We start from the raw sequence: 121,896 nt of genomic DNA on the forward strand, positions 1-121,896 counted from the left end.
GCCTTATGTGGGTTCCTCTGTATTTAAAGAGGCATTTTTCTCTTGCTATTTCCAAAATTTTCCTTCCTTCCTTCCTTCCTTCCTTCCTTCCTTCCTTCCTTCCTTCCTTCCTTCTTTCCTTCCTTCCTTTTTCTTTTTCTTTCGTGATAGGGTCTCACTCTGTTACCCAAGTTGCAGTACAGTGGCATTACCCAAGTTGCAGTACTGTTACCCAAGTTGCAGTACCTTGGCTAACTGCAACCTCTGCCTCCCAGGCTCAAGCAATCCACCCACCTCAGCCTCCCAAGTAGGTGGAACCACATGTGCGTGCCACCATGCCTGGCTAATTTTTTGTATTTTTGGTAGAGTTGGGGTTTTGCCATGTTGCCCAGGCTGGTCCTGAACTCCTGAGCTCAGGTGATCCACCCACGTCAGCCTCTCTTTCTTTCTTTTGAGACAGAGTCTCGCTATCTTGCCCATACTGGTCTCTAACTCCTGAGCTCAAGTGATCCTCCCGCCTCAGCCTCCCACATAAGTATGACTATGGACACACGCCATCATGCCCAGCTAGCTTTCAATTGTTTTTGTTTGCCTTCAGCTTTTGACAATTTAATTAGTGTGTCTTGGTGAGATTCTCTTTGAGTTATACTTGAATGGGAAACTTTGAGCTTCATGGCTGTGGATATCCATATCTCTCCAAAGATTTGGGAAGTTTTCAGTGTTTTTTTTTCTTCCTTCTTTCCTTCCTTCCTTCCATCCCTACCTTTCTCCCTCCCTCCCACCCTTCCTCCTGCCTTTCCTTCTCTCCTTCCTTCCTTCCTTCCTTCCTCTCTCTCTCTTTCTTTTGTTCATTTGTTCATTTATTGTTTTTCTTTTTTAATGTGGGGTATTGTTATGTTGCCCAGCGTGGTCTCAGCCTCCTAGCCTCAAGCAGTCCTCCCACCCCATACTCCTGAGCAGCTGGGATTACAGGCATATGCCACAACACCCAGCTGGTGCTTCTTTCTCCCTCCCTTCCTACCTGCTTTTCTTTTCTTTCCTTCTTTCTTTCTTTCTCTTTCTCTTCTTTCTTTCCTTCCTCTCTTTCCTTCTTCCTTACTTCTTCCTTTCTTTCTTTCTTTCTTTCTTTCTTTCTTTCTTTCTTTCTTTCTTTCTTTCTTTCTTTCTTTCTTTCCTTCTTCCTTTCTTTTCTTTTCCTTCCTTCCTTCCTCTTTCTTTCTTTCTTTCTCTCTCTCTCCTTCCTTCCTTCCTTCCTTCCTTCCTTCCTTCCTTCCTTCCTTCCTTCCTTCCTTCCTTCTTTCTTTCTTTCTTTCTTTCTTTCTTTCTTTCCTTTCTTTCTTATCTTTCTTTCTTTCCTTCCATCCTTCCTTCCTTCCTTCCTTCCTTCCTTCCTTCTTTCTTTCTTTCTTCTTCAGCTAAGATAGCAGAAAGAAGTGATTTATTGTATGCTTGTTACACTTGGCCACAAGTGAACACAGAAATAGTTCAGAATGCCACAGATCCAGGGAAAAGAATCAGTGTGGACTGTTTTGGTTATGAGCTAGGTGGGTCTCCAAGGTAGTTTTGGTGATCACATGGCAATGGAAGCTCTAGATCCATTGAGACAAGCTCTAGACAGTAGCATGGAGTCCAACAACTTGTACTAGCTTCCCCCACCTCTAGCATTCCATGTTTCTGTTCCTGTGGCCCTCCATGGGTGCACGAGCTAGTGGATTACTCGGAGCTCTGCCTCATCTTTCTTCTTTTGCGCTTCAGCCTATGCATTCGCTTCTTCCACTTGGTTTTTATGGCACGGAGGTTTTCAGGATGATAGTGCTAAGGCTGGGAGCTGGTGATTATTTCTTTAAATAAGCTTTCCCTCCTTTCCTCTCTCTTCTCATTCTGGGACTCCTATAATTCATATATTATTTTCCTTAATGGAGTCCCATAAGTCCTAAAGACTCTTCTTCACTTTTTTTATTCTTTTTTTCCTTTGAGACTGGATAATTTCAAAAGACCTGTCCTCGAGTTCATAGATTCTTTCTCTGTTTGATTGAGTCTGCTGTTGAAGCTCTTTACTGCATTTTTTTATTTCAGTCATTGTATTCCTCAGTTCTAGGATTTCCGTTTTGATCTTTTTTATGATTTTCATTCTCTCTGTTGAACTAATTTTGTTATTGTATTGTTTTCCTCAATTTCATTTAGTTGTCTATCTGTGTTCTCTTATATCTGTTGAGCTTCCTTAAAATAATTAACTTGAATTCCTTTTCAGGCACTTTGTAACTCTTCATTTCTTTGGAGTTGGTTACCAGAAATGTTTTGTGTTCCTTTCGTGGCATCATATTTCCTTGCCTTTTTGTGTTTCTTAAGACCTTGTATTGATGTGTGCACAATTGAGGGAGCCATCACATTCTTCTAGGCTTTATAGACTGTTTTCAGTGGAGACAGTTTTTTAATTGTGGGTGACTGTGAGAGCATCAGTTGGATGAGGTGTGGCAGCTAATCATTCTGTGGAGGACACAGTGGCATAGTCTCCCTGCAGCTCCATAAACGAAGTCTCTGTTGGCAAAGACATAGAGAGTTCTCAGCAGCCTAGGCTGCAGGTATCTGTAGTGGTGACAGTGGCCCCAGCAGTGGCAGCAAATGATGTTGTGGACTTCAGTGTCAAAAGCTGTTAGGGTCCCTCTGGTTTCTTTTTACTTTGTGGGGGCAAAGTCCTAACTGAAGGGATCTTTCTTGGCAGTAGGTCTGGCATGCAGGCACATAGGCAGCCACAACAACACTGGGTTTCAGGGCAGAGGTGCTCAGAATGGCTGCAGAGACAGGGTTCTGGGCACAGGACATGTGGAATTAACATGGAACCTAGGTCCTAGGGCATAGACATGCTTGCTACAGTGATGGTGCTGGTGTACTAGGCTTAGGTATGTACCAATTGCCCGTACTGCTAGGTTCCAGGTCTCTGGGGTACACTGCAGCTTCTTGGGCTCCAGGGCATGTGACATAGTGGCAACTCAGGTCTCAAGGAGGTACCAGGGTTGCTCAGGCCCTGGGAAAGCAGGGCGCAGCAGCAGCATGAGTCTGGGTGTGGTGGAGCATAGTAGCAACTCTGGCACTGGCACTAGGGTTTGGCATGCAGCACAGCAGCAGCTCCAGCCTCATGGATGGTGCAGTATCACAGTAGCTCAGATCTTGGGGTAGGGATGCAGTGGTTACTCCTTTCCCAGGGGAAGCACAGTGGCATGGGCTTTGGGCAGCTTGATCAGGTGGGTTCAGTATCTGTGAAGACTGTGAAGTCCTTCCTGGTGATGGCTACAGGTGTCTGCAGTGGTAATGAGGGCTGCTAGGGTTTTCTTGTTCTCCTTTTTCCCACAAAGAGAAAAGAGAAATATCTCAGAGGGTATCACTCTTGGTGCCTCAAAACTCTGGGAGATGAGAGCCCAGGTAAAATATTTTCTTTCACTTTTCTATTTTGTGCTTCACATGGTTTCTGCTATTTCTTCATTGTACTCCAAAGTGCTCCTAGAACTATTTTAATTGGTGTGTAGATGTTTATTTCTTTATTTGTTATTTTTGCTGTTTCCATGGGGAAGACAGACATTGAAACCTTCTAGTTCTCTATCTTAATGATGTCACTTCAGATCTCCTAGATACTAGATTGATACCTAGCTGTTTGAATAAACATGACATTTCACAATTTCCCTTAAAGTTAGGAATGGTGATGTAACCAATTTCTACCCAATAATACGTCAACAACTGCTTAAAAGAACCTTCCTTTACAAAAACAGCTTGATAAAATCTTTGCCCCTTCCTCTCCCTTCCTTCCTGCAGCTTGAAACATGTCTGGGATGGCTACAACTCCATTTTGGACCAGGAAGACAAGGGATATAACTTGGAAATGGTGGAGGAGAAAGCTGCAGTCAGCTTGGGGTCCAGAGGATGGTATGGCCTCTACACCAGCTCTGGAATGCTTCCATATGGACTTTTACAAGAAAGAAAAATAACTGTCACTAATTTTTGTGTCTCTGTCATTCCTGGGACAACCTAATGCTAAATAATATATATACCCTAAACCTTCTCTACTCCCCTAGGTTTGACCATTTCCTCTTTCTAACCCTTCTGCTCTTTGTTCATGATTCTATCGTAGCATCTTCCATAATTTATTGTCATAATTTATGCACCTCATATGTAGGCACAAAATTTGACTGACTTTGTTGAAACCCACGAATAGATTTCAGCCTGTTAATTTGAACCTCTATTCTCTTATGTATTATTGTAATTTAAAAATTTTTTATTCTTCTAATTAGATTGCAAGTTCTTTGAGCACAGGAACCTTTTCTTTTTCATCTTTGTAAAATTTCCATTTGGTTCTTCCTTATGTTCTCTATTTCTATGCTGAGAATTTCTGTCTTACTATTTGTTTCAAGAGTGTTCACCCTTGCTTCTTAGAGAATTTTTATAATAGCTGCTTTAAAAACTGTCAGATAATTCTAACATATGTCTTATTCTGTTGTTGGTATCTATTGATCATCTTTTTTCATATGACTTGACATTGTACTTATTCTTCCAATGCTGTTATTTTGGGTTGTGCCTGGACATTTTGAATATCATAAGGCTCTTAGCCTATGATGGTTAATTTTAGTGTCAATTTAACTGGTTTAAGGAATACCTAGAGAAGTGATAAAGCATTATTTTGGGGTGTATCTGTGAGGGTGTTTCCAAAGGAGATTGGCATGTGCATCTGAGTGGATTCAGTGGGGAAAATCCACCCTCAAAGTAGATAGCACCATGCAATCAGCCAGGGGCTTAGTTAGAACAAAAACAAAAGAAGGGCAGGTTGGTCTCTCTCTCTCTCTCTCTCTCTCTCTCTCTCGGAACTGGGATACACTCTTTTTCTCTTTGGACATCAGAAATTCAGGTTTTTTGGCCTTTGGACAACAGGATTTATACCAGTAGCCCTCCAGGTTCTCAAGATTTTAGATTTGTACTGAGTCATACTACTGACATTCCAGGGTCTCCAGCTTGCAGATGGGCTGTCATGGAATTTCTTGGCTTCTATAATCACATAAGCCAACTCCCCTAATGAATCCCCTCTCGTATACGTCTCTATCTATCGATCTACCTAACTACTTACCTATCTGTCTATTTTCTATTGCTTCTATCTCTCTGAATAATCCTAACTAACATAGGGCCTTTTTGAAATCCTATGAAGGAAGCTGATATTTTTATTTGAGCAGACAATTGACCTGGCTGCATGTTTTGACTGTACTTCTGAGTTTGGCACTGTCTTGAGTTCAGGTTAGGGGATATTGGAGGGAAAAAATACAAAAGTCATTGCCACTTTAAAAATACTTCAAATTCTAATCTTCTCCAGTACATCTGCTTCTGAAAATAGCTGTTCCATGAATTCTGTCTAGGTTTTATACTTACATTCTGTGGGTGAAATAGAGTGAATTGTGCTTACTCCATCTTATCCAGAACTAAAATTTACTAAGTAATTTTTAAAAATATATGTCCTCAATTTCTGTAGAGGTTAAAAAGAAGAAATGGTCATACAAATAATGATTTTGAGTTTCTAGTAAAGTCCTTAAGATGTATCTTGATACATTACAGGGTTTAAAGTGTTGTATGCAAAGCAGTTGGGAAACGTGGAAAGTGCATAAACCTTGGAATTAGACAGTCCTAGCTAAATTTCATACAAATAGAAAATAGATTAATATGATACACTCTGAGAGGATTAAATCATATCATGTATGTCAATTCTCCAGCATACATAAGGTAGAAAATAAATGTTAATTTCACTTCCTTCTAGAATTTAGTATCATGAAAAGACACTAAAAGATACTAAAGATATTGCCTGCAGAAATAGCATGCTTCTTTTAATCTTTTTTTAATTAATTAATTTATTATTATTATTATACTTTAAGTTCTAGGGTACATGTGCATAATGTGCAGGTTTGTTACATATGTATACTTGTGCCATGTTGGTGTGCTGCACCCATCAACTCGTCAGCACCCATCAACTCGTCATTTACATCAGGTATAACTCCCAATGCAATCCGTCCCCGCTCCCCCCTCCCCATGATAGGCCCGGTGTGAGATGTTCCCCTTCCCGAGTCCAAGTGATCTCATTGTTCAGTTCCCACCTATGAGTGAGAACATGCAGTGTTTGGTTTTCCGTTCTTGTGATAGTTTGCTAAGAATGATGGTTTCCAGCTGCATCCATGTCCCTACAAAGGACACAAACTCATCGTTTTTTATGGCTGCATAGTATTCCATGGTGTATATGTGCCACATTTTCTTAATCTGGTCTGTCACTGATGGACATTTGGGTTGATTCCAAGTCTTTGCTATTGTGAATAGTGCTGCAATAAACATACGTGTGCATGTGTCTTTATAGCAGCATGATTTATAATCCTTTGGGTATATACCCGGTAATGGGATGGCTGGGTCATATGGTACATCTAGTTCTAGATCCTTGAGGAATCGCCATACTGATTTCCATAATGGTTGAACTAGTTTACAATCCCACCAACAGTGTAAAAGTGTTCCTATTTCTCCACATCCTCTACAGCACCTGTTGTTTCCCGACTTTTTAATGATTGCCATTCTAAGTGGTGTGAGAGGATATCTCATTGTGGTTTTGATTTGCATTTCTCTGATGGCCAGTGATGATGAGCATTTTTTCACATGTCTGTTGGCTGTATGAATGTCTTCTTTTGAGAAATGTCTGTTCATATCCTTTGCCCACTTTTTGATGGGGTTGTTTGTTTTTTTCTTGTAAATTTGTCTGAGTTCTTTGTAGGCTCTGGATATTAGCCCTTTGTCAGATGAGTAGATTGCAAAAATTTTCTCCCATTCTGTAGGTTGCCTGTTCACTCTGATGGTAGTTTCTTTTGCTGTGCAGAAGCTCTTTAGTTTAATGAGATCCCATTTGTCAATTTTGGCTTTTGCTGCTGTTGCTTTTGGTGTTTTAGACATGAAGTCTTTGCCCATGCCTATGTCCTGAATGGTACTACCTAGGTTTTCCTCTAGGGTTTTTATGGTATTAGGTCTAACATTTAAGTCTCTAATCCATCTTGAATTAATTTTCATGTAAGGAGTAAGGAAAGGATCCAGTTTCAGCTTTCTACTTATGGCTAGCCAATTTTCCCAGCACCATTTATTAAATAGGGAATCCTTTCCCCATTTCTTGTTTCTCTCAGGTTTGTCAAAGATCAGATGGCTGTAGATGTGTGGTATTATTTCTGAGGACTCTGTTCTGTTCCGTTGGTCTATATCTCTGTTTTGGTACCAGTACCATGCTGTTTTGGTTACTGTAGCCTTGTAGTATAGTTTGAAGTCAGGTAGCGTGATGCCTCCAGCTTTGTTCTTTGACTTAGGATTGTCTTGGAGATGTGGGCTCTTTTTTGGTTCCATATGAACTTTAAAGCAGTTTTTTCCAATTCTGTGAAGAAAGTCATTGGTAGCTTGATGGGGGATGGCATTGAATCCATAAATAACCTTGGGCAGTATGGCCATTTTCACGATATTGATTCTTCCTATCCATGAGCATGGTATGTTCTTCCATTTGTTTGTGTCCTCTTTTATTTCACTGAGCAGTGGTTTGTAGTTCTCCTTGAAGAGGTCCTTTACATCCCTTGTCAGTTGGATTCCTAGGTATTTTATTCTCTTTGAAGCAATTGTGAATGGAAGTTCATTCATGATTTGGCTCTCTGTTTGTCTGTTATTGGTGTATAAGAATGCTTGTGATTTTTGCACATTAATTTTGTATCCTGAGACTTTGCTGAAGTTGCTTATCAGCTTAAGGAGATTTTGGGCTGAGACAATGGGGTTTTCTAAATATACAATCATGTCATCTGCAAACAGGGACAATTTGACTTCTTCTTTTCCTAACTGAATACCCTTGATTTCTTTCTCTTGCCTGATTGCCCTAGCCAGAACTTCTGACACTATGTTGAATAGGAGTGGTGAGAGAGGGCATCCCTGTCTTGTGCCAGTTTTCAAAGGGAATTTTTCCAGTTTTTGCCCATTCAGTATGATATTGGCTGTGGGTTTGTCATAAATAGCTCTTATTATTTTGAGGTACGTTCCATTAATACCGAATTTATTGAGCGTTTTTAGCATGAAGGGCTGTTGAATTTTGTCAAAAGCCTTTTCCGCATCTATTGAGATAATCATGTGGTTCTTGTCTTTGGTTCTGTTTATAGGCTGGATTATGTTTATTGATTTGCTAATGTTGAACCAGCCTTGCATCCCAGGGATGAAGCCCACTTGATCATGGTGGATAAGCTTTTGATGTGCTGCTGAATCCAGTTTGCCAGTGTTTTATTGAGGATTTTTACATCGATGTTCATCAGGGATATTGGTCTAAACTTCTCTTTTTTGTTGTGTCTCTGCCAGATTTGGGTATCAGGATGATGTTGGCCTCATAAAATGAGTTAGGGAGGATTCCCTCTTTTTCTATTGTTTGGAATAGTTTCAGAAGGAATGGTACCAACTCCTCCTTGTACCTCTGGTAGAATTCGGCTGTGAATCCATCTGGTCCTGGACTTTTTTTGGTTGGTAGGCTATTAATTCTTGCCTCAATTTCAGAGCCTGCTATTGGTCTATTCAGGGATTCAACTTCTTCCTGGTTTAATCTTGGAAGAGTGTAAGTGTCCAGGAAATTATCCATTTCTTCTAGATTTTCTAGTTTATTTGCGTAGAGGTGTTTATAGTATTCTCTGATGGTAGTTTGTATTTCTGTGAGGTCGGTGGTGATATCCCCTTTATCATTTTTTATTGCGTCTATTTGATTCTTCTCTCTTTTCTTCTTTATTAGTCTCACTAGCGGTCTGTCAATTTTGTTGATCTTTTCAAAAAACCAACTCCTGGATTCATTGATTTTTTGGAGGGTTTTTTGTGTCCCTATCTCCTTCAGTTCTGCTCTGATCTTAGTTATTTCTTGCCTTCTGCTAGCTTTCGAATGTGTTTGCTCTTGCTTCTCTAGTTCTTTTAATTGTGATGTTAGAGTGTCAATTTTAGATCTTTCCTGCTTTCTCTTGTGGGCATTTAGTGCTATAAATTTTCCTCTACACACTGCTTTAAATGTGTCCCAGAGATTCTGGTATGTTGTATCTTTTTCTCATTGGTTTCAAAGAACATCTTTATTTCTGCCTTCATTTCGTTATGCACCCAGTAGTCATTCAGGAGCAGGTTGTTCAGTTTCCATGTAGTTGAGTGGTTTTGATTGAGTTTCTTAGTCCTGAGTTCTAGTTTGATTGCACTGTGGTCTGAGAGACAGTTTGTTATAATTTCTGTTCTTGTACATTTGCTGAGGTGTGCTTTACTTCCAATTATGTGGTCATTTTTGGAATACGTGTGACGTGGTGCTGAGAAGAACGTATATTCTGTTGATTTGGGGTGGAGAGTTCTATAGATGCCTATTAGGTCTGCTTGCTGTAGAGATGAGTTCAATTGCTGGATATCCTTGTTAACTTTCTGTCTCGTTGATCTGTCTGATGTTGACAGTGGAGTGTTGAAGTCTCCCATTATTATTGTATGGGAGTCTAAGTCTCTTTGTAAGTCTCTAAGGACTTGCTTTATGAATCTGGGTGCTCCTGTATTGGGTGCATATATATTTAGGATAGTTAGCTCTTCCTGTTGAATTGATCCCTTTACCATTATGTAATGGCCTTCTTTGTCTCTTTTGATCTTTGATGGTTTAAAGTCTGTTTTATCAGAGACTAGTATTGCAACCCCTGCGTTTTTTTGTTCTCCATTTGCGTGGTAAATCTTCCTCCATCCCTTTATTTTGAGCCTATGTATGTCTCTGCATGTGAGATGGGTCTCCTGAATACAGCAGACTGATGGGTCTTGACTCTTTATGCAGTTTGCCAGTCAGTGTCTTTTAATTGGACCATTTAGTCCATTTACATTTAAGGTTAATATTGTTATGTGTGAACTTGATCCTGCCATTATGATATTACCTGGTTATTTTGCTCATTAGTTGATGCAGTTTCTTCCTAGCCTCGATGGTCTTTACATTTTGGCATGTTTTTGCAATGGCTGGTACCAGTTGTTCCTTTTCATGTTTAGTGCTTCCTTCAGGGTCTCTTGTAAGGCAGGCCTAGTGATGACAAAATCTCTAAGCATTTTCTTATCTGTAAACAATTTTATTTCTCCTTCACTTGTGAAACTTAGTTTGGCTGGATATGAAATTCTGGGTTTAAAATTCTTTTCTTGAAGAATTTTGAATATTGGCCCCCACTCTCTTCTGGCTTGTAGAGTTTCTGCCGAGAGATCTGCTGTTAGTCTGATGGGCTTCCCTTTGTGGGTAACCCGACCTTTCTCTCTGGCTGCCCTTAAGATTTTTTCCTTCATTTCAACTTTGGTGAATCTGGCAATTATGTGTCTTGGAGTTGCTCTTCTTGAGGAGTATCTTTGTGGAATTCTCTGTATTTCCTGGATTTGAATGTTGGCCTGCCCTACTAGGTTGGGGAAGTTCTCCTGGATGATATCCTGAAGAGTGTTTTCAGCTTGGTTCCATTTTCCCTCTCACTTTCAGGCACCCCAATCAGACGTAGATTTGTTCTTTTTACATAATCCCATACTTCTTGCAGGCTTTGTTCATTTCTTTTTCTTCTTTTTTCTTTTGGTTTCTCTTCTCACTTCATTTCATTCATTTGATCCTCAATTGCTGATACTCTTTCTTCCAGTTGATCGAGTCGGTTACCAAAGCTTGTGCATTTGTCACGTATTTCTCGTGTCATGGTTTTCATCTCTTTCATTTCGTTTATGACCTTCTCTGCATTAATTACTCTAGCTATCAATTCTTCCACTTTTTTTTCAAGATTTTTAGTTTCTTTGCGCTGGGTACGTAATTCCTCCTTTAGCTCTGAGAAGTTTGATGGACTGAAGCCTTCTTCTCTCATCTCGTCAAAGTCATTCTCTGTCCAGCTTTGATCCGTTGCTGGCGATGAGCTGCGCTCCTTTGCCGGGGGAGATGCACTCTTATTTTTTGAATTTCCAGCTTTTCTACCCTGCTTTTTCCCCATCTTTGTGGTTTTATCTGCCTCTGGTCTTTGATGATGGTGACGTACTGATGGGGTTTTGTTGTAGGTGTCCTTCCTGTTTGTTAGTTTTCCTTCTAACAGTCAGGACCCTCAGCTGTAGGTCTATTGGAGATTGCTTGAGGTCCACTCCAGACCCTGTTTGCCTGGGTGTCAGCAGCAGAGGCTGCAGAAGATAGAATATTGCTGAACAGCGAGTGTACCTGTCTGATTCTTGCTTTGGAGGCTTCCTCTCAGGGGTGTACTCCACTCAGTGAGGTGTGGGGTGTCAGACTGCCCCTAGTGGGGGATGTCTCCCAGTTAGGCTACTCAGGGATCAGGGACCCACTTGAGCAGGCAGTCTGTCCCTTCTCAGATCTCAACCTCCGTGTTGGGAGATCCACTGCTCTCTTCAAAGCTGTCAGACAGAGTCGTTTGCCTCTGCAGAGGTTTCTGCTGCTTTAGTTGTTGTTTAGCTGTGCCGTGTCCCCAGAGGTGGAGTCTACAGAGACAGGCAGGTTTCCTTGAGCTGCTGTGAGCTCCACCCAGTTCGAGCTTCCCAGCGGCTTTGTTTACCTACTTAAGCCTCAGCAATGGTGGGTGCCCCTCCCCCAGCCTCGCTGCTGCCTTGCGGTTAGATCGCAGACTGCTGTGCTAGCAATCAGAGGCTCCGTGGGCGTGGGACCCTCCCGGTCACGTGTGGGATATAATCTCCTGGTGTGCCTGTTTGCTTAAAGTGCAGTATTGGGGTGGGAGTTACCCGATTTTCCAGGTGTTGTGTGTCTCAGTTCCCCTGGCTAGGAAAAGGGATTCCCTTCCCCCTTGTGCTTCCTAGGTGAGGCGATGCCTCGCCCTGCTTCAGCTCTTGCTGGTCGGGCTACAGCAGCTGACCAGCACCGATTGTCTGGCACTCCCTAGTGAGATGAACCCAGTACCTCAGTTGAAAATGCAGAAATCACCAGTCTTCTGTGTCGCTCGCGCTGGGAGTTGGAGACTGGAGCTGTTCCTATTCGGCCATCTTCTAATCTTTTTTTTTTAATTAAACATTTTTTTTAGACATAAGGTCTCACTCTGTCACCCAGGCTAGAGTAGAGTGGCAGAATCATAGCTCACTGTAGCCTCAAACTCCTGGGCTCCAGTCATCCTTCCACCTCAGCCCCCTGAGCAGCTGACACTATAGACATGTACCACCATGCCCAGCTAATTTTTTATTTTTATGTTTGTAGAGATGGGGTCTTGCTTTGTTGCCCAGGCTGGTCTTGAACTCCCCTGGCTTCAAGCAATCCTCCTCCTCAGCCTCCCAAAGTGTGGGGACCATTGCATTGATGTTATAGTAAGAAACATGCAACTTGTATTTCTTTGTGTGCGTTAGCTGACTGGAGGCTCAGAGATAAGCATAATGAGAAACCAGTGTGTTCTTCATTTGTGGGATTGATATATTTTCTTCTATTCTACATAGCATTTTATTTTCCATTTTTTATTTTGATAACCAAATTGTATAACATGACTTTTGTGGTAAAATACTTTAAACTTTTTCAATGTTAGATAGGGCATAGTCATTTAAAAACTATGCCTTTTAATTGATGCAGTATTTATAAAAGTTTTATGTTCCTGAACTGAAAATTCACAATTATTTTCTGATAAAATAAATAATTTCAAATTAAAATAGAGATAGTTATTTTATGATAGATAGATAGATAGATAGATAGATAGATAGATAGATAGATGGATGCAGGATCTCACTTTATCACCCAGGCTGGAGAGCAGTGGTGCCATCTTGGCTTACTGCAGTCTCGACCTCCCAGGTTCGAATGATCTTCCTGCCTCAGTCCCCCAAGTAACTGGGACTACACACACACACCACCGCTCCTGGGAAATTTTTTGTACTTTTGGTAGAGATGGGGTTTCACCATATTGCCCAGGCTGGTCTCGAACTCCTGAGCTCCAGCGATCTGCCCCTCAGCCTCCCAAAGTGCTAAGATTACAGGCCTGAACGACCATGCGTGGCGAAGACAGTTATTTTAGAGTCATGAACACTTGGTCATAAAATAATCACCTCTTATAACTAAAATGTATACTTTATAGTTAGAGCATTTTATATTTCAAATCTAGTATTGTTCCTATTGTCAACTTCAAAATCACACAATTTATAAATGTTAAAAGGAGAGCTTTATATCTTAAGAAGGGGATCACAACCTACAGGCAGGAAGTGTAGCCTCTGGTTGAAGCTGGAAGCAGGCACTTCCAAAGAGGAGGGATTGGAATAGAAATTTATGCTGAGTTGGCTAAACAGACGTATTTAACAGGTTACAGGAGGAGCTATGAATATTCATGAAGGGGGTCCTAACACATGCATACTGAAAAAACACACATGTTACTTGCATCCCATGTTCACTATGGAGTAGAGGACTTAACATTTAAATGCATTACAGTTAGGCCGTATATGCCAAAAGTTGAAGCAGGGACTCAAAGGCTAACAAATGTGCAGCCTCTCTAAACTTAACAGAACCAGTCCATGGTCAGTAGTCTCTTATCAGGAGAAAGTTATGGAAATCAGTCTTTCATCCAATCAAAGCTATAGTCATGGCTTTTGGAACAGGAAGGTCGGTCCTTCAGTGTCTGTCAGTGGATGAGCTGCAAGTGGATTCTTCTTTTTTTAAGACAGGTTCTCACTCTGTTGCCCAGGTTGGAGCTCAGTGGCGTGATCTCTCCTCACTGCAACCTCTGCCTCCTGAGTTCAAGCGATTCTCCTGCCTCAGCCTCCTGAGTAGCGGGACTACAGGTGTGAGCTACCACGCCCAGCTAATTTTTGTATTTTTTGGTAGAGATGGGATTTCACCATGTTGGCCAGGCTGGTCTTGAATCCTGACCTCAAGTGATCTGCCCGCCTTGGCCTCCAAAAGTGCTGGGATTACAGGCGTGAGCCACTGCGCCCAGCCAAGCTGCAAGTGTTTTAATATTGCTTATCTTGAGGCCAGTGCTTATTTAGCTGCTAGAGAAAAAAAAAATCTGATGGCAGTTAGAACATAGGTTATTTTTTAAGTATAACAGTGCATGCTTAACCTTTGCTTGGCAAGGTTTTAGGTCTTATTTATAATTTTGTATCTTATTGCTACGAAAATTATTGCTTTTGTCAGTCTTATGACCTCTATTTTAACATTAATGTTGGTCAGTTTTTGGATCTAAACTGCAAAAGGGAGGGGATCTGAGTTGCCATGCTGTCATGGCTGGGAACTCAGTTTTTAAGGTTTCTCTGGGGTTCCCTTGTCCAAGAGGGGGTCTGTTTAGTCAGTTGGAGGACTTAGGATTTTATTTTTAGTTCTCACCATATATGACCCAGTTTAAAGCATTTAATTTTTGGTGCTTATAACACTTGAAGATTTCTCTAACAAAATAAGATGATATGATAAGACTATGGTTGTATAATCTTTCTTCCTCCAAATGTTATTGGCATATTCATTGCAGGGAACAGTATGCCTTTCTTTGTTAAACACTGGTAGGAACTGTCTTATTAAATATTCTATATTTTGCTTTCCAAGCCTAAAGACATTCATAGCAAGCACATTTTGCACTAAACGGCTCTTATTTAATACGGACTTGGTTAGATTTTGAAATAATGAAATGTCCCATGCTTTGGATGAAAGCTTTCTCTGTCTGAAATTTTCCTTAGAAGAGGCATTTTTAAATAGAAGTGTTGTCTAATTACAGGCCCAATTTCTACAGCTTGGTTTATGCCAATATGTTTTTGAAAGAAGTTTACGATTATTTTGTGAGGCCCAGTGTTTAAACAGTTTTGGTTTTATTTTTCTAATTTGCAGGCACAGGCTCACCATTCACAGGGAAAGACAACTTTCTAATTATTGATTTAAAGCTGTTTCTTAAGCCTTAGGTTTTCCCTAGTAATGCAGCTCATAGCAGTGCAGCAGTTTGTGTGTCTACTCAGCTTGCTGGATTTAAGGCAAAACTTTAATGGGATGGCCAGTGTCAACCTCCTCAGATTCTCTCTTTGGGCTTCACTGTGCTTGCACTCTGTCAAGTAAAACAGGATCAAAACTTGTCCTATGTTACCAGGCGCTCCTCTTGAAATTCCTTTGGAATCCTATGATGGCTCATTGGTTTACTGTAAGAGATGTCAGGGATGTTCTTGTTTTCTTTTTATATTTGCATATTCTTATTTAGCTGAAAGATATACAAAGACTGCAACTTTAGGCAGAGGTGAATGATAATAGCTGGAAATTGGGAAAGCTAGGTTAAGAGCATCTGAAATAAATATCACAATAGTAAGATGGAGAACAATGCAAAATCAGCAAAGAAATGTCCACATAATAAGGGATTTATTAAGCAAATAAACTCATGATTATTTTTTAAATTTTAACAGAAGAATGACTTGAAGAATATTTACAATTACTGCAGGAAAGGCAAATTACAGAACATGCATCTTTTACTTTTTTTTTTTTTTTTTGAGACGGAGTCTCACCCTATCTCCCAGGCTGGAGGGCAGTGGCACAATCTCGGCTCACTGCAACCTCTGCCTCCCACGTCAAGCAATTCTCTGCCTCAGCCTCCCGAGTAGCTGGGGTTGTAGGCACATGCCACCACGACCGGCTAATGTTTGTATTTTTAGTAGAGACGAGGTTTCACCATCTTGGCCAGGCTGGTGTTGAACTGCCGATCCCATGATCCACCTGTCTCGGCCTCCCAAAGTGCTGGGATACTGAGTTTTGGTTGTTGTTTTGTGTTGAGATGGAGTCTCACTCTGTCACTCAGGCTGGAGTGCAGTGGCACAATCTTGGCTCACTGCACCCTTCATCTCCTGGGTTCAAATGATTCTCCTGCCTCAGCCTCCTGAGAAGCTGGGACTACAGGCACCTGCCACCATGCCTGGCTAATTTTGTATTTTTAGTAAAGATGGAGTTTCACCATGTTGGTCAGGCTGGTCTTGAACTCCTGAGCCCAAGTAAGCCACCCGCCTCAGTTCCCAAAGTGCTGGGATTCCAGGCATGAGCCACCGTGCCCAGTCAACACTGAGTTTTATATATTGCAAGACAGTGCAATTCGGGGGTTAAGAGGAGAAAAATACACTCCACTTAGTACTGGTCAAAGTATTACCAGAGAATTATATCCTGCTTGATGTTTCATAACGTAAGGCATTTACATGTCAAGGCATTTTACAAAACTAATTAAATATTGCCAGATATATTACCCAAATGGAAATAAGCAAAAGAAATACTGGGTTGACATACAGTACAGGGCTAGTCTTGACTTTCTATTTACAAGCTATTTCTTAATTCTGTAGGGGCAGAGACTAACTTGTAGATACAACTGAGTTCATTATTCATAGTAATTATGTTCTATGAAGTTGCCATGGGCCGGGTACGGTGGCTTACACCTTGAGAGGCTGAGGCAGGAGAATGGCGTGAACCTAGCAGGTGGAGCTTTCAGTGAGCCAAGTTTGTGCCACTGCACTCCAGCCTGGGCAACACAGTAAGACTGTCCCAAAAGAAAAAAAAAAAAAAGTTGCCATGAACACTGAATTAGCAAATATTGAATCATTTCTTCTATGGCAAATATAAGCCTCAAGATACAAAATTTTTGTCAACTGATCAACACATAACCTTGTTTCATGTGTGTTTCTGTTTGAAGACACACACACACACACACGTATATATAACTATATATATTAGATATAGTTGATATAGTTGATTAACATTGAACTCATGACCAGCAGTACTATAACTAACGCCAGAACAAAACTTATCTAGCATACATTTTCTTTTAAAGGCCCATCACAGATTTCTTGCACTTAGGAACATTAAACAACCCTTCAGCACTATGCTTGAGGGCCATTTAAAAACAATGAAATCACCAACAAAAAGCACAAAAATGCAAAAAAAAAAAAATGGCACTATACGGATGGCAAAGGGACATTTGGTTACAGTACGAGAGCTGAAACAGGAAGGTAGTGTCACCTCTTTCAAACTCAATTATGAAATGGCACATCAGGCAACTCAAATTTTTCGCTGCTCTATGCATGGCCTCAAAGGAGCACGAAAGTGTCTTGAGTATTAATTTGGGGGTTACAAATAAACTGTAGTGAGTAAGTAATTTCACAGATACGGGATCTGTAAATAATAAGAATTGACTATATTTGTCCAGTAGGGATACAAATAATTTTTAACCAGAGGAACAGAACCCCAAGGGTTATATATTTGGCCCTGCTAGAGGGTTAACCAATTCTAAATCTTAGGCCAAGATCAATTGGTTTGCCAATATAAGTCTAGTTTCTCAACTACTCTGAATTGGTTTTAACATCTCATGGATTCCCTTATTAATTGAGGAATACTATTGACATGTGCTCATTTTATATTTTTCTGAGAGTCATGTTTTTCACAATTTGAAATTTGAACTTTATAAATTTTCAGAGGCCGAGACACTGAGACAACATGCCCGTAACTACTAAATGAGGAGGTTGAACTATAAAAGTTCTAATGTCCTTTTTTTAGCTCTAGATTCTGCAATTTTAGGAGAATGGGTAAAGGATGATTCAAAATTATTTAAACTATATTGATTGCAATAAAATTTGTCAAATATTTGACTTTAGTTAATTAACATATTCTAGCCTCAATCTATCTAGCCTGATACTACTATTAGTATAGTATCAGAAAAGAAAAAACTCTCTTAAAATCAAAACGGAAATAAGCCATCTAAATAATCTACAGAGAGTAAAACAAGATTATTTAAATCATTATCTGGTAAGAGATAAAACTTTTGTCCAGTCTTAATGGTGGTTATATTTGGAATCAAGAAAAACAACTGTCTTTTTGTCACAGGATTTTTTGCCTTTTGTGATTTCAATAATTGCTTCATCAAGTAAATCTATATAGTCCCCCATTGAATTAATGGAGGGAAATGAAATTATGCTGACGGTTTCTTTCTTTCTTTCTTTTAAGCTTTCATTGCCAGGCAACTTAGAGTGAAATTTGAGGCTCAGCTATAATAACTATATTACACAGTTTTTCAAGACCTGTGCGTTTTGCCTGTCCTAATCTTATTTATTATTGATACTACTTATTTATAATATAAGCTGAGTAATATAAATTTATTTATAAAATAGTGTATATATAATTTAATTATAAGTTCACTATGATTTTAAAATAATTTTCTCAGTCCTGGGTTTTAAACTCCTATATCTATTTTACTCTTTTATTATACATGTATTTTGTGGTCACCTATACAAGTCAAGCATTGGAAGGGAAAAATATTCTACTCCTTTGTGGAAAGAGGCAGGGTATACACAGGAAAAATAGACAAATAAAGGAAATAAAGAAAAAAAAACATTAAATTGTCCTTTAGCCAGAAAGGAAATGAGCCATTGTTGTCCGGAAGGCAGAACAAAATGACTATGACTTCTTACATATGAGGCCATCATGGTTGTATTATCGTAAATCAGAGTGACCTCAGACAACTAGCGCAGTGGATTATTGCCAGAAGAAAGGCTTCAGGCCAACAATTTCTCATACCCAGCATGATGAAGGATAGAAATTGTAAAAGGTGGCCGGGCGCGGTGGCTCACGCCTGTAATCCCAGCACTTTGGGAGGCCGAGGCGGGTGGATCACAAGGTCAGAAGATCGAGACCATCCTGGCTAAAACGGTGAAACCCCGTCTCTACAAAAAATACAACAAAATTTAGCTGGGCTAGGTGGCGGGCGCCTGTAGTCCCAGCTACTTGGGAGGCTGAGGCAAGAGAATGGCGTGGACCCGGGAGGCGGAGCTTGCAGTGAGCCAAGATCGCACCACTGCACTCCAGCCTGGGTGACAGAGCAAGACTCCATCTCAGAAAAAAAAGAAAAAAAGAAAAAAAAGAAAATTGTAAAAGGTCCCACTAACTTTTTTGGGGAGAAAAAAGTAAAACACCCTATTTCTCAGGACAAACTTCATATTCTGAGACCAGAAAAGTCATACCAAAAAATTAAGACTTTTCCACCTGCCATATGTGACCCACACCACCTCCCTCACCTCCAAGAGTCATGAAAAGCCTTGAAATAATGCCAAAATTATTCAAAGCTATAATTTTTTTTAATTTGGAACTGCAAAAATGAAGATTAACTGCAGTGTGATGACAAGCAGTAGAGGTGGCTCTACCCTTCAAAACAGTGGGAATAATTAGTGTCTTAGTAGAGAGGGACTATAGCCTCAATGTCCCAAGGCATTAGTGGGGGCAGGGAATTATGAGGAGATGGAAGGAAAGAAGAAGTCTGTCTTTTTAAAAATAAATGTTTTATACAAAATAAAATAATGTTTTCATATTTCAAAAGCAGAATGTGCTAATTTTTAGAAAATTTTGAAAAATTTAACAACGTTCACAGATGAAAGTAATAACCACTTCCATCATCACCACTCAAGAGAGAACCCACCCTAACATTTTACTCTAAGTACTTTATGAGCCTCTAGTCTTCTAATCTTTGCTGATATATGCATATCTTCCCTCTCTAAGAATCTATGGCATTACAAAAAGGTCATTTGAATAGGGAACCATAATTTCACAGAAAACAACGAGTAAACATTTGATTGAAACTTGACTTTTAAAAGAAGCAGGCCAGATGTGATGGTTCATTTCTGTAATCCCAAGCACTTTGAGAAATAAGTGAGGGCCGGTCGTGGTGGCTCACGCCTGTAATCCCAGCACTTAGGAGGCCGAGGCGGGCGGATCACAAGGTCATGAGATCGAGATCACAGTGAAACCCCGTCTCTACTAAAAATACAAAAAATTAGCCGGGCGCGGTGGCGAGTGCCTGTAGTCCCAGCTACTCGGGAGGCTGAGGCAGGAGAATGGCGTGAACCCGGGAGGCGGAGCTTGCAGTGAGCCGAGATTGCGTCACTGCCCTCCAGTCTGGGCGACAGAGTGAGACTCCGCCTCAACAAACAAACAAACAAACAAACAAACAAAAAAAAAGAAACAAGTGAAAGGATTGTTTCAGCCCAAGAGTTCAAGACAAGCCTGGACAACATGGCCAAAACCCGTCTCTACAAAATCACAAAAATTAGCCGGGCGTGGTGGTGCACACCTGTTGTCCCAGCTACTGGGGAGGCTGAGCCGGGAAGATCATTTGAGCCAGGGAGGTAGATGCTATAGTGAGCTGTGATTGTGTCACCGCACTCCAGCCTAGGCGACAGAGCGAGACCCTGTCTCAGCAAAGTGAAAAAATATATATAAAGAAATAAAAGAAGAAACTTACAAAAATGAATTTATTTCATGTTGTGTTGAGCAAAATTTAGGTTGTAGTTGAAACTATGCACTAAGACTTAGAGTGAATCAAGTTGACTTTGTTTTGGAGCAATTGATCGAACAAAATATATTTGATATTTAAACAATGTGATAGGAAAGACAGTGCATCAGTTTATTAATTAAATCATTCTTTTTAAAACTATCTATTATTTTATGATTTTCATCTAGTTTATTTTATTTAGTTTGGGGCTGGGCACAGTGGCTCACCCCTATAATCCTAGCACTTTGGGAGACTGAGGCAGGAGGATCACTTGAGCTTAGGAATTCAAGACCCACCTGGGCGACATAGTAAGACCCTGTCTCTAAAAAACTAAAAAAATTGAAATAAAATTTTTTTAAAAAAAGAAGCTTAGCTATTGGTATGGTGGCTCATGTCTGTAATCCCAACACTTTGGGAGGCTGAGGCAGAAGGATTGCTTGAATCCAGGAGGTAGAGGCTGAAGTGAGCTCTGATCATAACACTGCACTCTAGCCTGGGTGACAGAGACCCTGTCTCAAAAAGAAAAAAAAGTTCAACTTTGCCAGGCCCTCATTAGCAATGACTTTGGGTGTCTTTGACAAACTAGGAGGAAGATAAGATACTTCCTTTCTCAGGATTAATTTTATTTACATCCATGGAACTCATGGAATTCTGGTGTCTTTCAGAAGCTCTATAACTTTAGTTTGAAATTAGTTTGCATTGTGTCCTGATAATTTTAGCAAATGCTTACTCTATCTGAAAATCAGGTAGAGACTGACTGACCAAGAGACAAATTCCATGGGCAAAGGTCAGTGTTAAATCTGTGGGAGTTTTGTAACAATAAATGTTGCATCTTTATATACTATCTTATCAATGTGGACATGAATAAGAAACAAAAACCCCTCTATACTTGATAACAGTATCAAGTAGTTTTGGTAGATGGGGTTGGGGGATGAAGTGCATCCTATGACATAAGAGCTGTATAGGATCCTCCAAGAGGATCCTTATTTCCAGGATCCTCCTAGAAAAAGCCAGGACTTGAGAATGATGGCAGCTAATTTATGATGGAGAGAAGGAGAAGTAAAGACTGAACTAACAAGAGATAGTGTATGGAAAAGTGTTCAGAGCTATGCACTTGTAAGTTGTTATTGCCATTATTACAGGGGTCAGAATACCTGGACTAAGTCACCAGATGTATCTTATGCCTTTAAGAAAGTCACTTCCATTGGAAACACCATTGATTTGTAAAATAAAGGGTTGCTGTCTTTGTTTTCTGTTGCTATAGTAGAATACCACAGACTGGGTAATTTATAAAGAAAAGAAGCTTCACTCACAGTTCTGGATGCTGGTAAGTCCAAGAGCATGGCACTCTCATCTGGCAAGACCTTTCTTGCTGTGTTGTAACTGCAGAAAACATCACATAATGAGAGGGCAAGAGCAAAAGAGTCACAAAGCTTGCTTTTTTAACAAATCCACTCCTGCAGTAACAAACCTATTCTTGTGGTAGTGACATCAATCCATTCATGAGAGTAGATCTCTCATTAATTCATTAATCCATTTACAAAGAAGAGCTGACATTAATCCATTCACACAGGCAGAGGGATTAGTTTTCCAAAACATGAACTTTTGGGAAATACATTCAAACCATAGCAATTGGTGTACATTTATGTTTTTAGAGTTCTATAATTCTATGACCTGAGAATGTGCAATATTTCTTTTTTTTTTTTTTTTTTTTTTTTTGAGACGGAGTCTTGCTCTGTCGCCCAGGCTGGAGTGCAGTGGCCGGATCTCAGCTCACGGCAAGCTCCGCCTCCCGGGTTTACGCCATTCTCCTGCCTCAGCCTCCCGAGTAGCTGGGACTACAGGCGCCCGCCATCTCGCCCGGCTAGTTTTTTTGTATTTTTTTAGTAGAGACGGGGTTTCACCGTGTTAGCCAGGATGGTCTCGATCTCCTGACCTCGTGATCCGCCCATCTCGGCCTCCCAAAGTGCTGGGATTACAGGCTTGAGCCACCGCGCCCGGCCTAGAATGTGCAATATTTCTAAGAGATGCTGGAGCACTTAAGAACATTTGAAAAATATAATTCTGATATTTGCTATTTAAGAAGAGTTTACAGCCATTTGAGTTTTTTTTTAAATAGATGCTCTTACACATTTGCACTTACATGTTTCTTTTGCTTTTAGTTGAACTAATCAATTGGCTCATAAGACTTTAGTGAATTAGGAAAATGCTTCTCCATTAGCTTAGCAAAAGGACTGTGTGTGTGTGTGTGTGTGTGTGTGTGTGTGTTCTCTCTTTGTAATCATGGCATTGCTTCCATTGGCTAGATAAAACCAAATTATTCTTGTTTGGGCTTTTGATCTGATAAGTGGAGGTGCTATAGTCAATAATATCATTTGATTTTCTCCCAAATAGTTTTCAACTTCTATCTGAAGTGAACATAAAACTGTTAAATTGTTTGAATGGCTGTAAGAGATAAATACAAGTATGAAGAAAAGTAGATTTCAGGGGCAGACAGAAAATTTGGTCAATTTCCAGGAAAACATGTTGGGAGAAGATTATTTCAACTATTTAAAATAAAATGGGCACCAGAGATCATATAGAATCACTTGTTAGAGGTGTGTCTTGGTGTCTTGTATATTCAACAATATCCTAGTACATATGCAACTTGATACTGATTTTAAAGATTTCTTGAATAAGATGACTAGCATAGGCAAGACAGAGACTCCATTTCTACATAAAATTAAAAAATTAGTTGTGTGTATTAGTCTATTCTCACACTGCTATAAAGAAATACCTGAGACTGGGTAATTTATAAAGAAAAGAGGCACTTCAGGAAGCATAGTAGCTTTTGTTTCTAGGGAGGCCTCAGGAAACTTATAATCATGGCAGAGGGCAAAGGGGAAGCAGGCATCTTCACATGGCTGGAGCTGGAAGAAGAGGGAGAGGTGGGAGGTGCTACACACTTCTAAACAACCAGATATCATGAGAACTCTATCATGAGAAGATCACTAGGGTGATGGTGCTAAACCATTCATGAGAACTCTGCCCCATGAACCAATCACCTCCCTCTAGGCCCCACCTCCAACACTGGGGATTACAATTTGACATGAGATTTGTGTGGAGACACAGATCCAAACCACATCAGTGTGTGTGGTGGTACACAACTGTAGTCCCAGCTATTCAGGAGGCTGAGGTTGGAGGACTGCTTGAGTTAAGGAAGTTGAGGCTATAAGTGAGCCATGATAATGCCACTGCACTCCAGCCTGGGTGACAGAGTGAGGCCCTAATTGCAAAACAAAACAAAACAAAACAAAAAACCCACAACAAACAAACAAAAACAGCAAAACCTTAGTAAAATGGATAGGAATCTCAAGGGATGTGAGTTAACTATTTGTGATTGCTGCAATAGGAATGTTTACTAATAGTTCCTAACTATTTACTATGGATCAGGCAGTGAAATACTTTGTAATAGGAAGTTGCTCGGGACGATACAGCTCATAAATGGCAGAACAACTGCTATGATTTGAATGTCTCCTCCAAAACTCATTTTGAAATTGAGTTGTCATTATGATGGTATTATAAGGTGAGACCATTAAGAGGTGATTAAGCCATGAGGGGTTATCCCTCATGAATAGTTTAATGTTGCTCTCATGAGAGTTAGTTTGTTACTGTGAAAGTGGATTGTTCTAAAAGTGAGTTTGGTCCTCTCTGTCTCTCACTCTCATCTTCGCTTGCCCTTCTGTCTACTTCCATAAAAGATCACAGCCTGAAGGCCCTCATAAGATATGAGCCCCTTGATCTTGGACTCCCCAGCCCCCAGAACTATAAGAAATATATTTCTTTTCTTTATAAATTATTCTGTATATAGTATTCTGTTATAGCAACACAAAACAGACTAAGATGGAAAACTGGTACTGAGAGTGGGACTGTTGCTAAAACAAATACTTGAAACTGTGGAAGTGACTTTGGAACTGGGTAATGGGTAGAGCTTGGAAGAATTTGGAGGCGCAGTCTAGAAAAAAAACCTAGAGTGTCATGAATAGAACAGTAAGAACAATTCTAGTGAGGGCTCAGAGGAAGACCCCAGAAATAGGGACAGCCTAAATCTTCTTTTTTTCATTTTCTTTAAATAAAAAAAAAATAGAGATAGGGTCTTGCTATATTGACCAGGCTGGTCTTGAACTCCTGGCCTTAAGTAATCCTCCAATCTCGGCCTCCCAAAATACTAGGATTACAGGCATGAGCCACCATGCCTGGTGTAAATCTTCTTAAGTTGTTGTGATGAGAGAGTGGGTAGAAATACGGATAGTAAAGGTCATTCTGGTAAGGTCTCCCATGAAAATGAGAAACAAGATATTGAAAACTGGAGCAAAGGCCATTCTTGTTATACAGTTGCACAGAAATTGGTGGAATTTTGTCCAACCTGAGGGCTTTATGGAAAACATAATTTAAGAACAATAAACTTGATATCGGGTGGAAGAAATTCCTAAGCAAAATATTGAGGGAGCTGTGTGGCTACTCTTAACTGCATACAGTAAGATGCAAGAGGAAAGAAAAGACTTAAAGATGAGATTTATAATTAAAAGATAATCAGAACTAAAATATTTTTTTAAAAAACTTCAGGCTGACCTTGTAAAGAATTTAAAAAGTGTGTTCAGGAGAGTGAACCAAGGATTTGGCAAGTAACTGTTTGCTAAGGTGATTAGTACATACAAAAGGGATCATTAAGACAATGAGAGAATGACTGCAAAGGCACTTCAGATATCTTGAAGGCTGCCCCTACCAACACAGGCTCAGAGCTCTCGGAGGGCAGACTGTCTTCAGGGTATAGTTTCAGAGCACCCTCTATTGGCTTGCTGCCCAGAGCCACCTTGGGTCTCTACTCCCCACATTCTGCAAGAGAGAGTAGAAAAGACTTAAAGTGCAAGATAAAAGAAAAGACTTAAAGACAAGATTTATACTTAAAAGAGAATCAGAACTAAAAGATTTTTTTAAAACTTCAGGCTGGCTTTGTAAAGCTGCTCCTCAGCTGCTCTGGCTGTAACTCAAGCAGGACCAGGTGAGGTTCAATCCATGGCTCCAAAAGGTACAAGCTGTAAACTTTGGTGGTATTTACGTGATGCTAATTCTGCAGGTGCACAGAACGCAACAGCTATGGGGACATGGCTTTCTCCACCTATATTTCAAAGCACATTGCAGACAACCTGGGAGGCCAGACAGAGACTTGTCACAAGGGTAGCACCATCACAGAGACCCCCTACTAGGGCAATACCGAATGAACAGACATGTGGAGTTGGAGCTACAAGAGAGTCCTCACTAGAGAAATTCTGAGTGGATGCATGGGAGTGGAGCCACTCCTGAGGCCCCAGAACTGTAGAGCTACCAGCTTGCAACACTAGCCTGGGAGAGCTGTAGGAACAAGACTCCAACCCTAGAGAGCTGTAGCACAGGCTGAGCCCAGCAAAGCCATCGGGTGGGGCTGCCCAAGACACTGGGAGGCCTAACATCAACCCCACTGTGCCCAGGTTGCAGGACAAACGGTCAAATAAAATTATTCTCCAGCTTTAAGATTTAACGTTGTTTTCACTGTTAAGTTTTAGATTTTCTGTGAACCAGTTACCTCTTTCTTGCCCATTTCCCCCTTTTGGAAAAGGAATGTCTATTCTATGCCTGTCCCAATATTGCATCTTGGAAGCAGGTAACTTATTGATTTCGTAGGCTCACAGATAGAGAGGCATTTGCCTCAGGATGAATCGTGCTTTGACTCTCACCTGTATCTGATTTTGATGAGACTCTGGATTTTGAACTTTTAAGCTGGAACTGAAACAAGTTAAAACCTTTTGGGGCTATCGGGATGGAACAAAGCCATATTGTATGAGTTTTGGTGGAGCAGAGGCAGTTTGAATGTCCTCTCCAAAATCATGTTGAAATGTAATGGCTGCTGTGACAGTATTAAGAGGTAGGACAAGTAAGAGTTGATTAGGCCATGAGGGCTCTGCCCTCATAAATGGGTTAATGTCATTATAGCAGGAATGTGTTCATTATCACTACTGCAGAATGTTATAAAAGAGAGTTCCAGGACGGGCGCGGTGGCTCACGCCTATAATCCCAGCACTTTGGGAGGCCGAGGCGGGCAGATCACGAGGTCAAGAGATTGAGACCACCCTGGACAACATGGTGAAACCCTGTCTCTACTAAAAATACAAAAGATTAGCCAGGCATGGTGGCGGGTGCCTATAGTCCCAGCTACTCGGGAAGCTGAGGCAGGAAAATCGCTTGAACCTGGGAGGCAGAGGTTGCATCCCGGTGAGCCAGGATCTCACCACTGCACTCCAGCCTGATGACAGACTGAGACTCCGTCTCAAAAAAGAAAAATAAAATTAAAAATAAAATAAAAATTAAAAAGTGAGTTCAGGCTGGGTGTGGTGGCTCATGCCTGTAATCCCAGCACTTTGGGAGGTCGAGGTCGGAGGATAACAAGGTCAGGAGATCGAGACTTTCCTGGCCAACACAGTGAAACCCCGTCTCTACTAAAAATACAAAAAATTAGCCAGGCTTGGTGGCAGGTACCTGTAGTCCCAGCTACTCAGGAGGCTGGGGTGGGAGAATTGCTTGAACCCAGGAGGTGGAGGTTGCAATGAGCCGAGCTCGCGCCACTGCACCCAAGCCTGGGAGACAGATCAAGACTCTGTCTCAAAAAATTAAATTAAATAAATAAATAAATACTAAAAATAAAATAAAGTGAGTTTGGCCCTCTCTGTCTCTGTCTCTTGCTCTCACCCTTGCCTGTCCTTCCACCTCCTGCCATTGGATGACACAGCTTGAAGGCCCTTGCCAAATTCAGGCCTCCTTGACCTTGAACTTCCCAGCATCCAGAATGATAAAAAATCAGTTTGTTTTATTTATACGGTACCCAGTCTTGAACCAAGCACAGTGGCTCGTGCCTGTAATTCCAGCACTTTGCGGGGAGCAAGGTGGAAGGATCACTTGAGCCTTGGAGTTTGAGGCTGCAGTGAGCCATGATCACATCACTGCACTCCAGAGGGGATGACATATTGAGAACCTGTCTCAAAAAAGCCAAAAAAAAAAAAAAAAAGAGAGAGAGAGCGAGAAAGAAAGTAAAAAAGGACCCACTCTGGGATTCCATTACAGCAACACAAAACAGACTAAGACAGCCGTGATTGAAATCTGGGCAACATGACTCTGGGTCACAGTACTCTAATGCTATACTTAACTATAGACTCTTGCTGCTTCTGTGCTGCAGTGCTTTCACTTTAGCAACCTGGCAAAAAATGTACTGTTTTGTCTATTTAAATCAGGTGTAAATCTCATCATCAAGAATATGTGACTTGGCTGGGTGCAGTGGCTCTTGCCTGTAATCCCAGCACTTTGGGAGGCCGAGGTGGGGAGATCACTCAAGGTCAGGAGTTCAAGACCAGCCTGGCCAACATGGTAAAACCTCATCTCTACTAAAAATACGATAATTAACCAGGCATGGGGGTGTGCGCCTGTAGTCCCAGCTACTCAGGAGGCTGAGGTAGGAGAAGCACTTGAACCCGGGAGGAGGAGGTTGCAGTGAACTGAGACGTGCTACTGCACTCTAGCCTGGGAGACAGAGCAAGATTCCATCTAAAAAAAAAAAAAAAGAATATGTGACTTAATTGAATATTATTATTATCTATCTTTTAGAAACGAGGTCTCACTCTGTGACCTAGGCTGGAGTACAGTAGCACAATCATAGCTCACTAAGCCTTGCATTCCTGGGCTTGAGTGATCCTCCCACTTTGACCTCCCAAAGAGTTGGGATTACAGGCATGAGCCACTGCAGCCTGGCCAATTATTATTTTTTTAAGCCTCAGTGTTGCAAATTGATGAAACCAAACAAATCAAAGATGATAAGAAAGAAGTGTTAATTTATATCAATCAAAATCATATTTTCTACCCTCTGTCTTCTCATTCTTTATACCATCCAAGCCAAAGAGAGTAATTGCCAGTGCTGGGTAATTTCATATAATAGAGAAGTGTAGCACAAATGCACTCTTGAATCGAAATTACAACCAAGTGGTTACATTTACATATTGATACAGCAGTAGAACTTATATAACAGGCTGGAATTTCTTTTCAAACATCTGTGACTCAGGGTAAACTATGGGAAGTTAGAAAAAAGTTATTTCCGTGTTTTCAAAATAGAGAAACAGAACGGTCTGTTGGATTTGCCTTTAGAACTGATACCACTTCCCAGCACTAATCTCAACTCTAAGAAAAAAACAAATTGGCTAGACATGGTGGCTCGTGCCTGTAATCCCAGCACTTTGGGAGGCTGAGGTGGGAGGTTTGTTTGAGCACAGGAGGTCAAGCCTTCATTGAACTATTTTCATGCCACTGCCCTCCAGCCTGGGTGACAAAGTGAGATTTTGTCTCTAACAAGAATAGTAATAATACTAATACTAATACTACTAATAATAAACGAATGAAATAATTCATGATTAAAAATTGCTTCAGGAGGAAATTGGGTGAAGGGTACAAAGGACCACTCTGTATTATCTTTGCAACTTCCTGTGAATCTGTAATTATTCCAAAATAAAAAGTTTTTTAAAAATTTCCTTCAGTAAGGGAAGTGGGCTTTTCACATTGGAAAGAATTACTGCTATATTCTAGAATTTACTAGAAGAATAAGGGAAGGGATGTCTGTAGTCAGACTTTTGTCATTTTCTTTTTTTTTGAGACAGAGTCTCACTCTGTTGCCCAGGCTGTAGTGCAGTGTCAGGATCTCGGCTCACTGCAACGTCCAACTCCTGGGTTCAAGCAATTTTGCCTCAGCCTCCCGAGTAGCTGGGATTACAGGCGCATGCCACCACGCCTGGCTAATTTTCTGTATTTTTAGTAGAGACGGGGTTTCACTGTGTTAGCCAGGATGGTCTCAGTCTCCTGACCTCATGATCTGCCCACCTCAGCCTCTCAAAGTGCTAGGATTACAGGTGTGAACCACCATGCCTGGCCAACTTTTGTCATTTTCAAAGAGTGAATTTAGTGTCCTTGGAGGGTCACTTCTTCCAAATCAGTAGCAGTGAGTAGGAAAAAAGTGTCAGGGTGCTCCATCAAAAGTATTCTCCCTTTTCCAACTCAAGACTTGAAATCAGAAGCAATAATCAAGGAGTACCAACCATATATTTTGGTGTTCCTTAAACATTTTCTCTTAGTGACAGAAATAATACCTGTTCATGGCCTGGTGTGGTGGCTCATGCCTGTAATCCCAGCACTTTGGGAGGCCAGTGCAGGCAGATCCCTTGAGTCCAGGAGTTTGAGACCAGCCTTGGTAAAATGGCAGAACCCTGTCTCTACAAAAAATTCGCCAGGTATAGTGACACAAACCTGAAGTCCCAGGTACTCAGGAGGCTGAGATGGGAGGATCACTTGAGCCTGGGAGGTTGAGGCTGCAGTGAGCTGAGATCACACCACTGCATTCCAGCCTGGGCAACAGAGCAAGACCCCGTCTCAAAAAAAAAAAAAAAAAAAAGAAAAGAAAAGAAAAAAAAAGAAAAAATAGAAAAGGAAAGGAAAGAAAAAGAGATAATATGTGTTCATTATATGAAAATTTGGTGAATATTGAAAATTATAAATTAATCCAATTTATCCATAATTTGAAACTGAGCAACAACTAATGTTGATATTTGGTATATCTTTTCAGTTATTATTGCTATATAAAAGTTTTTGTATAAAATTGGCATTAAAACTTTTTTTCTTTACCTCTCTTTGAAAGGCACATACTTCATTTTCATTTTGTGAGTTTACCTTTACATTTAGTGAGTTTTTCTCAAATAAAAAATAATATTGTGACTGATTATGCCCCTATTACTGTGCACTACTACAGACTTATAAACACTCTACACCTAGGCTATGCTAAATTTATACAAATATTTCTTACTTCAATAATAAATGAAGGTGAGCTTACTGTAATTTTTTTTTTTTTTTTTTTTGAGACGGAGTCTCGCTCTGTCGCTCAGGCTGGAGTACAGTGGCGCGATCTCGACTCACTGCAACCTTCACCTCCTGGGTTCACTCCATTCTCTTGCCTCAGCCTCCCGAGTAGCTGTAACTACAGGCACCCGCCACAGTGCCCAGCTAATTTTTTGTCATTTTGATAGAGATGGGGTTTCACCATGGTAGCCAGGATGGTCTCGATCTCCTGACCTTGTGATCCACCCTCCTCGGCCTCCTGAAGTGCTGGGGTTACAGGCGTGAGCCACTGCACCTGGCCTACTGTAACTTTTTTACTTTGTATACTTTTAAATCATTTTTTAACTTTTTGACTCTTTCGTAATAACACTTAGCTTAAAATGCAGACACACTGTATAGCTGTATAAAAATATTTTCTTGCAGGCACGGTGGCTCACGCCTGTAATCCCAGCGCTTTGGGAGGCTGAGGCAAGCGGATCACGAGGTCAGGAGATCCAGACTATCCTGGCTAACACAATAAAACCCCGTCTCTACTAAAACTACAAAAAATTAGCTGGAGTGGTGGCACGTGCTTGTAGTCCCAGCTACTTGGGAGGTTGAGGCAGGAGAATTGCTTGAACCCAGGAGGCAGAGGTTGCAGTGAGCAGAGATCACACCACTGCACTCCAGCCTAGGTGACAGAGCAAGGCTCCATTAAAAAATATATATATATAATATGTATTTTTTTCTTTCTCTATATCTTCATTCTCAAAACTTCTTTCAATTAAATTTTTTTTTGGCTTTGTAAATTTTTGTTAAAAACTTAGACACAAACACAAACAATAGCCTAAGCCTACACAGGGTCGGAGTCATCAATATCACTGTCTCCCTCCTTCACATCTTGCCATCTATACTGGAGGGCAATAACACTCAAGGAGCTGTCACTTCCTATGATGACCATGCTTTCTTCTGGAATACCTCCTGAAAGACCTGGCTGGGGCTGTTTTACAGTTAACTTTTTTCTTTTTATAAGTAGTAGGAGTATACTGTAAAATAACAATAAAAAGTATAGTGTAGCGAATATATAAACCAGCAACACAGTTGCTTATTATCATTGTCAAATATTATATACTGTATGTACCTAATTGTATTGCTATACTTTTATACAACTGGCAGCACAGTGTTGCTTTACAGCAGCATCACTACAAACACTGTACTTCAGTGTTACCGTGTCACTGGGTGATAGGAGTTTTTCAGCTTCCTTGTAATCTATGGGATCACTGTGGAACATCTAGTTCATAGTTGATTGAAACATTGTTATGTGGCACATGACTGCATAAGACTGAGTTCCTTGGCCTCGGTATCACAAAGGCAGAGAAGATGCCATTGCTTTCGGAACTTTCTTGTAACCATATTAACATTAGTATGTTTTTGCATTTTCCAAAACTGTATTAGCCCAATACACTAGCACTGTATTACTGGGTTCTAGAGAAACCCAAATGAGTAAGACTGTGGAAAGAGAGAGGAAAGAATGGTTTCCTGAGGTTTAGGACTTTAGAATTCTCATGGAAAGGACCGTATTCCTCAGTGTATCTCAAGCTTTAATGTGCTTTTAAATTACATAGGACCTTTTAATTTTTTTACTATTGCTGTTTTATGGTGTGATTAACATTTGTATACCGAACTTAGTCTGCATCTTATTTTTTCACTCAATAATGTGCCATGCAGATCTTAACACATCTATCTCTTTCCGTACCAATACAATAATAATCTTACAATATGTTTTCATAATTTGTTGTGCAGGCCCCTCCTATTTTTGTTCAACTAAAAAAGTATTTGTTCTACTTGCCCTTTACTCTTTCATATATGGTTTATCTCATTTTCCAGCTTTATTGAGGTATAATTGACAAATAAAATTGTATATATTTAAGGTATAACCCAAAAAGTAACTGAGACAAGTGTCAATCCGTTTAGAAGTTTATTTTGCAAAGGTGAAGGACATGCCCATGACACAGTCTCAAGAGATCCTGAGAACATCTGCCCAAGGTGGCCAGGCTACAGCTTGGTTTCATACATTTTAGAAAGATATAAGACATCAATCAATACCTGTTAGCTGCGCGCTGGTTTGGACCAGAAAGTACACACAACTCTAAGCAAAGGGGAGCAGAGTACCTTCCAGGTCATAGGTGGATTCAAAGATTTTCTGATTGGCAATTGGTTAAAGGGGTTTATCTAAAAGACCTAGAATCCATAGAAGAAAGGGTCTGGGTTAAGATAAGGGGCTGTGGAAACCAAGATTCTTATTATGCAGATGAAGCCTCCAGGTAGAAGGCTTCATAAAGAATAGACTGTAAATGTTTCCTATCAGACTTCAAAAGGTGCCAGACTCTTAGTTATTAATAATTCTCTCCTGTATCAGGAAAAAGACCCAGAAAGAGAAAACAATTCTTTACAGATGTAAATTTTTTCCCACAAGAGACAGCTTTGCAGGGCCATTTCAAAATATGTCAAAGAAAGATATTTTAGAATAAAATACTTTGAGTTCTTCCAGGGCCTGCTATCTGTCATGTTGGTATCTTACTGCCACAAAGAATCTGCTTTGTCCATCTTAAGGTTTCTGTTTTAATGCTAGTGCTGGTCGGTTGTTGCCTAAATTCCAAAGGGTGAAGGCTATAAGGCATGTCCAACTACCCATTTCCATCATGGCTTGAACTAACATTTCAGGTTACCTTCGCTTTTCTTTTTTTTCTTTTTGAGATGGAGTTTCACTTGTCTTGCCCAGGCTGGAGTGCAATGGTACAATCTTGGCTCACCACAACCTCTGCCTCCGGGGTTCAAGCGATTCTCCTGTTTCAGCCTCCCGAGTAGCTGGGATTACAGGCATGCGCCACCACACCTGGCTAATTTTGTATTTTTAGTAGAGATGGGGTTTCTCCATGTTGGTCAGGCTGGTCTCGAACTCCTGACCTCAGGTGATCCACCCAACTTGGCCTTCCAAAGTGCTGGGATTACAGGCATGAGTCACCAAGCCAGGTCTTGTTTTCGTTTTTTAGAGACAAGGTCTTGCTCTGATGCCCAGGCTGGAGTGCAGTGGCACAATCATAGCTCACTGCAGCCTCCACCTCCTGCACTCAAGGAATCCTCTCACCTCAGCCTCCCGAGCAGCTGGGACTGCAGGCATGTGCCACCACACCTGTTTCATATATATATATATATATATATTTTAAACAACAAAATGATCCTTTAAATTATTATCACTGGTTTTTCATACCTGGAATCACATTTCATTATACATTTGGGTGGGTCCTTCCTGCAAATTTTCAATGTTTATTCCCAAAGTCAAGCTCCCATTCACATGAACAATACAGGTTAGACAGAGGTAATGTCACATTTTACATTATAACTTTGCAGTATTAATCAATGTAGTACTTTAAAGGAATGATTGAAAAGTATTTGGGAAGATAAAAACCAGTTTCAATGAAGCAAACCTATTCCTCATGAAACTTAAGATCAGTCATTTTACCTTCAATCCACATTTAATGAACACCAACGATGTTTATTTAATACCTATTATGTGCCTGACAGCCACAGGGCATCTGACACTTTCTCCAAAACAACTATGATTTGAACCTTGAGTAAATCACTTTGGTTAGAGTTACTATATTTGCTCAAGATGACAAATGCAGGTGCTTTCTTTTTTAAAGAAAAATGACACTAGATCATTAACACCTTGAGTACTAGGACAGGTAATTGCCTCTGTAATCCCCAGAGTCTAGTGTAGTGCCTGGTCCACAGAAAGCTCTCAATAAGTGTTTGATTACATTTAATCTCAGAGCTCCCTTTCAAAGGATACTTCCAAGAGGTAAAACTCTAAACCTATACTCCTACTGATAGCAGAATTTCTTAATTAATCCAGAACCATCTTCTAGGCTTAAGTATAAATTCTTGCCAGGCACAGTGGCTCACACCTGTAATCCCGCTACTTGGGAGGCTGAGGTGGGAAGATCAGTAGAGGTCAGGAGGTCAAGACCAGCCTGGGCAACACAGTGAGACCCATCTCTAAACAACTATTTAAGAATTAGCCAGGCATGCTGGCACATGCCTCTAGTCCCAGCCATTTTGGAGACTGAGGCAGGAGGATCATTTAAGCCCAGGAGTTCAAGGCTGCAGTGAGCTATGATCAGGTCACTGCACTCCAGCCAGGGAGACAACTGGAACCCATGTCTTATAAACAATAATAATTAATTTTTAAAAAAAGTGTTTACATCATCCACACCAATCCTGGGGGAGCTAAAAATCCACCCTTGGCTGGGCGTGGTGGCACAAGCCTGTAATCCCAACACTTTGGGAGGCTGAGACGGGCGGATCACGAGGTCAGGAGATGGAGACCATCCTGGCTAACACGGTGAAACCCCATCTCTACTAAAAAATAAAAAAAAACTACCTGGGCGATGTGGCAGGCCCCTGTAGTCCCAGCTACTGGGGAGGCTGAGGCAGGAGAATGGCATAAACCCGGGAGGTGGAGCTTGCAGTGAGCTGAGATCGGGCCACTTTACTCCAGCCTGGGTGACAGAGCGAGACTCCATCTCAAAAAAAAAAAAAAAAAAAAATCCACTTTTAATATTTCAGTTTTAAAACCTGGTTGATTTGGAATAGAACTTTGTCCAAATTAAATTGTAGAAATGCTATGGATTCAAGACTAAACCTGCTTGATTAATCCAACAAGCTGAAAAACTACTCTGTTAATTTCTTTTTCTTTTTTCTTTTTTTGTTATTATACTTTAAGTTCTAGGGTACATGTGCATAGCATGCAGGTTTGTTACATATGTATACTTGTGCCATGTTGGTGTGCTGCACCCATCAACTCGTCAGCACCCATCAACTCGTCATTTACATCAGGTATAACTCCCAATGCAATCCGTCCCCGCTCCCCCCTCCCCATGATAGGCCCCGGTGTGTGATGTTCCCCTTCCCGAGTCCAAGTGATCTCATTGTTCAGTTCCCACCTATGAGTGAGAACATGTGGTGCTTGGTTTTCTGTTCTTGTGATAGTTTGCTGAGAATGATGGTTTCCAGCTGCATCCATGTCCCTACAAAGGACACAAACTCATCGTTTTTTATGGCTGCATAGTATTCCATGGTGTATATGTGCCACATTTTCTTAATCCAGTCTGTCACTGATGGACATTTGGTTGGTTCCAAGTCTTTGCTATTGTGAATAGTGCCACAATAAACATACGTGTGCATGTGTCTTTATAGCAGCATGATTTATAATCCTTTGGGTATATACCCAGTAATGGGATGGCTGGGTCATATGGTACATCTAGTTCTAGATCCTTGAGGAATCGCCATACTGTTTTCCATAATGGTTGAACTAGTTTACAATCCCACCAACAGTGTAAAAGAGTTCCTATTTCTCCACATCCTCTACAGCACCTGTTGTTTCCTGACTTTTTAATGATAGCCATTCTAACTGGTGTGAGATGGTATCTCATTGTGGTTTTGATTTGCATTTCTCTGATGGCCAGTGATGATGAGCATTTTTTCATGTGTCTATTGGCTGTATGAATGTCTTCTTTTGAGAAATGTCTGTTCATATCCTTTGCCCACTTTTTGATGGGGTTGTTTGTTTTTTTCTTGTAAATTTGTTTGAGTTCTTTGTAGGCTCTGGATATTAGCCCTTTGTCAGATGAGTAGATTGCAAAAATTTTCTCCCATTCTGTAGGTTCACTCTGTTCACTCTGATGGTAGTTTCTTTTGCTGTGCAGAAGCTCTTTAGTTTAATGAGATCCCATTTGTCAATTTTGGCTTTTGCTGCCGTTGCTTTTGGTGTTTTAGACATGAAGTCTTTGCCCATGCCTATGTCCTGAATGGTACTACATAGGTTTTCCTCTAGGGTTTTTATGGTATTAGGTCTAACATTTAAGTCTCTAATCCATCTTGAATTAATTTTCATATAAGGAGTAAGGAAAGGATCCAGTTTCAGCTTTCTACTGATGGCTAGCCAATTTTCCCAACACCATTTATTAAATAGGGAATCCTTTCCTCATTTCTTGTTTCTCTCAGGTTTGTCAAAGATCAGATGGCTGTAGATGTGTGGTATTATTTCTGAGGACTCTATTCTGTTCCATTGGTCTATATCTCTGTTTTGGTACCAGTACCATGCTGTTTTGGTTACTGTAGCCTTGTAGTATAGTTTGAAGTCAGGTGGCATGATGCCTCCAGCTTTGTTCTTTTGACTTAGGATTGTCTTGGAGATGTGGGCTCTTTTTTGGTTCCATATGAACTTTAAAGCAGTTTTTTCCAATTCTGTGAAGAACGTCATTGGTAGCTTGATGGGGATGGCATTGAATCTATAAATTACCTTGGGCAGTATGGCCATTTTCACGATATTGATTCTCCCTATCCATGAGCATGGTATGTTCTTCCATTTGTTTGTGTCCTCTTTTATTTCACTGAGCAGTGGTTTGTAGTTCTCCTTGAAGAGGTCCTTTACATCCCTTGTCAGTTGGATTCCTAGGTATTTTATTCTCTTTGAAGCAATTGTGAATGGAAGTTCATTCATGATTTGGCTCTCTGTTTGTCTGTTATTGGTGTATAAGAATGCTTGTGATTTTTGCACATTAATTTTGTATCCTGAGACTTTGCTGAAGTTGCTTATCAGCTTAAGGAGATTTTGGGCTGAGACAATGGGATTTTCTAAATATACAATCATGTCATCTACAAACAGGGACAATTTGACTTCTTCTTTTCCTAACTGAATACCCTTGATTTCTTTCTCTTGCCTGATTGCCCTAGCCAGAACTTCCAACACTATGTTGAATAGGAGTGGTGAGAGAGGGCATCCCTGTCTTGTGCCAGTTTTCAAAGGGAAATTTTCCAGTTTTTGCCCATTCAGTATGATATTGGCTGTGGGTTTGTCATAAATAGCTCTTATTATTTTGAGGTACGTTCCATTAATACCGAATTTATTGAGCGTTTTTAGCATGAAGGGCTGTTGAATTTTGTCAAAAGCCTTTTCTGCATCTATTGAGATAATCATGTGGTTTTTGTCTTTGGTTCTGTTTATAGGCTGGATTATGTTTATTGATTTGCGAATGTTGAACCAGCCTTGCATCCCAGGGATGAAGCCCACTTGATCATGGTGGATAAGCTTTTTGATGTGCTGCTGAATCCGGTTTGCCAGTATTTTATTGAGGATTTTTGCATCGACGTTCATCAGGGATATTGGTCTAAACTTCTCTTTTTTTGTTGTGTCTCTGCCAGGCTTTGGTATCAGGATGATGTTGGCCTCATAAAATGAGTTAGGAAGGATTCCCTCTTTTTCTATTGATTGGAATAGTTTCAGAAGGAATGGTACCAGCTCCTCCTTGTACCTCTGGTAGAATTCAGCTGTGAATCCATCTGGTCCTGGACTTTTTTTCGTTGGTAGGCTATTAATTATTGACTCAATTTCAGAGCCTGCTGTTGGTCTATTCAGGGATTCAACTTCTTCCTGGTTTAGTCTTGGAAGAGTGTAAGTGTCCAGGAAATTATCCATTTCTTCTAGATTTTCTAGTTTATTTGCATAGAGGTGTTTATAGTATTCTCTGATGGTAGTTTGTATTTCTGTGGGGTCAGTGGTGATATCCCCTTTATCATTTTTTATTGTGTTTATTTGATTCTTCTCTCTTTTCTTCTTTATTAGTCTCACTAGCGGTCTGTCAATTTTGTTGATCTTTTCAAAAAACCAACTCCTGGATTCATTGATTTTTTGGAGGGTTTTTTGTGTCTCTATCTCCTTCAGTTCTGCTCTGATCTTAGTTATTTCTTGCCTTCTGCTAGCTTTCGAATGTGTTTGCTCTTGCTTCTCTAGTTCTTTTAATTGTGATGTTAGAGTGTTAATTTTAGATCTTTCTTGCTTTCTCTTGTGGGCATTTAGTGCTATAAATTTTCCTCTACACACTGCTTTAAATGTGTCCCAGAGATTCTGGTATGTTGTATCTTTGTTCTCATTGGTTTCAAAGAACATCTTTATTTCTGCCTTCATTTCATTCTGTACCCAGTAGTCATTCAGGAGCAGGTTGTTCAGTTTCCATGTAGTTGAGCAGTTTTGATTGAGTTTCTTAGTTCTGAGTTCTAGTTTGATTGCACTGTGGTCTGAGAGACAGTTTGTTATAATTTCTGTTCTTGTACATTTGCTGAGGAGTGCTTTACTTCCAATTATGTGGTCAATTTTGGAATAAGTGCGATGTGGTGCTGAGAAGAATGTATATTCTGTTGATTTGGGGTGGAGAGTTCTATAGATGTCTATTAGGCCTGCTTGCTGCAGAGATGAGTTCAATTCCTGGATATCCTTGTTAACTTTCTGTCTCGTTGATCTGTCTAATGTTGACAGTGGAGTGTTGAAGTCTCCCATTATTATTGTATGGGAGTCTAGGTCTCTTTGTAAGTCTCTAAGGACTTGCTTTATGAATCTGGGTGCTCCTGTATTGGGTGCATATATATTTAGGATAGTTAGCTCTTCCTGTTGAATTGATCCCTTTACCATTATATAATGGGCTTCTTTGTCTCTTTTGATCTTTGATGGTTTAAAGTCTGTTTTATCAGAGACTAGTATTGCAACCCCTGCTTTTTTTTGTTCTCCATTTGCTTGGTAAATCTTCCTCCATCCCTTTATTTTGAGCCTATGTATGTCTCTGCATGTGAGATGGGTCTCCTGAATACAGCAGACTGATGGGTCTTGACTCTTTATGCAGTTTGCCAGTCTGTGTCTTTTAATTGGTGCATTTAGTCCATTTACATTTAAGGTTAATATTGTTATGTGTGAACTTGATCCTGCCATTATGATATTACCTGGTTATTTTGCTCATTCGTTGATGCAGTTTCTTCCTAGCCTCGATGGTCTTTACATTTTGGCATGTTTTTGCAATGGCTGGTACCGGTTGTTCCTTTCCATGTTTAGTGCTTCCTTCAGGGTCTCTTGTAAGGCAGGCCTAGTGGTGACGAAATCTCTAAGCATTTGCTTATCTGTAAAGGATTTTATTTCTCCTTCACTTATGAAACTTAGTTTGGCTGGATATGAAAATCTGGGTTTAAAATTCTTTTCTTTAAGAATGTTGAATATTGGCCCCCACTCTCTTCTGGCTTGTAGAGTTTCTGCCAAGAGATCTGCTGTTAGTCTGATGGGCTTCCCTTTGTGGGTAACCCGACCTTTCTCTCTGGCTGCCCTTAAGATTTTTTCCTTCATTTCAACTTTGGTGAATCTGGCAATTATGTGTCTTGGAGTTGCTCTTCTCGAGGAGTATCTTTGTGGCGTTCTCTGTATTTCCTGGATTTGAATGTTGGCCTGCCCTACTAGGTTGGGGAAGGTCTCCTGGATGATATCCTGAAGAGTGTTTTCCAACTTGGTTCCATTTTCCCCCTCACTTTAAGACACCCCAATCAGACGTAGATTTGTTCTTTTTACATAATCCCATACTTCTTGCAGGCTTTGTTCATTTCTTTTTCTTCTTTTTTCTTTTGGTTTCTCTTCTCACTTCATTTCATTCATTTGATCCTCAATTGCTGATACTCTTTCTTCCAGTTGATCGAGTCGGTTACTGAAGCTTGTGCATTTGTCACGTATTTCTCGTGTCATGGTTTTCATCTCTTATTTCATTTATGACCTTCTCTGCATTAATTACTCTAGCTATCAATTCTTCCACTTTTTTTTCAAGATTTTTAGTTTCTTTGCGCTGGATACGTAATTCCTCCTTTAGCTCTGAGAAGTTTGATGGACTGAAGCCTTCTTCTCTCATCTCATCAAAGTCATTCTCTGTCCAGCTTTGATCCGTTGCTGGCGATGAGCTGCGCTGCTTTGCCGGGGGAGATGCGCTCTTATTTTTTGAGTTTCCAGCTTTTCTGTCTTGCTTTTTCCCCATCTTTGTGGTTTTATCTGCCTCTGGTCTTTGATGATGGTGACGTACTGATGGGGTTTTGCTGTAGGTGTCCTTCCTGTTTGTTAGTTTTCCTTCTAACAGTCAGGACCCTCAGCTGTAGGTCTGTTGGAGATTGCTTGAGGTCCACTCCAGACCCTGTTTGCCTGGGTATCAGCAGCAGAGGCTGCAGAAGATAGAATATTGCTGAACAGCGAGTGTACCTGTCTGATTCTTGCTTTGGAAGCTTCCTCTCAGGGGTGTACTCCACCCTGTGAGGTGTGGGGTGTCAGACTGCCCCTAGTGGGGGATGTCTCCCAGTTAGGCTACTCAGGGGTCAGGGACCCACTTGAGCAGGCAGTCTGTCCCTTCTCAGATCTCAACCTCCGTGTTGGGAGATCCACTGCTCTCTTCGAAGCTGTCAGACAGAGTCGTTTGCCTCTGCAGAGGTTTCTGCTGCTTTAGTTGTTGTTTAGCTGTGCCGTGTCCCCAGAGGTGGAGTCTACAGAGACAGGCAGGTTTCCTTGAGCTGCTGTGAGCTCCACCCAGTTCGAGCTTCCCAGCGGCTTTGTTTACCTACTTAAGCCTCAGCAATGGTGGGTGCCCCTCCCCCAGCCTCGCTGCTGCCTTGCGGTTAGATCGCAGACTGCTGTGCTAGCAATGAGGGAGGCTCCGTGGGCGTGGGACCCTCCCGGCCACGCATGGGATATAATCTCCTGGTGTGCCTGTTTGCTTAAAGTGCAGTATGGGGCTGGGAGTTACCCGATTTTCCAGGTGTTGTGTGTCTCAGTTCCCCTGGCTAGGAAAAGGGATTCCCTTCCCCCTTGGGCTTCCCAGGTGAGGCGAAGCCTCGCCCTGCTTTACCTCTCACTGCTCGGGCTGCAGCAGCTGACCAGCACCGATTGTCTGGCACTCCCTAGTGAGATGAACCCAGTACCTCAGTTGAAAATGCAGAAATCACCAGTCTTCTGTGTCGCTCGCTCTGGGAGTTGGAGACTGGAGCTGTTCCTATTCAGCCATCTTGCTCCGCAACCTACTCTGTTAATTTCTTTGTTGTAAATTAATCACTATAATTTTACCTTACATGTCATTTATATTTTGTACATATATGAGCATTTTAATTTCCATAACTTTTAACAGGTTGACATAATACTTCTCCATGCAGTAAGTCAGTCATTTTTTCCACTTATAACTGTAATTCAATAAAATTTTGGTCATCTTGGTCATCTAGCTCCATGCTTAATGATCTAGGTAAGTAAGGAGGCATGGCTTATAGACATGAGCTATACCTCACTCACAAAAACATCTCCAGCAAACTCTCTAAACTTCTTTCAACTGCAGAGAACTATGAAAAGAATAATGCCAGCTGGCAGAAGAACAAGGACGGAGGTAGGTCAAATCAACTGTTCTTTCTCTTTCTGTCTCAAGCTGCCTAGAGCAGGAGCTACTTCTGCTTAGCCAAAAGCCAAAATAGACAAGGAACCTATCCCTCCCTCAAGTATTTTACAGATTAAGCTCCTAGCTTCGCACAACTTGATGGGATATAAGACTGCAGGACTGGCCAGGTGCGGTGGTTCATGCTTGTAATCCTAGCATTTTGGGAGGCCGAGGCAGGTGGATCACTTGAGGTCAGAAGTTTGAGACCAGTCTGGCCAACGTGATGAAACCCTGTCTCTACTAAAAACACAAAAATTAGCCAGGCATGGTGGCATGCACCTGTAATCCCAGCTACTCAGGAGGCTGAGGCACAAGAATTGTTTGAACTCGAGAGGCAGAAGTTGCAGTGACCTGAGATCGTGCCACTGCACTCCAGCCTGCGCAACAGAGAGAGACTCAGTCTCAAAAAAAAAAAAAAGAAAAGAAAAAAAAGGCTGGAGGACGAGGCTGGTTTCTCCAAAGCTCTTTAAATCTCTGTTTGGGCCTGAGTGGCCCATGCCTGTAATCCCAGCCCTCTCGGAGGCTGAGGCAAGAGGATTGATTGCTTGAGGCCAGGAGTTCAATACCAGCCCAGGCAACATAGCAAGACCCCATCTCTACAAAAAAAAAAAAGAAAGAAAAAAGAAAAAAAATTATCTATTTAAGGCTATAGTAGTGTTACCGAATATAGGAATATCCACATTGATTAAATGAGAAAAAAACTCTGGTTAGGTCACAACTAGGAGTCATAGGAAGACAGAATTTCAGAAATTCATATCACACCACACAGATGTGTTTTATTAAAAAAGAAGAAGAAACCTTTAATCAGAAAGTCTGATTAAATTCAGTATTAACTCAAACTCTTAAAAAATGTCTGGAAAAGTCAACAGGGTACATCACAGAAAAGCAGGCAGCTGCTGACAGTTCTTTGGTGGAAGAGTAAGTTGCATACTTACCCAAGCTGCCCAAATGATTATCAAGCCAAGTTTACTTTTCAAAAATAGGTTTTAAGATACACCAAAGAAACTATACAATACAAAAATTTAACAATGAAGTTAAAGTATATAGCAAAAGTCAAATATGACGATACACATAAATAATGTGTAAAAGAAGCCTTTCAATCCTAGAAAACTAAAATGGGGAGAACTTACTGAAGGGTAACATACATAAAATGAGTACTAATAGCAAGGAATAATCCTAAACATTTTCCCAGTGACTGACTAAGCCTCAAAAAGACAGCTTAGGAAAACGATTAACATGTAGTTTTCCTTTTTTCCTCGCCAATTCAGTTCTACTTAGATAAATCTGGTTACCAATCAATACATATACAAATTGGAGTATTTTTTTTTCTGCTCAATTACTACCATTTTTTTTCTTTCTCACCTTTTCCCTAATTTTCTCTAGCAACACTTTTCCTTTGGTTTGGTCAGTTGAACTCAAAAGGTTTGGTACCTAAAATGAGTATCAACTGTTATCGGAATAGCACTTGGGAAATGCAATCCTAGAAAAGGCAAATGTGTAACTGAGGCGCTTGACAAAATGAAGTATCCAGTCTCCACACGGTAATGTCTCCCACGTTAATCACTAGGTTAATGGTTGCTCCTGGCTAGATCACAGGACCCTGCATGATACTGGAATGCTCCGTGGTGAGGTACTGCAGAGGTACGTGCACAAACACCCACCCATTTAAGCTTTCAATAAATACAAGACATCATTTTAAACCATTTCAGTAGAATAAATTAAAAATATTGCATTTCTGTTGGCCTGCTTTGCTTCTTGAGCTGGCTTGGAGTGCTGCTCCTGACATAGTAGACACAATAGTTAATTAGCGGCTACCCTAAGCTCTTTAGACTCCAGCACTTCTCGCTCTTCAAGCCTCAGCACCTGTTTTGCAGCAATCATGGTATTATTTTTTTTTTTTTTTGAGACGGTGTCTTGCTCTGTCTCCCAGGCTGGAGTACAGTGGCACGATCTCGGCTCACTGCAAGCTCTGCCTCCCGGGTTCACGCCATTCTCCTGCCTCAGCCTCCTGAGTAGCTGGGACTAGAGGTGCCCACCAAAGTGCTGGGATTACAGGCGTGAGCCACCGCACCCGGCAATAACGGTATTCTTCATTAGCATTGCCACTGTCATGGGGCCAAAACACATCCAGGAACTGGAGTGATATAACCGGCTTTTCCTCTGACTCCTTCAAAATCCACATCTCCAACCAACTTGAGTTTGGCAGTTACAGGATCGTGAACTCTATTTATTCCCACATCAATGACTGCTGCTCCTTCCTTGATGATATCTGCTGTGATCAGATTTGGAATACCTGCAGTAGATATTACAATATCTGCAAAAATTGTATGTTTCTTCAACTGCTCTTTGGGAGTATATCGATGAGATATTGTAACAGTGGCATCACCTCCAGGACGTTCATGCGCCCCATCTGTGTGCAGTAACATTACAAAGGGCATTCCAGTGTTTTTTGACCTTCCAGTCACAACCACATTCTTCCCTAGGGTTGGAATGCCAGTTCGCTTAATTATTTCCCACACACCCACGGGGTAGCCGGTAACGTGGAATACTGGTCCAAACACATTCGCCCTACATTAATTACGTGAAAGCCATCAACATCCTTGTCCAGAGAAACAGCATTGCAGATCCTCCTCTCATCAATATGCTCTGGAAGAGGCAGCTGAAAAAGGAGGCCATCTACATTATCATCATTATTCAGTTTACCGATTACATTCAACAATTCTTCCTCTGAAATTTAAGCTGGTTTCACAATTGTCTCACTGTTCATTCCCATATCTGCAGCTGCCCTGGTTTTGTTGAGGACGTAGGAGTGACTTGCAGGATTCTCGCCAACCAGGATCACGCTCAGGTGTGGCCGTTTGTTGCCTGAGGCCACCCACTCTTCTACCTCCTGCCGCACTTCCTGCTTGAACTGCTGGGCCAGTTTCCTTCCAGAAATTACAACAACTTCATCTCGAACTGCGGCGAGGTGGAAGGGGTGAGGGCGGAGGAAGCAGCTGTGCACGGGCTGCAGCAACCCGGAAGCCAGCACCTACGTGAGGGAAGTCGCAGCCGTAGCCCGCGCCGGTGACCGCGCCAGGAACTGTTTAATATTTTTAATTTTTAGTAGAGATGGAGTATCTCTATGTTGCCTAGGCAGGTCTTGATCCCCTGGCCTCAAGTGATCTTCCCTCCTCAGCCTCCCAAAACGTTGGGATTATAGATGTGAGTCACAGCCCCCAGCCCCAAGGTTAACTTCGGAACCCCTTGGCCTAGAGGAGGGGTCCATTGCGTTGGTTGGGGGGCTTAGAATTTTATTTTTGGTTTACAAAGGTATACAATATATTTGATATACATATATATTGTGAAATGGTTACCACAATCAAGTTAATTAACACATCAATTGTTTGTCATAGTTACCCACCCGCTTCTTTTTAATAAGAACATTGAAGATCTATTCCTTTAGCAAATATTGAGTATATAATACAATATTGGCCAGGGGCTTTGAGTCTGCCTTTCTGACAAGTTTTGTGGAGTGCTCTGAGTAGCAGGGTTATTTGACTATTAGGAAAGACAACAGTTTGAGGTAACAATAATTTTGGAGACTCTATCAAGGGCTGAAAGACACCATGAAGGTAACTGGCCCAGGAAGGACTGCCTGATTCTCCAGCAATTTTGCTTATGGAAATCTGCATTTTCTTGGTCTGGATAGTCAGCTGCAGCTCCTCACTGGTTTGTAATAGCATACTATCTTCCTAAGAGGGAATATGATGGAGTAAAAACATCACAAGTTTTAGGATCCAACATGTGGATACAAATCTTAGTGCTCTTGGGCAAGATCTTTTAACCTCTTCAGTTACTTCATCTGCTGGGTGAATAAAATAAAGTCTTCCATACAGGGCTACTGAGAAGATTACACAAGCACTTGGCAGAGTGCCTGACTCATAATAAATGCAAAGGTCTAGAGTTGTTATCTTTACTATTATTAATATATACATTGGTCATTTCCCTCTCATGGAAACAATGACAAATTTATTTCAGAAAGTTGTTCTTGAACAATATGAGAAATACCTTCTGTTTGGGGAGACAAGATAGTAAATTTCCCAACACATGCTGGATGGTCCTTTTTCTTTTCAATGTCTTATTTCTGAAAGACGTAGTAGGGGAGGGGCAGACTCAGAGAGAAGTGTGTTGACTTATTGATTCTCAGGAGCTTTGTTTTGAGTGACTGCAGACATTGCTTCCTGACCCAGTGAATGTACAGACCATTGATACAACTCCTTCCAGTAATTGAACCCCAAACAAACAATACTATTCTTCCACTTTCTTTTCTTAGCTAAACACCTTTGACATATACTGATTATTTAAACCTTCCTAGACTTTCAGTTCAATCTTTCTTTTTTCCTTCATTAGCTCTTGTTTACTTCCTTCTGTCTTTGTTGCTTTTTGCTATTCACAAATGGGGTTGGGTTGGGTGGTAAGAATCTTTTTACTTAAAATGATTTTGCAATAACTCCAAATGTGAGAGAACAGGAAAGTGAACCAATAATTTTTTTTTTTTTTTTTTTTTTTTTTTTTTGAGACAGTTTCACTCTGTTACCCAGGCTGGAATGCAGTGGTGTGATCTTGGCTCACTGCAACCTCTGCTTCCTGGGTTCAAGTGATTCTCCTGTTTCAGCCTCCCGAGTAGCTGGGATTACAGGGGTGCACCACCCCACCCAGCTAATTTTGTACTTTTAGTAGAGACAGGGTTTCACCATGTTGGCCAGGCTGGTCTCCAACTTCTGACCTCAAGTGATCTGCCTGCCTTGGCTTCCCAAAGTGCTGGGATTAATTATCATTAGTTATTTCCATGCCCGGCCAACCAATTATTTTTAATAGATTTAAAAAAAGAAATTCGGAAAAGTATGCTACTTCTCTGAAGTCACACAGCTCATAAATGACAGAGGCAAGATACGAACTTAAGTTTTTCTAACCTCATAGCTCATGTTCTTTCAAGTATGCCATGCTTATTGTCAAATCTGGGAGATAAAACAAGCACACAGACTAATATAATTCAAGCTAAAGTGGGTTATAGTGACTTAAGTACTCAAAGGGAAATCCCAGCACCTCTTCTCAGAATTAGGAAGAGCCAAGTTTCAGTGGAAAATACCACAGAGATAAAGCTAGAAAGGACAGGTTGGGGCCAGATTATAGAAGGTTATGCCAGGTGAGCATGAACATATAATTCAGTAAACAACTAGAAACTGTTGTAAGTGCTTAGCCAACAAGTGACTTAATCAGAGCTAAATTTTAGGAAAATGGATTCAACAATAGTATGTTGGATGGATTAGGGCAGGGAAAAGCAGAAAGCTCTATTTGGTGCCATGAAGGATACACAGATCAATCAATCTTGTGTTCTACATGTAAGATTCTCATTACACAGTAACTTTTTACACACAAAGAAAACTTCAATGAAAGGTAGAATTTAATAAATATCATTGAAATATACAAAATGTCATAGTAGTTGAAGGTTGAGGTGGCAAAAACAATCTGTTTTTAGTTAGTGTAGAAGGATAGATTTGTTAGGCAGTCATTGTCAATATGAAAATTTTGAAAAGCTAGGTCTGATTTCTTGGACATTTAAACTTTCTTGAAATTTATATTTCAGCTCATATGTAGACCTAAACAATTAGCTCACCATCTCTCCAACCTAGGAATTCCTTCCAAATACTAATGCCTAAAATCATTTTTAAAAATTATATATTAGGATTTCCAGTGGCAGGGTCTGGAGAAGGGGCGGCAGTTGCCATGTCCAGCCGCTAAGGTGGCAAGAAGGCCCTGAAACAGCCCAAGACGCAGGCCAAGGAGATGGACTAGGAAGATAAGGCTTTCAAGCAGAAACAAAAAGAGAAGCAGAAGAAACTCGAGGAGCTAAAAGTGAAGGCCATGGGGAAGGGGCCCCTGGACAAGGTGGAATTAAGAAATCTGACAAAAAGTAAGCTGTTCCTTGTGCCTGAGGTGATGGTGACCATTGCTTTCATTCGTATTTAAACATCAGTATTCCCTGCCATAATGTCTTTTGCCACCTATAGCTGGAATGAAGTGTTGTCTTGGAGCCTGTTGTATATTTAAGAATAAACTTTTGTAAAAATAAAAAATAAAAGATAAAAATTATATATTACTATAGAAGATCTTGGTGGCCTTACCTCTAGTCCCAGCTATTTGGGAGGAGGATTGCTTGAGTCCAGGAATTTGAGTCCAGTGTGGGCAACATAGAGAGACTCTATCTTAGAAAAAAAAAAAAAAAAAAGGAATTATTTAGGTATGCAAAAAGGCAAAGTTAAGAGTAAGAATTTGGTTTTTAAAATAAAAGAAAAAGAAGCAAATCTACAGTAAGTTTTATTTTTAGAGCTGCTGCTTTATCAACTAAACCAAGATGAAACACTTATTCATAAGATGACAAAATTTTTTTTCTTCTTAAATTCATTTCTGAGTTAATACATATCTGACTCATTGTCACCAAAGAGGAACCTTCTTGCAGAGACTTGTGCAGCTGCCCTAGGGTCAGTCTCTACAGAAAATATACTTACCTTCATGCAGTGCTAATAGTGTAAATGTTAGTTGAAATCTGATTTTGATTATAAATAAGCTTTTTTTTTTTTTTTTGAGACGGAGTCTCACTCTGTCGCCCAGGCTGGAGTGCAGTGGTGCCATCTCGGCTCACTGCAAGCTCCACCTCCCGGGTTCATGCCATTCTCCTGCCTCAGCCTCCCAAGTAGCTGGGACTACAGGCGCCCGCCACCGCGCCAGGCTAATTTTTTGTATTTTTAGTAGAGACGGCGTTTCACTGTGTTAGCCAGGATGGTCTCGATCTCCTGACCTCGTGATCCGCCCAGGCCTCCCAAAGTGCTGGGATTACAGGCGTGAGCCACTGTGCCTGGCCATTATAAATAAGATTTTATAAAAATTGACAAATAGACTAGAATTGTCTTTGCAAAAGTGAGATTTTTAACAATGAGGTTTCTGGTTTCTTGAGAAAATACAAACTCCCTAACACAGACTCATTTGCAATGAGAACGTCCATGAAACTCAGAAAGTAAGATGGAGCAGTGCAAATATCTGTAACAAGCAATAATGCCACAATGCAGAAAGAGCAGGATTAATGTCATTCTGATTCAAAGCTTTTAAGCTTGGAAATCCATCTGACAGAAAGGATAAGAACTCAAGTTTATTTCAATTGAAGCAAAACAGGAAGAACAATAAGTAGCTAATCCTGATAATGGGAAAAGGGGGGAAAAGATTAGCTGAGCAAATGATGTTTCCTGATTGAATGAATTGGTGAAGTATCTGGGATTCGGGTTAAATGTTGGGGCAAATTGGGTGAAGATGGGGTGGTTAAATTCACCTACCTGATTTTTGTTTATGAGATCCAACTGGAAAGATAGAGAAACTTCTGAGGCATTCATTTACTGGAGATTCTGCTCTGATTTATTTAGCAGGAAATACAATATTCACAATGAAACCTAAACAAAAGCAGTTGTGGAGCTGTTGGAAGGTAGGCTTCTGATAGCAGGAATAGGAACACACCCAAGCATCAGGTCAGAAAGTTCTGGCTCCATGTCAGTGTCACCATTTACCAGCTGTGGGATTCAATATAGGAGGGTCTCAGGGGCGGCAGTGTTGCTGAAGCATTCTGGAGTTTCATTTGCACAGCAAGCACACTCTTGCCTTAGGTTGTCTAGCTACTGTGGTAGCTTGGAGGACTTGAAGATGGGGGGTTGGGAAGAGTAGGGAGGACCTTATCTCCCCATGCCTACTCCTGGCACTGCCTCAAGACCTTGAGCAAGATGTTCAATTCTCTGAGCCTAAATCTCCCATTTGCACAACAGTAATATTCCCTTACAAATCTGTTGCATATAGTAAATGAGGTTAATTAATGTGAAGTGCTGCCTCCTAAATGCTCCATAAATGTATGTTAAATGTAAAAGATATCAAAGGGGAAATACTAAAGTAGGAAATTTGTTTAAAAGCAGATTGTTTCTGTTAAAAAATTCTCAATTCTGCCCTGTTCCTAGATGAGTTTTGGTATCTATTTTCAGATATAGTTAGCCTTCCATATCTTCTGCATCCTTAGATTCAATCGACCTCGGATCAAAAATATTTGAAAAAAATTAAAAATAATAGAACAATAAAAAGAATATAAAAATTTAAAAATACAGCCTAATAACTATTTATACAGCATTTATATTATATTAGGTATTATAAGTAATTTAGAGATGCTTTAAAGTATACTGAGTGTGGCTGAGGCAGGAGAATTGCTTGAACCTGGGAGGCGGAGGTTGCAGTGAGCCGAGATCAAGCCACTGCATTCCAGCTTGGGTGACAGAGCAAGACTCCGTCTCAAAAAAAAAAAAAAAAAGAGAACTAAAATGACAGCACAAGGAAACGTGAAGCTGTAAAGGTAGCTCAGTGCTCAAAAGTTACCACCTCAAAGTGAAGGAAAATTGTAAAAACCGTCACAAGTCTTAGAACTCATGCCCTACTTCCACCCCAGGTTGACTATCTCACCTGCCAGGAAAAGATTTCACTCCTAATGTTGAACCAAGCATTTTGTTAGCCTGACTCTATTTGTTCTTAAATAGATATGAAGACACTTTTTATCTGAGAGCGCATTAACTACTTACAGAAGAATGAATGAATGGAGCTCCCAGAGATCGTCCCTTAGAGCTCTGCATTCATTTGCTCACTCATTAATTGAAGAAAATTTGTGGGTGCATGTGCTGTGCTAAGACTGTGGACTGTGGCTAGAATGTGATGAGAAATGAGTGAGACCCCGGGAGAGAGAGTTTGGCATAAAATAGTCATTCAATTATAAACCTCTGAATCATACAAAGTACTGTATTACATTCTAGGCACTATAAAATGAGCATAATTATACAAAGGGGAAAACCACGTAGAATGTAACTTTAATACATCATACACTCTACCTGAACTGAATTTGCTATCATTAACAATTTCACTTGACTTTCTTAGAATTTAAACGGGCTTTTGAAAACATGATTTGGATATCCAGGTCCATTTAGAGAAAATGGCTAAGGAAGTCTGAATTCATGAATCCTTTTTCTCTTAAATATTCCTTGGGGTAAGAAGACGCATTCAAAATCATTCTCTTGATCTTGGAGTTTTGTTCTAAAGAGCAGGTTCTTTAATTTTTTTGTTTGTTTATGATACTGAGATTGGCATTTCTACCAACAAACAAACATGTTTAGAGTAAGAGTCGGTCCGCGGGGCTCCTTTTCATCTTTTCTTACCTCCTAAATAGAGTCTGAAGTCTGGGCTATGTGGCTTGGTATCAGTTCAAAGCAATTGTTTCCCTCAAAAAACTATTTGCCAAATGGATAAACCAACTGTGGTACTTCCATACCATGGAATGCTGCACAGCAATAAGAAAGAACCAAAGTGTTATGCTAAGTGAGAAAAGACAGTCTCAAAAGGTCACATACTGTATGGTTCCATTTATATGATAATCTCAGAAAGACAGAACTCTAGGGTCAGAGGACAAATCAATGATTGCCAAGAGTCATGGTAGGGAAGAGAGGTGACTATAATTAAGGCTGTAAATGGTAAGTATGAGGGAGATTTGAGGAGTGATGGAACTGTTCTGATTATAATGATAGCTACATGAATCTGTACATGTGTTCAAAATCATAGAACTGTACACTAAAAGAAAAAAGATCCATTTTACATTATAATTTTTAAAATCAAAGCAAAGCCAAAACAAATTTGTGAGGAAAACAAGATGTTTTCCATTGTTTGTAATATCTAACAGAACATATAAGCATAAATGAAATCAGTGCAGTATGGGAGGAAGGAATGGAAAGACAGAATCTTAGATCGTTGGATGCTCATATATTATTAATCCAGGGTTAGCAAACGTGCTTGTGGCAGATTATATTTCTGAAGATACCTGCAATGATATGTGCCATTCAACACGTTCCTCTAGATAAGTCCATCCAGCCTAGGGAACATGGTGAAACCCCGTCACTACAAAAATACAAAAAAAATGAGCCATATATGGTGGCACACACCTGTAATCCCAGCTACTGAGGAGGCTCGAGAATCACCTGAGGTTGCAATGAGCTGAGATTGCGCCACTGCACTCCAGCCTCAGTGATGGAGCCAGACCCTGTCTAAAAAAAAAAGGTCTATGTCCCTATCACATGAATTTGTGACTGCCTAGACCAAGCAAGGATGGTGGAAGCGACACTATGGGATTGCTGAGGCTAAGTCATAAAAACGCTACGCACTTCCTCCTTGTTCTCTTGGAACACTTGCTCTTAGAACCCAGCCACTCTAATGTGAGGAATTCCATGTAGGCCGTGGAAAGACCTACGTGAAAAGGAACTGAAGTTTCTGCCTACACACCTGGCTGATCTTCCAGCCAGCAGCCAGCACCAACTTGCCAGCCATGTGAGAGAGCCGTCTTAATAAGAGTCAAACTATCTGAGGCTGCATGGAACAGAGAACATGTCTGCCAAGCCCTGCCCACATTGGAAATTCATGAGCAAATTAAATAATTGTTGCTGTCCTAATCCACTAAGTTTGGTGACTTGTATAGAGCAATAGATAACTAATATGTCATCTCATTTTAAAACTCATGTTTTTACTCACTTAACAGAAACAGATCAGAGTTCCTTTTGAAAATGTGGTGTTCAGAAGAGTTCTTGGGATGGAATGAAGCTTAGAGGGCAAGAGTCCGTGATTGATTAGTGAAGTCATCCCCGGACATAGTCTGAGAGATGGCACCGATGTTGTCTGTTTGTCAATTGTATTAGAATTCAGCACCTTCATTTTATATAATTAAGACAGAATGCAGGCAGGGTAAGATCTGCTTAAGATCACATAGATATTTAGTACCAGAGCCAAAAGCTCTAAATCAAGTCTTCTGATGTGCAGTTTTGTGTGTTTTCACTTTGCCCTGTCCCTTTCCAGGGACCTGAATTCTCTGATTTCCCTGAATTCCCTGATTCCAGGGACCTGAATGACAGGACACAGAGCAGCAGATATACGCCTGCATACTTCTACTTCCCTCTCCCATGCCTGTGACAGACATCATTGACACTCTCCTAAGGTCACTGGGATGCACTTGGATGACAGATTCCAAATTGCCATGGTTGATGAGAACCTGAGTGGAAATATACAAAAGCTATAACTGATTTGTATCATGAGTGTCAGAGGAGTACAGCAAAGGTGACTCAAAGTACAAACTGTACTTTGGTATGGAAAATGCATTGTGTGTGAGCAAGAGGGAATGCTTTAGGCATGACTACTCTGTATCAAGGATGCCTGTCTGAAACCACACAGACTGACTGACTTCTCATAGAATCGACTAGGGAATTGCTTCTGATGTCCTTGGGGAACTGTGCTGTAGATCCTGTTTGATAATTTCCATTTAATATTTTATTACTTATTTTGTTGTAGGTGAAAGAAAATCTGTTCCTGTAGTTATGATGTTGTATGTATATAATTTGGCCTCATTTCAAACACAATAGAATTGGAATGCATACAACACATACAGGGCGGTGCTGAAATGTTGGACACTTTAGTGGCTCTGTTCTTCACGGTGTTCTTGGCATTGTCTGAGAGCAAGGTAGGCTCAGAAAAAAAAAAATAGACCATTTCTAGGGTAAAACTTAAAAGCAGGATATGCAAACCTATGGCACTATGGATTACAGCGTAGCTCACTGAGTACAGCATTCAGACTCACCCAATGTAGGACCAAGAGCAGAGCTTCTCTGAACTTGATCACAGTGAAGCAAAACACCCTGCAAAAGCAACTGTAACTAAACTCCTAGAAAAACAATGATCACCTTCTCCCCTCCTATGATTCTGACTAGTGTGTGGGATGGGGTGAGGTGGGGTTATTTGCATAAAACAAGTAGCCAAGTGCATTCACTCATTTATTTGTTTGTGGAGTACCTAGTAAGTGCAAGGTGCTCTGTTAAACACTATGGCAGAACACAAAGATGAAATGGACAAGGATTTTGTCTTCAAAGGTTCTCTAGCAGGGATCACACCATGCTCTCTTAATAGAGTAGGATGTGAGAACATGGGCCTAATGAGTCAGAAATCTAATTATCAACTGGTGGCACCCCAACAAAAGATCATGGGGCTTAATCCTTAGAAGTAGGATACATCTCTACAATTGTCTACACAAACCAGCAGACATCAGAAATGTTAACAGCATGCCCCTTCACCTTTCTCTCTACCTCCCTTCCCTTTCTCTCTCTTTCATTATTCATGGATTTCATTATCATTGGAAAAATTATGAATTGCTGGATCACTTAGATGCATTACTATCCTCTTATGAAACTATTCCTGATGATGAAATTCTTTTAATCAGCTCCACTTTCAGATTTTCAGTATAGGCTTGTCCTTTAACAAGTAAGTTTTTTTTTTTTTTTCCAGAAAAATATGCAGCAGGTGTGGCAAAACAGAAATACAATATTCTTGGAAGTAGATTTGTTTGGATAATAATTAAACTTTCCTTCTTCTGTACTTGGACTTTCTTCTTCTAGTAATTTCTTTGTCTACATTAAATTTTCAAGAAGGTTGACATTATCATTCTTTTAAACTCTTCAAAAGACAGTCAAATTCTTGTTACATCTTTTCAGGTTTTTATCTTTAGGAGCTGTTCATTTATATTTCCCCTAATCTTTTCTGGAATAGACTATCTCATTGCTTCCCACTGGGTTTTCCTAAATACCAGCCACTTGTTTTTCAACAAATAATCTTAACCCAACAACCACCTCTCAAAGCTTTATAACATCTGGTAAATGCTAGTGCACAGGAACAAGGCAGGAAAGAATCTAAAGAAAGAATATGGGGCCGGGATCGGTGGCTCATACCTGTAATCCCAACAGTTTGGGAGGCCAAAGCGGGCAGATCACCTGAGGTCAGCAGATTGAGATCAGCCTGGTCAACATGGTGAAATCCCGTCTCTAATAAAAATACAAAAAATCAGCCAGGTGTGGTGGCTTGTGCCTGTAATCCCAGTTACTTGGGAGGCTGAGACACAAGAATTGCTTGAATCTGGGAGGTGGAAGTTGCAGTGAGCTGACATCACACCACTGCGCTCCAGCCTGGGTGACAGAGTGACTCTGTCTCAAAAGAAAGAAACTGCACTCCAGTCTGGGTGACAGAGTGGCTCTGTCTCGACAGAGAGAGAGAGAGGGAGGGAGGGAGGAAGGAGGGGGGGAGAGACAGAGAGAGATAGAGAAAGAGAGGAAGGAAGGAACGAAGGAAGGAAGGAAGGAAGGAAAAGAAAGAGGGTTTTGGAGTTGATCCAATCTGATGTCATGCAAGGCTCTGCCAGTACCTTGGTGACTCTGATAAATTAATCTTACCAGGGCATCAGTTTGCTTATCTGTAAAATGGGGATAAAATTCACACTTCAAGGTAATTATGAGGATTAAGTACAGTATAAGAAAGCAGAGAGCATGGTCCATAATAGGCACTCTTTTAACAATTTCCCTTTGCTTCCTCCTAGAAACGACAATGATAAAGCTCAGGATTTAATCATTAAAACATAAATAGTTACAGATGCAAAACACTCATGTCCCAACTAGCTCTTCTGACACTTTGATATGCAGAATATTTGGCATTTTTCCTCTTTCTTCTTAACGGAAAAGTGCTCCTAATATTAGTAAAAATGAAAATTTTGGGGGGAAAATTATCCACAGTTTCTTTATCTCTGGATAAAGAAAATAGAAACAGCTGTTTCTATTTTTGTCACAGCCTGGCTTTTATACAAACCGGTCACATTTTCTCCACAGTCACAAACAGGGTGTGCTTATCATGGCATCACCTCTTTCAAGGGACTAATAGATTTATTCCAGGTGATAGTGGGAAGCAGCTAGAAAAGGAGGATTGGAAGGCTGCGGGGGTGTTAAAGTTATCTGATGATACTGTTCGAACCTTTCTCCGGCACAGAAACTCCACAAAGAACTCCTCTGCAGTTTTCGCTACCCAGGGCTGTTTCTTTAAATTGTTTGACGTCAGAGAAGGAATGCTATAGCAACAGTCTGTCAAACTGGAATTAACTCCGAAGAAAAATGGGGGTGGGGAGAGGAAAAATGCTCCCAGGCGGTACTGATTTTAGAGGAAGCAAATTGGATAGATACATTTATTTTATGACATTTTAAACATAAAACACCCAGATAAATGTGAGAAAGAAAAAAAAAAACTCGATTGAGATGCATGTGGTGTTTAACTCATGCAGAGAAGAGCGACTTGGCAGGGATATCTGGAAGGCCTTCCAGTTTTATCAACGACAATAGGAACAATAACTTCCAAGTATCTGGAGGCAGGCTTCGTGCAAACATTACTTCATTTAATATGCTTAGCACCTTTATGAGGCAGGTATCACTATCCTTATTTTGGCGATGACGAAACTTAAGCCCGAGACGGTACACGGTCCTACAACTAGTGATGGTAGAGCGGGGAATGCAACGTAAGGTTGTGCGACTCTGGGCTTCAGTTTACTTTCTGACATTTAGAATTCCAGAATGGGAAACCTAAATGGGACCTTTGGGGTCTTCTAGCTCTGCCCTTCGATCCTGCTCACGAGCAAACTGGCGCCCGTCAGAGCCGGAAAGGAAACTGGCCACGCCACTTAGACGGGCGCTACTTAGCAGCGTGCCCCAGAGCTGCACCAACAAGAAAACGAAACTGCTCGGGAAGGAATGTTTTTCTTCTCCTTCGGGCAGGAAACGAGAGAGAAAATAGGAAGCAGAAGCTGCGCGCGGCTCCCGCTCCCTTCGACCCCCGCCCGGGCTGCGCGCGCTCCGAGGGTCTGCGCGCCCCCGGCACGTCCCCGCCGGGCCCGCGCGCCTCGTGCCTCGCGCCTCGCGCCTCGCGCCTCCAGCCACGTCCCCGCCCCGGCTCCGGCGCGCCGCGGAGTTGGCTGCTGGGCGGTGCAGGATTGGGTGTGGCCGGCGGTTCTGGTTTCGGCGGTGCGCTGCGCTGCGCTCTCCACGCCAGCTCCGCGCTCCAGGAGCTGCTGTGCGCTCAGCGGACCCCGGCAGCGCGCGGTCGACGCGGGCCCGAGCTCCCTCCAGGTAGGCGGCGAGCTCGCTAGCGGCGGCTCGTTGGTGTGCCCCGCGAAGCGATCCCGGGCTTCTCGCAGAGACGTGGGGCGCCGCGAGCCGCTCCTGCAAAACGGGGCCCGGGTGACGGTGCAGGGTGGGATGGGTCCCACCTGGCTCCGGGACTGAGGGCTCGGGCGGCGGACGGTGCCCGGGAGGGACGGGGAGGGCGCGCCTGGGTCGCGCTCCGCTGCTGCGCGGGAACCGGCCTCACGACCGCCGGCGCAGGCACTTCCCGGGTGGTCCAGATGGCTCGCCCGGGGCAGCGAGGAACGGTCGGCGGTCCAGGTCCTTCAGACCCCCTGGGTTTCTCGTCACTCCCCGAGCCCTCCTCCCAGGAACTCAGAGTACGAGCCCGTGCGTGCCCCCAAAATAGCGGGTATTCGGGACTGTCCAGGAGGGCTATTGGGTGGAGAGCGCTGGGAAAACTCATAAAAGTTCTACGCTGAGTCCAAAATTAGTCCAATGGTTTTGTATCTGATTTATTTTGGGAATGATATAATGTCCAGAGTTTGGGGATGGGAGGGGATTAATGAATTTTGAATACTTGTGAGTTCACTACAAGAAAAAGTGTTTTCCTTTTCTCTCCACTTTTTTCTACTTCAGAGCACAGATGATTGCCATATACTTTGATATGTATTCCTATTCGCTAAGGGAAAATTGAATTTTCAAAAGTTTAAAACCAGGCTTTCATTTGTTTATATAAGCAATACTTTGTTATTTTGCATCTCCTTGTCTTCCCTTTTCTCCCTCTCCTTCCTTTTCTCTTTCCGTAAAGGATGAGGATGCATCTTTCTCCCTCTCAGCCGCTGACAAAGTAGCTTGGCGTGTGGATTAGCACTTTATCGGGAAGTTTTCTTAACACGTTCAAAATTTAATTGTTGATTAGAACTTTTATTATCAGTCCATCTCAGTGTTGCAAACTGAGTTTATGACCATTAAGTACATCTTCTAGGACAGAGATAGAACACACGCTGCTTATTTAAGATGGGAGGGAAGTCATTTCTAGTCGGAGAGGAAAACGACGGATTAGGTGCATTTAAAATTGTGTACTTTGAGTCTCTGCCATTGTTCATTTTAATACTCTTCAGTGTGGTGCTTTTGGTTTACTACTGATCCTGGGCTCTGAAAATTTGCTGTATATTTCAATATGTGGTTTTAAAACATTTTAAGATTTTCCATGTTGCTTTTTGGTTTGTAGATGAATTTGAAACTGAAATAGAAACTTTTAAAATGTCTTACTGAACGTTGCCAACCTTCTGTATGTACTTTTATGAAACTGGTTAATACAGCTTTTGTTACATTTAGGTTGGTTCATCTCTTTGTGGGCCTGTAGACATTATTTAGGAAGTTATTCCGAGTCATTGGCCTTTGTTAACCTGTAGAATTGTTTCTTTTAAACAATTGGCATGTAAGTATGTCAGCACATACTTTTACACTTTAAAAATAGACTCTGGGGCAATTTGAAAATTAAGAATTGGAACTAAGTGTTGGACATTTTTCTGCCCTTACCAAATGCTGCCTGAGATGTGTGATTTCTCTTAGGCGTCTTATTGAAGTCAGCTGGCTGTGTCATCAGTTTCTTTACCTTGCTGACTATTTTAATCTGCATCTGTTATGGACTTATTTATTAAAATATTTCTTCTGGGCTGGGGCAGTGCTGTAAGTTATTCTACTTATATCTCACAATAACACCCTTATCTACTTCCACAGGTAAGGAAACTGAGGTTTTAAGTAACTTGGCAGTGGTCATGTAAGGCGTTAAGTAACTCAGCTGGGATTCAAAGCAAGACCCCTCTGCTTCCACAGTCCATGTTGTTTCCCCTGTGCCATATTAACTTAGTACCAGGGCATTAGGAGTGACCTTCAATTACTCATTAGCATGTGTGTAAAATATCCAAGACATCCCCGAGACATGTTTGTTTTTCCAGCATGATCATTATTGTCCGTCCTTGTTTTTATACAACTTCTCACATCAGCCATTCTCTTCTCACCATGCTACTCCTAGTTAAATGTCTTGTTCCAAGTTCAAAACCTCCCTTTTGCCAGGGCACAGTGTATCCTATTGATATTAACAGGTAGTGATGGCTTAATTATCTTGATAAAATAATAATGCCATTTTAATGTGGGTTCTCTAGAAATGGAGTTATAACTAATTTGGGAGGTTACGAACAGGATGGCAATCTGTTTTGGGATATGAGAACCCTTTGATATCCCTGAAATTAAACCAGGCGATATTTTGATAGATATTTCCCTCTACAATTTATCATACTCTCTCCTGTGTCTTCAATTTGTCAGTTACTACAGAGTCATTTGCACTATTTTACAGTCTGTCTCCCATTTTAAAATAAAATTGTTTCTTGATCAGTGTTCTGCTTCAGTGACTGCCTCATTTTTTTTATTTATTTATTTTTATAAATAGAAGCAGGATGTCACTGTGTTGCCCAGGCTGGTCTTGAACTCTTGGGCTCAAGCAATCCACCCACCTCAGCCTCCCAAAGTGTTAGGATTACAGGTGTGAGCCACTGCGTCCGGCCCTGCCTCATTTCTCTACCTCACCTTGAGGAAGCTTAGTTTTTTGACAGCACAAAAATAAATACAGGAGCAATAACCAGAAACTAATTAGTTACTTACAGGCACTGGGTAGGAACTGAGTAAACGGGAACAACAGAAGGAATGGCGTTGCTCTGAATATACCTTTTTGCGTAGTTTTGAGTTTTGGAAACTGTTAGTCTTTTTTATGTTCAAAAATAAAATTAACAAGATGTGGAGAGTGGGACTCCAAAACTGAATACAAACAGCAACAACAAACCGTGTATTTCTGTGAATAACATAAACTCCCAGAAGAAAAAAAAAAAAAAAACCCAAGTAAGTTTTGAGCACAGGATTAAAGATTAAAGAACTGAAAAAATAATCTTGAACTCTGTGTACTCTGTGTAGTAGGCTATTATTAGTATGGTAGAGGTGTAGCAATTCTGAAACTATTGTGTGTGTGTTATAGGATTGAGCAAATGGGTCAATTCATTGATATTTTGGGAACTGGGATTTTCAGTGTGGAAGAAGAGAACTAAAAATATGAAACAGGCCTGGTGCGGTGGCTCACACCTGTAATCCCAGCACTTTGGGAGGCCGAGGCAGGCGGATCACAAGGTCAGGAGATCGAGACCATCTTGGCTTACACGGTGAAACCCTGTCTCTGCTAAAAATAGAAAAAATTAGCTGGGCGTGGTGGCGGGCGCCTGTAGTCCCAGCTACTCAGGAGGCTGAGGCAGGAGAATGGTGTGAACCCAGGAGTTGGAGCTTGCAGTGAGCCGAGATTGCGCCACTGCACTCCAGCCTGGGCGAGAGAGCGAGACTCCCATCTCGAGGGAAAAAAAAAAAATTGAAACAGAAGAAGGCAATGAAGAACTCTTGATTTTGGATTGGAATTAATGGTATCAACATGAACTCATGATTAAAATATATATTCACATATGCCTACTTGCATCTATTTGCTAGTTTTGTCTAATGAAAGGGCCCAGAAGCAGTGACATTCTAGGTAATTAATTTGGATTCAGGCAATGTTACTTCAGGCAAGTGCCACACAGTCTCAAATGATCTCTCCAGATTAACACCAAGGGGAAAACAGTAGCTTCACAGTGGAGAAGTGTGGCAGATGCTACCTTAACCAAGAGATCAAAGTTAGCATCACCAGTAGTAGCATAATCGTGTTCTTCTTGATGTGTCTGAACCAAGAACATCATTACTTTTCTGTGGTATTTCTAAAATAACCAGAATTTAATCACAAGGAAACAATTGGGGGACCTTTATTGAGGATTATTCTACAAAGTAACTGCCTTGTAATCTTCAAATATATCAGTGTCATGAACGACAAAAGGTAGGGAACTATTTCAGATTAAAGGAAGTTCAAGAGACATGGTAATTAAATACCATGCATAATCCTGGATTGGATCTTGGCTTGGAAAAAAAAAATCATTTCTCTAAGAACATTGTTAAGATATTGGCAAGATTTAAATATGGAGCAATAGTGTTGTATCAGTGTTAAATTTTCTGAATTTGATAATTGTTTTGTGATTATGTAAGATAATGCGCTTGTTCTTAGAAGATAACACAATGAATTGTTTAGGAGTAAAAGGTCAAAATGTTTTTAGCTTACTCTCAAATGGATAGACAATAATAATTCCATATATAGAGAGACTGATAAAGCAAATATGGTACAAGTTAGCAATCTAGGCGAAGGGTACAAGGGTGTTCACAGTATTACTGTTTTCAAGTGTAAAATTTTTAGAATTGAAAAGTTAAAAATAAAACTTCAAACAGTAACAATGCAGCTTTGCTTCAAAAAGAAAATCTTTGAAAGACTCCATATAGGCTGTCTCTCCTCCTTATCTGCCATCTTCTTCTGAACCCACTCCAGAGAGATATCATTCCTCCTACTTCATGAAACAGTTCTTCTCCAGGTCACCAGGGATGTCAGTCTTGCCAAACTGGATCTTCAGCCACATTTGATACAGGCAACAGATAACTCCTTTCTTATCAAAATGGCTTTTCCCCTTGGCTTCTGGGACACTCGCTCTCTCTGATTTTCATCCTGCCTCATTGGCTACAGTTTCTCATTCTTACCCATCTCAGTAAATGGTACCACCATCCACCAGATTGCTCAGGCTAAAAATTCTAAGAGTTATCCTCATTCCCCGATTTCACTCATCCTAAATCTATTCCTTCAATAGCAAGTATTATGGGCTCTACCTTCAAAATCACTGCAGATTGGACCATCTGTTTTTAAAATTTGATTTGACCATTCCTATCACCTACGCTGCCACCACCACTCTTGTGTCAAACTGTATTCTTTCCTGGCCTGGATGACTGCAGGAGCCCCCCAACTGGTTTGTCAGCTTCCACTCTCTGTCTCCCACCAGCCAGCATGAACTTTAAAAGGGGTAAATCAAAGCAGGTTATATCTCAGTCATCAGAACCCATTATTGTTAGATAAAATAAAAATGTTTTAGCCAGGCGTGGTGGTGCATTTCTGTGGTCTCAGCAACGTAGGAGTCTGAGGTGGGAGGATTGCTTGAGTCCAGGAGGTCAAAGTTGCAGTGAGCCATGTTTGTGCCTGGGCAATAGAGTGAGACTCCATCTGAAAAAAAAAAATCAGGATTTTTTTTTTTTTTTTTTTTACCATGATCAAGAGGCTATGACTGGACTCTGGGGCACCCTTCTGGTCTCCTCTGCTGCTCTCTGCCGTGCTCACTCTGTTCCAGCCTCGCCATCGTCACTGCTGTTGGTCCAGCATGTCGGTTAGTTTCTGCCTGGGCCTTTGCTTGCTGTTCTGCCTGGAATGCTTTCTCGCAATTAAGACATGGCTCATCCTCTCATTTCATTCAGTCCTTACTTAATTTATACAAAAATAGCCTTCCTCCTCACCCTCTGACTTCTTGAAGTTCTTGCAGTTTTTTTCTTGCATACGGCTTACCTGTACTTAAAATTATGATGTGCTTTCTTGTTTATCTCCTAGACAAATACAGAACAAAGCACTATGGCAATGGGAAGTTTTGTTTTGTTTACTACTGACTCTGTAGAGCCTGGAATATGTTTGGCACATGGTCAGGACTCAGATATTTGTTGAATGAAGGAATGAATGCATGAATTAATATTTGCTGTATCTTAGCTAATGCTATTTCAAATATAGAAGACAGTTTCCTGAGAATCTGACAGTATTAGTGCTATGTAAGGTGTTTGGTGATGCTGCTAAAGCTCTGAAAGCTAACAAGTTACCAACTTTGAGTGTTTCACGTTGTCACCTTTCTTTTGTATGCCCTCTGGTGGAGTGATAATAATAAGCGGCAAGCGAGTAGAATAGGTCGAGAAGAAACTAAAAGGTAAGAACTTAGATCACAAACGGGATAATTAACTTAAAAAAATAGATTTGAAAATTTTAATTTTAGTTAAGCCTCCTAAATAATTATAATAAGATTAGAAAGAACGAAAAGAAAATGAGGCACAGTTAGATTTGAAGAGATATCTGGCTTAGGATGAAAAAATAACCTATTGCACACACCCAAAATGTTTGGATTACTTAAAATAATTCCTGCTTAAATATACTTCTGTCCCTTAAAGTATTTTAATATTTTTCCATCTTTGGTTCAAAGACCTCTTTCTCTCAACCGTAGTAATCATTTCAGTGAACCTTTATTGACTTTACCATGTGTCGGTTAATGTACGCAAGTGGTGAAGCCAGTGTTCAGACTCCAGCAGTAGAGGGCCAGAGACAGTGCACTCAATCATCATGCTTCACTACCACCTTTGTGCTAATGTCCTGTGGATGGTACAGGGACTGGAGAATTTCCTTTAGAGCAATAGTTATGGACAGAAAAATGCTTGGTAAGTTCACAGTGTGTATTCCTCAGTTCCATTTTCCAGTATGTTTATAGAGAGCCCTTTCTTCCAGAATTGCGGAAAGGTGTGTTATCTTTTTTGAAATAGAAATCATATGAAGTGTTTCCACGCTCAGGTGCTACTGACTTGCTAAAATAATATGAAGTTTTTCTTAGTGTACATATGTAATACGGCAGTGACAGCTTCATTGCTCCCCCACTTTTGGCTTTAGCAGGGTTTGTTCATATACTGTATAGTTATTACAAAGGAAATTTAGTATACCTTACTGGGTAAGGACAAACTCCCACTGAGATGCTTATCTTACTTGCAGTAGGAAACCTCCAAAAAAGAATTCGTTCAGAAGATATCATTATTCTTAGTATCTTTGCAAGTCAGTACTTAGAGCACTAACAGCGTCTTCTTAATAGCTGGATAATATTTCATTGTATGAATGCATCATATCTACTCTCCTATTTACATTTTTAATTTTTTGTCATATAAACAATTTGCTAATGAATATCCTTAAACATTAATTCTTAGCTATCGAAAGTGTTGGCCAGTTGCAGGGGCTCACGCCTGTAATCCCAGTACTTTGGGAGGCTGAGGTGGACAGATCACTTGGGCCCAGGAGTTCAAGACCAGCCTGGGCAACATGGTGAAATGCCATCTCTACAAAAAAAATACAAAAATTAGCCAGGTGTGATGGTGTAAGCCTGTAGACCCAGCTACTTGGAAGGCTGGGGTAGGAAGATTGATTGAGCCCAGGAGGCAGAGGTTACAATGAGCTATGATCATGCCATTGCACTCCAGCCTGGGTGACAGAGGAGACTTTTAATTGCCTTTAAAAAAAAAGAAAGAAAGAAAGAAAAAAAATATGTAAAATACTCTTTTTAGAAGCCTTACTGTTTCTACTCTCTTTTAGCTTGTCATGAATTTTCAGCTATGGAGAAATTGAGGAAATCTGCTTTCTTTATGGAACAGATTCTGTCAATTTCTCTATAGCTGAAAAAAGGGAGAATACTACTTTGGGAGGGACAAGATGAGGACAATGGCCCCTATGCTCAAAGAGCTAATAATCCCTAGGCTCTTACATAGGATTTTTAATTTTTTTTTTATGGCAGCACTTAGCAATGGCTTGACTCAGTTTTTTTCTCCTTATTTTTATATTCAGTTTTTCAACAGACACCTTTACCCAGAAATTGTTTAAAATATGAAAATTGGTCATTAACTACTTGGTAATGTGATAAAAACCCAGTAAGGCAGCTTAAGCTGAATGAGGTTTTATGTCTAATTGGCATGTGACATAAATTATATACATTGTGTTTAGGATAGTTAAAAAGGCTTACGGTGGCTCGTTTTTATCAGGAAATAATTTAAGACATCTTATTCTAGAATTCTGCAAATTAAATTATGTGTGTATGTATATATGTATGTATGTACTTTTTGAGACAGAGTCTTTCTCTGTCATCCAGGCTGGAGTGCAGTGGTACGATCATGGCTCACTACAGCCTTGACTTCCTAGGCTCAAGCCATCCTTCCATCTCAACCTCTTAAGTAACTGGGACTATAGTTGCATGCCACCATGCTGGCGAAATTGTGTATTTGAATGGGACATGGTAGGCAGTTAATTACTTGAGGAAATTGAAATTTGTCAACAAGGGATCTTAGTTATCTGCATTACTTATTAAATGGGGCTCTAGGGAAGCTGTTGAGAGATAAACAAACAAACAAAAAAACAAACAAAAAAAACCACCCTGAAAAATGTGATTTCCTTGCCATGTGGTCTAAAAAACAAGAAAACTTAGTATTTAAAAATTTTAAACTTAGATATGAGTTTTCATGGTTTGTGTTAACCTTTACTGTGGGAATTAAAATTTATGAACAAGAGATTTCATTTGGTTCATTAATTACTGAGTATATCATCAGGGAAACGTTTTTGGGGGGAGAAAAAATGAAAAAACCACAGGCTCTTTGCTATAAGACATAAAGAAGGTAGAGATATGTTAGTATGTACATTTCATTCATGTTTATGTGTTGACTCACTTTTTAATGCAAAAAAATCTTCACAAAGGTTTTAGAAATGATGATGAGACAGATTATGAGAGGATACTGAAGAATTGGGGGGATTGTGTGTTTCCTTAAGGCATTGAAGAGCAGTCTTGGTATATCTGATATAGAATGTTGTAGGATAAAAACATCAGTAGGAAACTCAGCAGTAGAACAAAACTAAATGTGACTAAATGTAACTAAAAATGAGTATTCTGTTCAAACCGCATGGTAGAGATAAGACCCTTTGAATGATAGATTCTGAGAACATTAGTAGTAGGGGTAGAGAATTGGGGATGGGATGGAATCCCAAATAACTTGAGTTATTAATTAACTGCTAATCTAAACCTGAGACAGTAATTGTATAATATTTTGATAAATAAAGTGTGATCCTGAGGTAGCAGAGATGGATACCAGCTCATCTCAGAACAGTATCACTGTAAGTACACTTGCTCGTTAACTAAAACCTCTAAATTTTATCTTATAGGTAGGCTTTATGGCTTTGTTAAGATAAATGAAATCTACAGTGAAAGACACTGGATGCTGTATTCTATTTCTACTTATTATTGGTAACTTTAACATATTTTACCTTTTTTTTTTTTTTCCTGAGACAGAGTCTCACTCAGTCACCCAGGCTGGAGTGCAATGGTGAGATCTTGGCTCACTGCAACCTCTTTCTCCCAGGCTCAAACGATTCTCATGCCTTAGCCTCCCCAGTAGCTGGCATCACAGGCGTACACACCAGTCCTTGCTAATTTTTGTATTTTTAGTAGAGATGGGGTTTCACCATGTTGGCCAGGCTGGTCTTGATCTCCTGACCTCAGGTGATCCAACTGCCTCAGCCTCCCAAAGTGCTGGGATTACAGGCGTGAGCCACCGTGCCCAGCCATATGATATTTTACTTTTATTAAAGCTGTGAGCATATGGAATTGTAGCTACCTTTCCATGACTATGTTAATTGCACAAGTTACATTTTGTCCTATGTAGCTGAGTTAGCAAATAAGCTAGATGGTAATGCTTGTGAGGCACTCATAAACATTTGTTGGATGAAATTCTGATATCCCCAGTTGTCATATTCTAAACCTTTAATGGTGGGATTGATTTTTAAAATTTTTGTATGTAACCAAGAGTAATATATAACCAAGTCTGGTAAATTTAAAGGGTTGTTTCTGGTAAAACAAAAGCAAGTTATGTGACTTTAAAGTGATACAAGACTGCCAGGTATGGTGGATCACACCTTTCATCCCAGCTACTCAGGAGGCTGAGGTGGGAAGACAACCTGAGCTCAGGATGTCAAGACAAGCCTAGGCAACCTAATAAGGACCCTATCTCTAAAAAAAAAAATTTTTAATTAGCTCGGCACGGTGGTGCATACCTGTAATTCCAGCAACTTGGTAGACTGAAGTCGGAGATCATTTGAGCCACTGAGTTCAAGGCTGCAGTGGTGAGCAAGGATGGCAGCGCCGCTGTGCTTTAACCTGGACCACAGAAAAAGACGCATCTCCTAAAAAAAAAAAAAAAGTGACATAGGACTGTGTGACTTGGTAACACAGAGATAACCACACGTGGTCGTTAAAAAAAAATCCAAGAGATGATAATGCTTGCGTGGTCATGTAAGAAAAGACAGGCTAAGTGTATGATTTAAAATTTACATAGTCATAATTTATGTTTTTAATATTTAGTTCACAAAATCTTAGAGTACTAAAACCAAGAGGCTCCTCTTAGAGAAGGTAGTTTTAGGACTAAGTAAAAGGAAATGCCCTGCTATTTTACAGAGCTGATGGTAAATTTATAGAACTTGTTACTTTAAGAAGTAGTACAGGAGAAAATATAAGCATACTAAAAATGGGTTCAGTGAATTCATGGACAATAGTTTCAAAACGTATTGTGTAAAATTTAAGAGAAATCCTTAGTATGTTGAGTTCAGCCACATTGTCATAAACATTTGGTTTCAATGATGTGACACTTTAAATAGAAGTTCTGTCATAGCACTTACACTCTAATATGATTATAGTGATGAGCCCCATAATGATGTTTCAGTCAGCTGGGCGCGGTGGCTCACGCCTGTAATCCCAGCACTTTGGGAGTCTGAGGCAGGTGGATCACCTGAGGTCAGGAGTTCGAGACCAGCCTGAACAACATGGTGAAACCGCGTCTTTACTAAAATACAAAAATTAGCCAGGCTTGGTGGTGGGCACCTGTAATCTCAGCTACTCGGGAGGCTGAGGCAGGAGAATCGCTTGAACCCAGGAGGCGGAGTTTGCAGTGAGCTGAGATCATGTGCCACTGCACTCCAGCCTGGGCAACAACAGTGAAACTCCATCTCAAGAAAAAAAAAAAGGATGTTTCAGTCATTGAGTGGACTGTATATAGGGTGATGGTCCCATAAGATAATAATATCTTTTTTTTTTTTTTTCTGAGACGGAGTCTCCATCACTCAGGCTGGAGTGCAATAGCGCGATTTCGGCTCACTGCAACCTCCGCCTCCTGGGTTCAAACTGTTCTCCTGCCTCAGCCTCCCAAGTAGCTGGGATTACAGGTGCCGGCCACTAAGCCTGGCTGATTTTTGTTTGTTTGTTTGTTTGCTTGCTTTTGTATTTTTAGTAGAGATAGGGTTTCACCATGTTGGCCAGGCTGGTCTCAAACTCCTGACCTCAGGTGGTCCACCTGCCTTGGCCTCCCAAAGTGCTGGAATTACAGGCATGAGCCACCATGCCTGGCTATACCATGTTTTTACTGTTCTTTCTATGTTTAGATATGTTTAGAGATACAAATATTTACCATGGTGTTAAAATAGCCTGCAGTATTAAGTATGCAGTACAGGTTAGTAACCCAGGAGCAATAGGCTATATGCTATAGAGCATAGGTGTATAGTAGGCAGTGCCATCTAGGTTTGTGTAAGGACACCCTTTGATGTTTGCACAGTGATGACATTGCCTAAGGATGTGTTTCTCAGAGCATATTCCCATCGTTAAGTGGTGCATGGCTGGATTGTTACTTACCTGTTTTTCCAATGGATGAATGTTTCTGATGGGATGAGTTTCTATGCCTAGCACAGGGTAGGTGTTTAATACATACATGTTTGTTGAGTGGAAGAATGAATCACATGATGATTTAGATTGACAGTAGGTCAGAATAATACTCATTTCTTATGTACTTTTAGGAGTATAGGTGAAAATAATAGGAACAATGCAGAAGAAAATCCTTTTGAAAACTTTCCAACAGTGTTGACTGGAAGAGTTTAAACGTATTCATTTAAAGCTGCTGTTGTCTGTCTCCCTCCCTCTCTATAGATACATATCTAGATCTGTGGATCTACAGATCTAGATATAGGAATTTTTATAAAATACACCGAAAGAATAGAAACATATCAACACTATACTTAAGACATGTACTCTGCATTAGGTTTTAATTCCATAAATTCCTATTCATTTTTTATTTTTATGCATGAAATTTTACTGGGTAATGGAATTTACCATCCCTGTTAAGATTCGGCATTGATGACATATCCTGTTCAATGTCATAAACCCTAATTATTAACCCCAAATGGACCCATTTATGATACATGGAGAAAGAACTTGTTTTTCTTCTTGGTCAGTTTGCGCCTGTACCAACTGATCACATCGTGCTTGTTCAGAAAACGTAATCACAAGTTCTTTCAAAAATAATGAAACGTAAAAGTCAGCTGGCATTTCAGAATCTAAGTCCCTTTTTAATTCCCAAAATACATGAAACACTTTTCTTGGTGAGTATTTTCTCATGTACTTTGCTACTTTAACAAAGATTAATTCTTTTAAGCCTTAATTTTTTAAAAAATGGCTCAAGTGTCTCTTTTTTTAGGTGGCATGAATATTTCAAGATAAAAGAAGACAGCTTGGTTCCTAACTAAGCCTGTCCTTCCCGACCTTGGTATTTATTTTATTCTTATGGTTCTTTAAAGTAAGACCAAAGGAGGTATAGCTGCTCCCTGAAAAATCACAGTTCTGTTTGATGCATTGTTTCCATCAAGGAAAGAGAAGATAATACCTGAAATAGGTCAAGGAATTAATTGTTAATGATTTCTGTGTACAAGTGTTTTAAGTTGGGAGCGTTGCAAAAATTGCAGTTTATATAGGAACTTCCTTGCCTTTTCTGAAGCCATTCTTCAGAAAAAAAATTCAAAATCTTATCACAATTTAGATATGGGAAATTATTTTGCTTTGTTTTAAAATGAACTAAGAACGAGAATAGTTTTTAAAAAATCCATATTCCTTTTAATGTGTAAATCAAAGAAAAAAACTGAGACAAGTCTCAATCATTTTGTGAAGTTTATTTGCCAAAGTTAAGCATGTGTGCCTGGGAGACAGGTCTATGCCTATCTTTGAAGATGATTTTGAGGGCTTCAATATTTAAAGGAGAAAGGGCAGCGTGTTGGGAAATACACAGTTTTCATGTGGGAAGTGGGTAGGGGAAAATATCATTCATGCCTTTGTTTAGACCAGCAAATCTGTATTTTTACATAAGACAACGTAGACAAATAGGGCAGAGGAAGCAATGAGATATACATTTGTCTGAGGTGAGCGAAGGGATGATTTTGAGTCCTGTCCTGTGTCCCACACCTGTGAAGATAAGCTATCAATTGACATTGCCATGGTGAGCTTCAGTGGAACTGCTTTAGGGTAGAGATCTTGGGGCCCGTAAGGATTTCCTTGTGGGCAAAGTGTGAGGGAGGTATGTAGCTTTTCATCTTTGTAGCCATCTTATTTAGGAACCAAAATGGGAGGCAGGTTTGCATGACCCAGCTTGACTTTTCCTTTAGGCTTAGTGAGTCTGGGGTTCCAAGATTTATTTTCCTTTCACAGATGTCTTTATGTTTAAGTATTTAGATGTTTTATCTGATTAGGAAGATTATAAGTGCCAGTTTAATGATTTTTAGGAAGTGATTAATGCATGAACACACATTCTTGAACTTTCCTCCAATCACACGATCTTAAACTGCTTGTGTAAATAAGAGCTTAGACCAGTGGATCTCAAACTCTAGAGAGCTTCAGACTCACCGTGAAGACTTACTAAAACACAGATTGCTGGGCTCTACCCTCAGGGTTTCTGAGTCTGCAGTCCTGGGAAGGGATTTATGAATTTGCATTTCTAACAAGTTTCTACGTGATGCTGATGCTGCTGGTCCCCACACTGTGAGAACCATAGATTGAAACTGTTTGGTTCAATTAGTGGTTATCAACCCTGGTTCTGCCCTTACACACTTGAAGAGTCAAGGCCTTAGGGTGGGTATGGGCCACAGTGGCAGGTGCTGCTGATGCAGTGGGGCAAGTATTTAAATCTTCCAGGATGTGGATGTAGTTTGAGAAAGCCCTTCAAATGATTAGTTGTTTTCTTCCTATTCTCTCTCCCCCTTTGAAACCACTCTCCTCTACCCCTCAGTACGAGAGTCCTGGTGCAAATGAAACAGCGCTCATGGATTGTTTTAGTCCTCTCCCAGAAAATAAAACACAGCCTTTACCAACAGTTGCCCCAGTGCTTCTTAAGGAGTTCAGTAGAGGAAGAAGTAGTTAAATTACAACATAACTGAGGTGCGAAGGCCAGGAAAGGACTTCCTTCTGGTTATTTCTTTTTCCATGTTTGTTTAGAGCACTATAGTATTAGATCCGTCGATCAATCACTGTAGATAGTAGCCTGAGTAGTGTTCATGGTTATAGCTTCTTCATGTATTTCCCTTGCTGGGCCAAATTGACTTAAATTTCCAAAGACATTAAAAAATGTGTATTATTTAATTCCCAAAACAATCACGTGGGGTAGAGATCCCCACTGCGCAGATGAAGGAATTGAGGCTTAGAGTAAAGAATTTCTGGAGTCACACTGTAAGTAGTCATCTCTGGCTCCTTTAGGTTGTGTGAACTTGGCTAAGGTCCATAACCTCCATGTGTAAAGTTTCCTTATCTGTGGAATGAGAATGATACTGGTACCTACCTTCTGAGGTTGTTTTGAGAACTAAATAAAGAGTTACTACACAGAGTTGTATACATACACGTAATAAATGCTCAATAAATGTTATCTCTTGGTTGGCTAACTCCTAGTTAGTACTTTTTAAGTTCAGGGGTAATCCTGCCTTTTCTTTTTTTTTTTTAAGATGGGCTCTCACTCTGTCGCCCAAGCTAGGGTACAGTGGCACAATCGTAGCTCACTGCAGCCTTGACCTCTAGGGCTCGAATGATTGTCCCGCCTCGACCTCCCAAAGCACTGGGATTGCAGGCAAACACCACCACACCTGGGTGATTAAAAAAATCTTTTTTGTAGAGATGGATACCTGCCATGTAGCCAGGCTGGTCTTGAACTCCTGGCCTCAAGTGATCTGCCCACCTCAGCCTCCCAAAGTGCTGGGATTATGGGCATGAGCCACTGTGCCTGGCCTATCCTGCCTTTGTGCCAGGTGATCCTCCTCATATGTATTACAGGTCAGTCTCTTAACAATTTAGAAACACCAAATACTCTTGAAAACTACAGGTTTTTTGGGGTTTTTTTTTTTTTTTTTTCCTTTTCATAAATCATTTAGTGGCAAAACCTTATATGACCTAAACTCATTTGGTGGCACAGTGTGACCTGAACTGTAATAACGTGAAGCTATCGCATAGTCTGTTTTTGTTTTTTTGAGATAAACTTGCTCTGTTGCCAATCAGGAGTGCAGTGGTGCAATCTTCCGCTTACTTCAACCTCCGCCTCCCAGGTTCAAGCGATTCTTATGCCTCAGCTTCCCAAGTAGCTGGGACTGCAGACTCACGCCACCATGCCCTGCTGATTTTTGTATTTTTAGTAGAGACAGGGTTTTACCATGTTGGCCAGGTAACATGGTAACAGGGTTACCATGTTCAAGACATGTTTACCATGTCTTGAACTCCTGGCCTCAAGTGATCTGCCCACCTTGGCCTCCCAAAGTGCTGGGGTTATAGGTTCTTAGTCTGTTTTTTTCCTACCTCGTATGAGCAGGCTTCGCATTTTGCTGCAGAAATGTTAATTCTTGACTGTGTGGGTGCTGCTCTGGGGTCTGGTTGTGGTGTTATGCCAGTACAATGAACATACCTTTCTAAAACCTGGGAACTTCCAAATTCTGAAATATATCTGGCCCTAGGGTTTAGGGTAATGGATTATGGGCCTGTGTGTGTATGTGTTTATACGACTGTCTTCCCTTTTAGACTGTAAACTCCTTGAGACCTGGGCCTCAGATTTATTCATATGTAGCCGCAGTTCCTGGCACATTCAGTAAATATTTGGTGAGAGAGTAAACCCTACCAGGACATAACAGTTAGGTGAAGGGAAATAGACTGGAGAGGAGTGCCTTATTTATTTCCTGGAACACAAAACAGCCTGCCTTCAGTTCACAAGAGGTTGAACTATTTTACTTTAGGGGTATTTAAAAATGCTCCATGTGATGAGTAATTTGGTAGCAAAACAAAAAACAAGATAAAAAAAAGTTAATGCCGTATGCTACAATTTCAGCATCTGCGACTTCTATTTTCCTCTCTTATCCACTTGTCCCATGCAGCTGTAGGGTTTTGACTAACTTCCTGAGAAAGAAAGCCACGTGGAGATGTCTGTGTATGGAATACTTGGGGTGGGTGGGCATGTGTGTTTTAAAATGTCTTGGTTCAAAAAAACACATAAAAGCTTTAAATATTGTACCTGATTCATTATGGTTTTTAAAAATTATTTTATAAAGTATAAGAAATATAAATTTGTATTGCAAAAAGAAAAGTAGCATACTAGAAAATTTATAACAAATTTAAAATTATGAATAGACTTTTAGAGAAGCAAAAGTAGTTTATACTTACTTTTATTTTATTTTGTTTTATTTTGAGATGGAGTTTCACTCTCATTGCCCAGGCTGGAGTGCAATGGCATGATCTCAACTCACCGCAACCTCCGCCTCCTGGATTCAAGCGATTCTCCTGCCTTAGCCTCCCGAGTAGCTGGGATTATAGGCATATGCCTGGCTAATTTTATATCTTTAGTAGAGACAGGGTTTCTCCATGTTGGTCAGGCTGGTCTTGAACTCCCAACCTCAGGTGATCCGCCTGCCTTGGCCTCCCAAAGTGCTGAGATTATAGGCATGAGCCACTGCATCAGGCCTATACTTACATTTTTTAAGTACAAATTAAAGTAACATTTTTTATGGCTTATATGAGCTTTCATGATCAGTATGAAACAGTAGCTAGGAAATACTTGTATTTTCTTGTCTTGTACAGATTAAAATGTGTTCACTAACACAGCAATATAATTGTACAGCCTGCATAATGCCTTGCTTCAGTAAAAGTTCTGTGGACATTCTAAGACATGGAATGAGAAGGCCATTTGAATTATGCAAGTGTATTTTTTCCATTTTATTTTACAGATTGGCTTGGATACAATGGCTCATTAGTATCTTTTGATATTTGTAACTGGTACAGCTGAACTCTTAAAAGATAACTGATATGCTGCTTTCTGCTCAATAACGCTTTCACTATGTGATAGTTATTTAAAATGTGTTAAATGAATCGAATATTCGTGTTGAAACAGTGCTTAATCAAGAAGTTACGGTGACAAAATAAGAGCACTGTGTTTATGAAACAATTTCTATTTAATTATTGGTTTAAAATTGCCTTAGTCAGCGATGTTAATGCTGCTTTGAAGATTGTGATAAGCAGCTCCAATGTGATCTTGAGCAAAAATCACTATTGGCTGAAATTCGTTGGCTATTACACTGTGCCCTTCTGTGTTTTTTTTTTTGTTTTGTTTTGTGTGTTTTGTTTTGTTTTGTTTTGTTTTGTAAAAGGAATGGTATGTGTATCTCATATGCCTCTTTAGCTTTGCTTCCTCCCAAGAGGGAAGTTTCCTAACTAGCTTGATGAAGATAGAACCCTGGACACATAAGTCAATATTTAAATGAATGGAGGAGAAGGACCCATAAAGGTAAAAAGAAGGAATAATTAAGTACAAGGGTAATCAGAGAAGTATGGGTTCATGAAAGCCTCAGGAATAAAGTTTCAATAAGAAGGGAGGATCATTAGATTGAGCAAAGAGGTGTTAAGATGCCCTTTGAAAAGAGGCTGTATGGCAGAGTGGTAAACAGCCTGGGTTTCAGAGTCATATGGTTGAATTCAAATCTGAACTCTGCCTCTAATCTTAAGCAAGTTATTTAACCTGCCTAAGCTTCATTTTCTTTTTTCTTTATTTTTATTTTATTGTTCCCAGTGGACTTCAGGCGCAAGAGTTGGATAAATTATTAATATGCTCACCTTTGATTCCTATAGCACTCCCTTTTATATATTTATGTTTGCTTGCTTATTTTGTTTGTTTATTTTTAAGAGACAGGGTCTCATTCTGCTGCCCAGGCTGGAGTACAGTGGTACAGTCATAGCTCACTGCAGCCTTGAACTCCTGGGTTCAAGCCATCCTCTTTTCCTCGGCCTTTGGAGTAGCTGGGACTACAGGCATCCACCACTCCACTGCATCCAGCTTGTGTGCATTCTTTTTTCTTTCTTTCCTTCCTTCCTTCCTTCCTTCCTTCCTTCCTTCTTTCCTTCCTTCCTTCCTTCCTTCCTCCTTCCCTTCCCTCCTTCTTTCCTTCTTTTCTTTCCTGCTTTCTCTTGCTTCCCTGCTTCCCTGCTCCTTCCTTCCTTCCTTCCTTCCTTCCTTCCTTCCTTCCTTCCTTCCTTCCTTCCCCCTTCCCTTCCCTTCCCTTCCCTTCCCTTCGCTTCCCTCCTTCTTTCCTTCTTTTCTTTCTTGCTTTCTCTTGCTTCCGTGCTTTCTTGCTTTCTTTCTCCTTCCCTCCCTTCCTTTCCTTCCTTCCTTCCTTCCTTCCTTCCTTCCTTCCTTCCTTCCTTCCTTCCTTCCTTCCTTCCTTCCTTCCCGCTTTCCTTCCTTCCCTCTTTCCTTCTTTCTTTCCTTCTTTGACAAGAGTCTTGCCCTGTTGCCCAGGCTGGAGTGGAATGGTGTGATCTCGGCTTACTGCAACCTCTGCCTCCCAGGTTCAAGCGATTCTCATGCCTCAGCCTCCCAAGTATCTGTAACTACAGGCACACACCACCACATCTGGCTCATTTTTGTGTTTTTAGTAGAGACAGGGTTTCACCCCATTGGCCAGGTTGGTCTCAAACTCTTGGCCTCAAGCGATCTTCCCACCTCGACTTCCCAAAGCGCTGGGATTACAGGTGTGGAGCCACTGCGCCTGGCCCATTGTGTGCATTCTTAAGCAATGTATCATTTAGTTGTTGTTTTTTGAGTTTTGTAAAAGGGGTATGATGCCAGTATGTGTCTCCTGGAACTTGCTTTTTTTTCTCCCAAGATTATTTTAAAGATTCATCTATGTTGCATATAACTGTAGTTCATTTGTTTTCACTGCTGTATAATAATTTACTGTGAGAACACTACAGTGATCCATTCTCCTGTCAGTGGGCATTGGCGTTCCAGTTTATTGTTATTATAAGTAGTGCTGTATAAACACTGTTAAATCCTGTGCACATGTACTATAGATTCCTTACGGCTTATGTATCCAGAAGCAGAATTGAATTGTCAGGTTGAAAGATATATATGTCGTCACCTTTGTTAGATGTTGCCAAATTGCTTCCCCAAGAGTTGCCCCCATGGAATTTGTCCCATTTCTACAACCTTGCCAACCCTTGGTTGAGATATAAAATGTTTTTAATCTAATAGGCATGAAATTCTATCTTATTTTAATTTGCATTTCCCTGATTCCTGAGGTTGAGTGTCTTTTCATTTGTATGTGGTCATCTGCAGCTTTTCCTGCTGTGGTTTGCCAGTTCATATTTTTGCACATTTTCTTATTGGATTGTTAGTTTTTTAATGATTCATTTGAAGTAATTACTTTTAAAAATCTAGATGCTAATTCAGTATTTGAATTTTAGCTTACAGTTATCTTTTCTCAGTCTGTGACTTTTTTTTTTTTTTGGTGTTTTGTTCTTTTGAGGTATCTGTGTTCTCATCATAGATACCTTGTATTTATCCAACTGAAGCTGTTTGCTCCCCCCTCCCCCGGCCTTTAGAGACAGGGTCTCTTTTTGTTTCCCAGATTTGAGTGCAGTGATGTGATTGTAGCTCACTGCAGCTTCAAATTCCTGTGCTCAAGCGATCCCCCCACTCAGCCTCTTGAGTGGCTGAGACTAGAAGCATGGACCACCATGCCCAGCTGGAAGCTGCTAGCTCTTATAGCTGATCTTTTCTCATCTCCCCAGTTTTCTCATATGTAGGGATAATTATAAAAATTGTCAGCAGTGGATGTGTCTGTGTGGTGGAGCTGGTCATTGAACTGTTAGTAAGCCTTTGGGGAGATTCTGCTCCCCTATGTTGAAAGCTTTTTTTTTTTTTTTTTTTTTTAAATAGCATGCTTGATGCCTCTTTGTCTTCATCTTTGGGGCTCATTTATCAGGTCTGTGTTATTGGGAGAAGTCCCACTCAATTTTCTGTTTTGCGTGTAACTAGTGTAGATGAAAAACTTTCTGTCTGTAATCACTTCCTATTTTTGTCATTAATTCAGGAAAAGTCTGATCAGTCAGAAATTATTTTTTTGGTTTACTCCCTTCTCAGATTGGGATCTTGATTATTTTAAACTTTAAATAAGGAACACTGAATTAATTGATGCTGCAGTTAGTCCGCCTGCCTAAGACCCAATGGTGGATTTCTTTAGTAGTGGGTAACTGTCTTGCCAATCCCCCCCCACCCCTCCACTTTCCATATTTTTCTTTTCCTCACATCACGAAGCTGTAGACATCCTTTTGCCACTTCCCTGATTTCTGTTTCTTATTAAACTGTGGATGTGAAGGAACTGCAGGAGGGCAAGTTGTTAGATGACTTTCTTTTCTACTGTCAAAGTGTGTCGCTAAAGAGCTTCCCTTCCCTGAATTTACCCATGCTTTAGATAAACAGCCTGAGGGAGCTACTTACTAAACTATACCTGATGTAATAGTATTGTTTCCAAGAGTTAAAAATTTTTGTAGTCATATTATGTACACACATTTCAATACACAGTTTGGCCATTTTGGATCCTTACCTTCAAAATGTATTTACTAGGACTTGCCATTTTAGGCTTCACCTGGGGCTTCCTATGGCCTCGTTTTACCCTCATCAGCCTTTAGGCTTGTCTGAGAGTAGTTTATAATCTATTGGTCTATGCTAGATTCATGCTTTATTGGTATTCTCAGGAATCCAACAGTTGTTGGCTGAGAAGAAAAGATCACCAAAAAAATCTGTGTAATCAGAATGTTCTTCCTCCCAAGTGACAAAATGAATCAGTTGTGTTTTTTTTAAAGAGTGAAAAGTTAGTTCCTCCTTTTAGCAGCAAAAAGGAAAGGGGAAAAAAGGGCAGCTTTGACATTTCTTTTCAGACATCCAAAGAAAGGTTGCGGTTGTCTGGCACAGGCATCACAAGGGTTCTGATTTTGCAGCTTAGCAACATTTCTCAGACAGCCCCTTGCCTTATAACTACGCTCCCTCTCCATCATGCCTGCCCAAACATAGCTGGAGCCTGCTGGACATGAGGTTTGAGAACTCAGAATTTCATGTGAGAAAGTGGGGTCATGTGTAGGCAGTTCTCTTTAAAAGTCCTTGATGAAGGGAAGAAAAAGGACTGTAAGTGGTGGTGCAATGTGGAGTCAAGGAATTTTTTCTTTTTTCTTTTTAAGGGAGAGACTTGGGCGTGTTGAACTGCTGATGGAAAAGACCCATTTGAAAGTGAAAAGTTCCCCCACAGATGGTCTGCCGGATGAGAGTGAGGGATTATAACTGTATAGTGGACAAATTAAGCTGTTAACAGCTGAACACACGGAGGAATCTTAGCTTCACTGATAGTGGTACAAAGAAACATTAAGTGCATCCTGATGTGCTGTAGTATGAAGTCCACAGCATCACCTGGAAGGATTCTTGCCAGATATATTGAACCTAAATATAATCTAGCCAGTAGATCTAACCCCCTTCCAGTTTACAGGCAATCAGTATAGAAGATAAACAAGTTAAACAGTACCATAGGAAGTAAACAGAATGGGGTACATCCTGTAGGACAAGTGATTTAGTCTTTTTTCTATTTTTTTTTTTAATTGAGACAGAGTCTCACTCTTCACCCAGGCTGGAGTGTAGTGGTGCAATCTCGGCTCACTGCAGCCTCTGCCTCCTGGGTTCAAGTGATTCTCCTGCCTCAGTTTCCCAAGCAGCTGGGATTATAGACACATGCCATGATGCCTGGCTAAATTTTTTGTATTTTTAGTAGAGACGGGGTTTTGCCATATTGGTCAGGCTGGTCTCGAACTCCTGGCCTCAAGTGATCCACCCACCTTGGCCTCTCAAACTGCTGGGATTACAGGTGTGAGTACCTGCACCCGGCTGATGATTCAGTCTCTCTAATAAGTCAATGTCAGAAAGTGCAAAAGAGTAGGCAAGAGATGGATTCTTCTAGATGGTGGGACAAGAGACATAACTAAATGTATTATGTAGTTCTTAATTGGATCTGGATTTGCACAAATCAGATGTAAAAAGACATTGGTCAAAGAGTTGGGGAAATTTGAAAATCTCCTGGGTTTTAGATATTAAATAATTTCTGTTAATTTTGGTAGTTATGATAATGGTATTGTGGTTTGGTAGATATTTTTAGAGATGTATAGTGAAGTATTTAGGGCTAAAATGTCTTGATGTCTGTAATTGACTTTAAAATACTTCAGCAAAAACAAAAGATAAAGCAAATACAGCAAAAAAAAAGTTAATATTTTTTAAATCTATGTGATGAGTATTCGGGTTGTTCAGTCTTTGTGTTAGAAAATTTTATTAATAAAAAGACTAAAAAGAAAAAAATGTAAGAGATTGAATATACTGGAAGTATAAGATTACTTAAAAGGTGAGAGTTTAAATCACTGGTGGAGGGGCTGGACATGGTGGTTCATGCCTATAATTTTAGCACTTTGGGAAGCCAAAGTGGGAGGACCAATTGAGGCCAGGAGTTCAAGCCCAGCCTGGGCAACATAGCAATACGCTATATCTCAAAAAAAAAAAAAAAAATTAGCCAGGCGTGATAATGCATGCCTCTAGTCCCAGCTACTGGGGGAGGCTGAGGTGGAAGAATTGGGTGATCTCAGGAGTTTGAGGTTACAGTGAGCTATGATTGTGCTGCTGCACTCCAGCCTGGTTGACAGAGTGACATCCTGTCTCAGAATGAATCAATGAATGAATGAATAATAAATAAATCGCCAGTGGAGGAATTGGCCCAAACAGGAGAGAAGTCAGCTATTCTATTATAATTTAAAGTAAGGACTGGGTACAGTGACTTATACCTGTAATCCAAGCACTTTGGAAAGCTGAGGTGGGAGGATCGCTTGAGCCCAGGAGTTTGAGACAAGCCTGGGCAACATGGCAACCCTGTCTCCATCGAAAAAGGAAATCAGCTGGGCGTGGTGGTTCCCGCCTGTGGGCCCAGCTACTTGGGAGGCTGAGGCTGGAGGATTGCTTGAACCTGGGAGGTTGAGGTTACAGTTCACCACCACTGCACTCCAGCCTGGGCAGCAGAGTGAGACCTTGTCTGTCTGTGTCTGTGTCTGTCTGTCTGTCTCTCTCATTCACACACACAAAGGAGGAAGATGAGGAATATGATGAGTCAGTTATGTATCTATAGCTTTGTATATAGTGGAAAATTGAAAAAGTTCATGTCTGATGGCTTCTACTTTATGATATAGATGGCAAGGTCATCTGCTGCAAGACGGCTTGTGAGAAGGGCAAAATTTTGAAAAGATTGCAAATGAATTTAAATATTTGATAGCAAAAGCGGAAGCAGTGCATACAAAGCTGTGTAGGGTTGCCAGGTAGTTTCGAGGGCCCAGTTGAGACTGGTGATGTGAATTTGTAGTAGACTGATATGCCCCATTGTTTGTCTTTCTCAATCAACGTTTGGCCACTTGAGTGCTCGCTGAAAGAAAGTAGGTAGCTGATTTCATCCAGGGTTTTGCTTTTGCTGTTGAGTGTGACAAGACGGAAGAAGGGCAGGCAGTCTGGGGTACTGTGAAAAGGCTTGAAGTGCTGGACCTAGAATGCCTGATGAAGTACTGGATGAAGCCTGGTTAAGAAGGGATGAGCCACAGACTCACTATTTTCCACATTGGACCCCTCATCTTTTTTCTTGTGAAGCCTGTATCCATGACTGCAAAGGGCCTGGGATCTTTACCTACTTACAATTGAATAAATGAGTCTGTTATTGTCTCATGAGACTCCTTGGTCAGACACAAAAGATTTTCTTATTCACGGGGAGTAGCATGGTGTGATCCTGCTTTGTGTTGATGGCCTATGTTCCCCAGTGCCCACAGGGTGACACAGGTAGGCCCAGATGGATGCTGCACATGCATTGGATTTGCATCACAGCCTAGAGACACTGAGCTTGGGGGTTTTACCCCTTTTACAGTAAACAGAAGTCAGTCTGCTCTTCGTCTCCTGAGGAGACAGTGTCTTATTCCTTGAGGTTGCATGTTGCAAAACAATCCTGAGAGATGGCCCGAGTAACAGCCACTAGGGACTTGTATTCTTGGCATTCGCAGCCAGAATGTGCAGGAAGGGCCAGGGTCTGTGACAGATTGCCTCTCCCGTCATCCCATCAGTGCCCCATCCACAGAGTGATGGCGGTGAGGGAACTGCTTTTTGTTTCCCATTTCTATTCATGGTACCTCCATCCTTAGGGGCACTCAGCCTGGAAATTCTCATTCATTTGGTACAGATCATAGTCTGTCCCAAGTAACTCTTCCTACAGGTAGCTCCTGCTTTAGAAGGTCACTGGTATGTGTGTGTAGCTTTGGGAAGGACAGCAGTGAGATGGGTAACAGGTAATTTTTAATGTGCTTAAAAGTTCTGAGACCCAGGCTGGGCTCAGCGGCTCGTGCCTGTAGTCCTGGTGCTTTGGGAGGCTGGGGTAGGAGGGTCACTTGAACCCAGGAGTTCAGGACCAGCCTGGGCAATATAGCTAGAACCCCATCTCTACAAATAATAACAATAATGGTAATAATAATAACTGCAAATTTTTAAAAAGTTCCGAGGCCCATTGATAGTTCTTTCTAGTATGTTAGCAACTTAGTAGGAGGGATGTAAACTAGTTCTGCTTACCCCACATTTTTTGGGACCCTAAAAATAAAGAGCTATCAAAATCAATCAGAGTTCTAGGACTTTTGGGCCAGGGATATCTCAGGAACGGTCAACAAGGGCGGCTAAGGTTGTGACTTTAAGGAGCCTGCTTGCTGCTTGTCTTCAGTTCAGCAGAATGATATTCCAGACCGGCTGTAATCTGTCCAGTCGGGCCCTCTCTGAGATGCATACTAAATTGTTAAACAATCAAACTTTATCAGGGAGTGGTTAGGACTCATAAATAAAAGATGGAAAATTTGGATACACAGAGAAATACGCCACAATATTAAATTGGAAATGGAATATTAGAATGATTTTAGTTCTTCTGGAACTGTTTTATACCTTAATGCCATTCCAATCAATCCCAGTACATTTATTTTTTAATTGGACAAAATAAATACAAAGTGAATTCTGAAAGAATAAATAGATGCTGGTTTCTTTTTCTTTTTCTTTTTCTGTCTGAACATAATAAACAGATATTTCTACCATAGTTGATGTGATTGTAGGATAGACACCAAAAACAAATTCTCTCTCATGAGGGGAATCAATCTTTTATAGGAATTTGAGCTTAGGACAGTCATTTTGGGCTACAATCTTGACCTAAAAAGATAAAAGCTTGGATTTTGTACTTAGGGGAGCAGAAAAAGTCATTCTGTAGAAAGAAAAAAACCAAGGAAGAGAAAAGAGACCAGGACAGGTAGAGAAAGAATACTCCCAGTTTCTAGCCTCTAGTGTCCTTTTGAGGTAGTAATATTCCTGTCTTCTGGTTCTCTGATTCATCCTAAATCCTTAGAATGAATATTCCTTTATTTGTTAAGCTATTTCAGGTTGCTTTATTTACTGGAGACCAAAGTATCTTAAGTGATGGGGATACGACAAAGAATAAAGCAAACAGAGACCCCGCCTCAAGGAACTTTACATCTCTTTTTTTTTTTTTTTAAAGACAGAGTCTCGCTCTGTCACCCAGGCTGGAGTGCAGTGGTATGATCTCAGCTCACTGCAGCCTCCACCTCCCAGGTTCAAGCAATTCTTGTGCCTCAGCTTCCTGAGTAACTGGGATTACAGTCATGTGCCATCACACCTGGCTAATTTTTGTGTTTTTGGTAGAGTCGAGGTTTCACCATGTTGCCCGGGCTGGTCTTGAATTCCTGGCCTCAAGTGATCCACCCACCTCGGCCTCCCAAAGTGATGGGATTACAGGCGTGAGCCACCACGCCCGGCCCTTTACATCTTATCAGAAGGAAAGAGATCACAAATAAGTAAATACTTACTTGCTGATGGTGTTGAGTCTTATAGTGAAAAACAAGACAGGGTAAGAGGAGCGTGTTTGGGTGCATGTGTGCTATCAGCAAAGGTCCCGCTGAGAAGATCACATTTGAGCAGATATAAGGGAGCAAGGGATTAAAATATCAGGGACAAGATCTGTCCAAGCAGAGGCAGGAGCAAATGCGAAGACACTGAGACTGGGGCCTGCTTAGTGTGTTCAAGGAACATCAGAGAGGTCTTTGAACAACTGGAAGAGAGTGAGTGTGAGAGTGATAGATGAGGTCAGGGGTGTGTGTGTGTGTGTGTGTGTGTATGTGTGTAATGATACAGGTCTCTGTGGGTCAAAATAGAGTTTAGTGGAGTGGAAAACCTTTGGAGGATTTAAAGTGACTTGTATTTTCAAAGGATCTCTAATTGCTCTAATTAGACCAGAGAGTGGTCGAGGGCAGTAGGAAGGAGACCAGGTGAGAGATGATCACGGTGGTGTGGACCCAGACAGTACAAGTGGAGGAAATCAGAGTTAGAACCTGGATAATTTTTTAAGGAATAACTGACATGATTTGCAAATGGATTCGATGAGGAGGGTATGATTAAAACAGGACTGCTCCCAGATTTTTAGCTTAAAGTATTGTAAGTAAGGATGGACTTGCCATTTCCTGAGATGGGGAAGGCTTGGGGGTAGGGTGGGGTTCAGTTTTGAGGTACTCTTTGAGGTACCAATCCAGACATCCAAGTGGGGAAGTCTCTTGGTGTCCTCCTGAACTATTGTAAAATATTTCTCACTGGACTCCATTCTGGTGCCAATTCCCCATAATTCAGCCTTGAATACTACAACTTGCAATTTCTCCTCCATCGTCTGATCATGTTCTTGTATAAAACCCTTCAGTAAATAACCTCAATCTGTATTTACTAAGCATCTTTAAATTCCCTTAATAATTGACTACCTCCGTTGAATTTCAGAAGGTCCAAAAAGAAGTTATATGTCAGTGTTGTAAAATTAGATGAAGATGTAAATACAGAACTGAATCTTTCTCTTGTTCTGTTTTTTAACAGCTGTTTTCACTTATTAGCTCCTGAGGTAAACAAATTGAAAAAATGAGTGAACTGGAACAGTTGAGGCAAGAAGCAGAACAACTGCGGAATCAGATTCAGGTAAAACCTTTTCATTTCAAAATGTTAACACTTATTTACAGTAATCTACAAAATTTGCCTATTTATCAGTCTATATTAAATGATTTCGAAGGCTAGAAATGGTCTTTTTTCTCTCACATGTGAAGTAAGAACTAAGGTCTATTTGTGTTTATCATGTCTCGAAATGAACTCTTCAAAATTCATTGCAAACAAGTACCTATGTAGAAGAATGACCTCTATGAAAGACAGACATAATTCTCTCTTGATTTACATGGCGAGAATCATAGATTTTTGGTACAAAACAATAATGTAGATAGTGTCACAATGTAATACACTAGGAAAATATTAATCTGTACATTAGATTGCAGAAAATCATTAGGCTGGGCACAGTGGCTCATGCCTGTAATCCCAACACTTTGGGAAGCTGAAGCAGGTGGATCACCTGAAGTCAGGAGTTCAAGACCAGCCCGGCCAACATGGTGAAACTCCGTCTCTACTAAAAATAGAAAAATTAGCCGAGCGTGGCGGCATGCACCTATAATCCCAGCTACTCGGGAGGCTGAGGCAGGAGAATGGCTTGATCCGTGGAGATGGAGGTTGCAATGAGCTGAGCTCATGCCACTGCACTCCAGCCCTGGGTGACAGAGTGAGACTCTGTCTCCGAAAAACAAAACAAAACTATTAGTGGCAGAATCAAAACATGTCTGACACCTTTTACTCTTGGAATCAACTCAAAACAGTAAGGATAAGAAACAACTACAAACTCCATCTTTAACAAAATTAAAAGACACTAGATCTTCAAAGCATAATAGGATGGGGAGGAGTTGCCAAATGCAGTGAAGCAGCAGCACGTGGAGATGCTCTGAGAGGAGGCGTCTGCGTGGGGAGCACTCTCTAAGAGACAGCACCACGGTCCCTTCTTTGGAACAATGGGAACAGATGCTTCCTTGGGCTTCATTAGCACTGAGAAATATCAAGGAAGGCAGAGCTAAAAATGAAAGGATATAGACATGCCATCTTGTAGGAAGCCTGGCGGTAAGCAGGGTGGAGGAAAGAGGCTTTGAGTTGTGAGTAGCCTGGCAGCTGCCTCCTCCTTTTCCCAGAGAAAAGTAAAGGCTAAAGCAACGTACAAGGGTAAGCAGGGAGAATCTCATAACTTGGAACACAGCTACGGCTTTTCCCAGTTTGAACCTCTTGCAATAGCTGTTTCTGAAGAATTTATCTAATTTAAAAGTGAAGAGTAGGCTGGGTGCAGTGGCTCACGCCTGTAGTCCCAGCACTTTGGAAGGCTGAGGTGGGAGGTTTGCTTGAGACCAGGAGTTCAAGACCAGCCTGGGCAACATAGGGAGACTCATTAAACATTAAACAGAAAAACATTAGCCGGGTGTGGTGGTTTGCGCCTGTAGTCCCAGCTGCTCGGGAGGCGGAGGCGGGAGGATTGCTTGAGTCCAGGAGTTGGAGGCTGCAGTGAACCATGAACACACCACTGCATTCTAACTGGACAAAAGAGCAAGACCCTGTCTCCAAAAATCAAATCTCTACAAAAATGATACAAGAAGAGAGAAGAAAGGATTAGGAAAAACAGGGATGAATGAAGAACATTCACCAGAAAAGTGTTGATTCTGAGTGAAGTCATAACCAGACAGACTTATTGCCAGGAATTCAAGAAAGTTAATTATTTCGATGTGAGTAAGAATTATGAGTTGAAACCTTAGGTATCTGAACAAATTTCAGAACAAAGGAGAGATTTGTTTTGCCTGGGATACTCACAGAAGGCTTTGCAGGCTCATCTCTGAATTCGATGTTACTGCACCCACTGGAAGGAATTTCTGCCTTCTCTACTTTGTGTCACTTACTCCAGATGCTGAACAGGAGCAGCTGATTGGCTAAACCACGTGGCCACATGCCCATCCTCACACCGACTCTGTGAAGTCGATGGTGTTACTTCATTTAATAGTTCAGGAAGCTGAGGCTCAGTGAAATTAAATAAATTGCCAAGGTAACAGATCCAGGATTCAGACCAGGTGTGTTTTGCTAGAACTTAAAGTGGGTTCTCCCAGTCTTAGTTACTAATGTCCTTTCCTGTGACCTGTGCTGTAGCCATGCTAGTCTGGTTCCCTGAACAGGCATTACTCTTTCTCATCTGTTACCTTTTATCAAATTGTTCCCTTGGCCTGGAGTTATACTACCTCTGAGCCAATTTTGCTCTTTGGAAATTCTGTTGAGTCCTAATCTTCCAAGAGCCCTCCACTTGGATTTATCAATTTTTTTTTTTTTTTTTTAATTGAGATGGAGTCTCACTCTGTCACCCGGGCTGGAGTGCAGTGGTGTGATCTCGGTTCACTGCAACCTCTGCCTCCCAGGTTCAAGCGATTCTCCTGCCTCAGCCTCCCAAGCAGCTGGGTCTACAGGCGCACACCACCATGCCCAGCTAATTTTGTATTTTTAGTAGAAACGGGGTTTCACTATGTTGGCCAGGGTGGTCTCGATCTCTTGACCTTGTGATCTGCCTGCCTTGGCCTCCCAAAGTGTTAGGATTACAGGTGTGAGCTCTCGCGTCTGGCCAAGTTTCTTAACTTCACTGATGATCAGTATCTTTGCTGTAAAGCAGGAGTACCAGTACCCCACTTTATATGTTTCTGCAGAGGATTAAGTGAAATAACACATAGAGGACTTAGTCTACTGCCAGCAAGTGGCAGATTTTTACTCGTGCAGCATGTTGGACTTCTGTTATAGAGCTGATCACGGTCTGCCTTGTGTTGTAGTTCCTTGTGCACATTTACCCCTACTGTTTGTAGCTAAATGGATAATTTTGTGTCTTAATCATCTTCATATCTCACTAGCATCCCAAGCACAATGTCGTGGGCGCAGGTGCTCACCAAATCATCTCCTCCCATGATTTCAAGTAACCACACATATGTAAAATACTACATACTTTTCTTAGTTTAATTGTCACACTATATTTAAAAATCTTTCCGGCCGGGCACGGTGCTCACACCTGTAATCCCAGCACTTTGGGAGGCCGAGGTGGGTGGATCACGAGGTCAGGAGATCGAAACCATCCTGGCTAACACGGTGAAACCCCGTCTCTACTAAACATAAAAAAAAAAAAAAATTAGCCAGGAGTGGTGGCAGGTGCCTGTAGTCCCAGCTACTCTGGAGGCTGCGGCAGGAGAATGGCCTGAACCCGGGAGGCGGAGCTTGCAGTGAGCCGAGATCACGCCACTGCACTCCAGCCTGGGCAACAAAGCGAGACTCCGTCTCAAAAAAAAAAAAAAATCTTTCCTTTCTTCCTCCTCCCACCCAGAAATATGATCTATATTTTTACCTTACTATGGTGTAAATACATGGTATAATATATATTTACTATGTATTGTAGTAGATTATTTGTTTTAAATTTTAAAAAATGCAAATAGAGAAAACATTTTGTTTTCTTGTGTAATTGTTATGTCTTTGATTTGGAAAAAAGTATGTATCATCTTTCTCTTGCACAAAGATCTTACCAGATTTTGTGTTTCTTGTGGTGCTGGACAGTACGAATTCAGCCTTTAATTGGGAATACTTTATATTCTGGTGTTTTTTGTTTGTTTTGTTCTGCTTTCTTTTTTTTTTTTTTCTTTTTTTTCAGAGACAGGGTCTCATTGTTTGCCCAGGCTTGTCTAAAACTCCTGGGCTCAAGCCGTGCTTCCCCCTCAGCCTCCCAAAGTGCTGGGATTATAGGCATGAGCCATCATGCCTGGCCTTATATTCTGTTTTATAATGCATAATAGTGTTCGTAAGAGAGAGTTCTCAGTGTAAATAGAATCTTTGCATAATGTAATTTTGCACATAACTGCTGCTAACATATTTGTAGAATTCTTGTGTTCCAACATGATAATTTTTGTTACCAATTTTCACCGTAGTTCAGTAATTTCCATTTGCAGTTTTTAAATTGTGTTACTAATATTAATGTAAGCTCAATGAGGGCAGACTTTGGTGTCTGTTGGTGCCTAGAATAGTGCCTGACACATAGTGTTCAACCAAGTTTTTTTAACAACTAACTAAATTTAAAAAGATAGTCTAAACAATTATAGTTCATTTTCATAAAGCTTGAAGTCAAAGAACCTTTTTTAAGAATTTGGTCTTCAACTCTGCCATTTTTGGAACATGGTCCAGGTCCATCACTGTCATTTCTGGAAACTCTTCATTATGGGAAAGTGGGCTACATTATTCTTTACCAGATGAGGTCTTTAAACCCACAATTTGGCTAAGAATGAAAAAATAAAATCATATGTTTTGTGCCACTGCTTGTGAACACCCTTACTTAGAAATATTCTAAGTGGTTATAAATAGGTTGAAAGGGCAGCCAGAAAGATCATGTCCGCCATCCAGTGTTTGCTGTGAGCTGAAGCAGGCATTTTTCCCTTGGCTGACTGGAACAAGTTGTCCATTTGGGACATTTATTCAGCAAACATTGTGTGCCTTCTTCTTGCCCAGGAGTATGCAAGTACTTAAACACTGTATAGGAAAAAAAAAAAATTGAAGAGGATACTACTGTAACCTTTGTGGAAAAAAGTTTCAGTCTAGCAGAAAGGATTTAATTGCATTTCTTATTTTTCTATGTGTATAAATCCCCTAAATTTGTTAACTGATAAATTTGAAAAAAAACTGATTAAGTTTGGTTTAAAACTTTTTTTGTTTATTAAATATGTCTTTGAAGTCTTTGATTTTTTGTTAATTTCTGCTGCACCATCTTCCTTTTGATAATCCTTTTCAGTTTGTATAAAAATTTGAGGTCTCTCAAATTTTTATTGACATCTCTCAGATTTTGTTCAGAAGAGGCAAATCCATGGAGAAATAAAGTAAATTAGTGATTGTTAAGGGCTGTGAGAGAAAAAGGAATTAGGAGATACGGGGTTTCTTTTTTGGGGTGATGTAAATGTTCTGTAATTAGTGGTGATGATTACACAACATTGTGATACTAAAAACCACTGGATTATATGCCTTAAAATGGTTAAAATGGTTCGATTTAGGTCCTATGGTTTTTATGTTAAAACATTTTTTAAAGATTATGTGGTATAGTGAAAAGTAAATTAGCAAATCTACATTTTCAATAAAAGTATCACTGTAGTCATTCCACAGGTTTCTAAATGCATTATAATCATCCTTCTTTACTTCAGGATGCTCGGAAAGCATGTAATGATGCAACGCTTGTGCAGGTAAAGTTTTGTTTTTCTTTATTTCATTTTGGTAACTCATAAAATAATTTGACATTGAAGCAAAAGACAGATCCTTGTATTAGTACTTAATTGAAAAAAGTTAAATGAAATCTCTGTGTAAAAGCACTTTATAATTTGCCAAATGCTATACAGTGCGAGTGCTTTTTAAAATATATTGTTAAAATAGACGTCTATGGAAAAATAAATGCTATAAAAATATACCAGCTATACCAACATAGTGAAACCTCATCTCTACTGAAAATACAAAAAGTTATCTGGGCATAATCCCAGCTAGTCGGGAGGTTGAGGCAGGAGAATTACTTGAACCCAGGAGGCAGAGGTTGCAGTGAGCCAAGATTGCACCATTGCACTCCAGCCTGGGTGACAGAGTGAGACGCCGTCTCAAAGAAAAAAAAATATATATATATATATATATGTACATATATATATATATATGTACATATATATATGTATGCATAGGTATACACACACACACATATGTGTATATATATAGATTCAAGGCCAAGCATGGTGGCTCATGCCTGTAATCCCAGTACTTTGGGAGGCTGAGGTGGGAGGATCACTTGGGGTCAGGAGTTTGAGGCCAGTCTGGCCAACATGGTGAAACCCTGTCTCTACTAGAAAAAAAAAAATTAGCTGGGCCTGGTGGTGCCTGCCTGTAATCCTAGCTACTTGGTAGGCTGAGGCAGGATAATCGCTTGAACCTGGTAGGCAGATTTTACAATGAGCCAAGATCACACCACTACATTCCAGCCTAGGACACAGAGTAAGACTCTGTCTCAAAAAAAAAAGGATTATATATATTTATGTATGTATATATGTATATATAGATTCATATAGTTTATGCTTCTTTTTAAATAGTTTCTGATTCTTTTTGGTATACCCGAATTAAGTGTTTTTTTTCCTTGTGAAAACTCGTAGGTTGGGAATGATAGTAAAAGGGGTCAAGAAAACTAATATTTTAAAAATCTTTGGAAGGCTTCGTGTTTAATTAATATTGATAATTATTATTAAGGAAGTATTTTATGTGCTTTACAAATATAAAATTAGCTTTCTTACAGTTAAAATTATAAATGTTTACTGTGATCATTTGCTACTAGATTTTTATTTGTGGCTGGTTTTTTACTAAAGCATAGAGGTTTATCTATTTTTAGTTAACAGTCTGCAGAAGGCATTCTTATTATATATTTATATATTATTTATAATAGCACGTAGGATTATTTTAAACTAATCATAATTTTCATGAACATACTGATCCCATAACGGCTCTGTGGAATTATATCTATTAAATTACCTTCAATTACTATAAATGTACTTTATGTTTGTTTTTTTCACTCCTCACTGTTTCTAGTTCAAGTTATCTCATGAACCATGACTAAGGTAAAGAATAACATTTTTGTTGCTTTCGAAAGATTACATCAAATATGGACTCCGTGGGTCGAATACAAATGCGAACAAGACGTACACTGAGGGGCCACCTAGCTAAAATCTATGCTATGCACTGGGGATACGATTCCAGGTTTGTACCTGTCATTACCTGTCATTTTTAAACTGTCGCAGAATTATTTTCATTAAGAACTATCATTTGCATTTTCTTTGTTTAAAAAGAGTATATTCATGAAGCATTTGCAGAAAATGCATCTCGGATGAAGGAACATGTTGCTTTCACTGAGAATATTAATTGACTCTTTAAAAGTTAAAAAATTTTTAATATGGAATCCAGGACAACTGTTTAGAAGAGGATTCCTTTTCTTTGTAGTGGGACATTGCAGACATTCTGTGTTTTTAAAATATGCTCAAAGCATTTTTCCTGTGTATTAACCTTGAGATTTCAGTTAATAAGCAAATATTTATTCAACACCTTTTATGTGCAAGTTATCGGTTATTGCTATAGGTACTTAATGCATAAATTCGCAAATAATGGAAATTACACCAAACAAAGTTATTTCTATTGAATACATCTTTTACTCCCTTGACCCCATCACAGAAAGGCGTGTACTTGAATGTGCAAGCTGACTGTCTGCAGGTGCACGGGCACACGCACAGCTGCCACCTGGCCTGCAGTTACATAGATTGCTCATCACTGTCATTCACTATGTGTATAAGGCTACAGTGCAGCCTGTGCTTTTTCCATTGTCTGGCAATAGCAGGTGTGTCTGCTGCCACAGTGATTTACTTGTTTCTTTGATTTGGTTAATCTTAATGGGAAATGCCTAAACTGAGAAACTTCTGTTTTTTAATAGAAGTTGCACGTGTATTCTCTTCTCCCAGGAGACACTAAAATTGTAAAGTAGAAGAAGCCTCAATTGTTGCTCTAATTGGGGTACTTGACCACAATAATATAGAACATGTGTCTCTTAGGAAGGATACATAAAAGTATACAATTGACAACTGACATAATGTCTTCATCTTTTTCTTTCTTTCTTTTTTTTTTTTTTGAGACAGGGTTTCACTCTTATTGCCCAGGCTGAAGTGCAATGGGTGATATCGGCTCACTGCAACCTCTGCCTCCCAGGTTCAAAGGCTTCTCCTGCCTTAGCCTCCCAAGTAGCTGGGATTACAGCATCCACAACCATGCCTGACTAATTTTTCTATTTTTAGTAGAGAGGGGGTTTCACCATGTTAGCCAGCCTGGTCTTGAACTCCTGCCCCTCAGGTGATCCAACCACCTCAGCCTCCCAAAGTGCTGGGATTAATCAGGTGTGAGCTACCGTGCCTGGCCGAATATCTTACTCTTTTTCTTAAAGGAGTTGAAAAGATGAAAATAATTTACCTGTTGATAAAGCAAATTTTTAATTCAAAATATAATAACATGAAACAGTGTTTATGGTTCTTGCTTTCCTTAAACATTTTCTCAAGACTGTTAATCTTCATAGAAAAATGAAACTATCACCCAGGAATCTATCTCACATAGTCTTCCCACCCATCGTATTGTCAGTCCATCACTTAATGTTCTCCTTAACTCTTATGCTGATGATGGCAATTGATTTCTAAAGAATTTTCTTTAGATTCCATCCTATACGCCACTATCAGATAGATCTTCCCTTTTGTAAAACCTTGTAGTGATTGCTACCTGAGAACCTGATAATGTTATTTGCCTCTAGGGGAAGGTAAATAACTGGGTGGCTGATGATAGGCCCAGGAAGGGGCTTTGTAAATTTTTTTCTGTATATCCTTTTTTATTTTTTGAATTTTACACCATGGTGAAAAATAAAAATTCCAAACAAGGCTGGGCGTGATGGCTTATACCCGTAATCCTAGAACTTTGAGAGGCCAAGCGGGTGGATCACTTGAGGTCAAGAGTTCGAGACCAGCCTGGCCAACATGGTGAGATCCCATCTTCCCAGTTGTGGTGGTGCACACCTGTTATGCCAGCCATTCGGGAGGCTGAGGCAGGAGAATCACTTGAACCTGAGAGACAGAGGTTGCAGTGAGCTGAGATCACGCCACTGGACTCTAGCCTGGGTGACACAGTGAGACTCTTGTCTCCAAAAAAAAAAAAAAAGTCCAAACAAAACGAATTTAGTGGCTAAAATTACTTAGGAGTTCATACTCTTTAGCTTAACAAAGCTTTCTGCAGTTTAAGCCCAGTCTGCTTTTCTCACCTTATTTTTCCTTTTTCTCACAAACTCTGTACTACTGGAAGACTCACAATTTCTGAAACACTCACTGTGTTTTTCTACCTGTCATTGATCTTAAAGCTTTCTCCTAAAATACAGCCTTTTCTCTGTCTTTAGCTCTCAACATTTTCTTTCAAGACTCATTCTCTTTTGATTAACTCAACTAGCCATTGTTCCTCCTTTACTCTCCTGTGGTATTTATTTTATACCCCTCTTCTGACAGTTTTTACTTATTTGATTTAATATAAATATGAGTAAATGTCTTATCTTCACCAGATGGTAGAGGCCTCAAGAGCAGGAGATGTATCCTGCATTGTACCTCTAGTACTGTCATATTCTCAGGCTCTCAATTGGTGTTTTTAGATTGGATGAAATATGGTTGTTAGGCTACTATGTACATTCTTGTCATTAAATTTAAGTAAGTCAGTAAGTACTAAACCAGTCAGCTAATATCCCTCCAAATCTTGTATAACTAAAATGTTGTTATGACAAAAAAGTTTAATCATAGCCAGACATTTTTAGTCAGTTGCTAAATTTTATTTTATGAAATATGTTCAAAATTTTTGGCATGCAGCATACATTTTTTTAAAAGTTGGAAGAACATATTTTGGTATCAAGTTTTTAATTAGAAAGATTGTATTTTTTTCTGAATTATTCTACATTAATGCAATGCATAACCAATTTAAGCTGTTTTTTTCCTCTAAGTGTCAAATTATTTTTGTGTTTGTTCCTCTAGGCTGCTAGTCAGTGCTTCCCAAGATGGAAAATTAATTATTTGGGATAGCTATACAACAAATAAGGTAGAATTTCTTCATAATTCTTTTAAAATAACCTTATATTTGTTTGGCCGTTTACCAGTTCTTTCCTTTATTCTTTTACCTCAAACTTAAATTCCTTCCTGGGATAAATTTATTATAGTTTATTTTAATCTAGTTCTTCTCTTTTGTCTTAGTGTTTGCTTTTAATGTTTAACCCTTTTTTATTTCCAAAGATGACTTTGTGTTTTACTAGAGGGCTCATATTTAATTTATGAATATTAGAAAAAGTACCATTATACATATACATTTTTAAAATTCTCATTTCCTAATGTGACAAAGACCCTGAGATTGTAATTTCTAGTTGTGGATAAGTTACATGGCTAGTGTGAAGCTCTTCTTTGGCCCACTCCAGGCATTGATTTGTGCTTCTGGACTGCTTAGAAGATACAGTAGATTGGAGGCAAATGACAACTTGTTTAGATCTCTTGGGGGTAATAGACTGTGGATGGTCCTAATACATCCACTGGAAGGAATCCCCACTTTAAAATTGTTGAGTGGTAGTGAAAAAGCTTCAGGAATACTTTGATAAGTTTAAGACCTTTATACTCTGTGTATACATATTAGTATTTTTATTAAACATTTGAAAATACCATTTTGTGAAATAAACAATAGCTTCAACTCGATTGAGATTTTAAAGCAAGCTAAGACAGTTTTGTAATAGAATAGTTTTTCTTTATTAATCATCATTAAGCATGTTATCTTTCAACTATATTTTCATAAAACAAAAAAATGTATTTTAAGCATATTATTTTAGGTTAAGTGAGAGCATAGTAGTAATCCTGCCATGTGTTGATTCCCTGTATGGACTGTTTAGCCGTAGTATTCTCATACACCTTACTTTTTTCCATCTGACTTTCAAATTATTGGTGTTAGGGTAACAAGGCAGCAGATAGCGTTGTGACCAGATCAATGCAAAACTATCACCATTGTTTGAATGAGAGCCCAGAATAAGGGCCTATTAATAGAGGGATGCTAGTGTCATCTTTTCATAGAAGACTCATGTAATCGACTCTGAGACTTGCTAATTATCTCCCTAGTTCTTGTTCAGAGTTATGTTTGAGGAATTTTGAGCACTACTACAAAAATGAAAATTCTATTAAAACCTTTAACATTTTACACTTAATTTTTTCAAATGGCAATATATTAACATTGAACCTTCTTTACGTTCTTTATTAAGAGAATTATTTCCAAGAAGCGCACTTTTTGACTCAATGATTTGATAATACAAAATAATAGGCATTTTAATGTGCATTAGCATTTTATTTTTCATGGTTCACTTTCTCAAGCCATTATTCTATTTGACTTATCTTTCTTAGATGTATTTAATTTTTAGTAATATTTACTTCATTGTAAATGGGTTTATGCAATAGATGATGGTTTTTGTAATCTGAGTGATGTGTGACCGGTGTGTGCCCTACAGATGCATGCTATTCCTTTGAGATCCTCCTGGGTGATGACCTGTGCTTATGCTCCCTCTGGTAATTATGTTGCCTGTGGAGGCTTGGACAACATCTGCTCGATATATAACTTAAAGACCAGAGAGGGAAATGTGAGAGTGAGCCGAGAGTTGCCGGGTCACACAGGTGAGCTTCCCTAAATATTCTTTCCCACCACACATGATTCCTTGTGTAGAATGTGCTGATCAAGGACAAATAACAGATTGTGTTCGGCTGGCTAAAGGCTGAGGATTAATCGGGTGGGAATAGAAATTATTATGAACCAAAGGAAACAGTAACTTTTTATAGTCATACAATCATAATTTTGTTTTTCTTTCAAAAATAGCTGTATTGTTTTTGTAAAAATGATAAGTTTATGGCACAAAATTCAAACTCATGAAAAATAAAGCAAATAAAATGTTCTTCATTTTCTACTGCCATATAACCATTATGGGATTGTGGCATCTGTACTCAATTATATAATTGAGAGTATGCATTAAGGTGCATTAGTGAAATACTTTTCACCATGATCGTGTATTGCTTTGTTTGCCAGTGTGCCCATCATAGTTCAGTAGTGTAGTATTGGGTTAATGGTGTTAATTAGGAATTTATTGCCACTGATCTGGTATCCATCCATCTGAATTTTTAACCATACTATTTGACCTTGCTTTTACAAAATCTCTAGAATGGTGTTTTCCTGACATTTCCGTATTTTGAAACACTGATGAATGCTGAGCATTCAAATGCCACATCTTTCATAAAGTCTTCACTGTTGTTCTTTTGATTTCTCACGATATATTTTTTTTAAATATTTTTTATTTGAAAAAAAATTTTTTTAACTGCGCCTTGCAGAGCAGGGCTAACTCACAGGTGGTGCGCCCAGAGGCGTCCTCTCACAGTATTTTAAAAGTATTTCTCCAGGGTGCTTAACACAGTCGGCCATAGATTGTAGTTCTTCCCAAGGTAATTGTCTTAGGTGGCAGGGGCGGTGTCTTGCTCAGTTTGGTAGCTTTCAGAGTACCCAGCACAATGTCATTAACACAGTAAATGCCTAAGAATGGTTTGTTGATAACATTTAATTTATAAAAGTAACTAAAAGTAGAACTATGTCATTGCCCAAGTATTCTATTTTTAACAATATGTATTGCTATTTCATATGGTAGCTGAGTTATTCAATCAATGATAACCTAAAATTTGCTACTCTTTATGCTGTAGGGTACTTGTCCTGCTGTCGTTTTTTAGATGACAGCCAAATTGTTACAAGTTCAGGAGATACAACTTGGTAAGTTTATTCCAAAAGCACACTGATTATGGGTGTGAGGGTGGTAGCAGGAACTGACATAAGAAGAGGTCATTGTCATTAAGTGTTGTATTTTATTTTTAATTACAGTGCTTTATGGGACATCGAAACTGCCCAGCAGACCACCACATTCACTGGGCATTCTGGAGATGTGATGAGTCTTTCTCTGAGTCCTGACATGAGGACATTTGTTTCTGGTGCTTGTGATGCCTCTTCCAAATTATGGGATATTCGAGATGGAATGTGTAGACAGTCTTTCACGGGACATGTCTCAGATATTAATGCTGTCAGTGTAAGTGAATAGCATTTCCAGAGAAAATTTACTATGCATTTAAAGTATTGAGCTCTGTGGCATGATTTTAACAACAAATTGCCTTCAAGGATTCTTATAAATAATGTGCTCTTATAACTTTGAATCTCCAAGTAATAAGCGTTTTTGATTTTTTAAAAAAGAAAGCTTCAATTCGTAGTCCCAGATCTTTTTTATTATTGTTGGATTTTGTTGTTGTTGTTGTTTTTTGATTTTTTGAGACAGTCTTGCTCTGTCATCCAGGCTGGATTACAACAGCGCAGTCATGGCTCACTGTGGCCTCGACTTCCTGGGCTCAAGCAATCCTCCCACCTCAGTCTCCTGGTAGCTAGGATTACAGGTACATACCACCATACGCGGCCAATTTTTGTATTTTTTTTATAGAGATGGGGTTTTTTGCCGGTCTCGAACTCCTGAGCTGAAGCAATCCTCCTGCCTCAGCCTCCCAAAGTGTTGGGATTACAGGCATGTGCCATCGTTCCTGGCAACCTAGGTTTTTAATTGCTGGTGAATATCGCTTTTTTTTTTTTCAAAGTAGGGGGAGGGATTATCATGAGTAAACAAGCAGATCATGGATGTTCTAACAGTGAATTTAGATGAGAAAAAAGTGTCGTGTCTCTGGGACCAAAGCAAACAACCCAAAGAGAGAACAATAAGGATCAAAACAGCAGCTGATGAGTGTGGAGTATAGCTTTTGAAGGCAGTGCAGCCCGGGATTAATCTTAGTTCTGCTGCCGTCAAGCACCTATGTGACACTAGTCATGCTGTCTAATCTTCGTGAACCTCAGATTCTTCAGTTTTTAAAATAGGGATAATACCACCTACATCAGAGAATGGTGTGGAGACTAAATTAGGTATTAGATGCTCAGTAAATAGTATAAATAATAATAATAATTATTCTTATTATTTAGAGACAGGGTCTCACTCAGTTGCCTAGGCTACAGGGCAGTGGCATGGTCATAGCTCACGGCAGCCTTAAACTCCTGGGCTCAAGTGATCTTCCTGCCTCAATCTCAGGAGTGCTAGGACTGCAGGCACTCACCACCACTGAGTACTAGGACTGCAGGCACTCAAACCGCTGGGTTTTTTTTTTTTTTTTTTTTTTTTTTTTTTTAAATCTTTGGTAGAGGCAGAGTCTCATTATGTTGCCCAGGCTGCTCTTGAACTCCTGGGCTCAGCGGTCCTCCCACCTCAGCCTCCTGAAGTGCTGGGATTACGAGGCATGAGCTACCATGCCTCACTGGTATCAATTATTTATAAGCTACTTCATAGTTTTTATAAAACTACCTAAACAGAGAACCATAAATAGATTAAGCCAGGTAAAAAGTACTCAGTATATAAGAGGATAAGCTAGTCATAGGTGTCTGTAAATTAGGATAAAGTGAAAATAACATTTTGAATGACAATCAAAATGATTATGAAATTGTCAGAATTGATGGGGAGGGGTGTTAAAAGAAGGTAGGATACTGCTTGAGTTAGGTTACCTAAGCAGATCAGATATGACTAGAGTGTCCAAAAGTACCGTAATTGCCAAGGATTTTAATGTATGAGAAACATTCTAATTTTGTAACAAGACATTTTTGGGGAGAAAATTAGCTTTTCTTTATCATACACTTGCTGAGAGTCATTTTTGTTTTACATGATTTTGTAGAAAACATCAGAGAAAGTAAATGCTGTGCTCACCCCATCCCCACCTCTTCGCCTTAGGCCAACCTGGTTAGAATAATAGAGTTTTAGAGCAGCAAACTTTAATCCTGTCTATCTCTCAGCCAATTACTTTTACCAAATTGCGATGTTCTCTCATAATTTACTAAATTCTTTATCAGGAATGAGTGTAGAATTTTTGTCAAATACTTTTTCTCCATCTAGTGGGGTGTTCGTGTGGTTTTTTTCAGCAAGTTAAAATGGTGTGTTTACATTGATTTTCTTTTTTTTTTATTTTTATTTAAGTCAAAACATTAGTACCATCTTTTAAAACTATAAGTAAATATAGAAGCCTTCCATTTGGAATAAAATGGTTCAAACAAAGATACTGTATATATAACAGTTTTCCTTTTTTCCTATGAAATTATGACCAACATTATTATATTTTTACTTTCAAATTATATTCGGTGAGGATTTTAACAGTGACATTTCTCACACTGTTTAGAATGTTAGGCTTAGAAATCAAACCGTAATAGTTTCATTTGTGGCTGAGCCCCATATATTCACTGACTGAGTTGCTGAAACTTTCCATTTGACTCTATATTTATGGGGCCTCTAGGTGTCTCTCAGCAGTAAAGACACTGTTAATAATTGTGAACTGTGATTGTTATTTTCATTAACTCAGTGCCAGATTCAGTTATTTCTATCATAGATCAAGGCTTTCTTCCTCCCCAGCCCCCACTTTATTAAGGTATAATTGACAAATTAAATTGTGTATATTTACAGTTTATAATGTGATACCATATTAGTTATAGGACTTTTTAGGTTATCCATTTCTTTTTGAGTGAACTTTCAAAGATTTTATCTATATCATCTTCATTGTCATATTTATTGGCTTATAGCTGTTTATTATACTCCCTTAATTATTTTTGATATCTATAGAGTTTACAGGATATCCTGCTCTCACGTATGATGTTGGTAATTTGTGTTTTACTTTTTTCCTGATAGTCTAGGACTGTAGGTTGAATTGTGCCCATCTAAAATTTATGTGTTGAAGTCTTAAAGCCCAGGACCTCAGACTGTGACCTTATTTGAAAATAAGGTTGGTCCAGATATAGTTGGTTAAAATGAGGTCATAATGGATTGGATGACACTAATCCAGCGTGACTATTGTCCTTATAAAAGGGGGAAATTTGGAGACAGACAGGCATAGAGGGAAGATGATGTGAAGAGACACAGGAGAAGACAGTCATCTACAGGACAGAGAGAAGATTACAGATCTTTCTGTCACAGCCCTCAGATATCTTGGTTTCAAGCTTCTAGCCTCCAGAACTGTGAGACAATACATTCCTTTTGTTTAAGCCAACCAGCTTGTGGTGCTTTGCTATTGCAGCCTTAGCAATAAATATATCTGGCTAGAGGTTTTTTTATTTTATCTATATCTCTACCTATCTATCAATCAACTATCTGCTCAGAGTACCAGCTTTTGTTCTGAATGATACTCTGCTGTTTCTCTGTTTCATTGATCTTTCACTCTCATCTTTATTATTTCTTTTCTACTGCTTCCGTGGTGTATTAGTTCGTTCTCACACTGCTATGAAGAAATACCTGACACCGGGTAATTTATAAAGAAAAGAGGTTTAATAGACTCACAGTTCTGCATGGCTGGGGAGGCCTCAGGAAACTTACAATCATGGTGGAAGGCACCTCTCCACAGGGTGGCAGGAGAGAGAATGAGTGTGAAGAGGGAAGCCCCTTGTAAACCATCAGATCTCGTGAGAACTCACTATGGCAAGAACAGCCTTCAGGGAGCCCACCCCCATGATTCAGTTACCTCCCACCGGCTCCCTCACAACACTTGGGGATTTGGGGATTACGATTCAAGATGAGATTTGGGTGGGGAAACAAAGCCAAACTGATCACTTGGGCTTCATTTGCTTTTCTTTTTCTAGGTTTTTTTCTTTTTTCTTTTTTTTTTTTTTGAGACAGAGTCTCGCTCTGTTGTCAGTCTGGAGTACAGTGGCGCGATCTCAGCTCACTGCAACCTCTGCCTCCTGGATTCAAGTGATTCTCCTGCCTCAGCCTCCCAGGTAACTGGGACTACAGGTGCACGCCACCATGCTCAGCTAATTTTTGAATTTTTAGTAGAGATGGGTTTCACCATGTTGGCTAGGATGGTCTCGATCTCTTGACCTTGTGATCCGCCTGCCTCTTCCTCCCAAAGTGCTGGGATTACAGGCGTGAGCCACCGTGCCCGGCCTTGTTTTCTTTTCTTTTCTTTTTTTTTTTTTTGAGATGGAGTTTCACTCTTGTTGCTCAGGCTGGAGTGCAATGGCGCAATGTGAGCTCACCACAACCTCTGCCTCCCAGGTTCAAGTGATTCTCCTGCCTCACCCTCCTGAGTAGCTGGGATTACAGGCATGCGCCAACACGCCCGGCTGATATTTTTTGTATTTTTAGTAGAGACAGGGTTTCTCCCTGTGGTCAGGCTGGTCTCAAACTCCTGACCTCAGGTGATCCGCCCACCTCGGCCTCCCAAAGTGCTGGGATTACAGGCATGAGCCACTGCGCCCGGACTTTTTTCTAGTTTTTTAAGATAGAAGCTGATGTCATTGATTTGGAACTTTTTAAAATTTCTAATATTGGAACTTAAAGCCATACTTTTTTTTTTTTTTTTTTTTTAAGACTGGGTTTCACTCTGTCACCCAGGCTGGAGTGCAGTGGTGCAGTCATGGCTCACTGCAGCCTCAACTTCCCTGGGCCCAAGTAGCTGCGTATACAGGTGCATGCCACCGTGCCTGGCTATTTATGTGTGTGTGTCTGTGTGTGTGTGTGTATTTTTTGCAGAGATAGGGTCTTGCCATGTTGCCCAGGCTGGTCTCGAACTCCTGGGCTGAAGTGATCTTTTGTCTTAGCCTCCCAAAGTGCTCGAATTTCAGGAGTGAGCCACCGTGCCTGGCCCTTCTTCATGTTTCTTGTGTTTGGATCTATGAATTTCTTTCTTTTCTTTCTTTCCTTTCTTTTGACTGACTCTGTCTTTGTCAGCCAGGCTGGAGTGCAGTTGCACGATCTTGGCTCACTTACAACCTCCACCTCCTGGGTTCTCAGCAACCTCCACGTCCCAGGTTCAAACAATTCTCTTGCCTCATCCTCCTGAGTAGCTGGGACTGCAGGCACACACCACCATGCCTGGCTAATTTTTTGTATTTTTCATGGAGGTGGGGTTTTATTATGTTGGCCAGGCTGGTCTCAAACTCCTGACCTCAGGTGATCTGCCCGCCTCGGCCTCCCAAAGTGCTGGGATTAAAGGCGTGAGCCACTGCACCCTGGCCCCAATCAGATTTTTTTTCTGTCTCCTCTCTTCCTTCCTTTGGAGACTAAGTTACAGAGACATTAAACTACTTGAAGTTTTCCCAGAGCTCCCTCATGTTCTGTTTATTTTATTGTTCAGGACATTTTTCTTTCTGTATTTTACTTTGGATGGTTCCTACTGCTTTGCCTTCATGTGTCTTTTCTCTTCTGTAGTATCTAATCGGCCATGATCCCATCCAGTGCACTTTTCATCCCAGACATTGTCATTGTCCTTGTCTATTAATTTTATCTTCTGTGACTTTTTCTGTTTTTTTCAACTGATTAATTTTTCTCCTAATTACAGGTCATATTTTCTTGCTTTTTTGCATGTCTGGTGAATTTTTATTAGATACCAGACATTGTGAATTTTACCTTGTTGGATGCTAGATAATTCTATATTCATAAAAATATTGTTTAGGTTTGCTCTGGGGCATAGCTAAAATCAGACTGGCCAAGTTAAGTTACTTGGAAATGATTTGATCATTACAGGGTTTGCATGTAAGTTTTGTTAGATGGGACCAGAGTCACACTGTGTGTGCTTAATTTTGCCCCACTGGTGAGGCAAAAGACTTACAAACCCTCTTCCCTATAAATTATGAGGTTTTTTCCTGTGTATTATGAGGTTTTCCCTCTGGCTGGAGAGGATAGGCATCATTCTCATCCTCTGTATGCACCAGGGTTTGTTTCCTCTAATCTTTTTGGGTGTTTCTTTTCTGCTTGATTAGTTTTCTCACACGACTCTGCTGATGGATACTCAGTGAAATACCTAAAAGAGGCCCTCCACATCCCTCTGGAGTTTTCTCTTTGCCAAACTTTGCCCTCTCCGACACTCTCTGTGAACTCTAGCTGCTGTGGGCCTCTTGGATTCCCAGTGCTGTCTCCTCAACTCAGGGAGGCCAGTGGGCTCCAGCTGCGTTTCTCTTCCCTTCACCACAACCTGTAAACTTTCATAGTAAGGTAGTAAGATGGAGCAGTTGTAGGAATTATTTATTTATTTACTTACTTATTTTGAGACAGAGTCTTATTCTTTCACCCAGGCTGGAGGACAGTGGCGTGATCTCGGCTCACTGCAACCTCCGCCTCCCGGGTTCAAGGGATTCTCCTGCCTCAACCTCCCAAGTAGCTGGGACTGCAGGCACCTGCCACCACACTGTGCTAATTTTTATATTTTTGGTAGAGACGGGGTTTCACTATGTTGGGCAGGCTAGTCTCATCTCCTGACCTCAGGTGATCTGCCCACCTCCGCCTCCCAAAGTGCTGGGATTACAGGTGTGAGCCACCACACCCGGCCTCTTTTATTTATTCTTTCTCAGAGGCACACTCCTTCGTTGACTGATATCCAATGTTTTTAGAACCATGTTTTATATATTTTTGTCCAGTTGTTTTTAGTTCTTTAAGGTGTGGAGCAAATCCAATCATTATTACTCCGTTTTGGCTGGAAGCAGAAGGATAGCCAAGAAGTAATTTTTAAAAAAAATCTTAGTTGAAGAAAAACATTGAGTGAAGGTCTGAGGGTCTTATGAAGTATTTTTTTAAAAGTAATTAAAAGAGGGGCCAGGCGATGTGGCTCATGCCCGTAATCTCAGCACTTTGGGAGGCTGAGGCAGGCAGATCACTTGAGGCCAGGAGTTCAAGACCACCCTGGCCAACATAATGAAACCCTGTCTCTACTAAAAATGCAAAAAAGTTAGCCAGGCATTGTGGTGCATGCCCGTAATCCCAGCTACTGAGGAGACTGAGGCAGGAGAATTACTTGAACCCAGAAGGCAGAAGTTGTAGTGAGCTGAGATTGCGCGACTGCACTCTAGCCTGGGCCACAGAGCAAGACTCCATCTCAAAAATAACAAAGAAAAGTAATTAAGAAAAACTAACATGTCCTGTTGAATTTAGAGTATCAAAAGATGGAAGAAAATTCAAGATGAAAACGCAGATTACCTAGATATAAGAGATTAAAAACCAAGCTAACCTCACACTTTTTCATAATAGACACTGCTGGAAGGCTCCTGAAGAATATCTGCCAAGTGTTAAGGGAGAAATACTGTATCAGAGATCATAGCCATGATGTAGGGAGAAAATACACTAAATAGAATATAGGATAAGATATTAAGACCCAAGAATAATCACATAAGGCATTACACATAAATGATGACTGCTATTGAAAGATATGGAATAAACTGAACTATAATGTTGTTTGCAAGAAACACACCTAAAGCAAAATGACCCAGGAAGGCTAAATGTAACAATGAGAGAGTGGGTAAGTCATAAACTGGAAGGAAATCTGCAGTAATATTACTATATTGCTATTAACCGAAGTAGAATTGGAGCAAAAACTATAAGATGAGAGAAGTTTTATCTTAATAAAACGGACAGTAGTGACACCATAACGTCGAAATTCATAAAACAAAAGCCATTAAAAATTCAAGGACCCAAAACACCATTGTGTAGGAGACTTTAGGAGACAACTTGGAAATACTGATACCTTAAGAAGGCACAAAATAAGATATTGAGGATGTGAATAGTGTTGTTTAATAATGTTGACTTGACAGTGTATTGTACGTTGCACCATATTTGGGTTTTACCAAATATGCAGTATATTACCTTTCTAAAATCTGAAAAATTCTGAATTCTGAAAAAGAACTGTCCTAAGGGGTCCTTATAACCCTATGAGGATTGTGGACCTTTTATCTCCTTGCCACTCGTTCTGCAGTAGCCACACACACACACACACACACACACACACACACACACACACATATATATTCTATAAATATTAGTACTTACCTTAAATGTTTCAATATGACATATGGAGAACCAGAGCCAGTATTTGTTGAATACTTGCTGTGTTCTGAACAATAGGCTATATACTTTGCATATGTTATTTAATTCAATCCCAACCAACACTTTGAAATGGAGTCTAAGGCTCAAAATATTTAAGAATCTTTAGTGCCCAACATCGCTCACCTGGTAAGTAGCCAAGCTGGAATATTAGTCTAGATTTGTCTATTATTACACTGCCTCCTATGATTTTGCATACATCTGTAGAATAAATGTTTGTTACTCTCCCGTCTAGTTTTTCCCAAATGGATATGCCTTCGCCACTGGCTCTGATGATGCCACTTGCCGGCTCTTTGACCTTCGTGCAGATCAAGAGTTATTATTGTATTCTCATGACAATATCATCTGTGGAATCACTTCCGTAGCCTTCTCAAAAAGTGGGCGTCTCTTGTTGGCTGGTTACGATGACTTTAATTGTAACGTATGGGACACGCTAAAAGGAGATCGTGCAGGTTAGTAAATCAGTCCACATTAGGTTCTGATTTTCAGGAAGTGTGAAGAGGTTCCCGTCAGTTGTGTTCTAGGCCTCCATGGACATCTTGGAGTTGTGGGAAGTGGTAATCCAATGGTTCTCATCATGTTCTTTGTTGTTACCCTTTGTTTGTGGTTATAATCCATAAGCCATATTTACACTTTTGCTTTCTGAAGAATCACACTGAGGTCTGTAATATTTTCTCGTTTCGTAGACTTCAGAGTTAAAGATGGATAGTGAATGTGATTCAGTGTGGTCTTTTAGAAATCACACTTTTCTTATCACCTGACAGGAAACATTGTAACTGCTGGTTTTCTTCCTTCTGAAGCAGATCTTGTATGGGACAGGACATACACCTGTCACTTCCCTTAGCCCCACACCCTGAGTCCTCCTCTGCAGCTTCCACAAGATGACAATACACATTAAGTCATACTGGGGACTCTCATTAATAACGAGTCACACAGAGTAATTTTTAACTCTTTTTAAAAATCAAAATTATACTTAAAGGAATCCAATTGTCCTGTATAGCTTGTTACCAAAACACAGCATTGCTTCATTCCCAACCCATAGTTTCTGCTCCCCAAAGTAACTACATTTAGTCATTAACTACTCCTCCTCTCTCTCCACCTTTGTTTTGTTTTGTTTGGACAGGATCTCTTTATGCTGCTCAGGCTGGTTTCTTCCTGCCTCAACCTCTGGAGTAGCTGGGATTACAGGCTTGAATCACCTCACCTGGCTTACTTATGTATCTCTAAATAACATGCCTGTATTGCTGTTACTTGTGTAAAAAAAAAATTAGGTGTTATCTGTTGTTGACCTATTATCATGGATGATAAGGGTTTGGTTTTAAGCTGCTCCCACCATAGCCACATTCTTCCCCACCAATTTTTTCCCATATGATCGATTTTCTTTAGAGCCACATTCACTGTTTACATAATTCCGACTTTTTAAAAAGTCATTTGCTGCTGAGCCATGAGACGTGTTATGACTTCTTTTGCCATGCAACTTTTTTTGTAATTTCTAGAGTTAATTTTTTGGTTTATAGTCTTAGTTTTGATGTGCTTCTCACTAATGAATCTTCACACTTTCTGCCACTTTTGATATGTCTTAGAGCAGATCCGTTTTCATTGTGCTGGGTATTTAGTGCGCCTTTTTGATCTGGAAACTGATTGCCCTATAGAATAGGGACACTTGGGGGTGGGGGCTTGTTGAATTTTATTTCTTCTCCATTATCATCATTCCCTTTTTCTAGATCTCCCATTATGTTGATAATGGGCTTCCTGGACTGATCCTTTGACTTCTTTTTTTTGTTTTTAAGAATTTTTTTTTTTTTGAAATGAAGTCTTGCTCTGTTGCCCAGGCTGGAGTGCAGTGGTGTGATCTTGGCTCACTGCAGCCTCTGCCTCCCAGGTTCCAGCAATTCTCCTGCCTCAGCCTCCCGAGTAGACTAGCTGGGATTACAAGCGCGCACCACCATGCCTGGCTAGTTTTTGTATTTTTAGTAGTGACGGGTTTCACCATGTTGGCCAGGCTGGTCTTGAACTCCTGACCTCAGGTGATCTGCCCACCTCAGCCTCCCAAAGTGCTGGGATTACAAGCATGAGCCACTGTGCCTGGCCTGACTTTTTAATTGTATTTTTTTTTATTTTCCATCTTTTTTGCTTTATCTTCTGGAAGGAAACCTCACCTCGGGTTTCAACCCTTCTGTTAAGTTTTGGTTTTCATTTTCACTGCCATCTTTTTAACTTAAGAGCTATTTTGTTCTGGGCTTTTCTTTTTTCTTTTTCTTCTTTTTTTGTTTTTTTTTTTTTGGTGGCACCCATTCTTTTATATTGCAGGATCTGGCCAGCAGCCCGCAATGTAACGGGGCTCTCTCTTTGTTCCCAGGCGGATCGGCAGGTCGAGAAATAATAGGCACACACAAGATAGTGAAAGCCGGGTCTGGGGGATCACCGCCTTCCGGTCCCGTGGTGCCAACAATGCACTGGATATGCCAGCATTTTATTATTAACTTTAGTGAGGGCAGGGGTAGGTTAGTGAGGGATTTAGGGTCATTTGATGATGGTGAGATGGTCACATGGGGATGAAGTAGTTCTTTAACATAACATCTGTATGCAGAAGTACAGTATACAGAGATAATTTACAATATAGTGTGTGCATCAGTAATTTCTAACAGAGCCTTAAAACAGAAAGTCTTTCCATAACCTATGATTAGCAAGATATTAATCAGCAGTAACAGTTACAGCAAAAGCTGGTTACAAACAATCCATAGAAAGAAGACGTGAAGCTAGACAACCGGTTAGACCAGAAATTCCCAGAAGGGAGTATGCCTTAACCCTAAAGAGGCCTAGAAGAACCATGGCAAGATGAGGGCGTTTATAGCCCTATCTTATCTCTATGGACAGGTGCTCCCCATGCGTCCGTTTATAGGCTCTCCACGAAGGTTGCATTCCATTCCCAGAGCTATGAACATCTGCTTTTCTGGGATAGGAATCTTGGTGATGTGAAATCTCCCTGACTGCATGTCCATTCATAGGCTCTCTTCTGGGGGAAGCACATCACATGCTGTTGGCTCATTCTGGCAGTCCCACCTGGCATTGTCTTTACACAATCGTGTGTGCAATTTTATATTTACAATAATCAGGAGCATTTCATCTTTTATTCTGTAGCAATAGTTTCAGGGGGTCTCCCTACACTTTTATTCATAAATGAAGTTGTTGAGGTCCATGTGTTTCCTAAACAAAGGAATGAACACACAAGACAACACAAGACAAGATAAACATGGCGGCCGCCTCGAATGGCGCGCTCTGCTTTATTTTATACAGTCGTTTGTGGAATGTTGCCAAGTCACAAGACACATTGTTGTTTTTCTGACCTTTCCCTGACTTTCTGGATTTTCAAGATATTTACATATAAACAGGCCCCCAACGCCCTGCTGCTTCGTTTGCAAGAGCAGGACTTGTCGGGAACACCCTGTTTGTGAGCACATAGTCCTCTACATGAAGTCTTGTGTTTCTCTGAGCTTATTAGTGAAAAATGTTTTTTTAAGTTTCTTCTTCAAGCATAGTCTTTTGTGTTGCCAAGTTTTTTTCGTTTTTTTTTTTTTTCTTCATTTTTGGGGTTTCCTGTCCTTATTTTTAGAGTATTTCCTTAAAAGTGTTAGTTCTTATTCACACTTAAGAGTGAGGCACTAAACCCATTTGAAGCTCTGAGCACATGGCTGGTGTGCTGACTCTAGGCCTCCCTGAAGGGTGATCTGGCTGGCCATTAACTGAGGAAGCTCTCCTGTGTCTGCCCATCTGCCTTTCTGCCTTTCTTCCTTTTTTCCATCTTCCACTTTCCTCCATGAAGTGTATAAACTGGCTGCCAGTTTGGGGGCTGATTTCTAGAGAAAACCTGAGGGGCCACAGCATTTAGCTAGTAAACTTCCTTTATTCCCCATTTCAGCAGTTTTACCAATCTCATCTGTGTCTGTTTTCTTCCAGTCAGGAGACCCTGTTTTACCCTTTCCACTGAGTGAGTCTCTAGACTTATGCCACAGCACAGGATGATCCGTCACCTGACTGCAGAGTGGAGGAAGAGGACACCTGGGGGGTCTTACTGATTGATGAACACTTTCCAGTGCAATCTTATTTTTCTCTGCCTTTGCCCCTACCTGTTTCAGAGATACCTGTTTCTACCTAGTAGGGATGCTTTTGGAGAATCTGCAGTGTAATTTTGTTACTTGGCTTACTATATTATTCATTTGGAACTCACTATTTTGGGGTTCAGTAACACAGTTGCCACCATCCAGCTTACAAAAGTTTGTTGCCATTGCCTGCTCTCATCTCACTGTCCTTGTGGATTTATGTCCTTACCCTTTTAACCCCCCTATGCAGTTGTTGGGGTTCCTGAGGTAACAGAGGCAGTGTAAGTTTTTTCCAGGAATAATTTTCTACAACCTCTTTTAAGAGGCTGCATGGTTTGCAGTTTTATACTTTGCAAGTAGATTCCTGGAAGTATTCTGTTGCTTAAAGCCAATTACTCTGTAAAGATATTTGGTGTTTTGCCTGGATTGAAACAATTCGTATCCATAACAAAATAAAAATGTGCTTGTTGTCCACACTTACATGCTTGAGTTTTAGTTTTGCTTTGCTTACAAGCTGGTTTCAAGTTGGCTCAACTGGAACTTTGAACTTAAAATTGGATCCTGACTTGGGAATTGCTAATTCATTTCCCTGTCCAATGTGACTTAAAGTATTTACCCACAATGTTCATATTTTTTTGTTATTTCAACTCATAATGGTAAATTTTCCCATTGCCAAACATGGTCATTACTGGAGATACTATAGAGAATATTTAGAGTTAGACAAGATGAACTTCTTTTCCTGAGATGATTGATCGAAAATGATATACTTACGAATATAGGGGGATAATGTAAATTCAAACATAGTGTATTTTAAGAAATTTTTGAGCATTTGATACATTCTGATTTTTCTTATTAATCTTATTGTATTTCTTGTTTTCCTCCCAAATGTTGGAAATACATCAAGTGAGTTTAATATGTGAAAGAAATGAAAACTAGATGAGTTTCATGGTTTCAGAAGGTTATGACCAATAACATTCCAGAGTTTGGTGATTAGCATAAGAAAGTAAATAAATTATGTTGGTATTCTTGGAAGCAGTGATGTAAGGCAGCTTTATTCTTATGTTTTTATTGTTCCTGTGGTGAAGGACTACTTCAGTGAACTTCATTGAAGATCTTGTTTTTGTCGAAAATAGCATAGCTCAGTAGCAAAATTTGGAATATCATGAACTTAGTAAAGATGTGGAATAATTGTCTGCATATGTTTTCCTAGATATAAGTTGAATTATAAAATGATTTTTCAAAAAATAAAACCACAAATTGAGGCACATGTCAAAATTCAAATAATCCAAATTTATAAATACATCCAGCTTACTTCTAACCTGTCTTCTTACTCAGAGAAATTTATTTTCTTTTAAAGTATTATTATTTTTTAACTGATGAGTTTTCAGACTGGACTGATAGTTTTTAAGTACCCTTTTAAATCTCTGCATATACTTGTTTAATTCTAAAACTCTACAATTGCTAATTTTTTACTGAATTTTTTTTTTCAGGTGTCCTTGCTGGTCATGACAACCGTGTGAGCTGCTTAGGTGTAACTGATGATGGCATGGCTGTGGCAACAGGCTCTTGGGACAGTTTCCTTAGAATCTGGAATTAACAGTGTCATACATGTTCTTTGTTCTCCATTGATATATCTGGAGAAATCAATGCTACAGCCTATAGCTGTGAAAAAATTCTACCTTATATTTGCAGGTGAAGATTTTTCTATGAGATTATATACAAAAACAAGCTTTCAGTATACTACCAAAAAAAAGTCGGGGGGGGGAAAAAGGCAAAGGCGCCTTCTGAGATCAAAAGGACCAGTGTATTAATTTGAGGAGTTGGGTTAATTTAACCTTAATGAATTGTTGTGTGTACTCAGAGTCTATTTTCTTTGTGTAGAACATAATGTACACGTTACAGCAGGTCGCCATTGTGTTTGCATTTTTTAAGAAGTACATTTTTAACTTTGTATACACAAGAAATGTCACGTTTTTTAGTTTTGTAATGGAAGAACCAGGTACAGAAATAGACAGAAATGATACTGTATGTGTGTATATTTATGTCTGAAGAAAGTCCCCTTGAATTCTGATATGTCTTTGAATCTAGAGATCCTGATGGCTTCATGTTTAAGAGCATTGACAGGAGGGGCACCTCTGAGGGGAGTCGTTCGTTTCTCGTGCATCATTTGCCATATACTATTAATCTAAGTGCTCGCTTTCAGTGCTTTGAGGGGACAGATAATCTGAAGGCCAGAGATTAGAGATTTCACTGATATTTTGGACATACATAAGAAACTTCTTTAGAATTTATTAATAAAAAGTAGATAATAGCATATAAATAGTTCTTGACATTTTAAAAGCCCGGTTATGATCAGTTGACACTTTGAGTACCCCCCTAAATAGCTGAACTTTCTTATTCATTTCATATTTGGAACTAAGTTTGTAGTGTATATTCATCTTTCAAAAGTTTGGTAAACATTGGGATTGTCCCTGCATCTGAACATCTTTCCCAGTGCTATCAGTATACATTTAGAGAGGAAATGCAGTGTGACAGTGTTACATTTGGAGAGAAGTGTGAAATCTAACCAATCACTAAGACATATTTGTTGTAATATGGTGGTTTATTTCACGTTTGCATACTATAAAATCTGAATCGATGTGAAATATCTGTGCCTTTACATTTCTTAAAATGAAACCCTTAAGCTTTTTGTTCTGTTTTGCAATATTTTGTAATATTCCCTTCCTTAGCACAAAATACTGGTTTCGAAGTGGTTTTGCTTCAAAGGATATCTAGATCTAAGTGATTTCACTTAAAGCCAAAATAAAAATTTCTAAAGCAGTTCTTAAAGGAGTTAGAGATAAATAGTTCTTCTGTGGTATAATAATGTGTCTATTACTAGAATATCCCCCACCACCAAGTTGAAGATACTTTTCCTGTTGGATTTTCTTTTACAAATAAGTCGGAATGATTTATAATAGAAGATTGTTAGTCTTGCGTGATGGTTTCGTCTTGGATTATTCTGATATATAGACGTGCATTGTTTTGTAACTTAGTTACTTTTCAGATAGGTCTGTGTTAACTTTTGAACATGTGTAACCTTAACCTAAATACTCCCAAATTTTACCTCTGAATTTTTGTTCATATTGTGAATGTGCTAATATATGCATCAGCTGTAAAGACATCAGTATCAGTTTTGTTTATTAAAATCAGTTGGCAATTAGAAGAATAATAAAATGGGGTAAAGGCAAATTAAGATATAGGACCAAAACAGAATATCGTAGATGGCAGTTATGAATGTATATTTATATTTTGGTTAAGATTTCTATTAACTTTTTGGCTGGGTGCAGTGGCTCACACCTGTAATCCCAGCACTTTGGGAGGCCAAGGTGGGTGGATCACTTGAGGTCAGGAGTTCACGACCAGCCTAGCCAACATGGTGAAACCCCATCTCTTCTAAAAATACAAAAATTAGCTGGGTGTGGTGGCACATTCCTGTAATCCCACCTACTTGGGAGGCTGAGGCAGGAGAATCGCCTGAACTCAGGAGGCAGAGGTTGCAGTGAGCCGAGATTGTGCCACGGTACTCCAGCCTAGATGACAGAGTGAGACTCCGTCTCAAATTTAAGAAATAAAATAAAAATTTTTAAAAATTATATGAACTTTTGCTATTAATGCTATGAATGTTTATTTGTAGGCTGTTTATATCACTTCATAAAGAACAGCTCTTTGAGAAAAGAATAAAGGAATGTATTCATTTCCAGAAAAAGAGGGTTGGGGAAAGTTTGCCATGTAGGTTAGTCAGAAATTTATTCTGAAGTCCTGTTCAAGAAAGCAATTGTATTATGCATAAAAATAACCTTAAATGTATGAGAGAGAATCTCCTCTACTTAAAAGTTATTATAGTAGTCCGAGGCATACAGACCACAGGAATTATATGGCCTTAACTAAATATTTCAAAATGGCATTTATTTTAATGTTCTTAAAGTTTATGAAGAGGATTTTAAAGCAATTCCCATAATTAAATACATATTCCGCGACTAAAAACTATTTAACACATGGTTAATTATACACATAAACAAATGGCTACAGAGTAGCTTCACTACCACAGTTACCTTCCTGGTTACACCTTTGCTTTCTAATATTAGAGGCTCCAGTTGCTAAGTATATTTGTTTACTTGCAGTTTAAGTTGAGCTGATTATTTGTTTAATTCTGTTATTGGTCCTGAATTCAATGAGTATATAATTTGTAGAGATGTTGAATATTTTTGATCTTACTTTTTAAGGCTGAAAAATCTGGCTGGATTTAGTTTTAAAAAATACGTATCATCCAGAATATTGCAGTTAATATTCTTTCTTTTTTTTTTTTTTTTTTTTTTTTTTTTTTTTTTTTTTTTTTTAAGACAGAATCTCTGTCACCCAGGCTGGCATGTGCAGAGGCACGATCTTGGCTCATTGCAACCTCAACCTCTGCCTCCCGGGTTCGAGTGATTCTTGTGCCCCAGCCTCCCAAGTAGCTGGGACTATAGGCATATGCCACCATGCCTGGCTAATTTTTGTATTTTTACTAGAGACGGGGTTTCGCCATCTTGGCCAGTCTGATCTCCTACTGCTGGCCTCAAGTGATCCACTGGCCTCAGCCTCCCAAAGTGCTAGGATTACAGACGTGAGTCACCGTGCCCAGCCAGGTTTCCTTCTTTACTTTCTAGGAAACATTTAAACATAATGTGCCTCAGAAGGTTAATTTGTTGACTCTGTAGCATGTCAAGAAGAGTAATTTTTTTGAGATCTGGCAAGAATGTTTTAAGAGATACATATTCTTTTCTAAATATGTGATCACCCTGTGGTGTTTAGCATATCATCCCAAAAACCTGCTTAAGAGCAGTTCTTGGCCAGGCACAGTGGCTCATGCCTGTAATCCCAGAACTTTGGGAGACCGAGGCAGGTGGATCACGAGGTCAGGAGTTCAAGACCAGCGTGGGCAAGATGGTGAAGCCCCGTCTCTACTAAAAATACAAAAATGAGCCAGGTGTGGTGGCGGGTGCCTGTCATCTCAGCTGCTCATGAGGCTGAGGCAGAGAATTGCTTGAACCTGGGAGGCAGAGGTTGCAGTGAGCTGAGATCACGCCACTGCACTCCAGCCTGGGTGACAGAGCAAGACTCCGTCTCAAAAAAATAAATAAATAAAATAAAAAGCAGTTTTTGCTATCAGCAAGGATGTCTCCTCCACTTTAATGGACAGGCCTCATTTTTGGCAGCTATACTGTTTGAGATTTAGACTGAATATCCAGGATTCCTCCCTAGCTCAAGTTTTTACTTGTGATTACACATACCACATTGAATTCCATCTTCAGAGGCAAAGATTTGGGCTTCATATCTCATCAGCAAAAGGGCCTGTTCAGCAATTCCCTTCATTTTAGACTCATATGACCTCAGAGATTGCATGATAATAGTAAACTAGTCTCCTGGAAATAATGGATGTAGGTGCTTCTAGAATATGTTACAGAATTTCAAACTTAACCTATTAATAAATGGATCTTGACTTAAGGTGACAAAGTGAAACTTTTATTATTGCCTAAAAATGCTGTGCCAATATTGTATAACTGAGCTCCTCCAATACTCTTGGTATTTTGGATTTAATAATTTAAGACCTTAAGCATTTTCAATGTGAACATGTTCAGGGAAATATGCTTTGATGTAAATGTCTCAGATCTAAGTTGTAACACAATGAATACTTGTGGCTTATTCTTGGTTTAACTTAGGAAAACTGGTTAATCCCCCATTTGGGCCTGTCATCATTTTAATAGTGAAGATGTTCTTTCTAAAATCTTCAGGGTCTGAGTCAGGCTGAATTTTTTTTTTTAATTAAATATTATGTTCAAATTCTTTCCTTTCTGCCATTGTGAAAAAGCAAAATTTTAAATGATTTCTTCTGTTAGAATTTTTAAAAATATCCACAGGTTGGACCATCTTACGGGTTGCACAATGAATTTATATTTTAAATTAGATTAAGTAGAATGTGAAGTACATTTCAGATTTACTAGTTTTCTTTCCATTGTTCATTTTGGGTTGCCTTAGATTCAGTGTATATTTTAAAATATTGGTTACATAATAGGTACTCAGTGAAATGGTTTATAGAATATCTAAGCTAGCACTTTATTTTTAAAAAGTAACTTATTAATCACACATTGATGGTACACCTTGTATTTAGCTAATGTTTGCATGTCGATAAAATCTCCTATGTCTTCTTTAAATCCAGTTACTGATTTTGTAAAATACAGTTGTGATAAAGCAGCATTACGGGGGGGAAAAAAAGCTATGTTCCAACTGATGTTAAATGTATTCAACAAAATCTTACATCGTACAGTATTTCTTAATTAATAGAACTTCAGTGATATACTTGGTAGATATCTCAAGCCTTTTGTCTTTTACACAATGGTGCTTTATCCTGTTGTTTTCTTTTCAAAGAATCATCTGAACACTTGCATTTCTATTTTCCTATCCAAAGGCATTCACATGTAAGTGTGTTTTTAAAGTTGATTAAAATTATTTTCCTGTTAAAGCATTCTGAAAATGTTTGTCTTTACCTAGAATGATTTGTACACACTTGTGGTCAGTTGAACATGAATGTCAGTAGTAGTCTAATTATGGGAAGGGTAAACATGTTAGATTAAGGCTCTTAAAGCTCTAAACCATATAAACTATGGACTTGTATCATGATTTAACTGTTCTTAGATCTTTCTTACACAGTGATTCATTCCTCTATTTGTACAGTGGCTTTATGAAATGTTGTGAATTGATCCTGTAATCAATAAAGTGCTTTTAACCAGATTTCATTGTATCTTTTTTTTTTATGCTGCATTTTTTTTTTTTTTTTTTTTTTTTGTGTGTGTGTGTGTTACTGTTGCCCAGGCTGGAGTGCAGTGGTGTGATCATGGTTTACTGCAACCTCAGCCTCCCGTGCTCAACCGATCATCCCACCTCAGCTTCCCGAGTAGGATTGGACTATGGGTACATGCCACTATGCCCAATTAATTTTTATATTTTTTGTAGAGACAGCGTCTGTGTTGCCCAGGGTGGTCTTGAACTCCTGGGCTCAAGAGATCTGCCTGCCCCAGCCTCTTAAAAGTGCTGGGATTACAGGCATGAACTACCATGCCCAGCCAATTTTTTATAAAGTTTTTATTGAAACGGGTCTTGCTTTGTTGCCCAGGCATGTCTTGAACTCCTGACTTTAAGGGACCGTCCCACCTTGATCTCTCAAACTGCTGGGATTGCAGGCTTGAGCCAACAAGCCTGGCCTCTATAATTTTTAAATAAGCAATTCTGCTTATGGTGTTGATAAATTACCTTTACTACTTTCTTTCACCACCACACCTTTGGGGGAGGATGAATGTGGAAATTAAAGATGTTATATAGTTATTTACAGATTATCTTAAATTTACTTCAAAATGTGGGAGATAAAACGACTTTGGCATGAGTTGGTAATTCCTGAAGCTGGACAATGGGGTCATGAAGGTTTATTATGCTTTCCTGGTTATTTCTGTCCTTGATTAATACTAATCTATAATGTTTCTTTCCCTTATGAGTCCATGCAGGGGTACACAGCACTATAGGTTGAAGCAGAGGGCAAGAATCAACTCCCCTTTGACACTCTGAATATTAGTTCTATTGTCCAGTGAAGCATACTAAGTACCTGTAAATTGTTATGTCTAAGGCAGAAAACTTGAAATGTGCTCCTCCAATGGTATTGTGTCCAGAATTGGTGGGTTGTTGGTCTCGCTGACTTCAAGAATAAAGCCCCGGACCCTCACGGTGAGTGTTACAGTTCTTAAAGATGGTGTGTCTGGAGTTTGTTCCTTCAGATGTTCAGATGTGTCCGCAGTTTCTTCCTTCTGGTGGGTTCGTGGTCTCACTGACTTTCAAGAGTGAAGCTGCAGACCTTCGCGGTGAGTGTTACAGCTCTTAAAGGCAGCGCGTCTGGAGTTGTTCATTCTTCCTAGTGGGTTTGTGGTCTCGCTGGCTTCAGGAGTGAAGTTGCAGACCTTCGCGGTGAGCGTTAACAGCTCACAAAGGTGGCATGGACCCAAAGAGTGAACAGCAGCAAGATTTATTGTAAAGAGTGAAAGAACAAAGCTCCCACAGTGTGGAAGGGGACCTGAGCAGGTTGCCACCGCTGGCTTGGGCAGCCTACTTTTATTCCCTTATCTGACCCCACCCACATCCTGCTGACTGGTCCATTTTACAGAGAGCTGATTGGTCCATTTTGACAGTGCTGATTGGTGCATTTACAATCCCTGAGCTAGACACAGAGTGCTGATTGGTGCGTTTACAATCCTTTAGCTAGACACAGTGCTAGACAGAAAAGTTCACCTCCCCACTAGGTTAGCTAGATACAGAGTACTGATTGGTGTGTTTACAAACCTTGAGCTAGACACATGGTTCTGATTGGTGTATTCATAATCCCTTAGCTAGACATAAAAGTTCTCCAAGTCCCCACTAGACTCAGGAGCCCAGCTGGCTTCACCTAGTGGATCTCGCACCCGGGCAGTGGGTGGAGCTGCCCACCAGTCCCGCTCCATGTGCCCACACTACTTAGCCCTTGGGCGGTCGATGGGACCGAAGCTGGGGCGCAGAGGGTGGTGCTCCTCTGGGAGGCTCATGCCGTGCAGGAGCCCATGGCTGGTGGGGGAGGCTCAGGCATGGCGGGCTGCAGGTCCCCAGCCCTGCCCCATGGGGAGGCAGCTGAGGCCGGCGAGAAGTCAAGCACACTACTGGCAGGCCAGCACTGCTGGAGGACCCGGGGCACCCTCTGCAGCGGCTGGCCCGGGTGCTAAGCCCCTCACTGCCCGGGGCTGGCAGTGCTGGCTGCCCGCTCCGAGTGTGGGGCCCACTGAGCCCATGCCCACCCAGAACACGCTGGCCCGCGAGCGTTGTGCACAGCACCAGTTCCCGCCTGCGCCTCTCCCTCCACACCTCCCAGCAAGCAGAGGGAGCCGGTTCTGGCCTTGGCCATCCCAGAGATGGGCTCCCACAGTGCAGTGGTAGGCTGAAGGACTCCTCAAGCATGGCCAGAGTGGACGCTGAGGCTGAGGAGGTGCTGAGAGTGAGGGCTGCTAGCATGTTGTCACCTCTCAATCCCTGCTCTTAACAGGACACCCCAACTGCTGTTGGGAATTTGGCCTATGACTGCTCTAGCTACTTCCTGCTGGATAGGGGCGATGAAAGGGCCCTGCAGTTATAGTGTCCTCCAGAGGGGAGCTCTCTAGGCCAGAGAAAGTGCCAACGGGTTGGTCCACGGGTCCTCGGTAGAAGTTGTTGAGTTCATTTGGGGTTCCATTTGTAAGACCATCTGTAGCTTGATGGCTTCAATTCTAGAGGAAACAAATTTGACAAGAAGGTTAAAAATACAGGGCCCAAAGGCGAGTAATAACAAGATGGCTGCCACGGGACCTAGAAAGGGGAGAAGCCATGTTGCCCAACTCCAGAGGTTGGTATAAGAGTTTGAAAGGCATCTGATTTCAGAAGCCTTTTCCTGTAAACGCCGGGCTGCATCTCGTACTATGCCTGACTGGTTAGTGTAAAAACAACACTCTTCTGCTAAGAAGGTGGAGAGTCTGCCTTTCTCAGCAGTGAGGAGGTCTAGGCCTTGGCAGTTTTGGAGAGTCACTGCTGCTAACGGGTCTATTTGGGATTGTAGAGTAAGGATAGATTTTGTTATTTCTTGCAAACTGTCTGAGAAATCCTTTGAGAGTGTGTGGTAGTAGGATAATGAAGTAGATAAACTGGCTATTCCGGTTCCTGTAGCAGTAGCCATTCCTAACCCTGTAAGTAGGGTATTAGTTGTATGGCTCTGTACTGATGGACTTGAGTTTTGAGGGGTACTGATAAACTCTGATTTCCTGGGGCAATGTTAATGTTGGGACTTAGAAATATTAAGGTGCAGGTGCCTGTCCAGTTAGTGGGGAGGCAGATATAGGCTGACGTTCCGCATAAGAAGAATATGCCTTGGCTGGGTAGACATTTAGAAATTTACCCTCGGGGCTTTTAAAGGAATAGGGTACACTTTTTTTTTGCTACTTCTGTATCTTTTTCTTTCTCTTCCACGACTTCTTTGTCTCTCTCCTTCTGACTCTTTCCTTTCTGCTCCTTCCTTCTCTTTGTTTTTCTCTTTCTCTCTTTCTCTGACTTCCTGTCTCTTTCTCTCTTTCCTTTCTGCTGCCTCTGCCAGCTGCTTATGCTGTTGTTCTCCCTTCTCCTTCCCCTTTTTGATGGCTTTGGCAGTGTAAGACTGACACCTTCTTCAGTTTTTGCACTGCGTGAAGTAACTCCATGATTTCCTTGTGGTATTTAATGGGGGTTCCCAGATGTTAGGAACTCTCTCTTTCCATATTGCAGTATGCACATGTAGGATTAGATAAGCATACTTCCTATCTGTATAATTCTTTTTCCCTTTCCCAGTTCTAAGGCTCGGGTAAGTGCCACTAGTTCTGCTAACTGGGCACTGGTCCCTGGGGGAAGAGGCTTACCTTCAAGTTTGGTTACATCACTAACTATGGTATAACCTGCCCTTTGTATTCCATTCTCCACAAATGAACTAGCATCAGTATATAGGTTAAGGTCAGGATTAGCTAAGGGGACTTCCAAGAGATCATCTCAGGCGGCGTAAGTCTGGACTATAATTTGTTGGCAGTCATGCTCGATTGGTTCCCCATCCTCTAGGAGAAAAGTGGCAGGGTTGAGGGCCGCATATGTACGTATTTGAAGCACTGGTCCCTCAAGGAGTAGCTCCTGGTATCTAAGTAGGCGGTTGTCTAATAGCCATAAACTTCCTTTGGCACCTAGTATGCCATTTACATAATGAGTAGCCTAGACAGTGAGATCCTTTCCTTGTATTATTTTGATAGCCTCTGACACTAAGACAGCCACTGCTGCCAACTACCCATAAACAGTGAGGCCAGGCTTTTGCTACTACCTCAATTTCCTTACTTAGGTATGCCATTGGTTGTGGGGTTGCTCCACGAGTCTGAGTAAGGACTCCGAGAGCTATCCCTGCTCTCTCTGTGATGTATAAACAGAAGTTTTGTCCTGTCGGAAGGCTTAAAGCTGGAGCCTGCTTTAAGGTTTTAAAGGCTGTTTCTGCCTCTGGTTCCCATTCTACTAGATGAGTATTTGCCCTCTGGGTTTCCTTGATTGGAGTATAGAGGAGTCTGGCTATCTCGCTATATCCGGGGATCCATAGCCAGCAAAAGCTGGTGATTCCAAGGAACCCCTGCAACTGTTTTAATGTCTTAGGGTGAGGATAAACCAGTATAGGCTGTATTCGTTCCTTGCTGAGGGTCCTGGTCCCTCTGGCTAAGATTAGGCCTCGACATTTGACCTTATGTAGACAAAGCTGGGTCTTCAACTTAGACACCTTGTACCCTTGATTAGCTAGAAAGTTCAAGAGATCTAGAGTAGCCTGCTGGCACCCGGCTTCCGAACTGGTAACCAAAAGTAAATCATCCACATACTGAAGGACCAGAGTGCCTGGTCTTGACAAGTGGCCTAGATCTTGGGCCAGTGCCTGAACAAATAGATGAGGGCTATCCCTAAACCCTTGGGGCAAGATTGTCCATGTAAGTTGGGACGTGTGGTCCGTGGGACCCTCAAAGGTAAAGAGAAACTGGGAGTCAGAGTGCAGGGGAATACAGAAGAAGGCATCCTTGAGGTCAAGAACTCTGAACCATTCTGCTTCCTCTGGTATTTGAGAGAGCAGGGCATAGGGGTTCGGTACAACTGGATATAGAGGAATTACTGCCTCATTGATGAGCCTAAGATCTTGCACTAGTCTCCACTGACCATTCAGTTTTTGTACTCCTAGAATTGGGGTGTTGCAGGGATTGCTGCATTTCCTTACTAAGCCTTGAGCTCTTAAATGCTTAACAATATTCTGTAATCCTTTATGAGCTTCAGGCCTTAAGGGATATTGCCTTTGATAAGAAAAAGTGTTGGGATCTTTTAACCTGATTTGGACTGGGCGGACATTTTTTGCCCTTCCAAATTGTCCTTCCAATGCCCAGACTTCAGGGTTGATTCCCTCCTCAAGTAGCGGACAACAAATGGGTAACTTGTTCCCCATATTCATGTAGATAATAGCTCCAGCCTTGGCTAATATATCCCTCCCTTAATAAGGGTGTGGGACTTTCAGGCATAACAAGAAAGCCATGTGAAAAGAGCAAAGTCTCCCAATTGCAACTGAGGAGGTGGGAGAAATACCTGGTTACAGGCTGTCCCAGGATTCCTCGGATGGTAATGGACCTTGAGGACAGTCGTCCAGGACAGGAGATTAACATTGAGAAGGTCATGCTAGTGTCCAGGAGGAAATCAATTTCCTGGCCCTCAATGGTTAAATGTACCCGGGGCTCAGCGAGGGTGATGACATGAGCTGGCGCTTGCCCCTGGCACCCTGAGTCCTGTTGTTGAATCAACTGGTTGGGTGCTTCTGACCCAGAGAACTTTCGTCCTCTGGGGCAGTGCACCTTCCAGTGATTGCATGGACGAGGGGGCAGCTTGTTTCTCATTGAACAATCTTTTTTAAAGTGTCCTTGCAAACCACACTGGTAACAAAGCCTACCGGGTGATTGGCCTGCTCCATTTTCTGTCCTCTCTGAACCTCCAAGGTTTGTCTGTCTGAGGGCCGTAACTAAGGCTGCGGCCTTTCTCCAATCTCGCTTTTCCTATTGGGCCTGTTCCTCTTGGTCCCTATTATAGAACACCGAGGGTACCAGGTTTAATAATGCCTCCAAATTTTGTTCAGGGCCCAGGACTTGTTTTTGGAGCTTTCTCCTGATATCTGTGGCTGATTGGGTAATAAACTTATATTTTAGAATCAACTGACCCTCCAGTGATTCGGGTAACAGAGGAGTACATTTTCTTAAGGCTCCCGTAGCCACTCGAGGAAGGCAGAAGGATTTTCTTCCTTTCCCTGAGTTATGGTGGACATCATTGAATAATTCATTGGCTTTTTTCTAATTCTCCTTAGTCCTTCTAGAACACAGGTCAACAGATGTTTACGACTCCAGTCCCCATGATCTTAGTCAAGGTCCCAGTGGGGATCCATACTGCGGATGGCTTGCTGACCGGTAGGGAATTCGTCCCTTTCTTTGGCTGTCATTCTATCATTTACTTGACTAAGATACCAGGTATCTCCAAACTCTTGGGCTGTGGCTAAAGCCACATTCTTTTCATTAAAGGCCAGGGTTTGGTCTAACAATAGCATGACATCTCTCCAAGTGAGGTCGAAGGTTTGCCCTAGACCCTGTAGGACATCTATGTACCTATCAGGATCATCTGAAAACTTCCCCAGGTCTGCCTTGATCTACTTTAAGTCAGAGAGGGAGAAGGGGACATGTACCCGGGTTGGGCCGAATTCTCCTCCCCCTACAGCTTGAAGGGGACATAACCGATAGCCTGAGGGTTTTTGTGGTCCTTTGGAGATTTCTTTGTGTATTTCCTTCTGGGCAGGAGAGATTAGAGGAGGATTATCATTAATAGGAAGGGGAGCCATAGGGAAGCTAGGATATAGGGCTAAGAGTCCTCCTGTGGGATGTAAATTGCAAGCTTTGCATAGTTGTGTATTCTCCCTCAATGAAAAGAAAGCTTGGACATGAGGTATTTCACTCCATTTGCCTTCCCTCTTACAAAAAAGGTCAAGCTGCAGGATAGTATTGTAATTTGTACTTC

General features: G+C 40.4%; 1 protein-coding gene and 1 pseudogene across 1 annotated transcript; one reads left to right on the forward strand and one right to left on the reverse strand.

Annotated features, from left to right (window-relative positions):
• Nucleotides 1–42,586: 42,586 nt before the first annotated feature.
• LOC103221325 (bifunctional methylenetetrahydrofolate dehydrogenase/cyclohydrolase, mitochondrial pseudogene) lies at nt 42,587–51,937 on the reverse strand (annotated as a pseudogene).
• Nucleotides 51,938–56,357: 4,420 nt separating this feature from the next.
• Nucleotides 56,358–115,002, forward strand: GNB4 (G protein subunit beta 4). Its single transcript, XM_007972033.3, has 10 exons — nt 56,358–56,586; nt 83,482–83,580; nt 88,719–88,757; nt 90,191–90,297; nt 93,135–93,198; nt 94,637–94,799; nt 95,868–95,934; nt 96,043–96,244; nt 104,328–104,544; nt 109,683–115,002. Exons 2-10 carry the CDS (start codon nt 83,524–83,526, stop codon nt 109,787–109,789), a joined length of 1,023 nt encoding a protein of 340 aa, XP_007970224.1. The 5' UTR covers nt 56,358–56,586; nt 83,482–83,523; the 3' UTR covers nt 109,790–115,002.
• The last annotated feature ends 6,894 nt before the right edge of the window (nt 115,003–121,896 follow it).

Source organism: Chlorocebus sabaeus, chromosome 15 (assembly GCF_047675955.1).
Source record: "Chlorocebus sabaeus isolate Y175 chromosome 15, mChlSab1.0.hap1, whole genome shotgun sequence".
NCBI classification, from domain to species: Eukaryota; Metazoa; Chordata; class Mammalia; order Primates; family Cercopithecidae; genus Chlorocebus; species Chlorocebus sabaeus.

Bases quoted from the DNA above. Each gene is read 5' to 3' on its own strand.
- GNB4 (XM_007972033.3), top strand. From the start codon at position 83,524: ATGAGTGAACTGGAACAGTTGAGGCAAGAAGCAGAACAACTGCGGAAT. The intron at 88,758-90,190 runs GTAAAGTTTTGT...TGCTTTCGAAAG, and splicing joins ATGATGCAACGCTTGTGCAG to ATTACATCAAATATGGACTC. The intron at 90,298-93,134 runs GTTTGTACCTGT...TTGTTCCTCTAG, and splicing joins CACTGGGGATACGATTCCAG to GCTGCTAGTCAGTGCTTCCC.